General features: G+C 45.2%; 6 protein-coding genes, 2 long non-coding RNA genes and 1 pseudogene across 21 annotated transcripts; 4 read left to right on the forward strand and 5 right to left on the reverse strand.

Annotated features, from left to right (window-relative positions):
• The first annotated feature begins 8,692 nt into the window (after positions 1-8,692).
• Positions 8,693-10,954, forward strand: LOC120699539 (aspartyl protease family protein At5g10770-like). Its single transcript, XM_039983542.1, has 3 exons — positions 8,693-9,154; positions 9,247-9,530; positions 9,632-10,954. Exons 1-3 carry the CDS (start codon positions 8,923-8,925, stop codon positions 10,688-10,690), a joined length of 1,575 nt encoding a protein of 524 aa, XP_039839476.1. The 5' UTR covers positions 8,693-8,922; the 3' UTR covers positions 10,691-10,954.
• A 1,726-nt stretch (positions 10,955-12,680) lies between these two features.
• On the reverse strand, positions 12,681-13,949 carry LOC120699541. Of its 2 annotated transcripts, XR_005685483.1 has the most exons (4): positions 13,867-13,949; positions 13,636-13,792; positions 13,126-13,551; positions 12,681-12,993 (listed from the first exon to the last, which is right to left on the reverse strand). It is a non-coding gene; the product is annotated as an uncharacterized LOC120699541 (long non-coding RNA). The 2 variants fall into 2 exon arrangements; XR_005685482.1 differs by having other exon boundaries at positions 13,126-13,792.
• A 5-nt stretch (positions 13,950-13,954) lies between these two features.
• LOC120699540 lies at positions 13,955-16,994 on the reverse strand. Its single transcript, XM_039983543.1, has 6 exons — positions 16,532-16,994; positions 16,345-16,400; positions 14,788-16,256; positions 14,594-14,689; positions 14,411-14,512; positions 13,955-14,286 (listed from the first exon to the last, which is right to left on the reverse strand). Exons 2-3 carry the CDS (start codon positions 16,371-16,373, stop codon positions 14,921-14,923), a joined length of 1,365 nt encoding a protein of 454 aa, XP_039839477.1. The 5' UTR covers positions 16,374-16,400; positions 16,532-16,994; the 3' UTR covers positions 13,955-14,286; positions 14,411-14,512; positions 14,594-14,689; positions 14,788-14,920.
• A 46,067-nt stretch (positions 16,995-63,061) lies between these two features.
• On the forward strand, positions 63,062-64,972 carry LOC120699543 (aspartyl protease family protein At5g10770-like). Its single transcript, XM_039983544.1, has 3 exons — positions 63,062-63,312; positions 63,478-63,755; positions 63,834-64,972. Exons 1-3 carry the CDS (start codon positions 63,144-63,146, stop codon positions 64,890-64,892), a joined length of 1,506 nt encoding a protein of 501 aa, XP_039839478.1. The 5' UTR covers positions 63,062-63,143; the 3' UTR covers positions 64,893-64,972.
• Positions 64,973-65,271: 299 nt separating this feature from the next.
• LOC120701025 (histone H1-like) lies at positions 65,272-66,957 on the reverse strand. The gene is made up of 3 exons (XM_039985198.1): positions 66,799-66,957; positions 66,347-66,571; positions 65,272-65,283 (listed from the first exon to the last, which is right to left on the reverse strand). The coding sequence occupies exons 1-3, from the start codon at positions 66,955-66,957 to the stop codon at positions 65,272-65,274; spliced, it is 396 nt and encodes a 131-aa protein (XP_039841132.1).
• A 25,034-nt stretch (positions 66,958-91,991) lies between these two features.
• LOC120699546 lies at positions 91,992-97,421 on the forward strand. 9 transcript variants are annotated; one of them, XR_005685488.1, is made up of 5 exons: positions 91,992-93,311; positions 93,478-93,590; positions 93,904-94,038; positions 94,308-94,415; positions 95,328-95,942. It is a non-coding gene; the product is annotated as an uncharacterized LOC120699546 (long non-coding RNA). The 9 variants fall into 9 exon arrangements; XR_005685487.1 differs by lacking the exon at positions 95,328-95,942 and adding an exon at positions 94,557-94,759; XR_005685489.1 differs by lacking the exon at positions 95,328-95,942 and adding an exon at positions 94,589-94,759.
• A 3,235-nt stretch (positions 97,422-100,656) lies between these two features.
• On the forward strand, positions 100,657-110,950 carry LOC120699544 (vacuolar protein sorting-associated protein 26A-like). Of its 2 annotated transcripts, none has more exons than XM_039983546.1 (11): positions 100,657-100,882; positions 101,633-101,707; positions 101,812-101,886; positions 101,968-102,040; positions 102,622-102,666; positions 103,681-103,792; positions 104,670-104,736; positions 104,998-105,042; positions 109,352-109,407; positions 109,498-109,673; positions 110,361-110,950. In XM_039983546.1, exons 1-11 carry the CDS (start codon positions 100,880-100,882, stop codon positions 110,546-110,548), a joined length of 915 nt encoding a protein of 304 aa, XP_039839480.1. In that variant the 5' UTR covers positions 100,657-100,879; the 3' UTR covers positions 110,549-110,950. The 2 variants fall into 2 exon arrangements, with proteins under 2 accessions (XP_039839480.1, XP_039839479.1); XM_039983545.1 differs by lacking the exon at positions 100,657-100,882 and adding an exon at positions 101,429-101,473.
• A 56-nt stretch (positions 110,951-111,006) lies between these two features.
• LOC120699545 lies at positions 111,007-113,814 on the reverse strand. 4 transcript variants are annotated; one of them, XM_039983547.1, is made up of 3 exons: positions 113,347-113,803; positions 113,149-113,219; positions 111,007-111,575 (listed from the first exon to the last, which is right to left on the reverse strand). In XM_039983547.1, the coding sequence occupies exons 1-3, from the start codon at positions 113,687-113,689 to the stop codon at positions 111,264-111,266; spliced, it is 726 nt and encodes a 241-aa protein (XP_039839481.1). In that variant the 5' UTR covers positions 113,690-113,803; the 3' UTR covers positions 111,007-111,263. The 4 variants fall into 4 exon arrangements, with proteins under 4 accessions (XP_039839481.1, XP_039839483.1, XP_039839484.1 ...); XM_039983549.1 differs by having other exon boundaries at positions 113,149-113,216; positions 113,347-113,799; XM_039983550.1 differs by lacking the exon at positions 111,007-111,575 and adding an exon at positions 112,559-112,950 and having other exon boundaries at positions 113,147-113,219; positions 113,347-113,814.
• Positions 113,815-115,678: 1,864 nt separating this feature from the next.
• On the reverse strand, positions 115,679-120,132 carry LOC120699548 (annotated as a pseudogene).
• Positions 120,133-134,642: the final 14,510 nt, after the last annotated feature.

Here is a 134,642-nt window from a genome sequence, read left to right on the forward strand (position 1 = left end):
AACCGTTTACGCTCTCTAGCTTCTTCCTTAAGCAACTTTTTCTGATTGTCGAGAGCGGCGTATAACTCCCTAACCTCAGTATCAAGCAGGTCGATAGTGGAGTTTACCTCTGAATCACTCTCGGATCCAGTAGAAGAGTCGTCGTGCGTCTGTGTAGCATGTCCACCTGGAGACGCACGAGCACCATTGGCCTCACCCGCCATGGTGCAGAAACTCTTGCGCCGACCGGCCGCCAAGGAAAGGCTGATGAAGCCGGTGGCTTCCTTGTCCCGCTTCTTCTTCTTTTTGTCATCGTCGTTGGAGGTCGGTGAAAAAGAGCGGTCGGTGTCGGAGCTCTTGTCAAGGTCGCTGAGCTGCGCCAAGAAAGCCTTCTCCCGCTTCTTGGCCTTGTACTGGAAGCGCTTCTTGAGCGACTCCTTGTCGAAGCGCCCTCCCTTGTCCCGGTCACGACTGTGGTGCTTGTGGCTCCGACGCTTCTTGTTGGAGCCTCCCTCGTCGCGGTCGCGGTGGCGGTAGTAGTCGAAGTTGTTGTTCTGGGCACCGCCGGACTTCTTTGGGCAGTCGGCGATGAAGTGGTTCGGATCGCCGCAGTGGTAGCACCCGGGGTTCTTCCGCTTCTGCTGGTTGTGGTAGATACGCTGGAACTTGCTGATGAGGAGACACAAGTAGTCATCACCCAGCGTCTCCAACTACTCATCTGTAACAGAAGGAAGAGAGGCAAGAGAAAAACCAAGAGCAGAGTTAGCGTTAGAGCTCGATCCACCAGGGCCAGTCACAAGAGCGATGCTCTTGGAAGGAGGGTCACCATTGAGCTTGGTTCGTGTCTGGTTATCCACCTCAGTGGGCTTGAGCTTCCTGAATAGCTCATTCACGGTCAGAGTCTCATAGCCTGCAGACTCGGTGATCGTGTTCACCTTGAGATCCCACACAGAGCGGTCAAGTGCGTAGAGCAACATGAGAGCCTTCTCATGCTCTGTGTAGTCAAGGGCATCAGCAGATCTGTTAGCACTGACTTTGTTCACAATCGATTGAAACCGATTGAACATGTCGCCAATGCTCTCACCCGGCCCCTGTGTGAAGTTCTCATATTTATGCCGGTGAGTCTCGAAAAGTCTAGACTTGACCTGAGGTGTGCCCTCGTGGTAGTTCTCAAGTCACGTCCAAACCTTGTGGGCTTCCTGAAAACCCTGGACGCGTGAGAACTCCGCATGAGAAATGCCAGCGAACAAGGCATTGATAGCCTTGGCGTTAGCCTCGTGCTTGGTCACTTGAAGAGGAGTGACACAAATGGCAAGCACCTCGTAAGCCTGGTTCTTGGTTATATCCCAAACCTCGGCTCCCATGCTTTGCAAGAAGGCTCGCATGCGAACCTTCCAATAAGCATAGTCCTCGCCGGAAACACGGCGATCTTCCCAAGACTTGTCATGGTCGCCAAGTGGTTTTCGAACCGGTTAGGGTAAAGAAAACTTTAACCAAGCTCTGATACCAATTGAGGGACCAAAAAGGCGACCAGAGGGGGGGTGAATGGGAGCCAATTAAAAATTATCGCAATTGAAAGTACGGCTTAAGATCCAAAGTATGCACCCAACCCTAGAGTTCTAGGTTAAGTGTGGAGTAGCTATGGAGGAGCTACACCAACACAAGACAGCCATAAGAACAAGCAAGAACAAACGCGGAAGCAAACACGAAGAACGGCGCAAGAGACAGCACGATTTATGAAAACCGGTTAAACCGACGTGCGAAGAAAGTCTTCACCGGTTCAACTGATGTCACAGAGCCAGCAGCAGATAAGAAGCACTCACCGGTTAAACCGACACTACGGTTTAAACAGCGTCGGTTCAACCGGCGATAGTACACCGGATGATCGGACAAAATCAATCTCAAGCGTCGGTGCAGTTGTCCAGAGAGGCAACAAAACGAACTGCACTGAGCACCGGTTAAACCGATGTCAAGGAAAATCTATACGCCGGTTGAACGGGTAAAACAGCAAATCTAGTGGTAACACCAGTTGATCCGATGCACGTAGAGATTAATGCACCGGTGCAACCAAACGAAAACCCCAAAAACCCTAACTCATGAGTAACCTACTCACCGGTTGATCCAATGATATCGAACTCGAACGTCGGTTTAACCGGTGATAGGGGAAAACTCTGCCCGAGCCCAGAACAACTTTTTCAGCACCGACCCTTGGAAAGTTTGATGATTGAAGGATCAAATCAAGTCCAAAGGGGCTCAAATTTTGGGGAGATGAAGATGATGACTTCAAGAACACATCCCCAAAAAATTTCAACGAAGGTCCTCACGGATTAAGAGGAATCGAAGGAAATCGGAGCAAGAGCGGAGTTTTCTCTAGAACTCAAGAATGTTGATTCGAAAGAGTTCGTGAATCCTCAGTGTTTTGTACTAAGTAAAAGAGCGTGGATTCACACAAAGAACTAAGAGAACCATTACAAATTCGAGCACCATGGACACACAACCGGAAATCAAAAATCCATCACAAGGAAGGTGCGAGACATACCGAATTGAATAAAATCGAAAGCCCCGAGGGCACAAGGATGGAAGGGCCTCCTTTCCCCGATCAATTCACATACAAAGTCTCAAGAATCCATGGCTAAAATCCTACCCTAGAGAAGAGAGGGAGGAAGAACAGAGAGGGAGAAAGAGAGCGACGGGAGAGATAGGCGCCTGGGAGAGAGGCGGCTCTAGTCTGGGCGCCAGGTGAAGGGAGAGGGTGAGAGGGTATTTGTGGTGCCCACGCAGAGGTCTAAAATACCCTTAGACTTAAACTAGAGACTAAAACGCACATAGAGGCTAAACCGAAAATATCTACATGATCTCATCCGACGACCGAGGTTCTTTCTTCGAATCGAAGTCTTCTCCGCGGTGCCGCCGTGTGGACGAAGATCCGATCTGCGGTTTTGGAGGGTCCGCGAAACCCGGGTAGGTGGCCGGTTTTGAGAAAACCGTCAAAACTCCACGCGCGGGAAGATTCCCGCCTCCACGCCGTAGCCTTGGACGCCGTTCCCGCCTCGGCCTTCTGACGGCCCTAGACGCCGCCCGACGCCCGTCACCTCCTCGCCCGCAGCGAGGCCATAGACGCCGTCGATGACCGTTCCTCCGCCAGTCCCGAGACCGACGCCCGTGCCTCCACGACTTGGCGTCTTCAACCGCCGTCCGCCAGCTTTGTTTTGTGGCGCAAACCAAGAAACCCGCCATCCGTCGGCGCTTGTGCCCTTGATCCAGGAGTGGACGCCACAGCTGCTGCCCGGCCCGAGCTCCGGTCCCGGCTGCCCTTCTCCGCCGTCCACCGCACGGTCCATCAGCCACAGCACCTCCACGGCAGCTCTCCGTCGACACTCGATGCCCGTGTACCTGCAACCAAAGACCAAGCACACGATCACACCGCACGGTTGACAATTCACTCATCACCACCAGGAGAAAGTACTCAACATTCCTCATTGTGTCATCGGCATGTACATCCATCAAATTGGCCATTATTGAAATCCCCACAGCAACATCTTTTTAATTAATACTGGACAAAAATATCACATCTTCACGTCAGACCATCCAACCATATATTCTCTAATATACGCAATCGCTCCTCGCTTGTAGTATTCCGATCCATGGCGTTAAACTTTTGTCCACCTCAAAATTAACCCTTGCTTCACTATTTGTTCTCTGACACTATTTTCCTGCGGTGTCAACAAATCTATTTCCCTTGACTTGACTTATGAAAGTTCATGATGAAGCATTGTAATAATGAATTGTGATGCTGTATGCACCGATCCAAGGATGAAAAAGCCGGAACTCATTTTCCATTAGTGAAAAATGAAATCGGGATTAGTGTACATGCCGCGCGTCTTCAGTGGCAGGCTTGGATTGGTTCGCTTTTATTTCTTTTTATATAATATATGGTGGGCGTGGTACCTGGTACCTGGTGACTTTTAAGGTTTCCATCGAAGCGAAAGTGAAAAGATCAAAAGAACGCCTGAAGGTATGCAACCTAAAGTTTTCGATCTGATGATGCCTCCACTGCAATGATGGATCATAAATGCAAAAAAGGAAAAAGAAGCTTCATTTCTTTAATTTTGCAAGCTGTATAGCAGTATAGGAGAAGTCGAACCGGTGATAGGAGCCTACTAGGAGGTTTCAATAATCTCGATTCCAAAGCCGGTACACAGCCAGTTCGCATTGGAACCAGTTCAACGAGAGGCATTGTTCTGCAGTAGTGAAGTTTGGAGCCTTGTTACACTGGTTGGCAGCACCTACGAGTACTATTTTTTAATTAATTATTGCTATCCGTTTATCTATCTAATATATAAAAATTAAAATATCAATTTTGGAAGGTACGGGTATTTTAGTAATCTGAATAGATTGAAAAATAAATTAATATGATTGGTACCTCCACCTGTTTGGGTACTGGTCACTACTACAGAATAGACATTTTGTCCCGGTTTCCCAACCGGGACCGCCAAGGCGGGACAAAAGGGGTGACTCTTTCGTCCCGGGTCAGGCAACCGGGATAAATGAGGACCTTTAGTTTTTTTTTCTTTTTCATTTCAATTGTACTTTGGTATTGGAATTTTAGTGGAGTACGAACTCTACCAATATATATATATATATTAGTGGAGTTCATATATATATTTACATACACATACATAGATATGCACAAATACATACATATATACTTAATTACATATAAAATACAACATATATATTTAATTACATACAAAGTGCACCAAAAGTTTTACTTAATATTATCATAGTTACTCTTATTATCTATGTTTGACGCTCCATCATAGTAGAATTCTCGTGCCGGGTGGAGGACCTCATGAGCAATAAATCCGCACATGGCTTCTTGAATCGCCAAAATACTTTACTCACTGAGCTGTAGAAAAGTGAGAATATTAATTACAATAATTTACAAAACGAGTTGCAACTTTGATAAAGTTTTTTGCTTACTTCCTGCTGCCATGCGGTATACATCTTTTGAGCGCCTATTAGGCCATGGACATTCTCTAGAATATAGTATGCACATAAATTAGTTTTCTACGCCTGCCTCCGACACTTTAAGAGAAATAAATGAAGTCATTAGCTATCCATGTATTCATATACAAAAATAAATGGAACATGCAAATAAAGCAGAATCCCATCCGTAGCGGAAAGTCTTTCTTCCATTTTAGTTGGGCACTGAAATTGCCACTATGCTTTCGAATGAATTTCTTCCAAACCCTGAACACGAACCAAAATGAATAAATATAGTTGTCGTTGATTTCAAATTAATGGTGATTGAGGTGGTATGACAAGAATTAATTACTTGTTCAACATGTCAATCATGTCTTTTTATTGGTTTGGATCTCTCCGCAATGAGTCCATAACAATCGCTAAGCTCTTGTCAGGAAATATGACAACTAGTATTCAGTGATCTCTGCAAGATTTCTTGTAGGGTTAATAAAATTCAGTTATATAGAACTAAAAGAGTTATATGGCAGAAAAGACTCACGCAAAGTTGTACAAAAATAGTATGTAAGCCTTGTAGTGCTGAACGCTTTAAGTACTTGTATATGTTTTTGAATGTATCAGCAGGATTGCTCTTGAGATTCTTGCAATTCACGACCGATGGGTCGATGAAGCCGATGTGGTAATACCCTTTTTTCCTTCAAGTTTGAATCTCCATTTTACAAGATACAAAATGAAGTAAGGAATCAATAGGTTGGGAAGCTGTAATAATATTCCTTAGTTATATATGGTAATGAACAAGATTTAAAGAACACACTTATAGAAGCCACAAACTGATGATAGAGATGTCGAGGGAGTCTGATGGTATAGTTGGTACACTTCTTCCCAATCAATCCATATGATGGCCTCTCCACGAAGGAAATCCTCATCTGTAATCTTTGCGACCTGCATGAAGTTCAGATCTGCCATTGCCTTCATGTATAAGTCATGTAGCCTTCGCATTTGCGTTGGAAGCATAGGCACGATCTCTGGGGGGACAAGGCTGGTGCCCTCCTTATATGGCCACCGAACCACTGGAGCTATCGAATAATCCATTGTCTGTGGATCTTGATTTGTTGACCCTGTTATCTGATCTGTAATGAGTTTTGATGATTGCAAGAATGCCAGAAAGCCTTGTTGTTCATGATTTAGCACAACTAGCGGCTCTATTAACTGTTTCTTTTGGGCCCCGAGCTGTGGAACATCGAACGATGACGACCCTGATTTCCTCTTCTGGTATGATTTCGTAATCGAGCGATCGTAGTCCGAAAGCGGTTTGTCAATGAACTTCTTCTAATTCACTTCGCATATTCCAATAAAAATTTTCAATTTTGAGGGGTCCACTGGTTTATCCTGCTTCTCTGGCTCCTTCTTTTTGAAGTGTGCCTTAACGTCGGCCTCCATGGACTCTCTACATTCTTCAGAGGTGCAATCCCAAGGTAACTTAGGAGCCTCCTTGATTTTTTTTCTCCTTCGGCTTCCGCTGCTTCTGTTGACACTCCTTAAATGTAGCTTGCGAGCTCGATGCCTGTTTTTGCTTCTTTGGCGGAGGCGAAAGAGGTGAACCAGGAGACGGCGGTGAAGCGGGAGTTGACGGCTGTCCAGGAGATAATGGTGCAGGAGAGTGCTCTGGTGTAGCTTGCGGAGACGGTGGACTCATGCTGGGTGCCCTTTGAGGAGATGCCGCCCTTGACGCCGGCTCAGTAGACTTGATGATGATGTAGCGTTTGTCCCGGAGGGTGTAGCCATGAATTGCTTCGGCTAGTGTCGTCTCCCTATCACCTCCAGGAATATCGAGCTCGAGGGTCTTCCAATCATTGGACACCTGCTCGACGCCAACCTTAGCATATCCAGCCGGAATCTCCTGCCCATGGTACACGTTGCCTGGGAGCATTGGCATAGCGGTACCATACGCAACTGTGAACGTTAAGTTCTTGTAGGCCGTTTGAAGCTCGTAGGGTGTCCGCTGGGTGATCTCATCCACTGCATACTGCTGCTGGGTTGTCGTTTCAATTGCGGGAACTACTGTATTGGCAGAGTGGTCCGTGGACGCGCAACTGCTTTTCCGATGTGATAGATCCGTGTCGACATTGGGCTCTGGAGCCGCCGCTTGTGGTTGTTGCTGCTGGCTCATTGCTATGGCCACTTGGCATTTGACCTCATCGGCCATTCTTGCATCGTGTGAGAGGAGCTGTTTCTCTAGCCTTCGCAGGTGCTCTCGCTCCTCGTTCTTCCTTCTTTGGCGACTTCTATACGATTCGATATAATCTCTGAAACCAAACTTCCACGAAACCACTCCTTTGCCCCTTGTGCATTTGAACTTTGCCCCTTGTGCATTTGAACTTGCAATACTGGACAAAAATACCACATCTTCTTCACGTCAGACCATCCAACATGACGCAATTGAACTTGCAATCCGACTATATATTCTCTAATATGCGCAATCACTCCTCTTTCGTAATATATCCCGATCCATGGTGTTAAACTTTTGTCCACCCCAAAATTAACCATTGATTCACTACTTGTTTTGTGATGCTATATTCTCCGGTGTCAACAAATCTAACATCGGATCATCCGATGGATCGGATTCAAAATATCTGGGCCTTGACTTGACTTTCAGAAGTTCATGATGAAACATTGTAATAATAATGAAAGTTTCCATCGAATGAAAGTGAAAGTTGAAAACGTCTTCAGTGGCAGGTTTGGATTGGTTAGCTTTTCTTTTCATATATGCATGGTGGGCGTGGTAGAGTACCTGGTACCTGGTGACTTTTAAGGTTTCCATCGAAGCCAAAGTTAAAAGAACGCCACAGAAAAAATATAGTAACCGCGCAGATGGGTCCGCGGCCGCCACGCAGCGTCGTCCGTGAGGTTCCTACCGGCTATTGAGGTTCGGGGGTATACTTAAGGGCTATGTCAAGGGGACGTCTCTCCTCTTGATCGAGTTCTTTAAAAGAACGCTCAAGGTATGCAACCTATAGCAGTATTCTGATGCCTCCACTGCGATGCAATGATGGATCATAATTGCAAAAAAGGAAAAAAGAAGCTTCTCCATTGCTTTTGCAAGCTGTATAGCAGTATAGAAGAAGTCGAACCAGTGATAGGAGAGCCTAGGAGGTTTCAATAATCTCGATTGCAAAGCCGGTACTCAGCCAGTTTGCATTGGTACCGGTTGAACAAGAGGCATTGTTCTGCACTAGTGAAGTTTGGAGCCTTGAGTAGTTACGCTGGTTGGCAGCACCTTCCGGTACTATTTTTTTTCTTGATTATAGCTATCTGTTGATCTAATATAAAAATTAAAAGAATTAATGTTGGAAGCTAAGGTAAGAGTATTTTTGTAATCTGAACAGATTAAAAGAAGTTAATTAATATCGGTACCGGCTCCACATATTTCGGTACTGGTCCCGCATATTTGGTACCATTTTCTAGGTACATCTTATATATCTCTCTCAACTACTATTAATTAATCTTATAAAACCGCGATGAACTATCATTATTATTTATTCCAATCATATGAAGAATCAATAACATACTCTTTCCTTTCAGTCAAAATTTTCCACCAAGGGTCACGCCCGAATTTCATTACTTCAAGAAGCAACGAAATTACAAAACGGTTCAGCATCCTTATTCCATCTCCTGCGTGCTCGTATATAGGTTTCAGCATCTAATTCATTGCGTGCAGATCGATCAAATAATCAGCTTCTCGCCGCGGCATATGGTTCGCATCATCTCATCAAGAGCACGTAAACAAACCTGAAAAAAAAAGAGAGCACGTAAACAAACTCGAGAAAGCAAAAGTTCCTGCGCCAGGTGTAGGTAGTTGGTCTTGTCCAACAATCAATGGAGTGAGCTGAGAGCCTGCTGCATGCTCTCGGGTCGCGACGATCGCCTATAAATGTGCGGCTTGGCAGCGTCACCAATGCAATGCAAGCATTGGTCGACCCACTGTTATTTGGGGAAGCAGCAGGCAGGCCAGGTCGATCAGCGATGATGGCTCCACCAGCGGTCTGGCAGCTTCTTCTTCCTCTCGGCCTCCTGTGCCTCTGTAGCTCCGCCGCCTCTCTCTCCGGTGGAGCCACGGCGGAGGGCGCACCCGACTACGTCGTCGTGGCCACGAGCTGGCTCAAGACGAAGCCGGTGTGCCAAGGGCTCAGGGGTATGTATGTGATTTGTCATGTGTCTGTCCACACGTGCAAACTATTTTGTTTGTTATAATCCATCCACTGATGCACGTGCTGCTTGCTGCAGTGGATGCGCCGGCGAACCTTACCGCCAGCAGCTGGGTGCCGCTGAGCCACTCCTATGGCCCGTGCTCGGCGGCGGCGGCGGGAAGTTGGTCGACGCCGGCGCCGGCCGACGTGCTGCTGCAGGACCAGCGCCGCGCGGGCTACATCCAGAGGAAGCTCGCCGGCAGCACCCCCCAGGACGACAACGGCAGCGACCTGCCGGAGTCGGACTGCAAGAGCGGCCAGTCGGAGCACGCTCCCACCATTCAACCCAACGTTGGCCAAGACAGTAGCCCCACGTCAGAGGCAAGCTAGAACACATACATGCATTTATATTTATATATATATATATATATATATATATATATATATATATATATTGTTTGATGATGATGCAATGCAACTAGGGCTCGGAGGCGGTGTCCGTCATCGAACCGACGGCGGGCGGTGGCGGCGGCGGCGGCGGGCAGCGGGTGCCGGGCGTGAAGCAGACGATGGTGCTGGACACGGCGAGCGACGTGGCGTGGGTGCAGTGCGCCCCCTGCCCCATGCCGCAGTGCCACCCTCAGACGGACACCATCTACGACCCCTCGCAGTCGTCGACGTACGCGCCCTTCGCCTGCGGCTCCCCCGTCTGCCGGCAGCTCGGCCCCTACGGCAACGGCTGCGCCGCCGGGTCCCGGCAGTGCCAGTACCGCGTCCTGTACCCCGACGGGCGCTCCACCATGGGCACCTACATCTCCGACGTGCTCCGCCTCAACCCCACCTCCGTCATCGGCGGGTTCCAGTTCGGGTGCAGCCACGCCGTGCAGGGCCACTTCCCCAACGACACCGCCGGGATCATGGCGCTCGGCCGCGGCGCGCAGTCGCTGGCGTCGCAGACCCGGCTCACCTACGGCGGCGTCTTCTCCTACTGCCTCCCGCGGACGGCGAGCTACAGCGGCTTCTTCGTCCTCGGCGTGCCCAGGGTCGCTGCCACCCGGTACGCCCTCACGCCCATGTTCGCCGTCCCGCAGGCGCCGATGCTCTACCTCGTCCGCCTCCGGGCCATCGTCGTCGCCGGCCAGGCCCTCGCCGTGCCGCCGGCGGTGTTCGCGCCGGGCTCCGTCGTCGACTCGCGCTCGGTGATCACGCGCCTCCCGCCGACGGCGTACGCCGCGCTGCGCGCCGCCTTCCGGGCCAGGATGGGGATGTACCGGGCGGCGCCGCCCAAGCAGCAGCTCGACACCTGCTACGACCTCAGCGGGGTGCGCCGCGTCACGCTGCCCACCATCACGCTGGTGTTCGACCACAGCGCCGCCGTGGAGCTCGACCCGTCGGGGATCCTCTACAACGACTGCCTCGCCTTCGCCCCCGGCACCGACGACCGGGCGTGGGGGGTCATCGGCAACGTCCAGCTGCAGACCTACGAGGTGCTCTACAATGTCGCCGGCGGCGCCATGGGCTTCCGCCGTGCCGCCTGCTGATCAAACCTACCGTCACAAATAAATATATATACACACTACCAACTGTAGTATATATATATTTACCTACCGTCATTTTGGGCCATTGTATATGGTGGTCGCGTTAGAATAAGCCGAGTTAACTCGTGCACATGTATTTGCGTGGTCTATCTTAAGCTTCTTGTAGGTGTGAAATGAAGCTTAAGAACTATTTTCTGGGCAAGTCTGTCCAAAAAGGAAATACATATATATATTTTTGACAAATAAAGTACATTTTTGTTGTGGTCTCATGTATTTTTATTTTTTGAACGAACGAGCACGGACTGTGCCCCTTTCTGTTAATAAAGAAGAGTTGGAGCCACGGAAGGCTAAACATGGGCGAGGTCTAAAAAACTGTACTGTTTTTCTAGCACGCCACTAGACTCCGATGAGATCCGCCCGGAGTCGGGGCTCCCTCAATTCACCTAGCTCGTGCCTCCTCCTTGACTTTGCTAAGCACCAGTGTTGGCGAGGCCTCTTGTCGGTTAGAGGTCCTTGTGTTCCTTTCTTTCCGGATTTCCGAGTTAACCATCAGGAGGAGTGATTTAATGTCCTTAGATGGCATGCTATAAAGCCACCACTCTTTCACCGAGTGGTCTACGAATTGCTGCAGGTGGTGCGGGCTGACACTTGGGCGTTATGTAATATCCCAATCCACTTATTGTCAGCCAATGCGTCCCGTAGCTTTCTATTCTTCCTTTTGGACATGGAGTAAATATCTGGCCCAATGTCCTTTTGGGCGTTGGCCTGCCGTCCAAGCCGAGTGCCAGAAGTAAATTTTTTCGGCCATCACCAATGTGATTTTGACATAAGTTAACAATGTAAGCAACCTCTATTATAACTTATATCTTTTGAGTTGTCTCGCTCGTGGTAGCTTTATAATCTTTTAGTTTGTGCACCAAGAAAGAAATAGGGACAATTGTGTTCTTGCCCCAACTTTGAACTGCAATTGTGATTTTACCCTCGCTTTTTCTCTGTTTGTAATTTTGCCCCTACTTTTTCAATATGAATGTCTCCTTACCTCTACTCTGTGAACAACAGGTAACGGTGTCAAATGGTCTTGCAAAAGACAAGTTTGCCCTTACAAATATGCCCCTACTTTATAAGAATTTTGTGTTTTTACCCCTGTTTAACATGAATATGTGCATAGCTAGATGATTTTTTTTATCCCTCTAATGTGAATATGTGCATAGGTAGATGATTTTTTAATGTGATGAGTCGTTTAATAACTTTATTAGTCGCTTATATTCTAGTCGTTTCACTTGTAATTATACCCACATTTCTTTTTTTTATTTGGCGAAACACATTTTTTCTTGACTTGCGTTAGTATCTCAATTACCATGAGGGATCGTGCCGCTTGATCTCAACGAGGCTGCGCGCTGTGTGGCCGTCATGGTCGTGGACGCAGGGGTCGATCCAGCGGTCGTTGAGCAGCAGCAGCGCCGACTGGACGCTGCTCATCTTGGTGGCGAGGTGGAGAGGCGTGTCGCCGTCGTTGTTGTCACGATTGAGCATCTCCGCGGGGCGTACACGCGGAGCAGGCACCTGAGCCGTTCGTCTTGCCGTCGTCATTCCAGGGTGTCGCCCGCGCTCGCCGCGCCCCACGCGCCTGCCCCGCCAGCGAGACCTACCGCGTGTGAAGTCCGCACCTGCCCCGCCGCGGACCCATGCCACTACAACATGATTGAAGATACAAGGCATTTCCTTCAAAAGTGGCAAAAATGCCTTCACAGACTATTTAAAGCATTTCTGAAAATGCTGCTGAAAACACAGACGTAAAAGGTCTTTGATGGCATTTTTCAGAACGCCTTTAAAAATCAATGATAAAGGCATTTTCAGAATGCCTAAACTACGTTCAGAGGCATTCTGCAAGATGCCTTTGAAACTTCTTAGGGCATTTTTCAGAACGCCCTCAAATGCTGATGGAGGCATTTCTATAAATACCTTCAAAATAAAATCACCAAATTAAAGATGACCCAAATCAAGCAATTGTATTTGAAAGTGAACCAACAGGATCAGGAATTGTCTGTTATTTTCAATCACTTAACATTTCATATGTTCCTGGTTTTCTATCCATATCTGTAACTAAACACAATCAATGAAGCTAGAAAAATGAATAAATATCCATCTCCAAATATTGTTCCTTATATCCTGACTCCTGAATGAGTGAAATTGCTTGCTCACTTGATTACACAAAAAAAATTCAAATCAAGCTGTACATCAAACTTTAACTCTGTACTCAATGGATGTTCCTTGCCTTCCTGTCATCCTCACTTCATTCATGCTTCCTGCTTGGAACAAGATATTTGGATGAGTAACATAATGGACAAATACACCATGTTTTTGGAGTACTAAACAACAGGAGTAATTTGCATCAATGATTATAACAGAAGACCAACTAAAGAGAGTGAGAAACTTACTTTTAAATGTACTAACATCAAGATCTTGCTTTTTCTTTAGACACCTTCCTTGCTAGCTTGTTTTCAGACATGGTTTGTGAAGCGCCCTGACCATTGTTAAACTTGGAAGCCTCAGATTTTGATGTTGACCTTTTTTTGCTGTACAGCCCCACTTAAGCGCACAGAACATACATTTTTCTTTGGCCATGCTATACAACGGGCAGTTGCATTTTCCAGGTTTTGTATCTTCCCATGTGCACGAGGCAATATGGTTGTTTGGTTAAAAACAACATTGACAAGGACCTCAACACAATCTGCCGATGGATAACCATCACTTGCATTAGCTTTGCTATCAGTTTTCTGAACGGTCCCCAATGCCACCATCCTTTTACTATTTGGTGACTCCAAACCAACCTCCATGCCACACTTTATATCTTTCACCTCATCCTACAAAGAAATCGGGCTCCTAAGTCTTTCATCTATCTGCTATTAGTTTAGTAAAAATTAATCTGCAAAAAAAGTATAACTCACTCATCTTATTGAGTGGTGTCTTAAATATTCTTGGTTTCTTTACTTTCTCTAGAAGGCTTTGTTGAGTTGGTTTGTCCTTTCCTTTTTGATGGTGAGTACGCTGTGGTATCTTGCTCTTTGTTTTTCCCAGACATGGTAACACAGTATTCCTTGTTTCCTAAGAGCATAAAAGAAAAGTGATTAGCAATTGTGACTAATTAGTAAATAGACTCAAATAGAATCATGGTTTACCTCAAGTTGTATTTCATGTTTCTTTTTTGGATGTGAAACTGAATCTGCTTGGTTATCACCATTCATAGATTGCAAATGATTTGGATATACTAGATTAACTATTGGACTACTTTCAATAGAAGGGCACCTTTCTGGAGCTGAAACTTCACTTTTCAGTTCATCATATTGTTGTTGCAACTTAGCTTGGTTTGACATTAGCATCTGTACCGCACTCCAAAGTTTTTTGTTTTCTTCTCTCACTTCCTGCATCTCAACTAAAGCTTCAAATATGCGTCCAGAGGTCGCACCACCTGCTAACAGCCCAAGACCACACCTTCTTCCACTCCTCTCCTTTGGGAACAATGTCGAGAAAAAATCATTATCATGGGTTTCCACAGCAATCAGAGAAGGATCCTCATCAAATCTTCTTCTAATTTCATCCTAAAAAATTATAATGGAACAAATTTATCAATCTTTGTGCATTGCTAAGCAAATACAAAGCAGCTTGAGCATGACAGAACCAATGCAATGTACACAAACCAACAAGTGAAAGAAAATGACATACAATTTTGTCACTGCTGTAATCATCAATTGGCTTTCCATCTTTTCTGGTATGTGTTGCAACATAGAGCTCAGCACGCCCAATTTGTCTACCTTCCTTCAGCTCCTGTAAGGGTATTCAGTGGTAAGTGGAAACACACTTGGCAACATAGTAGATGGAAAGAACGACAATGCTGTCAGGAAATACCAGTTGATCTAAAACAACCGCATTACTTCTTGATCCAGTGGTGTGTCTTGAATTGAGCTGTAGTGCCCTAGTAGCTTTATTCTTCTCAGATTTAAGCTGAGAACATGAAGTTGAGACAAAATGAGAATAGCAAGAAATAATTGGTAGATCAAACAAGTAGTAATCAGTTCTAGAAATAATTAACAAAGTATCACCTGTCCCTCATCTGATTTCCAGTGATTCACCAACCACACCCATTGGGGTGCTGGAATCCTTTTGGCACAACCATTACTGATATTTTGCCTCCTGGATAAATTAGGATTGAAGTACTTTCTCTTCAAAACAACCTTAAAGTCTTTCCTTGCTTGCAGACTTCAAAACCCAAGGTTTGTAAGACTCATCAATCTCAAAAAAATCCCTACACGCAGTCATATTTCCAGTCAATATTAACTCAAGGTTTGTCCATAGTAGTGCAGCACGTAAGCAGAACTTCTTAGAAGAAGAAACATCATAGGTCATCACGCCATCATTCCATAACTCAAGAAGGTCATCTATAGTTAACTGCATATAGACATCTATGTCCTTTCCTGGTCCCTTTTTACCCGGGATAAAAACAGAGAGAATAAAATTTGATTGCTTCATGCAGACCCAAGGAGGAACATTGTATGGAATCAAAATGATAGGCCATATGCTATAAGACACATTCATGTTCCCAAAAGGGTTGAAACCATCTGTTGCCAAACCAAGCCTCACATTGCGAACCTCTGAACTAAACTCTAAGTGCGTAGCATCAAAATTCTTCCACACCGAAGAATCTGCTGGATGCTGTAGCAAGCCATCTTTTGTGCGGCCTTCGCTATGCCACCTCATGTCACATGCTGTCTTCGAAGACATGAACAATCTTTGGAGCCTCTTCTTCAACGGAAAATGGTGAACAGCCTTTGCAGGTACTCTATGGACACGTCTTCCATCGACTCCACCTTTCACACTCTTCCACCTGCTTGATTTACACACTGGACAGAACTTGGCATTGGCATATTCTTTCCTGAACAATATGCAGTCATTAATGCAAGCATCAATGCACTTATAACCAATTCCAATAGCCTTCACGAATTTTTTGGCCTCATGGAAATTCTTTGGCAACAACTCACCCTCTGGAAGTGCCTCCTTAATTAAAGATAGAAGGTCATCAAAGCATCCATTACTGATCCCCCATAGATTCTTCAGGTGCAGGAGCCTGACAAGAAATTGCAGCTTCGAGAATCTCTTGCAGCATGGATACAATTGTTGACTCCCATCACTGACTAACTTGTAGTATGCTTCTGCATCAACATCTAGTTCATCCTCACATTCCTCATCTACCCCTAAAGCACCAGCATCATACATGCCAAACCCCTCCATTAGCATCTGGTCCATCACATCACCCTCAGCATGCCCTTCTTCAGATTGTGAGCTCGAGGAAACATTTGGCACAGATGACCACGTGCCTTCTCCATGAAGAATCCATGATGTATATCCATCCATGAAACCCACAGATATTAAATGATCTCGAATATCTCTCGCCTCTAACCAGTAATTATTTCCGCAAATCCCGCAGGGACAAAGTATCTTATTCTGTTGCGCTAATGTGGAAAGAGCAAGTTCTATAAAGTTCCGAAGGCCTTCATCATACTCTACTGACCACCTAAGATGCAACAATAAAAAAATCAGCTAACTACAGAACCAACCGTACTCCACTAATTCGAAACAGGAAGCACTATCTAACTAGTTACCTAGGTGCTTTCATCCAACTCTTGTCCATGATGGCTGCAACGATGTGTAGGTCTCACTATAGCAATTAATTTAACACAACAGATTCAGAAGGATCAAGTTCAGTACAACAAATTTGGCTTAAATTTAGAATCAAGGGATCATCTCAACTGAGGATTCACAGCGTACAAAGTGGCCATGAAAATTTACCTCGAGGGGATGTAGGGGCTTAGCGAGGAGCGATTGAGGGGGCCTCGGCGATGGAATCAGCGCTCAGTCGGCAGCAGAGAATGGGCCTGGTGGGGGAGCGCTTGTGGATCTCGGCACCGACGGCGTAGAAGCTTGATGATGTAGCGTAGGGCCTCGGCGACCAAGGCGAAATCAATGATTCTGAGGTGGCCGGCGGCAGAGCTCCTAATGGCGGGGGCAAGGGTTGCCTCGGCTGGGCTCGGAGAGGTGCTCGCGGGAGGAATAGACGAGCGGCGGTCGGAGTTGGTCGGACGGGGCAGCGATCTGCTCTGCTCCTGCTCAGATCGACCCGAGGTAGAGGAGGAAGATATGCGCCGGCAGCGATCGACAGCGAAGGTGCGGTGGTGGGGTGCAGGAGGAGCTCCGCGTCGGCGAGCTCGCAAGCCCTTGCGGCGCTCAGGCCAACATGGTGTTTCCGTATCTGAATTGGAGGATAAGGCAACGTGGTGGGGGGTCTGTAGACATCATGTAAATGGTAGGGTCTTTTATGCATATATGACAAGGATACGAAGGCATTTTTGAAAAAAATGCCTCTATTCTTAGCAGGCATTTTGTAAAACGCCCCAAGTAGTGTATATATTTAGGCGTATTTCAATTTTGCCTCCAAATGCAATGTTTTTAGTGATATTTTCAGAGAAATGCCTTTATGCAATAAGTAACTAAGACATTTTAAGAAAATGCCTTCAAATCACGGTTGTGTACTAGTGTGCTCTACGCCCCCGCCGCCCGCGCGTAGCTGGCACGTGCAGGCCGCGCCTGCCCCGCCACGGCCGCTGCCTCGACGGCCGGCACGCACCCCCGCCGCTCGCTGCCGAGCGGGAATCGCCGCTCGCTCGCTGGGCTAGGGAGAGCAGGGGCTCAGGAACCACGCAAGGCGAGGGATTGAAAGGATAAGGGGCACTTTGGTATTTTCACCATATTCCCTATAGCTTTCTCTTTTGTTAAATTTTATTCTATATTCTTGCAACAACCGAGTCAGCAATAGGGGTAAACAGAAACTTTATAGTAACAAAGTAAGGGTAAAATCACAATCCGAGCAAAAATAAGGGTAAAATCACAATTGAGACCCCTTTTAGTTCCCAAAAAAATTTCTACATTACAAGTCATATCGAATCTTTATACACATGCATGGAGCATTAAATGTAATTAAAAAAACTAATTACATAGTCTAACTGATTAGCATGAGACGAATCTTTTAAGCTTAGTTAGTCTATAATTAGATATTAATTACCAAATAACAACGAAAGTGCTACAATGTCAAAACTCAAATATTTTCGCGAACTAAACGGGGCCTGAATATCAAAGTAAGGGTAAGAACGCAATAACCCAAAGAAATATTATTAATCGCATGACAATAAATTAAAAGTAGTACATTTGATAGGATATTTCCTTATTAAATTCACAAGGTCTATGAAAGCTTCACAATCAATAACCAAAGATTATTGAACCACTCTTTCCCAGTCAGTGCGAGAGCTGCTTTATCTTTGGCTCCATGCATGACCCAAGGAATTATACGATCTGAACGTACCAAATCTACAAAAAAATGATGAAGAATTGTTAATTGTATTTAAAAGTGCAACTTAATATAACACACCACCTATATATGAAGTCTTCTCGTGCACAGCGTGGTAAGGAATTAATCATTGGGCTGGGGAACAAGCAAGTCAGAATAAATAATGAACTAGCTAGTGCATGTGTGTGTGTGTGTGTGTGTAGGTATATGCATGTGTGTGTTTTGTTGGGCCACATCCTATGGATCCTAGCCTGTCATGCAATGCAAGTCCATGCTCCCATCGTGGCAGCAGGCCCATGCATCAACTCCTACTAACAGAGTCCAAGGAATTGAATTAGCTAGGGTCGACACATATAACAGCTTCGCGTGCAGGTAAGTGAACATCAACAAGTGTCCATGATAGATGGAGCCGGCGGAGAACTACGCGGACGGGGGGACGTCTAGCCGCGCGCCGCCCGGCCACGGCGGCGATGGCCATTGGATCGAGGTGGCGTTCTTGCGGCCGGATGCTGGTCCTTCCGGATCGGAGACCGGAGCTACCACGTCCGCCGCCGTCTGTACTTGCTGCTTGTTTCCTAAGTTGTCCTTGCTTTCATGTTATAGTAAAGCACTAAGGAACACAATACAATGTAACCTTATTAGCACCAAACTAATGAAAATTAATAAAACATCAATATATGTTCATATAGAACTGTACATAAAATTTATGTCCAGGATGAACTAAAAAGGAAGTATTTAGTTTTGTTTAGAAACATGTAATGGTGGTTCTGGAATGGTGCTACAACTGATCTATAAGTGGTTGTGGCTAGAGGAATAACAAAATGAATTTGACTAAGCATCGTAATTTAGTCCTTGATTAATATGTTTAGTAATGGGCTGAATGAATTCACTTTAATTAACACACATTTTTTGAAAAGCTTTGATATATATTATTAGTAGAGATTGTTTGCTTACTGTCCTGTTTGTTTGAAATTCTGTGCACTTTAGAATATTGACTTTTTGAGATGTCCAAAAATCAAATAGCGCCTAAAAGTCAGAAGGTGAAAAGCACAGCAGAAGGAGCCCATATACTTTTTCAGTATTAATTCGGGTTAACATCTTTGTTACAAGTGCGCATGGCGCATCAATCTAGCTACTTAGCACCACTTTCATTCCATATATTGAACACCACAAAACATGCTGAAGCGATTTTCAGAGTGCACACGCCTCTCAAAATATGTTACCTGTTAATCCCGACGTCTTTTGGAATCATGTTTCGTGAGTCCACTCTTGCGCATTAGTGATGCTTACTAAACGGTGCAGCAATGCTGGTGGGCCGCCTCATATTACATTTTCTCATCAAAAGCTTTAATTTGGTATAATATTAGCAGAGATTGCATTGTTTACTTACTGTCCTCCTGTTTGTTTGGAATTTTGGGCACTTCTAAACTATTGATTTTTGGTATGTCCAAAAATCAAATGCCTCGCTCCAAAAGTCAAAAGTAGTACTCTAGAAGGTGAAAAGCACAGCAGAAGGAGCCCATACTTTTCCACAATCTTTCACTTCGAGTTAACATCTTTAGTCACAAAGCATCACTTAACACCAATTTGCATACACATTGAACGTCACAAAACATGAAGCAATTTTCATAGTGTGACTCTCAAAACATGTTAACTGTTAATCCCGACGATGTCCTGTCCTCACACATTCCATCCCGCAGGAAAAATAATTGTAGTGATGCTCAGCTTACTAAACAGTGAGGCAATTATGCTGGTGGGCCTTATTCTACATTATTCTATACCAACATTAGTAATGAAATAAAGGAAAAGGACGATAAGGGCGAATAAATACGAAAGACTCAGACGATGCACACTACTGCCCCTGCAGCTTTGGTTGCCCGGACCTTACTTGTCTATATATAGCAGGCTCACAAGCTTTATTTAAAGAAGTGACGTACGACAGAACTGATAGTGACGAAGAATACAATCGACACAAACCAGCTAAGATGATGCTATATAGAAGCATCTTCTTTTTAAAAGAAAAGATTCAAGAAACCGGTCCCCCCCCCCCCCAACAAATTCATTATCTTGAAAAGAAAAGGTCCGTAATTAAGAGGCCGGCCACTTGTCTGCATACCGGCCGCACATTGGAGTGAGCCATGCAAGGAATCAGTCATGCGATCGACAGGATGAATCACATCTGATAATGGGGTCCGGCTGCCTTCCTTCATGTAGAACGTGCGTGCAACCACAGATTAGGATAGGATTCAATTCGAACCGTGCTAGAGGCTAAGCCTTTTTTAGATTAAGGAAAATAAGGCCTCGACACATCACAAACGATGGTCCACAGTCAATCATCAATCACGACCTTTATCTCATCTTCTACAGTAGAAAAATATCTTGACTTGTCGAAGAACTGGCCGGCGGCGATAGTGCTCTGTATGCGTCTCGCTTCGAAAATAGATAAAAATAAAGGGGTCGCAGACCCACTAAAAAGTAATTAAAGGATAACGGATCCCGCCTTTGTTGATTCTACTGATTCCGCCAATCACAGTTCAAAGCAAAGGCTGAAAGGAAGTAGTCCTGTACTGCCGGGCCTATTTTTTGTTGGACAAGGAACAAGGCAACTTTATTTGCTTTATATGTGCATTTTATGTGAACCACGTTATGGTTAATTTATATGAAGCTCCGATCACGCAATGAATTAGATACTCATGAAATAAAAGCTACCACACTACTAGAAAACAAATTCTCGGTGAAATAAGCCTTTTATTTTAAGCAGCGGACATTTTATTAAACAGTGTTCATGCACTATGGAAGAAAATCTCGCTAGAAATGGAGCCATATCTACAAGTGATTCTCTTAAGTTCTTAACGAACAGCCGCTTGGAATGGAGTCCCAGTCGACTCCCTGCTCTCCAGTATGATTAGCTTAGACCATAACAAAGCTCTCGATGAAGAAATAGACGTGATTGACTTAGTCGATCACGCTCATATATCTAATTAAGAGCCATATAGGCCTAAGGGGCAGGTGGGCCCGCAATAATTACAATTTATATAGCCCAACCTGTCAACCAGAGGAGCCTCGGGCCCACTGGGGCCTAGACATTGGCTAGCCGACCACCATGGTCAGCCGAACATGGGCTGGCCCCAATGCGGGCCATCCTCGGTACACGGCCTCTATGACCAATGCCAAGCCCAGATCAATCAGGCACGACGGTGTTCGCGAGGAGAAAAGGAGAGTTCTCGTGCTTCTCTTCCAGAAAACCTAAACCTTCTCCTTCTCCACCTTGTTTCCATCTACTCCAACACCTCCACCAATTCCAGCAAACATCCCATAGACCACCTGCCATGGCCGGCAAGGAGATAGTTCCATTTGTCGACTCGAAATCCGGCCGAAAGGAGCACCTTAGCCCAATGGAACAATACTTCGCCGAAGCCCTACAAGAAGAGGTCTACTCCGTGACCGCGACCTCACCGGCGACACCCCGGAGCACCCCAAGGAGGGAACCGAGGGGCGCCAGGGGACGGTCGACCGACCGTGGTGGTCGGCCGATGCTACCACGCGCCCGCTCGGCCCCCGGTTCCTCCGGATGTTCCCCTTCGCCTAGTGAAGTGCCTCTCAGGGAGGGTCCGCGTCGCAAGCCACGCAACAGGCCATCAAAGAAGAAGTTGGAGGTCTTCGCTGTCAAGCTATTCCAAGACGAAAATGTACCCGGGCCGAGATTGAAACCCGGTGAAGAATATGTGCATTCTTGAGTGACCAAGGAGGGTCGTGTAATCAGCCACGATTACCAACGCAACAAGATATCTCCAGATGAGCCACCACTCCAACCACGTCTCACGATCTTTGGAGTTCGGCCACCAGCCAAGGCAGAAGATCATCAAGGTAAATCCGAGATGGGCAAGCTTTCCCTTGCACTCAGAGGAGCCCACATGGCCAACACAAGGTTGGACATGTCACAACAGAAACTGAGGTCAGAGATTAAAGATATGCAAGAAGACATCGACCTCTATCTGAAGTACCTTGATGACAAGATGGACCGCCTAGTGGGTGCACTAGGAATCATAGGTTTTGAGTAGGGGCCCTAGACAGGGGGTCCCTCGTTATCATTAGTTTAGTTTGGGTGCTAGTTTAGGTTAATTCGTTTAGGCTTAGTTCGGTTTAGTTCGCGCCCCAGGTTTAGTTGGTTTGTTTCAAATAAGAACTTTTGGCTCCCCAGTGTTAATGCCGGTAGAGCCCCCTTATCTTTTATGTTTTTGTTTTGTCTATGATCGATGAGCAGGTTGAAAACAAGTGTGGGGGGAGATCCCGTGACGTCGCGCATACATGCTACTATCATCCTCATACGTCACGCACACCTCTCACTCCGACTCCTAAGTTTGCACTAACTCACTTATTATTTCCTCCCTATAGCGTTTCTAAACATGAGCATAATCTCTTGAATATCTAAAATTGTTTAAAATATGCTAAAAGAAGTTCCTGATGAACGCTTGCATAAATGTTGTTCCTTGCTGCGCTTGAGTTTGTGAACCAAATCTTCTAGGAACACATGATGTTTAAATGTTGACTAACGTGATATGTTTTGGCCCTAAGTTGTTTATCCTTACGTGTTGACAAGTTTGGGGAATTTATTTATAAAAATAAGAAAATTAAGTTCATGGTCTTTTCCTCTGTGTACCTTCCCATACCAAAGCCATATGATACTTTCCACTCGAAAAATCATTTGCATATGTCTCTTGACTAAGTGTTGAGCTCGATCAAATTTTGTGACCCATCATGGTTATACTTTATTTGCGTTCTCGATTAAGGATTGTGTGCATAGATGAAAATAAAAGCTCCATAAGTATTGGCTGACACTCGTATTGAGAGAGAGAGAGAGAGGAAAAGAAGGCATGCCCAAGAAACATGACCCAAAAAGTGAGTGAGAGAAAGAGAAAGAGAGAGAGAAAAGATGGTATGCCAAAGAAGCATGACCCAATAAATAAAGTCAGTCATGAAAGGAGTTTGTAATTATCTATGCACTAATCTGATCAGATCGTAAATATAAATATTATATCTATGGATCCAATCTTTAATCTTGCAACAGATTTGAGTCAAGCAAATGCCTATCAAAACTCACAAATGCCAGCCATATTAGTAGGACACAGTAAAGGTAAGCCCTGGTGAGAAGATACACATGAGTGACAATGAGAGACCTAAGAAGAAGAGCAAGAGTCCATGATAGATGGAGCCGGCGGCGATGGCCAGTGGATCGATCGAGGTGGCATTCTTGCGGCCGGATGTTGGTCCTGCTTGAGGCCGCCGGAGCTGAGCTAGCACGTCCGCCGCCGTCTGTACTTGCTGCTTTGTTTCCTAATATAAGTTGTCCTTGCTTTCATGCTGTAGTAAAGCACTACGAAACATACAATGTAACCTTAATAGCACCAAACAAATGAAAATTAATCAAATAGACAATATATGTTCATATAGAACTGTACATAAAAATTACTTCCTCTGTTCCTTTTGCCCGTCACTTTTCTGTTCTAATCAGTGACGATGTACAAGTGACGGGCACGATGCCCGTCACCATAGGGAGATGACATCCGTCACTATAGACCTTTTCTTACATAGTGAGTTGTAGTGATGCTTAGCTTACTAAACAGTGCGGCAATTATGCCGGTGGGCCTTATTCTACAGTATTCTACACCAACATTAATTAGCAATGAAATAAAGGAAAAGGACGATAAGGCGAATGAATACGAAAGACTGAGACTGCAGCTTTGGTTGCACGGACCTTTGGTTGCAGGCTCAACGTACGACAGAACTGATAGTGACGACGAATACAATCGACACAACCAGCTAAGATGATACTATATAGAAGAAGCGTCTTCCTTTTAACAGAAAAGATTGAAGAAACCGGATTCTTTCCCCCCATTTCATTATCTTGAAAAGAAAAGGTCCTTAAGATGCCGGCCACCTGTCTGTATACCGGCCGCACATTGGAGTTAGCCATGCAAGCAATCAGTCATGCGATCGGCCGGGCTTCCTTCCTGTAGAACGTGCGTGCAACCACAGACTAGGATAGGATTCAATTCGAACCGTGCTAGAGGCTAATAAGTCTTTTTTTAGATTAATGAAAATGCACATCACAAACGATGGTCCACAGCCAATCATCAATCACACCTTGATCGAAGTAGAAAAATATCTTGACTTGACGAACTGGCCGGCGGCGATACTGCTCTGTATGGGTCTCGCTTCGAAATTAGATAAAAGTAAATTAAAGGGGTCGCAGACTGACTAAAAAGTAATTAAAGGATAGCGGATTCTGCATTTGTTGATTCTACCTATTCTGCCAGTCACAGTTCAAAGCAAAGGCTAAAAGGACGTAGTCCTGTACTGTCGGGCCTATTTTTTGTTGGACAAGGAACAAGGCAACTTTATTTGCTTTATATGTGCATTTTATGTGAACCATGTTGTGGTTAATTTATATGAAGCTCCGATCACGCAACAAATTAGATACTCTTATGAAATCAAAGCTACCACTACTAGAAAACAAATTCTCCAGGAAATAAGCCTTTTATTTTAAGAGGCGGACATTTTATTAAACAGTGTTCATGCACTATGGAAGAAAACCTCGCTAGAAATGTAGACATATCTACAAGTGATTCTCTTAAGTTCTTAACAAACAGCCGCTCGGAATGGAGTCCCCGTCGACTCATCGAATACCAATTTTATCTTTTTTTCATTCAAGATTGATTTTAATATTGATTTTGTAAGTTTGTTCGTAGAGTTTAAACTTATTTCTACTTATTGCATTTGAACAACATGTGTTGTAAAATATAATCTTTAAATTGCAAACAAACATAAATGCAAGTACATTCATGCATTTCAATACCAAATGCAAATTTGGAAGGAAAATTTCAAATACTTGTATACGTACTTTACTTGGTCGCTTTATAGTTATAAAATTAGTAATACCCACAATTTTCTCAAAAACTTTTGAAATATGATTGGGGACCAAAATATTTATAATACCCCCCAAAATGTATCATATGCGTCTATAAAATTGAGTTGACTACAGTTTAAGCAGTCCATAGTTTGAAATTTGAAGTTCGGTATATGACTATATGTACATTATTGTTATCATGCTTCTGATTTGAAAATTAAATTTATCTTTGTGTATGGATGGGTCTATTTGGTATGTACAAGATGTGATAGCCTTGGTTCACCGTATACGTAGAAATAGGATTTCTACGAGCGAATCTTAATAACCACAAGCACAAATAGTATTTTTTCTACTGGAGGTTTTTAAGGGAACTCCTTATAAATCACTTTTACTCTTGGTACTTTATTTGCTAGCAAAGTCAACAATTTCCAATCCAATTACAACTAGCAGTTGGCGATTCACCTAAACATTGCTAAAAAACAATTTGTAGGAACGCCCCTTTTTTTGCAGCGGCGGCTCAAAAGGGAACCAGCTCCTACAAAAGCGGTGAGGTTACCTGCCCCTTTTGTAGGAGCGGGTTATCTTTTGAGCCGTCCATGAAAAAACTGGAAGTTTGTACAAATTCTTTTTTAGTAGTGTGAGCTAAAGTCGCGCCAATTTTCTAGTATAATAACTAGTATCCAAATTCAATGTAAAAAAGAAAAATGTATATTTTACTCCCCTCACCAATCCACTTCATATATCCGCTTAACCCCCTAAACAACCAAGCCTTGAGAAAACAAACAGACCGACAATCCGCCGCTACAGAGTCAGCTTTGCTCGAGTGAAACGCATCATAGAACCAATGTGGGATGCTTCTTGTGCTGAATTATTAGCGATATATATATGTTCTCAGTAGTGAAGCAGCATGATCAAGCCGAGAATAGACTTGATCAGTTCGCCAAAAGTGAGTGTGGACGGAGTCAGTGGAAACAATGCTACCTGCAGGTCTGCAAAAATCTGATTCTTCCTTCCTTGCACCACAATGATCGATGAATCTCGAAAGAGATCGATTGAAGAACTTTTCATTGCTTTGTTGCAATAATCACAGCTAGCGCTGTAGAGGAAAGCTGGTGGCTGTGCCGGCCACTGTGCCCTCATCAGTCGTCGTCACTTTTTTTAATCTCATGATCTCATTAATTAGCATCTAATTATTTTCGTCAAGATTAATCTGCTCCGTTCCTAGCTCAGCGTGGTTCACATGATCTGCGTAAGATACATAATAAAGCAGAGTGGCTGTGTGCCGGTATGTTTCTTGTCCACCAACAACAAATTGTTTTTGTAAGGTGAGGACATGCACTTGCTTTCCCGTCGAGCAATAATGATTAGAGGAATCACAGCTGGTGATCGATAAACAATGCTACCAAGGTCGAATCAGCAGTCTTTTGTTTGTTCACGGTGTACATACATCAGGATGCACGGTTTAGTCGGTCTGCAACCCCATTTTGTGTTGATTTTAATTTTACAGCCAGATATATATATATATATATATATATATATATATATATATGTGTGTGTGTGTGTGTGTGTGTGTGCAAATTATATATACAGAGTATTTAAAGTTTGTTTTAAGAAATTAGTACACCTGTATATATATCCTCAAAGGGGGAGGGAGATAATACATTTGGATGCTTAAAACCTCTCGGCTCCAACAAAAAATTGTGTAAAGAAAAAAAAACTACGACATGCATGCCTACCTAGATGTGCTAGGTCTGACAGTTTTGTAACTTATACCTGGACCTATCAAGCTAATTAACCTAGTAGCTACTCCTGGAAAGTAAGCACACAAGCAGGATGCAAGAATTTAAGTGGGCAAGTTCAAATGTGTATCAGCACATTGATTTTATCCCATGGTACTGTTGTCCACAAAGGTAACCCTAACCCCTAGTCCATGTTGCAATACTGCAAAGGTTCCAAGTTCCTAACCACACTAAGTTATAAGGTAGGAGCATGCCTTACTTGATCCTCCCTAGCTAGGCAGCAATACCTAGCCATCATATGCTCCAGCCCGTGGCCTATTCTGTTACTAATACTTGCTAATTTCCCTTGATTTACTTGAGCACTTTGATGGATTTGCAATCTTTATGTGTCGAGCCTTACTCGATATGGGATCTAATCTAGCTATTCCGATGACCAATTGCAAGTGATCGAGGTTGTATTTACAGCCTCGATCCACCATTCAAATTGGACAGTCATTTATCTAATGATCAAAAGCTTTCTATGCACAGTAGACTGTTGTGTCATCGGCATGTACATCCATCAAATTGGCCATTATTGAAATCCCCACAGCAACATCTTTTTAATTAATACTGGACAAAAATATCACATCTTCACGTCAGACCATCCAACCATATATTCTCTAATATACGCAATCGCTCCTCGCTTGTAGTATTCCGATCCATGGCGTTAAACTTTTGTCCACCTCAAAATTAACCATTGCTTCACTATTTGTTCTCTGACACTATTTTCCTGCGGTGTCAACAAATCTATTTCCCTTGACTTGACTTATGAAAGTTCATGATGAAGCATTGTAATATTGAATTGTGATGCTGTATGCACCGATCCAAGGATGAAAAAGCCGGAACTCATTTTCCATTAGTGAAAAATGAAATCGGGATTAGTGTACATGCCGCGCGTCTTCAGTGGCAGGCTTGGATTGGTTCGCTTTTATTTCTTTTGATATAATATATGGTGGGCGTGGTACCTGGTACCTGGTGACTTTTAAGGTTTCCATCGAAGCGAAAGTGAAAAGATCAAAAGAACGCCTGAAGGTATGCAACCTAAAGTTTTCGATCTGATGATGCCTCCACTGCAATGATGGATCATAAATGCAAAAAAGGAAAAAGAAGCTTCATTGCTTTAATTTTGCAAGCTGTATAGCAGTATAGGAGAAGTCGAACCGGTGATAGGAGCCTACTAGGAGGTTTCAATAATCTCGATTCCAAAGCCGGTACACAGCCAGTTCGCATTGGAACCAGTTCAACGAGAGGCATTGTTCTGCAGTAGTGAAGTTTGGAGCCTTGTTACACTGGTTGGCGGCACCTCCGAGTACTATTTTTTAATTAATTATTGCTATCCGTTTATCTATCTAATATATAAAAATTAAAATATCAATTTTGGAAGGTACGGGTATTTTAGTAATCTGAATAGATTGAAAAATAAATTAATATGATCGGTACCTCCACCTGTTTTTGGTACTGATCACTACTACAGAATAGACATTTTTGTCTCGGTTTCCCAACCGGGACCGCCAATGCGGGACAAAAGGGGTGACTCTTTCGTCCCGGGTCAGGCAACCGGGATAAATGAGGACCTTTGTTTTTTTCTTTTGTTTTATTTCTTTTCCATTTCAATTATACTTTAGTATTGGAATTTTAGTGGAGTACGAACTCTACTAATATATATATATATATATTAGTCTTTAATATTTATCATATATATAGGAATTCACATATACATATGTGAATTCCTATATATATGATAAATATTAAGGATTAATATTACATAAATAAATATCCTATATATATGTTAGTGGAGTTCATATATATATTTACATACACATACATAGATATGAACAAATACATACATATATACTTAATTACATATAAAGTGCAACATATATACTTAATTACATATAAAGTGCAACATATATATTTAATTACATACAAAGTGCACCAAAAGTTTTACTTAATATTATCATAGTTACTCCTATTATCTATGTTTGACGCTCCATCATAGTAGAATTCTCCTGCCGGGTGGAGGACCTCGTGAACAATAAATCCGCACATGGCTTCTTGAATCGCCAAAATCCTTTCCTCATGTATGAGTGTCTCTCGCATTGCACTGAGCTGTAGAAAAGTGAGAATATTAATTACAATAATTTACAAAACGAGTTGCAATTTTGATAAAGTTTTTTGCTTACTTCCTGCTGCCATGCGGTATACATCTTTTGAGCACCTATTAGGCCATGGACATTCTCTAGAATATAGTATGCGCATAAATTAGTTTCCTGCGCCTGCCTCCGACACTTTAAGAGAAATAAATGAAGTCATTAGCTATCCATGTATTCATATACAAAAATAAATGCAACATGCAAATAAAGAAGAATCCCATTCATACCGGAAAGTCTTTCTTCCATTTTAGTTCGGCGCTGAAATTGCCACTATGCTTTCGAATGAATTTCTTCCAAACCCTGAACACGAACCAAAATGAATAAATATAGTTGTCGTTGATTTCAAAGTAATGGTGATTGAGGTGGTATGACAAGAATTAATTACTTGTTCAACATGTCAGTCATGTCTTTGTATTGGTTTGGATCTCTCCGCAATGAGCCCATAACAACCGCTAAGCTCTTGTCAGGAAATATGACAACTAGTATCCAGTGATCTCTGCAAGAGTTCTTGTAGGGTTAATAAAATTTAGTTATATAGAACTAAAAGAGTTATATGGCAGAAAAGACTCACGCAAAGTTGTACAAAAATAGTATGTAAGCCTTGTAGTGCTAAACGCTTAAGTACTTGTATACGTTTTTGAATTTATCTGCAGGATTGCTCTTGAGATTCTTGCAATTCATGACCGATGGGTCGATGAAGCCGATGTGGTAATACCCTTTTTTCATGCAAATTTGAATCTCCATTCTACATGATACAAAATGAAGTAAGGAATCAATAGGTTGGGAACCTGTAATAATATTCCTTAGTTATATATGGTAATGAATAAGATTTAAAGTACACACTTATAGAAGCCACAAACTGATGATAGAGATGTCGAGGGAGTCCTGATGGTATAGTTGGTACACTTCTTCCCAATCAATCCATATGATGGCCTCTCCACGAAGGAAATCCTCATCTGTAATCTTTGCGACCTGCATGAAGTTCAGATCTGCCATTGCCTTCATGTATAAGTCATGTAGCCTTCGCATTTGCGTTGGAAGCACAGGCACGATCTCTGGGGGGACAAGGCTGGTGCCCTCCTTATATGGCCACCGACCACTGGAGCTATCGGATAATCCGTTGTCTGTGGATCTTGATTTGTTGACCCTGTTATCTGATCTATAGTGAGTTTTGATGATTGCAAGAAAGCCAGAAAGCCTTGTTGTTCATGATTTAGCACAACTAGCGGCTCTATTGACTGTTTCTTTTGGGCCCCGAGCTGTGGAACATCGGACGATGACGACCCTGATTTCCTCTTCTGGTATGATTTCGTAATCGAGCGATCGTAGTCCGAAAGCGGTTTGTCAATGAACTTCTTATTCGCTTCGCACATTCCAATAAAAAATTTCAATTTTGAGGGGTCCACTGGTTTATCCTGCTTCTCTGGCTCCTTCTTTTTGAAGTGTGCCTTAACGTCGGCCTCCATGGACTCTCTACATTCTTCAGAGGTGCGATCCCAAGGTAACTTAGGAGCCTCCTTGATTTTTTTTCTCCTTCGGCTTCTGCTGCTTCTGTTGACACTCCTTAAACATAGCTTGAGAGCTCGACGCCTATTTTTGCTTCTTTGGTGGCGGCGAAAGAGGTGAACCAGGAGACGGCGGTGAAGTGGGAGTCGATGGCTGCCCAAGAGATAATGGTGCAGGAGAGTGCTCTGGTGTAGCTTGCGGAGACGGTGGACTCGTGCTGGGTACCCTTTGAGGAGATGCCGCCCTTGACGCCGGCTCAGTAGACTTGATGATGATGTAGCGCTTGTCCCTGAGGGTGTAGCCATGAATTGCCTCGGCTAGTGTCGTCTCCCTATCACCTCCAGGAATATCGAGCTCGAGCGTCTTCCAATCATTGGACACCTACTCGATGCCAACCTTAGCGTATCCAGCTGGAATCTCCTGCCCGTGGTACACGTCGCCTGGGATCGTTGGCATAGCAGTACCATATGCAACCGTGAACGTTAAGTTCTTGTAGGCAGTTTGAAGCTCATAGGGTATCCACTGGGTGATCTCATCCACTGCATACCGCAACTGCTTTTCTGATGCGATAGATCCGTGTCGACAATGGGCTCTGGAGCCGCCGCTTGTGGTTGTTGCTGCTGGCTCATTGCTATGGACACTTGGCATTTGACTTCATCGGCCATTCTTGCGTCATGTGAGAGGAGCTGTTTCTCTAGCCTTCGCAGGTGCTCTCGCTCCTCGTTCTTCCTTCTTTGGCAACTTCTATACGATTCGATATAATCTCTGAAACCAAACTTCCACGGAACCACTCCTTTGCCCCTTGTGCGCCCTTGATGTTCTGGATTCTGAAGGGCGTAAGTCAGCTCATCCTTTTCTCTATCGGGTTGGAATGTTCCTTGGGCAACTGCTTGTATGGCCTCCCGTAGTCTCTCATCCGCTTGACGAATTTTTGGGCCATAGATGCACTCCCTAGTCTCTGGGTCCAATCTTCCACCATGAGCATAGTACCAGTACCTTGAACGTTCAGGCTAGTTGATGGTCGCAAGTGTGATACCTTGTCAATCAAATCCTGCTCTATCTTCTCCCATTTTCCTTTTGCGAGCTTGTAGCCACCTTGCCCTAGAGTGTGATGATACACTTTCTTCGAGGTATTTTTCTTGGCCTTTTCCACCATGTGAATCCCAAGCTCCGAAGACTTGTATGCCACAAAGGCATCCCAGTGGTCCTTCTGCTTTGCAAGATCTCCAGTAAACTCTAGCGTTTTCCCTTTCTTGATATAGTTCTTCGTCAAATTCTTCTTAAATGTCTGCAACTGCTCGGCCATCTTGCTTAGGGTCCAGCGCTTACCTGATTCTTCTGATTCAGCTAGAGCTGTGAAGTTCTTCTTAAGCTCATTCCAAAGCCATTCCTTTTCTCTTTCAGGTATTGCATCCCTTTGCTCACTTGGATTGTTAGCTTTCCATAACCTAAAGCTGATCGAGATGTGGTCCCTTACAAGACATCCGCATTGTATGACATATTTCTTCACGGCTGCTTCAGGAGCGATCGGTTCGCCATCTGGCGCCACTTCTGTTATAATGTATCGGCCTTCCAATTTCTTGGTCGGACGTTCTTTTCGGCTGTTGTGATGATTCAGAGGGCTGAAAAAAACATATACATATATATAGTCATGGTCATTACTTATTGTCAATGTGATTTAAAACATAAGGATGGTTATGTTTTGATATATACATTAGCTTCTTGGTGATCACCATCATCATCTCCTGATTCCTCTATTCCTTCACTGGACATATTGAGGTACATGTCGGTATTGCAGGCATCACCGGCTTCTTCGACATTAGCAGCCGCGCCGCTACCGGATGCAATCATATCCATTAGGAATTGTTCATCATCCATTGCATCGCGTCGCGGGTCCATATTAACTAACTATTCAATACAAATATTTCTAGTCATTGACGTCACTATATATGTGATTTCATAGAAACTCCTAATAAACATGCATATAACTAAAAATACAAATTTATACGCTTTTTACAAGTAGTCCATGAAGTCACTATACAATTTTTTACGCTTTTTACAAGTCCATGAAGTCACTATACAATTTTCAATGATTTTTACAAATTCCTGAAGTCACTATACAATTACCTACGATTTTTACAACAATTTCACTGTACAAAAGTCACAATGGCTATTTAAATTATATTTTAAATACATCTATGTAATTACATCCTCAAAGTACATATACACTAAATTCCAAATTTAAATACATCAATATGAATTCTAAAATTAAATTTATAGAACCCCTAAACATATAAAACTAAATAAATTAGAACCCCTATAAACATATAAATGCATATCACTAATTAAATAAACTAAATTTGAACCTCAATTCGAACATAAATTTGAAGTTAAATTTAAACTTTAATTCACTAAACTAATTGCAATCACAAAAAAAGGTTTCACTAAACTAATTACAATCATAAAAAAGGAAAAACCCTAAGTGTTGGCGGGGGCAAGAATCCACTGGCAGCGATGGGTCGACGGCGGGCGGCGGCGCTCGGGGAGGCGCATGCCTGGCAGGGCCATCGCCAGCGGATGAGGGCACGCTGGAGGGGCGAGTCGGTGGCGTGGAGGCACGGCGGCCTTCGGGCAGCTGGGCCGGGGACTCGACGCAGGGGGCGCACGGGGGGTGGAGCTGAGGCCAGCGGTGGAGGCGCCGGTGCCCGAGGAGAAGGGCCGACAACGGCGTGGGTCGGGGATGGTGCAGAAACGGTGGAGAGAACTGACGGCAGCGGCGTGGGTCGGGGATGGTGCGGCTACAGTGGCCTGGCGGTTGGAACTTGCCGCGCGATGCCAAGGGAGGAGGAGGAGGGCGCGCTGAGGCCGGCGCCGGGACGAAGAGGCACGTGGGTCTCCGCGTGGAGGCAGTGCACCGAGAGGGAGGACGAGGATGACGCGGCGGCGGCGGACGGAGCTGAGATCAAGAAACGGCTAAGTGTGGAGAGGGGAGAAGGGTCACCGCAATATATAGGTGGTGGGTCTTTAGTCCCGGTTCCAACCACCACCCGGGACTAAAGGGTCTTTGGTCCTGGATGATGGCTGGAACCAGGACCAAAGCCCCTCCCCCTTTTGTCCTAGGTGGCGCCATGACTCGGGACTAAAGACCTTTTGGTCCCGGGTGGTGGCTGGAACCGGGACCAAAGGCCTGTTTTGGCAGGCCACGGTGAAAATACGCCTGCGGCCCGCTTTTAGTCCCGGGTGAATCTACCACCCGGGACAAATGAGGCCCGTGTTTTATTCTAGCGCCAAAACTTTGGGCTATCAGTTTTTTTGTTTGTTTTATATTTGTCTTTTAAAAATAGGCTATCAGCTTTTAATTGCATAGAAAAATTATCAAATAAAGTTTCTGGATTTATTTAGGTTCGATATGTCCAGCAAAAATAATTCATTTTTATTTAAGTGATTGGATCCATGATTTATATGACTTGGTACATATTATAATTTTTATTTTGGCCATGAAAATATGTACTAGATAAAAGAAATGTTTGAAACTATTGGTTTTTGAGAAAAAAAATGAGTTTTCTCAACACATTAATGTTTTATAAGTGAGTTTCACGTATAACTTAGCCATTTCATGTTATTAGTCAATGTGTTTGTTTTGTGAGTGAGTGTGTGAGTGTGAATGTGTTAGTGAGAGTGTGTAGTTATATGTTTGATGAAATAAATATAAATAAATAAGTACTAACCCTACAAATACATATTCCGTTTATATTTGATGTGATGCAATATAATAAATGTAAATAAATATTACATAATCATTCTAATATAATACATCAAGGATCAGCGGCTACTGGTACAGTAACAGATTTTCTCTTCACATAAGTGCCTTGATTATGATCACAGCGCAAGTATGGAGCATCCTCATTGGCTAGCAGGATGCTTGGATCAGCATTGACTGCGAAAGGTGGAATGTCAACAAAGTTATTATAATCCTCTGACAAGTTTGTCTTGTCCTCAACTCCAACGATGTTTCTTTTCCCTGAAAGGACTATGTATCTCTTTGGCTTATCTGTTTGCTTGTTTATCCCCTTCTTTGTCCTGCTGGACATGTCCTTAACATAGAAAACCTGAGCAACATCCTGGATGGCTCGTCTTGGTACCCAAGATTGTTGAGATCAACAATTGTCATCCCGAACTGATCTTTTGTTACTCCAGTGAGCTTCACCCACTGGCACTGAAACAGAGGCATCTTGAAATTGGGTCTGTAATCCAGTTCTCATATCTCTTCAACGTAACTGTAAAATATTTCCTTTTTTCCATTGCTGTCTGTGGCAACCATACGGACACCGCTGTTTTGATTGGTGCTCTTTTTATCTTGGGTTGTCGTGTAAAATGTGTTCCCATTTATCTCATACCCTTGGTACGTTGAGATATTCTAAGATGGTACCCTAGACAACAAGAACAATTGATCACCTCTATCCATGTTATGCATTAGATGCTTCCGCAACCAGCCGCCAAAAGTGTCCATGTATTGACGTGTAATCCAGGCCTCAGACTTTTCTAGGAATTCGGAGGTTAGAATCTTCTTATGTTCCTCGATATACGGATCCACCAAGGACGATTGTTGAAGAACTGCGTAATGCGCTTTTTTGAATGAGTCATCATCTGTGCAGACATGAGATTTCTTTCCTATTGTGCCATTTCCATTTAGTCTCACCTCATACCGTGATTCAGGGACCCCAGTCGGTTTAAGGTCATCAATAAAGTAACCACAAATGTCAATAACCTCATCTATTCCATCCGCACTGGCGATGCTTCCTTCTGGACGAGCACGGTTCCGAACACATTTCTTTAGTACCCCCATGAACCTCTCGAAGGGGAACATGTTGTATAGAAATACAGGTCCAAGGATATCAATCTCTTTCACAAGGTGCACTAGAAGATGTGTCATAATGTTGAAGAATGATGGTAAAAATATCAACTCAAATCCAACAAGACATTTTACCACATCATTCTGCAGCTTTATCAGATTGACCGGGTCAATTACCTTTTGAGAAATTGTGTTGAGGAAGGCAAATAGCTTCATGATGGTTAATCACACGTTCTTAGGCAGAATCCCCCACAGCACAATGGGAAGAAGTTTAGTCATAAGCACGTGGCAGTCATGAGACTTTAGGTTTGTCAATTTCTTCTCTTGCAAATTTAGAATTCCTTTTATATTGAACGAGTATCCAGATGGGACCTTGATACAGCTCAAGCATTCAAACATGCTTTCCTTCTCTTCTTTGCTAAGAGTATAGCTGGCGGGACTTAAATAGTGTCGTCCGTTGTCTTGCTTTTCTAGATGTAGGGCATCTCTTTCTTCCATTCTTTGCAATTCCTGACGTGCTTCTAGTGTATCTTTAGTCTTTCTGTACACCCCCAAGAATCCTATCAGGTTCACGCAAAGATTCTTTGTGAGGTGCATCACGTCAATTGCATGGCGAACATCTAAGACTTTCCAATATGGTAGCTCCCAAAAAATATACTTCTTCTTCCACATGGGCGTCGATCCATTTTCGCTCGGAACAGGTTTGCTATCTGGTCCCTTTCCAAATACTACTTCTAGATCTTTGACCATTTCAAAGATGTCGTTGCCACTACGGTGCATCGGTTTTGTTCGGTGGTCTGCATAACCTTTGAAATGCTTGCCTTTTCTTCGTATAGGATGTCTGACGGGAAGAAACTGACGATGACCCATGTATACACACTTTTTGCAGTGAGTCAACCATATACTATCGGTATCCTCTAAACAGTGTATGCAGGCTCTATATCCCTTGTTCGATTGTCCTGACATGTTACTAAGAGCAGGCCAATTATTGATGGTTACGAACAACAATGCTCGTAGGTTGAAGTCCTCTTATTTGTATTCATCCCACATCCGTACACCATATTCACGCCATAGCAATAAGAGTTCTTCGACCAATGCTCTTAAGTACACATCGATGTCATTTTCGAGCTGCTTTGGGCCTGGGATAAGTACCAGCATCATGATGAATTTCCGCTTCATGCATAGCCATGGTGGAAGATTGTATATGCATAGAGTCACAGGCCCAAATATTGCATAGAGTCACAGGCCCAAATATTGTGCCCACTGCTCATCTCACCGAAAGGATTCATGCCATCCGTACTCAAACCGAACCTTATGTTTCTCGCATCCAAGTCAAAGTCTGTGTAGGTTCTATCTATTTTTCTCCACTGTGTGCCCATTCGCTGGGTGTCTCAACATTGAGTCTTGCTTGTGTTACTCTTTGTGCCATCACATCAACTTAGTATTCTTTTTATGTCTAAACAGAAGCTTCAAACATGGTATTATAGGCGAGTACCACATGACCTTGGCAGGAACTCTCTTCCTGGGACGCTCCCCCTCGACGTCTCCAGGATCATCTTTTCGGATCTTATAACGCAATGCACTGCATATGGGGCAAGCATCCAAATTCTCGTAGTCACCTCGGTAGAGGATGCAGTCATTGGGACATGCATATATCTTTTGCACCTCAAGTCCTAGAGCGCAAACAAGTTTTTTCGCTTCGTATGTTGTGCTAGGCAATTCGTTGTCCTTAGGAAGCATTTTTTTCAAAAGTTTTAGTAATTCACCAAATCTCTTGTCTGATACACCATGTGTTGCCTTCCATTGCAGCAACTCCAACGTTGTGCCTAAATCCATCTTCGCAGCCTGGGTACAACAACTTGCGATGGTCCTCTAACGTCTATTGGAACTTCATCCTCTCCCTTTCACTATCACAATCTTCCCGCGCATTGCGCAATGCCTCCCCAAGATCGTCGGTGGGCTCATTTTCTGCAGCATCTATTTCAAGCTCTTCCATGGTAGTATCATCGTCAAAGGCACCGAGTCCAGCATGGATAGGAAAATTGTCGTCATAATCTACTTCTTCATTGTCTTCCATCATAACTCCCTTTTCTCCATGTTTGGTCCAATAGAAGTATTTGGGCATGAAACCATGAGCGAAAATGTGACTTTGAGGGTTCTCCTAGAGGAGTAGTCTTTATTATTCTGGCATTGTATGCACGGGCAGCACATGAAACCATTCTGCTGGTTTGCCTCGGCCACATCCAAAAAATAGTACAAGCCATCAATGAACTCCTGGGTATGTCGGTCAGCTTTGTACAACCATTGCCAGTCCATCTGCATTGTTTGAATAATATGAAAAATTGAAAGGTTCCAATATCCAATCATACAAGTTGAATAATACATACTTCATACACCCAGATTAATTAAAAGGTCTATATAATCCATTACACAACATGATAATTTAAATGGTTCAATTTGAAATAGCAAAAAAGATACATGCATGCTTATACAAATTACTCACAAGACATATTGACCAAGGCCTTATGAACCGTCTCGCGAAGTCTCCACATGTTACAGTCAAATTCTGCTAGCCCCGACGCTTCACGCCTTGCATTATATCGAGCAATCAACTCGCGATCGTCATCCGTAGCATGCAGTTCGACATTAAATTCACGCTAAAATTTGCGATTTGCTTTTTCAAGTTCAAAGCATTGAAATGCTCTCTTAATCCAACGACGAATACGACCGCTGAGAAGTCCAACACGCTCCTCAGGTCAGAACTCAAGAGAATGTCCAGTGCTCTCCAGATGATTGTGTACCGACGCCTGAGCGGACGCACGATGCTCCTATGCAGTAACATGTGGCAAACTCATACTCGCTACACTTATCTTTTACAAGAAAAAAATAAAAACATAAAAAATACAACTAATTATTCATAATACAAGAAAAAATGAATAAAATCTTAAATACTCACATTGTAATATATACATACTCACATTGTAATATATACATACATACATACTCACATTGTAATATATACATAGGTACTCACATTGTAATATATACTCTCATTCTAAACAAAAATCTAGTATTTGTAATATCAACTCTATATAAGAAAATCACACATCAACTCTCTATACTCATCTAGATGAACTAAAACAAGTAAATCATATCTATATATGCACAGCTAAAAGTACCACATTTGAGTTCAAATGGGATAAAAATCAAGAAAACTTTCCCAATCTAAAAACCTCTCATTTCTCTATTTCTAAAACCATAAAATGAGCTACACAAGAAATGAATGATGAGAGGAACAAGCTCCTAACCTTTACAGCTGTTGAATGGATAGGGAATCAAAGAGTCTTCACAAATCATGGAGAAAATGGGAAAGAACTCCCCCATTGAGCCGAATGGATCGGGCAAGGAGAGGAAGAAGGGGGATAAAATGTTGGGGCTGTTTTGTCCCAGTTGGAGCCACCAACTGGGACCAAAGGTTCGTTATTTGTCCAGGTTGGTGGCTCCAACCAGGACCAATGATCCGAGGGTCCTTTGATCCCGGTTAGAGCCACCAACCGGGACCAAAGGTTCGTTGTTTTGTCTCGGTTGGTGGCTCCAACCGGGACCAAAGGCCCCTCGGACCATTGGTCCCGGTTGGAGCCACCAACCTGGACAAATAACGAACCTTTGGTCCCAGTTGGTGGCTCCAACTGGGACAAAAGGCCCCTGTGCCCCCACGCTGCCTGGCTAGCCTTTGGACCCGGGACTAAAGCACTCTTTGGTCCCGGGCCCAAAGGCAGCCGAGACTAATGGCCTGAACCAAAGGCCTGTTCTGTAGTAGTGGCACTGCCAGAAAAACTGGCATTTGTACCGGGCGGGAACCCCCTGTTAGTACCGGTTTTCCACCCGGTACTGCCCCATCGGTACTAAACGCGCCTACGTTTAGTACCTGTCGGGCTGACCGGTACTAAAAGCGTAGTTTAGTACCGGTTGGTAATACCAACCGGTGGGTAATACCAATCGGTACTAAACTTCCTGCCACCTTCCAACTCCTGGCACGGCAGGTTAGTACCGGTTGGTTTTCTTTGGTTTTTACAACCGGTACTAAGTGTTTTTTGGTTTGTTTTCTTTTAATTATGTTTCTCCTCTTTTCATTTTAGTTTTAGTTAATTAGCATTCGTATTTTGTAGCCATTTGCGTATTTGTATTGGTATCTAGCATTCATATATATTTGTTCGCGCACAAAGCAAAAGCAATTATATATACATATTATATTAATATACACTTGTTTAATTACAAGTACTTATAATAGTAGTGCAATTTGGAGTACAAAAATATTTACAAGTATCCATGATCATTAGTTTTTTCCGACAAGTATCCAAAAAGGAGAATAATACTAGTCGTCGTCGTCGTCGCCCCCGCGGTTGTTTCTATCAAGTTGACCCACGCTTATCCTTTGATCCGAATAAAATTCTCCTTTTCAATTTATGACCTCATCTAGCAGGAATCCATAGAGTGATTCTTGAATTGCCCTGATTCTTTCCGGTTCGATGAGGTCCTCCTTCATACACAAAATCTGTCAAGTGCAAACACCAAAATTTTCTATTAGTACCTGCATGGAATTAAATGCAAGAAATTGTTATATATTAATGTAACACGTATATCGAATTGTTGTTGTGTCATCCTCTTGGTGGAGGAGCAAAAACACTGTATGTGCTCACATACATAGTAACCACATAGGTTGGTTCCTTGCTTCTGTCTCAAACACTATATATAGATGTGGGTTATGAAATATTCATGATGTTTAATGAAATCACAGTAGATGTGCGATATGTATCTGTACCGGAAAGTCAGTTTTGATATAAAGATCAGAAGGCGATGACGCGACTCCTATGTGATTACGGATAAACCGAGCCCATGCGCTTTGAAGGATGTCTATGAGAGATTGATACTTTTCTTTTGGTTTCCGCAAGGAGTCGAAGACCACAACTCGGGACCGATCGATCTCGATAGAGAGCAAGATCCAGTGAAAGCTATTGAAATTGAAGTGATGAAAAGAAGTTAAAGGACTCACTTAAATTTGTACGATAAATTGAAGTGACATAAAAAGTTAAAGGACTCACTCGAAGTTGTACGGCAATATAATGAATGTGCAAGCGTGCTGCCTATCCATGGCCGTTATTCTTGGTGCGATTTGGCCATTTGCGTACCAACTCTTCTTTTACGAAATGTGGATCAATGAAGCCGATGTTGTAGATCCCCTTTTTTCGGCATTCTTGCACCATCATCCTACACGATTAGAAAAACGAGAACCGGATGAGAAACCACAAACTTAGTATAGCTAGGGAGTATAGAAATGAGAGAGGAAACACTTACATGCAGAATGCACTAAGGAGGGACTTGTCTAGAGCATCTTGATGGTATAGATCCCATAGACTTACAAGCTCAATCCATACATCGTCCATCCCCCGATGGAAATGGCTATCTTTAATGCGAGCAGCGAACATAATATTTCTCTCTGAAGAATATTAAATGTACCAGTTATGCAACTCACGCATTCTCGTTTGTAGGCTGTCAATGAACCCTGGCCACATAAGAGGTTGTCCCAGTACAAATGGTTTTCTGCCTGCTCCTTCGTGAACTAGGAGTTTTTCTTTCCCTTGCAGCTGAGCTTTTTAGAGCCCGGTTTCAGCCACAAACTCTGCTAGTGCTTCATCCTCTTTTGAAAGGACCTTGAGATCGGGTACCGGGTTGCTCACCGAGCTGGGGGACTTGGTTGTACTTCCGATTACTCTTCTTCTCCCATGATTTTGTAATCGAGCGGTCGTAGTCCGACATCATTTCTTTCTGCTTTGGTTGGCACATCATGGATAGATAGAATTTCTTCCCCGCTGGATCCACTGGTTCCTTTGGCGGAGGCTTCTTTGGCTTCAACTGCTCGCGCACGTCTTTTTGCACATAGGCTGTCAATTCCTCATCAGTCATTTCTTAACCTGACTTCTCTGGCGGGGGCTTCTCTTTCTTCTTGCGTTGTTGGGTCTTCTTCAGCCTTGGAGGTGGCGGTGGCGGTGGCGGGACCCAAGCAAATTGCTTCTTCTTTGCGGGGGGCGGAGGTGGAGGAGGTGGCGGAGCCGTACTAACACTGGGGTCCCGGGAAGCGGCCGGTGATGGCGATGCACTAACGCTGGGGTCCCGGGCAGTGGCCGGTGACGGGTGTTCCACACTGGGGTCCAGGGCAGCGGCCGGTGAAGGTGGTTCCACGCTGGGGTACCTTTGAGCGGCTGGTGACCTCGAAGATGGGCTAGGATCCCTTTCTGCGAACTCTATGGTTCTTTGGGCAATTCTTATGTACTGTTTTTTCCAACAGATCCAAGTGTGGAGGGCCTGTTCTAGTTCCTCTTCTCTATCGCCTATAAGGACCTCGAGGTCGAGGTCTTCCCATCCTTTCTCGACACGGTCAACCATGACTCTAGCATATCCTTCTGGAATCGTCATGCCATGGATTGTCCCACCTTGAACAGGAACCTCAGCAATCCCGTGAGCGAATACTTTCAGTTTTTTCCTTACCTGATATAGAAGCATACAGGGGGTCCTCACGGCGATGTTGTCCACGGGGTAATGTTCCACAACCATTTCCTCTCGATCTGCGGCTGGGTGTTCTGTTGAAGCGATGCTGCTACGACATTGCGAGCCGACGGGGCTAGTCTCCAACTGAGCCATTGATCTGGCTTCTGGTTGTTGCTGCTGGCTAGCTGCAAGTGCACCTTCAATCGAAGCAACCCGTTCTTCTAGGGCACGCATCTTCTCTGCTTCTTCAGCCTTTCTTCTCTGTCGGCTTCGATACGTCTCTATGTCGGCACTGAAGCCATGCTTCCATGGAACTACGTCCATGCCTCGCACACATCCTGTGTGTTTCGGTGTGCCAAGAGCGTACGTCAGCTCATCTTTCTCTCTGTCCGACTTGAAGCTGCCTTCGAACACGGCCTTTAGTGCCACAACGAGCCTGTAGGCCGCTTCCCTTATGGAATCACTAGAGACGAACGACCTATCTTCCATATTCAATGTGCCACCATGATCATAGAAGTAATGTTTTGCTCGTAACGGCCAGTTGAAAGTCGCCGGTACGATTCCTCTGGCAACAAGATCATCTTCCATCTTCTGCCATTTCGGAATCGCCGACGCATATCTTCCTTGCCCAAAATGATGGAAGTGCTTCTTTTTGCTCGCACTCTCTTTGGCTTGGGCTGTCTTCTTCTCGCTATCCTTGGACGACTTGTACTGCATGAATGCCTCCCAATAAGGATGTTGATTCTTGAAGTCTTTCTCGAAGTCCGGCGTGAGTCCCTTTTTTACATAATCTTTGTTCAAATTTTTCTTGAACGTCTGAAAAGCAATAACCATCTTCTTCATGACCCAATCCTTAAACAGTTGTTCTTTGTCCTCCAGAGAGCTGAAGTGTCGTTTCACATCTGCCCATAATATTTCTTTCTCGGTCTCGGGGATGATGTCAGCATCAATATCTGTGGCTTTACTTTTCTTCCATAGCTTGAAGCTAATGGGAATGTGGTCCCTGACATAACATCCACATTGATTCACCACTATCGTCTTCAAACCCTTCGGAGACTTTGGTTCACCGTCAGGATGCAGTGAAGTGATAATAGTGTGCCCCTCCATAATTTTCTTCGACTCTCATTTCCGTTTTGGTTTCCTAGTCGATCCGGATGCCTAGAAAAATATGTATTTAGTGCGCATTGTACTTACATACAGAATTAATGTGTATGTTTATATATATAAGCAATAATTGTATATACCTCGGCGCTAACATCTTGTAAAGTTTCTTCTTCTGGCTGATTATCATCTCCATCGCCAGTATCATTCAGGTATTGGCTGACATCGTACTCGGCGGCATCCTCTTCGTAAGGCTCTTGGTGGTGCGTGCCCATACCAATTATGTCCTCAAGAAAGGCATCGTCTTCATCACGACGAAAGGATTCCATTTCGTTGCCTATGTGAATCAACGTATGTTTCATATGGAATTTTATACAAATTAACAATGTATAAAAAAATTACAAGTTCCATCGATGAAGCTGTAGAACACATACATGGAGACAATCTAAAATTTACATCATATTTGAAACATTTTCGTTATTTTTCTTAAATTTTCTACAATACCAATGCAAAAAGTCAACACATATAAAACAACTCGTACAGCAACTGTTAAGAATTCAAAGACATGAAGTTTACAATTTTCATGGAAACAATCGATAATCTAATTCGCACAATGTGTCCTCCAATTGTATAAAATTTTCCATGGAACCTTTTACAATTTGATAACCAATTTCTAAGATTTTCTACTATTTTTCTACTATTTTCACCAATTTCTAAGATTTTCTACTATTTTCTTCTAATCTCACCTGTTTATAGTATAGCAAACTTAAAATTTTCACCAATTTATAGAATTTTCTAAGATTTTCTACTATTTTCTACTATTTTGTACAGAATTAACAAAATTTCTAACAATACCATTTTCGGAAATTTTTCTACCATTTATAGAATTACTAAAGGTTTCTAAGTTTTTCTAACATTTTCGTCAAATTTTCTAACAAAACCAATTTTTCTACCATTAATAGAATTACTAAAGGTTTCTAAGATTTTCTACCGTTTTTCTAAGTTTTTATACTATTTTTCTAAGTTTTTCTATAATTTTATACAAATACCTAAAAATGGAAAAAAAGGTGATGTCAACACCCGGGTGTGCTGACATCACCTGAGGCCAGGGCTTATGGCCGGCGACGTCCTCGGTGTGGCAGCGGCCGGCGGCGCGGATCGAGGTGGAGGCGGATGAGGAGGGCACGGCGGCCGAGCGGTGGCGCAGATGTCAAGGTGGAGGTGCGCGTGAAGGAGGAGGGCAGGCCGGCCGGGGACGAGGACGCCTAGGCAGGCGCGCGCGAGCCTGGCGGGGAGCGGCGGCAGATCTGGGGCGCCGAGGCGCACCTGCACGGGAGGAGGAGGGCGGCGCCGAGGAGGACTGGGTGCGGGCGTCGGGAGGCCGGGGGGTGGCGGCGCCGGCGGGGAGGAGCCGCACGCAAGGGCCAGCGCGCGGGGAGGAATGCGCGCGGCGCGGGGGAGGAGCTAGCGGTGTCCTCCACGGAGGAGGACCCACGGCGCCGTGGAGGAGCGGCATGGAGATGGAGCGACGTCGACAGCACGGAGGAGGAGCGGTGGCGCAGCGGGACGACGACGACGAGAATAAAGAACTGGAGATCGAAATCCAAGTGTTGGAATATATATAGGTTTGCCAGTTTAGTACCGGTCAATGGAATGGCCCGGTACTAAAGAGGCCCATCTGGCGGGAAATTTTCATTGTGGCCCTTTAGTACCGGGCGTTGGCACGGCCCGATACTAAAGAGCCACAAATGTTTTCTTTAGAAGTTGTTTTAACTGTTGTTTATGTGTAATAAATTAATTAAAAATAGGAACATATGTCGTTTTAACCGTGCAAAATTATATTTTTGTAGTTTATATCACTACGTTAATTTAAATATAAGTTTATGTACTTAATTCATCATATTGAGTCCAAAATTTGTTTTATTAGGGTTCCAAAATCTTAATAAGTATTAGTCTTTGCACTAAATTCAAAATATTGACACTAAATTTTAAATTTCAATTCGTTTACATATGTTTATGTGCAATCAATTCAATAAAAGGCAAGAAAATAGATAAATTTACTATTTGAGCACTTAATTTATCATATTGAGTTCAAAATTTCTACTATTAGTGTGTCAAATGTGTTTTTGTGTGTAAAGTATTATACAAATGCATAAAATTGCAAAACAAAAAATGCTATTGTAACTATTAAAAATTAATAGTTTTATACTTTACATCACAACATCAAATCGATTGTAGGTTAACGCGCTGAACTCGTCATATTGAGTTCAAAATAAGTTTCAAATATATTACATCAGTCACTTGATCACATAAACATCAAAGTACAACATAATAATTACACATCATTGTTTAATGGAACATTGATAACCTTTCTTTTTACGAATGTCCCTTGATCGTGATCACAGCGTAAGTAAGCAGCGTCCTCTTTGGATAACAGGATGCTGGGGTCAACATCGACCGAGAATAGAGAACGGTCATCAAACTGATCAAAGTCTTCTGACTTGTCCGAAATGTCTTCAACTCCAATGATTTTTCTTCTTCCTGGAAGAACTATGTGGCATTTTGGCTCGTCATCGGACTTCCCTTGATTTTTTTAGGTTTGCTTACCATGTTCTTCACATAGAACACCTGCATCACATCCTTGGTGAGGACGAATGGTTCGTCTTTATATCCAATCTTTTTGAAGTCCACCATTGTTATCCCATACCGGTCTGTCGTTACGCCGCCACCTGCTCGGTTCACCCATTGGCACCTAGGGATGGATCTAAACATCCAAATTCTTAGAACAAATTTGATATTTTAAAATAGATATGCTTAAAATTTTATGCTAATCTTTTTTTTTATATTATCAAGCATATTATTACACATAAGAATAAAATTTTGTATAAATTTTTTTATGTATTATTTGCTCCCTACAATTAAAAAGGTGAAAAAAGATTCGTATCCGTATCCGATCCGTATTCGAATTTTTATATCTATTATTTGAGAATATATATGATAAATTTGAGGTTTAGTTTTTATGAATCTTTACAAGATCAATGTTAAATACAAGGCTATGAATTTACATAGTAAATTCTATATCTTATTTGTCCATAATCGAAGAAAAATGACCAAAAATCTGAGATTCGAATAGACATCCGAATCTCTCCTTATTGGCACCGAAACAAAGGAATCTTCAAAGGACCATAGTCTAGCTCCCATATTTCCTCTATGACACCAAAGTAGCTATCCTTATTCCCATCATGACCTATTGCATCAATACGCACACCATTATTTTGGTTCGTGCTCTTTTTATCTTGGGCTGTTGTGTAAAATGTATATCCATCGATCTCGTACCCTTGGTATTGGATGATTGTGGCCAATGGTCCCCTAGCAAGCCATTGCAGTTGTATATCAATCGTGCTGTCACCCATGAGTTTCCTTCTCAGCCAAACCGCAAAGCTATCTATGCGATGACGTGTAATCCAGGCCTCAGACTTCCCTATATTTTCAGACCGGACAATATTCATGTGCTCATCCATATATGGGGCCAAGAGGGATGAATTATGTAGAACAGTGAAATTTGCTTTGCAGATTTCACTTTCAGGGATGTGCATATTATATTTTTTACCTAGTGTGCCCTTTCCTTTCAGCCGCCCATCATAACGTGACATGGGGACCCCAATCGGACTATGATTGTCAATGAAATCAACACAAAACTCAATGACTTCCTCTGTTTCGTAGCCCTTGGCGATACATCCTTCTGGGCGAGAATGATTCCGAACGTACTTCTTTAGGACTGCCATGTATCTCTCGAAAGGGAACATATTGTGTAGGAATACAGGGCCTAAAATATTTATCTCTTTCACAATATGAACCAGGAGATGGGTCATAATATTAAAGAACGAAGGTGGAAAGACCATCTCAAAACTGACAAGACATTAGACTGCGTCATTCTGTAGCCTTGTGAGCTTATTTGGATCGATTACCTTCTGTGAAATTTCAATAAGGAAGGCACATAGCTTCATGACTGCTAATCTTACATTCTCTGGTAGAATGCCCCTCAGGGCGACTGGAAGCAATTGGGTCATCAGTACGTGGCAATCATGAGACTTTAAGTTTGTGAACTTTTTCTCTTTCATATTAATTCTTCCTTGCATATTCGAGGAGTAACCGGACGGTAACTTCAAATTGTTCAATCAATCAAACATGCTTTCCTTCTCTTTGCTAAGAGTGTAGCTAGCAGGACGCAAGTAGTGCTGTCCATTTTCTCTCTTCTCAGGACATAGGTCTTCTCGTTGCTTTGTTTCTTTCAAATCACATCTTGCTTCTAGTGTATATTTTATCTGCCCATACGTATTGAGGAATCCTATCAGATTCACGCAAAGATTCTTCGTCAAATGCATCACATCGATCACGTTGCGGACCTCCAAGACTTCCCAATATGGGAGCTCCCATAGTATGGACTTCTTCTTTGTAACACCCGGTTTATAAAAGGACATAAACCGAGCAATCATATACGTGCCAGGATCAAGTCACACGTATATACAACAGAATGAACAGTATATCATAGCACATATCATGAATAAGATATAATAAATCGAAATACGAATGTTATTTATTACATTAATGACAAAATGTCTGATACAGCGGAAGCGAAGTACAAATACGATAAAAGCTCTCCGAAGCTGAGCAGGGCGCCACAGGGACGTCGACTGGGAGACGAACACCTAGAAGTCCTCGTAGTCCTGGTAGCGCTGGACGAACTCCCTCGTGTCGGCAGGAACTGAGCAGCAGTAGCGTAGCCAAGAGGAAAAAGTAGAGAAGAGGCAAGGGTGAGTACACAACTTGTACTCAACAAATATAACACAAACTATGAGGCTCTAAGGTTGGCTGACTCAACTGCATTAGCTTTTAAGTGTTGGCAAAGTTTTATTAAAACTATTTACTATGAGTTGATGAATTACCATTAACCCAGTTACATAGTAATTAATCAAGATTAAACATGTTACTACTGAGAACCAAACCGAAACCAAGCCACCAAGGTCACCCCGAGAGGCACCTCCCTCGTCGGAAGGAGACAACCCCACTAATCAAAAGGAGGATCTGGGCCGCTCATAACCGTGAGCACGGCTAGTATACCAGTTTTACACTCTGCAGAGGTTGCACATCTTTACCCACAAGTCGTGAGCTACGCTAGAGGTTCATCACACTTCCTTAGGTGAGATGACTAGCGACTCACTACGAGGCCGTTACAAAGAATCTCGTTGGTAAGGCGTAACCGCGAGAGTTAGGTCAGCGACGATGGGGCCCACCTCACTGGGGTACAAGCACAGGAGCGCAATCCAAGCACAGACCAGCCGGAGGAGCAGGGACCATTGAAGCTTACTACTCTTGCCCCGCAGGTAAGTTACTCCAAACCAAAAAGACCTAATTAATAAGCCAAGTCTATCCCATTCTAGCCTTGTGGTAGCGCTGTTGTCCCAGGTTGTCGCTCTATGAACCGGTCCTTATGGAGAGTGGCCAACCAAGCACTAAGCACCGTGCTGGCCCCCTAAACCATGTTTCTACAAAAACCATATTTTAATGAGACGTGAGCCACTCAAGCCACACAGAGTGCCACTCTCAGAATTAAATTCAAGTAAACCATTAATCAATTTAATTAAAAAGGACCCGAGTGTGTTATAGCGCGGCACCTAGCACAACTCACCAAAATGCAACCCAAAGGTACATATAAAGGATATAAAGTGGCTAGGAATGTCCTTATAGGCATACAGTATTAAAAATGCAGTATGAAAATGTATTTAAAAGTGATGGGTTGTTCATGTTATACTTGCCTTCCTCGTACTGCTCTGGCTGCTGCTCAAACTGCTCGGAAGACAGCTGCTCCTGGTACTGGTACTGGGGCTCCTCAGATGGATCAACGTCTACTCACGAACACATGGCCAAAACAATGCACAAAGTAAGCATACAAGCAAACACTAACAAAAACTAAGAAACAGTACATCAATACATAAAAACAGCGCACTAAACTACTCTAATACTGTTCTACGCGTTACAACGATCGCGTGGACATAAAGAACGCTAAAAACGGAGCTAAAACGCATAATCTAGGCCAAAAACAAGTTCTAGGGGCTCATTTGTAATAAAAACAGGGTTCCAGGGACTTTTCTGCAAAAACCGAGGGCTAAAACGTAAATAAACTAAAGCTTTAGGGTCTAACTTGCAAAAACAGCAGCAAAGGACGGCGGGTTCTATTTTCAGAAAGGCCAGGGGGCTAAGTGTTAAAAACTGGACCCTAACGTAATTACTTTTACCCTGGCTAGGATGGCGGGTTGAATTCAAAGTAATGGAGGGGCTCTTATGCAAAACATACCGGCCGAACCGGTATCCACACACGTGGGCCGCTGGATCTGGATCTAACGGTTTAGATCTAAGGTCCTCGGGATCTAATCGTGGCCATTCATCCGAGATTGGGCGGCTGGGGGGTTTGGGCGCGCGGGGCGGCGGCGCAAACCGCCGGAGCAGAGCTCCGCGGCGGCGAGCTCGCCGGAGCTGGCCATTCGGCCGCTACAGGGGCTCGTTTGGGTCGAGGTTTGGTGCAAAAGGACGAGCTCGGCATAGGTAGTCCACTGGGGTACCTAGGGAGGCGGTTCGGGGCTGGAAAGGGGGTCGTCGCCGGTGCAGGGCAGCTCGGACGGCGCATCTCGCCGGCGTGTGCTGTGCGGACCTCGGAAGCGGGCTAAGGGCCAAAACAACTAGCGCAAAAGAACGGGTGGGTGGTTGTGAGGCTCACCGAGGGCCTGTGGTGGCCGGAGCTGCTGCGCAGGGCGGCCGACGTCGAGGACCTGCGGCGGAGGTGGGGCGGAGCTCGCGGCGCGGTTGACGCAGGGCGTTTCCGGGTGCTGGATCGGCCGGAGGGGTCCGTGCGGGTCCTGCAAAGGTGTTCCAGGGGCCAATTAAGTCCGGTAGTCACCGGAGGTGGCGAATTGAGACGGAGCAGGGGCTCACCGGCGTGGAGGTCGCGGCGGCGCTCCGCTCCGAGCAGAGGCAAGGCGGCGGCTAGGGTTGTGCGGCGCGTTGGTGGGTGGAGGGAGCAGGGGTCTCGGTGGGTTTAAAGGGGGCGCCCGTCGTGATCCCGGCGGGGATTGCGGCCGGAGATCTCGGCCGCGCCCGCGGTTCTGTTGCTCCGCGGAGGGGGAGAGCTGCCATGCGGGCCCGGGCGGTCAGGCGGTGCGGGTGCGAGGGACTGGCTTGCGGGCCCGGCTGGCAGGCGGACGGGGCGGCCGAGCTGGGCTCGAGCGCGGGGCGAGAAGCGCTGGCGCGAGCGTGGGCCGCGCGTGAGTGAGCGGAGTGGGCCGGGCTGAGGGAGAAGGAGTGGGCTGCCTGCAGGGAAGGGAGAGAGGGGTGCGGGTTGGGCTGCGAAGAGGGTTTGGGCCGGGTTTTGGATTCACTGATCCAAACCTCTTTCCTTTTCTAATTCTATTTCCTATCACTTTTCTGTTTCTAAATCAAATAAAGTTTGAATTCAAACCACACTCAAATAATTAAAACTATGCACCAGCATGAATGCAACAACAAAATTTTTAAACTTAGTCAAATTTTAGTTACTTATAGAACAAAAATTAGATTAAATGCAAGTCTAACACAATAAACCTTAGAAAATTAAATAAAGCCATTTAAATTTATTGATAAATGCTGAAATTTAAATTAGGGTGTTACAGACCCTACCCCCTTAAAGAAATCTCGTCCCTGAGATTTAGCTGGGCTGGCTAGCAAAGAGATCTGGATATGTCTTCTTCAACTCATCTTCTCGCTCCCATATAGCCTCAGCTTCACTGTGATGACTCCACTGAACTCTGCACATCCGGATGCGCTTGTTCCGAGTAACCCTCTCCGATGTCTCCAAAATCTTCACCGGATGCTCAGTATAAGTCAGATCTTCCTGGACATCTACTCCATCCAGTGGTGCCTGCTCCTCGGGTACTCGCAAACACCTCTTCAGCTGAGATATATGGAAGACATCATGAACTCCTGAGAGGCTGAGAGGTAACTCCAGGCGATAAGCAACTTCGCCTTTCCGCTCTAGCACCTTGAATGGCCCCACATACCGAGGTGCTAACTTCCCCTTGACATTAAATCTGCGGATTCCTCTCATCGGAGACACCTTCAGATACACATAATCACCGACACTGAAGGTCAGATCTCTCCGTTTGCCATCAGCATAGCTCTTCTGTCTGCTCTGTGCAATTCTCAGATTTTCTCGCACAGCCTGAACCATCTGTTCTGCATCATCTATGATCTCAGGGCCAAAGAGCTGCTTCTCACCAATCTGATCCCAATAGTGAGGAGTCCTGCACTTTCTGCCATATAATGCCTCAAAGGGAGACTTCTTCAGACTGGCCTGATAGCTGTTGTTATATGAGAACTCAGCATATGACAGGCACTTATCCCAACTAGTACCATACTGAATAGCACAAGCTCTCAGCATATCCTCCAACACTTGGTTGGTCCTCTCTGTCTGCCCATCTGTCTGAGGGTGATAAGCCGTACTGAAACGCAGCTTCGTATCTAATGAGTCATGGAGCTACTCCCAGAACCGAGAAGTGAACTGAGACCCTCTGTCAGATATGATCTTCTTGGGCACACCATGTAAGCAGACAATCCGAGAGATGTATAACTCTGCAAGTCTAGCACCGGAGTAAGTAGTGTTCACCGGAATGAAGTGAGCAACCTTCGTCAATCGATCCACAACTACCCATATAGAGTTGTACCCTTTCTGAGTAAGAGGCAGTCCAACAATGAAGTCCATAGTGATTTCCTCCCATTTCCACTCTGGAATCTTCAAAGGCTGTAACAGACCTGCTGGCCTCTGATGCTCGGCCTTGACACGCTGACAGGTGTCACAAATAGCCACGTACTCTGCCACTGAACGCTTCATCCCATACCACCAGAAACGTTCCTTCAGATCATAATACATCTTCGTGCTGCCCGGATGAATAGAGTAAGCTGTATCATGGGCCTCACTCAGAATCAATTTCCGGAGATCCTTCACATCTGGCACACATATCCGGTTCTTGTACCACAAGGTACCCTGATCATCCTCTCTAAAATGTGGGGCCTTGCCCTCCTTGAGCAACTCACGGATCTCCTGCAGCTTCTTATCATCTTTCTGATGCTGCCTGATCTCTGCCTCTAAAGTCGGTACTGCCTCAAACGCTGCGCTGGAAGTATGATGCAAGAAGCCCAGACTCAACTGCTCGAACTCCTCGCATAACTCTGGAGGCATCTGGTAAGCCACGGCCATGTTGACATAACTTCTTCTGCTCAGAGCATCTGCTACAACATTGGCCTTGCCCGGATGATAGTGAATCTCCAGGTCATAGTCCTTGACCAACTCTAACCATCTCCTCTGCCGCATGTTCAGCTCATTCTGCGTGAAAATGTACTTGAGGCTCTTGTGATCAGTGTAGATATCACACCGCTGCCCATACAAGTAATGCCTCCAAATCTTCAGAGCATGCACAACTGCGGCTAACTCAAGATCATGAGTAGGATAATTCAGCTCATGCCGACGTAACTGCCGTGAGGCATAAGCAATCACTCTGCCCTCCTGCATCAGAACACACCCAAGACCATCCTTCGAAGCATCACAATATACCGTGAACCTCTTCGTCTGGTCTGGCAGAGTCAGGACCGGCGCCGTAGTCAACCTCTTCTTCAGCTCATCAAAGGCCCTCTGACGCTCATCAGTCCACACAAAAGCCACATTTTTCTCCAGCAAAGAAGTCAAAGGCTTCGCGATCTTGGAGAAATTCTCAATGAACCTCCGATAATATCCAGCTAAGCCCAAGAAAGACCTGACTTCCTTTACTGTCTGCGGTGTCTCCCAGTCGAGCACATCCTTCACCTTGCTCGGATCAACAGCAATGCCTCCCTGAGAGATAACATGACCGAGGAATGGAACCTCGTCAATCCAGAACTCGCACTTGCTGAACTTGGCATACAACTGATGCTCCCTCAATCTCTGCAACACGAGCCTCAGATGCTCTTCATGCTCTTCCTCTGTCTTGGAGAAGATCAGAATATCATCAATAAAGATCACCACGAAAACATCCAGATAATCCATGAAAACCATGTTCATCAGATGCATGAAGAAAGCCGGGCATTAGTCAAGCCGAAGGACATGACCGTATACTCATATAGCCCGTACTTGCAGGTGAATGCCGTCTTCGGAATATCCCCAGGATGGATCCTCAGCTGAAAATAACCCGAACGAAGATCAATCTTTGAGAATATACGAGCACCTCGAAGCAAATCAAAGAGATCCTCAATACGGGGCAGCGGATGCTTGTTCTTGATAGTGACTGCATTCAGCTCCCTATAATCAACACACATTCTCTTCGAGCCATCATTCTTATCTACCAGCAATAATGGAAAAGCCCAAGGAGAGAAGCTGCGACGGATATAGCCCTTGGCTAGCAACTCATCAATAGTCTTCTTAACTTCTTCATGCTCTATAAGTGCCATACGGTAGGGCCGCTTTGCAATAGGAGCTGTGCCAGGCAAGAGATCAATACAAAACTCAATGGCGCGTTCAGGCGGCATACCTGGCAAATCATCCGGAAAGACATCCGGGAATTCAGACACCACGCGAATACCGTCCGTGGGTCTAGCCTCCATCTGATGAAGAAATCCAGAAGGCTCTACTGCATTGATAACAACCTCTTGGCCACTGGAAGCTGATAGCAAGACTGTCCTCTGAGCACAATCTATCCGAACTCCCCACTTGGCCAGAGTCTCCATTCCCAGAATGACATCAATGCCCTTGGTGTCTAGCACCATCAGATCAGTACAGAACTCTACTCCCCTCAACGAAACACTGACTCTCGGGCAGTAAGTGTGAGACCTCAATTGTCCTCCCGGTGAAGATACTAACAGGCACCTCTTTAATGTGCTAGTATGAATACCATGATGCTCGACAAAAGACTGAGTAATGAAGGAATGCGTAGCACCAGTATCGAAAAGCACTGTAGCTGGATATGAATTAACCATGAACGTACCAATAACCACGTTGGGAGCCTCGGCCGCTGACTCGGCCGTCACGTGGTTCACTCTGCCCTGAAGTGGCGCCCTGGGCTGAGCTAGGCGCCCCTGCTGTCCCGCCTGCGCCTTCCGGGGGCAAGCGTTGGCGTAGTGCCCCGGCTGGCCGCAGTGAAAGCAGGTGCGAGGAGGTCCCTGAGCATGCTGTCCGGTAGGAGCTGCCGGACGTGGAGCCTGCGGTGCCGGTGGAGCTGGTAGTGCACGAGCCGGAGGTGCCGGTAACCTCGGGCCCTGACCTGCCTGCTACTGTCGAGGCGGGTACTGCTGCGGTGGCCTCTGCTGGTACTGCTGAGGAGGCCGGTACTGAGGCTGGTACTGCTGGGGCTGCTGGAGTCGAGGGCGAGTGTTGCTGCCGGAAGCAACGGGGATAATCTTCCTCTTCTTGTCCTCCATCTCCAGGTGCTTGCGCTCAGTGTTGAGCGCGCTGTCAACCAGATGGTTGAAGTCGTCGAAGCGGAGGTTGAGCAGCGCATACTGGAGGTGGTCCTCAAGACCCTCCATGAAGTGCTCCTGCTTCTTGCGGTCATCCGCAACATCGGCAGGGGCGTAGCGAGCCAGCTGAAGAAAGCGATCACGATACTCCGTGACCGACATAGTCCCCTGAATTCACAAAGACAGATAGATATCGGAAGATTAACTCAAGATTCATAAGGATAGAACAAGGGAGCATTAGCTCAAAAGAAAATGCTAAATGATTATACTTAAGATTACCTGCTTCAGTGCAAGGAACTCCTTCTGTTTCATCTTCATAACGCCCGCGGGGACGTTGCGGCTGCGGAAACGCTCCCTGAACTGGAGCCAAGTGAGAGCCTCGCGGTCGTGAACTGGGTGGGACTCCCACCAGTCCAAAGCTGCCCCTCGCAGCTGTACTGCTACGTACAGAACTCTATCCCGATCATCGCACTGGGCGATGTCCAGCTGACGCTCCACTGCACAGAGCCAGTCGTCAGCCTGAAGAGGGTCGGACGTGTGAGAAAACGTCGGCGGGTGACCCCTCAGGAACTCAGCACGCCTGTCGCGAGGCTGCGGCGGTGGAGGAGGTGGAGGCTGAGTGTGAGCCTGCTGAAGAGCCTGAACGGTGTTGTTCAGGGTGGCCATCATCTGCATCTGGAGCTGGAAGTACTGCTCCGGAGTCAAAGGCGGCGGCATCGGGATCCCGGTCCCCTGGGTATTCTGACCCTGGTTGTTCTGCCCCTGCTGGTCAGAACCACGCCTGGTGTTCACCATCTGATTTTGGACAAAAGATTTCACGAGTAAGGATATTGCAGGAATAAATTCAGATGGATATGATAACTCTTTGCGGAAAAAGACTCAGACATGATAAAGTAGACAGGATAGAGTGGACTGTTTTACCCCCAACGATCTAACTCATTTTATTAATTAGTTAACTTTAACATCTGAGTGATTTTCTTTAAACAAATTTAAACTACTAAGCTATGCAATCATTCAAAAATCCAAATCAAACATGTAGCATAATAACAAACAGACAATTTCCACAACCTAGCCGAGTTTAGCAAAAAGACTCGACTAACACGACGCGTCGCAGAGCGTGCTATCGTATTATTATAAAAGGGTCACCTAGCTAACTCATGGTGGTCAGATGACTGATTCAGACCAAATCTACGAAAACTATTCTTCAGAGAGAGAAATCAAGGCAAGAAGGGTAAAAGTCAAAGAAGTCAAGGGGTATAATAGTAAAATAGTTTCAGCAGGCAAGGATTGGTGAGAAGAAGTCCTAAAACACGACCAGTTCTATCTAGGCTTCGTCCTACAGTCGATACGGCTCTGATACCACTCTGTAACACCCGGTTTATAAAAGGACATAAACCGAGCAATCATATACGTGCCAGGATCAAGTCACACGTATATACAACAGAATGAACAGTATATCATAGCACATATCACGAATAAGATATAATAAATCGAAATACGAATGTTATTTATTACATTAATGACAAAATGTCTGATACAGCGGAAGCGAAGTACAAATACGATAAAAGCTCTCCGAAGCTGAGCAGGGCGCCACAGGGATGTCGACTAGGAGACGAACACCTAGAAGTCCTCGTAGTCCTGGTAGCGCTGGACGAACTCCCTCGTGTCGGCAGGAACTGAGCAGCAGTAGCATAGCCAAGAGGAAAAAGTAGAGAAGAGGCAAGGGTGAGTACACAACTTGTACTCAACAAATATAACACAAACTATGAGGCTCTAAGGTTGGCTGACTCAACTGCATTAGCTTTTAAGTGTTGGCAAAGTTTTATTAAAACTATTTACTATGAGTTGATGAATTACCATTAACCCAGTTACATAGTAATTAATCAAGATTAAACATGTTACTACTGAGAACCAAACCGAAACCAAGCCACCAAGGTCACCCCGAGAGGCACCTCCCTCGTCGGAAGGAGACAACCCCACTAATCAAAAGGAGGATCTGGGCCGCTCATAACCGTGAGCACGGCTAGTATACCAGTTTTACACTCTGCAGAGGTTGCACATCTTTACCCACAAGTCGTGAGCTACGCTAGAGGTTCATCACACTTCCTTAGGTGAGATGACTAGCGACTCACTACGAGGCCGTTACAAAGAATCTCGTTGGTAAGGCGTAACCGCGAGAGTTAGGTCAGCGACGATGGGGCCCACCTCACGGGGGTACAAGCACAGGAGCGCAATCCAAGCACAGACCAGCCGGAGGAGCAGGGACCATTGAAGCTTACTACTCTTGCCCCGCAGGTAAGTTACTCCAAACCAAAAAGACCTAATTAATAAGCCAAGTCTATCCCATTCTAGCCTTGTGGTAGCGCTGTTGTCCCAGGTTGTCGCTCTATGAACCGGTCCTTATGGAGAGTGGCCAACCAAGCACTAAGCACCGTGCTGGCCCCCTAAACCATGTTTCTACAAAAACCATATTTTAATGAGACGTGAGCCACTCAAGCCACACAGAGTGCCACTCTCAGAATTAAATTCAAGTAAACCATTAATCAATTTAATTAAAAAGGACCCGAGTGTGTTATAGCGCGGCACCTAGCACAACTAACCAAAATGCAACCCAAAGGTACATATAAAGGATATAAAGTGGCTAGGAATGTCCTTATAGGCATACAGTATTAAAAATGCAGTATGAAAATGTATTTAAAAGTGATGGGTTGTTCATGTTATACTTGCCTTCCTCGTACTGCTCTGGCTGCTGCTCAAACTGCTCGGAAGACGGCTGCTCCTGGTACTGGTACTGGGGCTCCTCAGATGGATCAACGTCTACTCACGAACACATGGCCAAAACAATGCACAAAGTAAGCATACAAGCAAACACTAACAAAAACTAAGAAACAGTACATCAATACATAAAAACAGCGCACTAAACTACTCTAATATTGTTCTACGCGTTACAACGATCGCGTGGACATAAAGAACGCTAAAAACGGAGCTAAAACGCATAATCTAGGCCAAAAACAAGTTCTAGGGGCTCATTTGTAATAAAAACAGGGTTCCAGGGACTTTTCTGCAAAAACCGAGGGCTAAAACGTAAATAAACTAAAGCTTTAGGGTCTAACTTGCAAAAACAGCAGCAAAGGACGGCGGGTTCTATTTTCAGAAAGGCCAGGGGGCTAAGTGTTAAAAACTGGACCCTAACGTAATTACTTTTACCCTGGCTAGGATGGCGGGTTGAATTCAAAGTAATGGAGGGGCTCTTATGCAAAACATACCGGCCGAACCGGTATCCACGCACGTGGGCCGCTGGATCTGGATCTAACGGTTTAGATCTAAGGTCCTCGGGATCTAATCGTGGCCCTTCATCCGAGATCGGGCGGCTGGGGGGTTTGGGCGCGCGGGGCGGCGGCGCAAACCGCCGGAGCAGAGCTCCGCGGCGGCGAGCTCGCCGGAGCTGGCCGTTCGGCCGCTACAGGGGCTCGTTTGGGTCGAGGTTTGGTGCAAAAGGACGAGCTCGGCATAGGTAGTCCACTGGGGTACCTAGGGAGGCGGTTCGGGGCTGGAAAGGGGGTCGTCGCCGGTGCAGGGCGGCTCGGACGGCGCATCTCGCCGGCGTGCGCTGTGCGGACCTCGGAAGCGGGCTAAGGGCCAAAACAACTAGCGCAAAAGAACGGGTGGGTGGTTGTGAGGCTCACCGAGGGCCTGTGGTGGCCGTTGCTGCTGCGCAGGGCGGCCAACGTCGAGGACCTGCGGCGGAGGTGGGGCGGAGCTCGCGGCGCGGTTGACGCAGGGCGTTTCCGGGTGCTGGATCGGCCGAAGGGGTCCGTGCGGGTCCTGCAAAGGTGTTCCAGGGGCCAATTAAGTCCGGTAGTCACCGGAGGTGGCGAATTGAGACGGAGCAGGGGCTCACCGGCGTGGAGGTCGCGGCGGCGCTCCGCTCCGAGCAGAGGCAAGGAGGCGGCTAGGGTTGTGCGGCGCGTTGGTGGGTGGAGGGAGCAGGGGTCTCGGTGGGTTTAAAGGGGGCACCCGTCGTGATCCCGGCGGGGATTGCGGCCGGAGATCTCGGCCGCGCCCGCGGTTCTGTTGCTCCGTGGAGGGGAACAGCTGCCATGCGGGCCCGGGCGGTTAGGCGGTGCGGGTGCGAGGGACTGGCTTGCGGGCCCGGCTGGCAGGCGGACGGGGCGGCCGAGCTGGGCTCGAGCGCGGGGCGAGAAGCGCTGGCGCGAGCGTGGGCCGCGCGTGAGTGAGCGGAGTGGGCCGGGCTGAGGGAGAAGGAGTGGGCTGCCTGCAGGGAAGGGAGAGAGGGGTGCGGGTTGGGCTGCGAAGAGGGTTTGGGCCGGGTTTTGGGTTCACTGATCCAAACCTCTTTCCTTTTCTAATTCTATTTCCTATCACTTTTCTATTTCTAAATCAAATAAAGTTTGAATTCAAACACAAATTTGAATTCAAACCACACTCAAATAATTAAAACTATGCACCAGCATGAATGCAACAACAAAATTTTTAAACTTAGTCAAATTTTAGTTACTTATAGAACAAAAATTAGATTAAATGCAAGTCTAACACAATAAACCTTAGAAAATTAAATAAAGCCATTTAAATTTATTGATAAATGCTGAAATTTAAATTAGGGTGTTACATTCTTCCACATTGGGGCATGACCGTTTTCATCATTCCGAACTTGTTAGCTTCCACGGCCCTTTCCAAACATGACATGGACATCCTTCACCATCGAGAAAACATGCTTTCCATTTCGGAACGTAGGCTTAGCGCGAGTTTCTGGTTCCCTTTGAAATGTTTTCCTTTTCTTCTCAAGGGTTGGTTGAGGGGAAGGAATTGACGATGACCCATGTACACGACCTTCCTACAATTTTTTAGATACAAGCTGACGGTTTTTTCTAGACAACGAGTGTATGCCTGGTAACCCTTATTCGACTGTCCGGATAGATTACTAAGTGCAGGCCAATCGTTGATGGTAATGAAAAGCAATGCTCGCAGATCAAAATTCTCCTGTTTGTACTCATCCCAAACACGTACACCTTCCTCCTTCCACAGCAGCAAAAGTTCATCAACCAACAGTCTTAGGTACACGTCAATATCATTGCCAAGTTGTTTTGGGCCTTGGATAAGCACCGGCATCATCATCAACTTCCGCTTCATGCATAGCCAAGAAGGAAAGTTGAACATACAGAGGGTCACAGGCCATGTACTGTGACTGCTGTCCCACTCGCCGAATGGATTCATTCCATCTATACTTAAACCGAACCTTATGTTCCTTGAGTCGTTATCAAAATCTGGGAATTCTCTATCCACGTTTCTCCATAGGGACCCATCCGCAGGGTGTCTCAGCATCTGATCTTGCTTGCGCTCTTCTTTGTGCCACCGCATCAATTTAGCATTGGATTTGTTTCTGAAAAAGAGCTTCAAACGTGGTATTACTGGAAAACATCACCTTAGCGGGAACTTTTTTCTTAATGGGCTCCCCGTCGATCCCACTAGGATCATTTTGCCTGATCTTGTACCATTTTGCATCACAGATAGGACAAGCATCCAGTTTCTCATATTCTTCGCCTCGATAGAGAATACAATCGTTAGGACCAGCGTGAATTTTCTGTACCTCCAATCCAAGAGGGCAAACAATATTTTTTGCTTCGTATGTTGTAGAGGGCATATCGTTCCCCTCTGGAAGCATGTTCTTTACAATACCTAGTAGCTCCTCAAATCCCTTATCACTAACACCATTGGCAGCCTTCCATTGCAGCATTTCTAGTGTGGTACCCAACTTTTTAAGCCCCTGCTTGCAATTTGGGTATAATAATTTTTTGTGATCCTCCAACATAATCTCAAACTTCTTTGACTCCTTCAAAGTTTCACTGTCTCTCTGTCCATCGACTAAAACCTGACCAAGTTCATCAGGTGGTTGATCTTCTGCAAAATTTGCTTCAGTCTCGTCCATTGGTTCATCTTCAAAGGCACCTGCTTCATATAAGTGAGCTCAGTCTGCAATGTTGTTGTCATCATCATCTTCTTCACCTTCTTGCATCAGAACTCCAGGTTCACCGTGCTTGATCCAAAGCGTATAGTTATCCATGAAACCCTTTTAATAAATGTGGGCATGTAGTGTGTGCCTGTTAGAGTATTCCTTCTTATTTTGGCAAGTGTGGCATGGACAACACATGAAACCTTTTGATGACTTGTGGGCCTCCGCCGCATCAAGAAAAGACTTTAGACTATTAATCCACGTCATGGTGCACCTGTCGCCGTACATCCATTGTCGGTCCATCGTTCTACAATAAATTGGCAAATTTCACACTATAAAATTTACATAATTAAGCATTCATAATGTTGCAAAGGCATTTCTGCGAATTAAACATTCAAATGTAAAAGGTCCATACATCCATTACATAACATGCTTAAAGTACACAACATAATAAATTAGAAGGTCCAAAATAAAATATAGATTAAACTAAATGCCGGCTACCTAATACAAACTACTCATCATGAGATCTTTTGACCAATGCCTCGTGAACTGCCTCGCGAAGTCTTGACACAGAACGGTCATATTCCGCCAGCCCCGACGCTTCACGTCTTGCATTATATCTAGCCATCAACTCACGATTATCATTAGTATCATACAACTCGATGTTAAATTCACGATGAAATTTACGGCTTTCTTTGCCAAGGGAGAATATATGAAATGCTTTCTTAATCAAACGAAGAATACGACCGCTAACAAGACCAACACGCTCTGCAGGGTGGAACTCAAGCAAATGACGGGTGCGCTCCAATTGATTGCGTACCGCCACCCGAGCCGCAGCTCGACGCTCAAAGGCATCATGTTGCAAAGGCATTTCTAAAAAGTAAATATTAATTACATCCCATTATGTCTCGTCATGAAGTAAATACTAATTACAAATAAATGTAAAAACCATGAATAAATTACTCAAATACAACTAAATCATCACTAATTTGTATCTAAATTACTAACATCTCAACAAAAAAAATCAAACAATTAGTTGCCTCAGATATGTTGCCTTCCATTTGACCTTGAGCTTGTAGTATAAGGAGCATCGCAGGTACTAAACAAAAATGGGTTCACGAATGGCAAGAAACCATGGGACACGCCCAGCCCAACCATCAAATCATCACAACCGAGATTTGCTTGGGCATGGACGTGTCCCATGGTTTCATGACAACCATGAGAAGCATATCTAAATGACACAAACAATACACTCCTAGTACCACATAGCTCAAGATCATCATATAATATTATCACAGGCATTGATATCATCTCCAAAATAATCGACGTAAAAGTCTCATTAAGAAGTAAACATTAATTACTAATGTCAGTTGAAGCACTAAACAAAATTAATTAAACAATAAAACTAATGCCATAAAACTAATGGGGAAGCACCTACTCATCATTAGAGTGTCAAAATAATCTAACTAAAAGCATAAAAACTACCAAACTAATAATCATGCCACTTGAAATTAATTGAAAAAAATCACTATAAATTATCCACATTCAACCTAGCCAATAGACCTTCTCCAAATTCAAGTAATAGGTTCTATACATCTCAAATCCATGAATAAATCAAAGAAATCATGCTCATTCTCACTACTTTTAAAAATCACAAATTTCTCTAACTATGGAGCATGAAACAAATAATGAAGACCGTCAAACAAGAGAGGATGAAATTGCAAACCTTTGGTGTGCTTGGATGAGTAAAGTCCCCACAAAACTTGAGAAAATGGGGCACACCTCCTCTCTAACACGCCATGGGAAGAAAGCCCGAGCTCGGTCAAATGGTTGGCTCGGGCTCGAGGAGGAAGAAGGCAAGCTGATTTATAATGGACACGTTAGTACCGGCTGGTGGCTCCAGCCGGCACTAGAAGTCACTATTTAGTACCGGCTGAAGCCACCAGCCGGTGCTAAATGTGCTCGGCTCCATTTAGTACCGGCTGATAGCTCCAGCCGGTACTAAGTGGTCACCTAGCCGTTGCGCTCGGCTGTCGTGGCGCACTTTAGTGCCGGCTGGTGGATTCAGCCGGTACTAAAAGGTTCCAAGGGTTGCTGTAGCTTTGGCCCGATATTAAATATGCACGTTTGTACCGGACCAAAGTGCGCCCGGTACTAACTGCCGCGGTGTGGGTCCCACATATTTGGCACCATTTTCTAGCTACGCCTTATATATGTCTCAATTACTATTAATCTTATCTCGCGAAAAACTGTTATTATTTATTCGATTAGAATCATAGTAAGATTTCTCGCTCGTGAAGTTTCAAGCGGTTGCTCGTATTTACATAGATTGATTTATTCGAAGAATCAACTACACACTATTTACTATCGTATGTGCGTGGTCAAAATGCAACATCCTTATTTCCTCACCACTTATATATGCTCGTAGGTTTCAGCATCTAGTTCATTGCGTGCGGATGAATAATGAGCTTCTCTGGCCGCGGCGTATGGTTCGCATGATATCGAGAGCACGTAAACAAACTCGATAAAGCAAAAGTTCCCGCGCCAGCTGTAGTAGGTACCCGTCTTCTCCAACAATCAATGGATCGGAGTGAGCTGAGCCCGGCTGCTCGGGTCGATCGATCGCTTATATATATGTGCAGCAGCTTGGCAGCGTCACCAGTGCAAGCATCCAGCACTCTCCACTGTTTGGGGAAGCAGCAGCAGAGGGCAGGTCGATCGATCAGCTAGCAATGATGGCTCGACCAGCGGTCTGGTTTCTTCTCCTTCCTCTCGGCCTCTTATGCCTGTGTCTGTGTAGCTCCGCCGCCTCTCTCAACGGCGGCGCCACGGCGGCGGACGACTACGTCGTCGTGGCCACGAGCTCGCTCAAGCCGAAGCCGGTGTGCCAAGGCCTCAGGGGTATGTCGTCGTATGTGATTGTGACATGTGTGTCCACATGTGCAAATTATTTTGTTTGTTACTCTATATATATATATATATATATATATATATATATATATATATATATATATATATATATATATATATATATATATATATATAATCGTGCTTGCGTTGCTGCAGTGGATGCGCCGGGGAACCTTACCGGCAGCGGCTGGGTGCCGCTGAGCCACTCCTACGGCCCGTGCTCGGCGGCGGGAAGCTGGCGGTCGCCGGTGGCGGACGACGTGCTGCTTCAGGACCAGCGCCGCGCGGGCTACATCCAGAGGAAGCTCGCCGGCAGCACCCCGCAGGACGACAACGGCAGCGACCTGCCGGAGTCGGACTGCAAGAGCGGCCAGTCGGAGCACGCTCCCACCATTCAACCCAACGTTGGCCAAGACAGTAGCCCCACGTCAGAGGCAAGCTAGAACACATACATGCATTTATATATATATTATATATATATACACTGTTTGATGATGATGCAATGCAACTAGGGCTCGGAGGCGGTGTCCGTCATCGAACCGACGGCGGGCGGTGGCGGCGGCGGCGGCGGGCAGCGAGTGCCGGGCGTGAAGCAGACGATGGTGCTGGACACGGCGAGCGACGTGGCGTGGGTGCAGTGCGCCCCCTGCCCCATGCCGCAGTGCCACCCTCAGACGGACACCATCTACGACCCCTCGCAGTCGTCGACGTACGCGCCCTTCGCCTGCGGCTCCCCCGTCTGCCGGCAGCTCGGCCCCTACGGCAACGGCTGCGCCGCCGGGTCCCGGCAGTGCCAGTACCGCGTCCTGTACCCCGACGGGCGCTCCACCATGGGCACCTACATCTCCGACGTGCTCCGCCTCAACCCCACCTCCGTCATCGGCGGGTTCCAGTTCGGGTGCAGCCACGCCGTGCAGGGCCACTTCCCCAACGACACCGCCGGGATCATGGCGCTCGGCCGCGGCGCGCAGTCGCTGGCGTCGCAGACCCGGCTCACCTACGGCGGCGTCTTCTCCTACTGCCTCCCGCGGACGGCGAGCTACAGCGGCTTCTTCGTCCTCGGCGTGCCCAGGGTCGCTGCCACCCGGTACGCCCACACGCCCATGTTCGCCGTCCCGCAGGCGCCGATGCTCTACCTCGTCCGCCTCCGGGCCATCGTCGTCGCCGGCCAGGCCCTCGCCGTGCCGCCGGCGGTGTTCGCGCCGGGCTCCGTCGTCGACACGCGCTCGGTGATCACGCGCCTCCCGCCCACGGCGTACGCCGCGCTGCGCGCCGCCTTCCGGGCCAGGATGGGGATGTACCGGGCGGCGCCGCCCAAGCAGCAGCTCGACACCTGCTACGACCTCACCGGGGTGCGCCGCGTCGCGCTGCCCACCATCACGCTGGTGTTCGACCACGGCGCCGCCGTCGAGCTCGATCCGTCGGGGATCCTCTACAACGACTGCCTCGCCTTCGCCCCCGGCACCGACGACCGGGCCTGGGGGGTCATCGGCAACGTCCAGCTGCAGACGTACGAGGTGCTCTACAATGTCGCCGGCGGCGCCATGGGCTTCCGCCGTGCCGCCTGCTGATCGGTGACGAGTGGGCACCAATTCACCATTCACGGATCTGCAGGCTGCAGCCTGCTACCTACCACAAGCGCCTCACAACAAACCTATATATATATATATATATATATATATATATATATATATATATATATATATATATATATATATATATATATATATATATATATATAATATACCGTCATTTTGGGCCACTGTATAGTGGTCGCGTTTGAATAAGCCGAGTTAACTCGTCCACATGTATTTGCGTGGTCTATCTTAAGCTTCTTATATATACGTGTGAAAAGAAGCTTAATGAAGAACTATTTTCTGGCCAAGTCGGTCCAAAAAGGAAATACATAAATATATATTTTGACAAAGTACATTTGTGCTACGGTCTGTCTCATGTGTAGATCTGTAATTTTGACACAAGTTTAACGATGTAATAAACAACCTCTATTATAACTTATCTTTCAAGTTGTCTCGCTTTATAATCTTTTCTTAGTTTGTGCACGGGGACAGAAATATTGTTGTTAATCCCAAGACAATAAATTAAAACTCGTACATTTGATAGGATATTTCCTTATCAAATTCACAAGGTCTATGAAAGCTCCATAACCACTAACCAAAGATTGAACCAAACTCAAGTCAAAAGACTCGCGTGCTATGTAAAAACATCCTACTTTATACAGTATATATATTTCCCTATCACCAATTTTCAACGTTGTACTAAATCTTTAACATCTACTCCCTCCGTTCCAAAATATAGATCATTTTGACTTTTCTAGATTCATATATTTTGCTATGTACCTAGACATATATAATATTTAGATGCATAGCAAATATTATGAATCTAAAAAAACCAAAACGACCTACATTTTGGAACGAAGGGAGTAATAATTCTTTCACGCACACATAACCCCACCAGAGGACATTATCCCAAACTTCCGGTCTAACTCTCCCTTTCATATACAGTACATATGTGACCCTTTAGAGATGCTCACATGGGCCCTCTCGACTCTCGTTGCTATCACTACTAGAAAATAAGCCTTCAGAACCAGTTGAAGAGGTGCTTAGGCACCGGTTTTATAACCGGTACCCCCAAACCGAGACCATTGGCCTCGGTCTAGGACACCGGGTTTTTCACCCAGTGCCTTAGGCATTCATTGGTACCGGTTGGAAAGACCAACCGGTACCAATGAGTTCATGGCATTCCTAGCATCATTTCTTGTTTCTCTCGCATCCTTCACTAGTAGTATCTTTCAAAGAATCGTTCACAAGATATTAAATCGATCGATACAAAATACTCCAATCAACCACATGCTCCAAAGAATCGTTCACAAGATATTAAATCGATCGACAAAATACTCATAGATTCCACAAATCATCCAAAGAATTGTTTACAAGATAGATCCACCATACAATCCCACATGCATATCTATTTCTGAAAAATAAGGAAAAAGGAGAAAAAAACCCACTGTAAGCTCCCGTCCGGCGGCGGCCAGCTTGAACGAGTTCTTCACACGGGTCAGCTTCCCCGCGGCCGCGAGCTTCTTGAGCTGCCCGGCCAGCAGCTTGCGGAAGTTGGGCAGCAGCTTCGCGCCGTGCTTCTCCTCCACGTACTTGCGCGAGCTGCTGGCCAACGCGCTGCGCGTGCTTTGCCTCGAGCCACGTGTGCTCCCGCTCGCTCGGCTGTCTCTTCCCTACGCAAGAACCGAAGGAAGAAAAGGGGAAAACGAGAGGATCCACAAAACTTCAAATCCAAATTACTTCCTCAAATCACAACAATTTGAAATGAAACTCGAGCTACAAAAGCGTAACCTTAAGGATTAACAGATCCAAAAAAAAAGTTTGCCAAAAGATTGAGTATAGCTCGTGAATAAAAAATCACATAAAAAAAAGAAATCGAATCCAGGAGACGCTTGGTCACCTCGGCATACGGCGGGTGGGCGAGCGGCTTCCTCGCCGTGGCGGGCTTCTTCTCCTTCTTCTCCTTGGGCGCCTTCTTGGCCTTGGCGGGCTTGGCCTCCGCCTCCTCGGCGGCGGCTGGGACCTCGGTCGCGGTAGCGGCAGCCTCCTCAGCCAACATCACTCCTCAAATCCTCTCTCCTGAACTACGCCCCTTCCTCAGCTGCGTCCAGCTGCCCACGGCGGCGTGCTCCAGAGACAAGAGAAGAGAGATGAGAGGTAGAGAAATGAGAGGGTAAGAGAGATGAGAGAGAGGAGCCGGTGGTAGCGGACTTAAAATATCTGAGGGAGAGGCCGGCGATCTTTGGTACCGGTGCTTGTTTCAACTGGTGCTGATTCTTACGTTTTGGTACCGGGTGCTTGTTTCAACCGGTACTAAAACATCCTCCCTTCATTGGTCCCGGGCTATGGCAATAACTGGTGTTGATTCTTAGCCATTGGCACTGGGTTGTTCTGTAACCCGGTACCAAATGTTCACGCCAGCCACCTCGAGCCATTGGTCCAAGCTAAAAGTACCAGCTGCCATTTCAACCGGTACTGATGCGAACATCAGTACCGGTTGAAATGACAGCGGGTACTTTTAGCTTGGACCGAAGGACTGTTTTCTAGTAGTGTATGTGACCCGATGATGTTTCGGGTTTTTTTTGGAAAAAGTTAATTTTACTCCCACAAATTCATTTTATTCGCTCATAATATGGTCCAAATTTCTATTTTTTATTTCTCTTTGTACAAGTGGAAATTTAACTTCCAATTTTGCAGTATGACTTATTATAATATGATTCTCTATGCAAGAAAAACACATTATGAATTTTTCATGATTACTTTTCATGCAGGATTTGAATATCTATATTATCAATTTCATATTAAATCTTCCTAATCTATGAAACACTGCTAGAGGAAATCTTATCATTGCTGGTCACAAAACGTCTCAGTGCCGGTCCCTGTGGCCGGCACTAACATGGCACACGTTAATGCTGGCTCCTCTGACCGGCACTAATGTCACTGCTAGAAAATCTCTCATTAGTACCGGTTGGGAACCCCCGGTTTGTACCGGTTTCCCGACAGGTACCACTCCTCCAGTACTAAGTGCACGCGCACTTAGTACTGGTCAGCTGGCCCGGTACTAAACTGCTGGCCACGCCAGCAGCTAGGCCGAGCAGTTTAGTACCGGTTGGTAATACCAACTGGTACTAAATGATTTTTTTTCTTTTTGATGCTTTATATTTGTTCTCTTTTCCTTTCAATTTCAATTAATTAGTATTAGTAGTCGTACTCGCAGCGGTTTGTGTATTCGTACTCGTACTCGTATCTAGAATTCGTATTTGTATATGGAGCAAAGCAAATAAAAAATTATATACATACATGGATAAAAGAAATGTTATAAATTATATACATACATGGATAAAAGACAATAATATTTACAAGTATGAATTCTCATAAGTTTTTTCCGACAAATTCTTCAATAATTCTAATCATCTGCATCGTCATCGGCACCGGCATCCTTCTTGCGGTGTTTGTTGAGTTTATCAGCTCGAGCCACACTTATCCTTAGATCGGAATGAAATTCACCTTTTGGATTTATCACCTCATCCAACAGGAATCCACAGAGTGCTTCTTGAATTGCCCTGATTCTTTCCGGTTCGATGAGGTTTTCTTTCGGTCTCCAAATCTGTCAACAACAAATAAACACCAATAGTTTAATTTAGTACCTGCATGGAATTAGATACAAGAAATTGTTACTAATGTTATACATACTTCGAAGTTTTCTTGTGTCACCCTCTTGTTATCTCTGCAAAAAAAAGTGCATGTGCTCACATACGTAGTATTCGCAGAGGTTGGTTCCTTGTTTCTGTCTCAAACACTATATACATATATACATATATACATGTTATGAAATATTCATTCTGTTTGAATAAATGAAAGTAGATGTGCGATATTCGTATCGGCTTGTTATAGTTGAATTCAAGCTCAGTCGGTGTTGACGCGACTCCTAATTTTGTTTTGAGGAACCGAGACCATGCCCTTTGCATGATGTCTACGAGATTTTGATATAATTCTGGTGGCTTATTCAAGGAGTACCACACAGTAACTCGGGACCGATCGATTTCGATCACAAGTAGGATCCAGTGAAAACTGTTGATACATACATATGGATACAAGAAATGTTAGATATATACACTTATTGGCTAGTTGAAGTGACTCAAAAAGTGAAAGGACTCACTTGAAGTTGTACGGCTACAGAATGAATGTGCGATCGTGCTGCCCTTCCAAGGACATGACTAAATTATTCTCGGTCCGATTAGGATATTGGTGTACACACTCCTCATGTATAATATTCGGATCTATGAAGCCAACGTTGTAAATCCCGCTCTTCCGGCATTCTTGCATTTTCATCCCGCACGATTACAAATAAAAGGAGGGAATGACAGAAAACATTTACATAGACCATACACTGACGAGAGACTTGTCTAGGGCGTCTTGATGGAATAGAAACCAAAAATGGTCAAAATCAATCCAAATGTCATCCATTCCCCGATAGAAATGGGTATGTTTAATTTGAGCAGCTAGCATTATATACCCCTCTGCACATGCTTTCAAGTACCACTGATGTAACTCACACATTCTTGTTGGTAGGGTGTCAATCAACTCTGGCCACATCAGAGGTTCCCCCAGTACAAATGGCTTTCTTCCTGCCCTTTGGTGAACCAGGATTTTTTCCTGACCTAGGAGCTGAGCTTTTGTGAGGTTTGTTTCCTTGACAAACTCAGCAGTAGCTTCATCCTCTTTTGAAAGCACTACTAGAGGGGGTACGCTTTGTTTGGGTTGTTCACCGAGCTGGGGGACTTGGTTGTACCTCCGATTACTCTTCTTCTCCCATGATTTTGTAATCGAGCGGTCGTAGTCCGACATCAGTGGAGGCTTTGGTTGGCACATCATGGATAGATAGAATTTCTTTGCTGCCGGATCCACTGGTTCCTTTGGCGGAGGCTTCTTTGGCTTCAACTGCTTGCGCACGTCTTCTTGCACCCAAGTATCCAATTCCTCTGGAGTCATTTCGTAACCTGACTTCTCTGGCGTGGGCTTCTCTTTCTTCTTTCGTTCTTGGGTCTTCTTATATCTTAGAGGTGGCGGTGGCGGCACCCAAGCAGATTTCTTCTTCTTTGCGGGGCGAGGAGATGGCGGAGGCGGACTAACACTAGGCTCCCCGGAAGCGGCCGGTGACGCGATGGACTAATGCTGGGGTCCTGGGCTGCGGGCGGTGACGGTGGATCCACACTGGGCCTCGGAGACCCTTGAGCAGCTGGCGGTGACCTCGGAGACGGGCTAGGATCCCTTCCTGCAATTTTTATGTACTGTTTTTTCTAACAGATCCAAGTGTGGAGGGCCTGTCCTAGTTCCTCTTCTCCATCGCCTCTAGGGATCTCGAGGTCGAGGTCTTCCCATCCTTTCTCGACACGGTCAACCATGACTCTAGCATATCCTTCTAGAATCGTCATGCCATGGATTGTCCCTCCTTGAACAGGGACTTCAGCAACCCCGTGAGCGACTACTTTCAGTTTTTTCCTTAGCAGAAATAGAAGCTCACAGGGGGTCCTCACGGCGATGTCATCCACGGGGTAATGTTCCGCAACAGTTTCCTCTCGATCTGTGGCTGGGTGTTCCGTTGAAGCAACGCTGCTACGACGCTGCGAGCCGACGGGGCTAGTCTCCAGTTGAGCCGTTGATCTAGCTTCTGGTGGCTGCTGTTGGCTAGCTGTAAGTGCACCTTCGATCGAAGAAACCCGTTCTTCTAGGGCACGCACCTTCTCTGCTACTTCAGCCTTTCTTCTCTGTCGGCTTCGATACGTCTCTATGTCGACACTGAAGCCATGCTTCCATGGAACTACGCCCATGCCTCGCACACGTCCTATGTGTTCCGGTGTGCCAAGAGCATACGTCAGCTTGTCTTTCTCTCTGTCTGACTTGAAGCTGCCTTCGGACACGGCCTTTAGTGTCACATCAAGCCTGTCGGCCGCTTCCCTTATGGCATCGCTAGTGACGAACGACCCATCTTCCATATTCAATGAGCCTCCATGAGCGTAGAAGTAATGTTTTGCTCGCAATGGCCAGTTGAAAGTCGCCGGTACAATTCCTCTAGCAATGAGATCATCTTCCATCTTCTGCCATTTCGGAATCGCCGATGCATATCCTCCTTGCCCAAGATGATGGAAGTGCTTCTTTTTGCTCGCATTCTCCTTGGCTTGGGCTGTTTGACATCTGCCCATAACATTTCTTTCTCGGTCTCGGGAACGACGTTAGCATCGATATCTGTGGCTTTACTTTTCTTCCAAAGCTTGAAGCTAATGGGAATGTGGTCCCTAACATAACATCCACATTGATTCACCACCGTCGTCTGCACACCCTTCGGAGACTTTGGTTCACCGTCAGGATGCAATGAAGTGATAATAGTGTGCCCCTCCATGATTTTCTTCGACCCTCGTTTCTGTTTTGGTTTCCTAGTCGATCCGAATGCCTAAAAAAATGTGTATTTAGTATGCATTATAATTACATACAGAATTAATGCGTATGTTTATATATATAAGCACGAATTGTATATACCTCAGCGCTATCATCTTGCACAGTCGTTTGTTCTGTCTGGTTATCATCGCCATCGCCAGTATCATTAAGGTATTGGCTGCCATCGTTCTCGGCACATCCTCTTCGTTGTGGTGCGTGCCCGTACCAATTATGTCCGCAAGAAAGGCCTCGTCATCATCACGGTGAAAGGGTTCCATTTCGTTTCCTATGTGAATCAACATATGTTTGATATGCAATTTTGTACTAATTGATAATGTATAACAAATTTACAAGTGCACCTTCAATAAAGCCGTACAACGTATACAAGATCAAAATTTCTAAAATTTACATCATATACATCTTATATAAAATGTGCCCTGGAATTTTATAAAATGTGCCTTGAATTCAACCTAAGCAATATAACTTCAATAAAGTTGTAAAGACATGAAGATTTTTGTACAATATACCTAACCAATAATTTTTCATAGATTTTCCATAATTTCTCTACATTTTCCATACATTTTTCATAATTTTCCATACATTTTCCAAAATTTTCCATAATTTCTCCACATTTTCCATAATTTTCCATAATTCCTCTACATTTTCTATAATTTTCCATACATTTTTTACAAATTTCAACAAATTTAGTACAATTTGCACAAATATCTATAATTTTCTACGAATTTTCTAAAATTTCTACAATTTTCACTATTGCGTATCAATTCCTAACATTTTCCGACTATTTTTATTATTTGTACGTATATATCTACCAAATTTTTACAAATATCTACAAATTTTCTAAAAAATTTACTATAATTTGAAAAAATATCTATAATTTCCACTATTTACTTCATTTGTATAAATATCTACAAATGTTCGACAAATTTACTATAATTTTTTACATGAAAAATATTGTAACCGTTCGTACTATTTTCTATAAATTTTTACTAATGTTCACAAATTTTCACAAATGTTCGATGCAATTCATCATTTTCTATAAATGTTCACAAATTTGTACAAAAGTTCACAAATTTCGTCGATTTTAACAAATGTTCACAAAGTTCATAAATATCTATAGACATTCCATCGATTTGAACAAATTTCATCAATTTTCTACAAATTTCTAACAATTAAATAGCTTTGCTGACGTCAGCACGTACTCGTGCTGACGTCAGCCCCAGTTCTCACAATGCCGACGGCGGCAGTAGCGGCGGCGGCGTTCGAGGCGGCGGTGCTGGAGGCGGCGGCGCGGAGGTGGTGCTGCGGACGGCCCGGGGCAGTGCAGGAGCCGGAGGCGGAGAGGGTCGGGAGCCGCGTGGCGGCGAACGGCGGCGTGCGCGCGCAAGAAGGCGCCGGCGGCCGGCGTGGAGATCGGGGGCGCCCGCTTCCGAGGAGGAGAGGGCCCGGCGTCGCGGTGGAGGAGGTAGATGTGCGACGGGGCGTCGACGCGGAGACGGAGGTGCGGCGCGGCGGCGGGGCGGAGGCGGAGTGGCGACCGGCGGCAGCAGCGGCGGCGAAATCGATCTGGGCGGAGGCGAGAGTTGAAGGTGAGGGGGAACGGCCGGGGCTATGTTATATATATAGGGGTGCCACTTTAGTACCGGGCCGCGGCTACGCCCGGTACTAAACTGGCGCCAGCGCAGATTAGTACCGGGCGTAGCCACGGCCCGGAACTAAATGGCCACATTTAGTACCGGTCAAGGGCATCGACCGGTACTAACCTGCCCCATCTGGCGGGAAAATTTTCACGTAGCTCTTTAGTATCGGGCATAGCCACGGCCCGGTACTAAACAGCTAATTAGATAGCTCTTATGTTTTCTTTTTGAGTGTTTTACATGTTGTTTATTCATAATAAATTAATTATAAATACAAATATATGTTGTTTTCACCATGCAAAATTATATTTCTGTATTATAGGTCACTATGTTGGATATATTTAATGTGTATGCACTTAATTTATCATATTGAGTCCAAATTTTTTTATATCTATTTCAATTGTGTTTTCTGTGCAAACTATTATATAAATGCATAAAAAATTTAAATCTCAGTTATTTCATACATGTTAATTAAATAGATTTTCTGTTTTTTGGGGTATTTTATCATATATGTGCATGCACTTAATTAAATAGATTTTCTGTTTTAATTATGTTTATCACATTGAGTATGCACTTAATTAATTTATCATATTGAGTCTAAATTTTTTTATATCTGTTTCAATTGTGTTTTCTGTGCAAACTATTATATAAATGCATAAAAATTAAAATATAAGTTATTTCATACACCATATATTACATCAATCACTTGGTTACATGAACATGAAAGTATAACATAATGATTACACATCATTGTTTAATGGAATGTTGACAATCTTTCTTTTTACGAATGTCCCTTGATCATGATCGAGGCGTAAGTAAGGAGCGTCCTCTTTGGACAACAGGATGCTAGGGTCAACATCGACAGAGAATGGAGGACGGTCGTAAAACTGATCAAAGTCTTCTGACTTGTCCGAAATGTCTTCAACTCCAACGATTTTTCTTTTTCCTGGAAGAACTATGTGGCGTTTTGGCTCGTTGTCGGACTTGCCTTGATTTTTCTTAGGTTTGCTTGCCATGTCCTTCACATAGAAAACCTGCGTCACATCCTTGGCGAGGACGAATGGTTCGTCTTTATATCCAATCTTTTTGAAGTCCACTATTGTCATTCCATACCGGTCTATCGTTACACCGCCACCTGCTCGGTTCACCCATTGGCATTGAAACAAAGGAATCTTCAAGGGGCCATAGTCAAGCTCCCATATTTCCTCTATGACACCAAAGTAGCTGTCCTTATTTCCATCATGGCCTATTGCATCAATACGCACACCACTATTTTGGTTCGTGCTCTTTTCATCTTGGGCTCTTGTGTAAAACGTATATCCATTGATCTCGTATCCTTGGTACTTCCTCTATGACATCAAAACGTCATCACACCACAAAGCTATCTATGTGATGACATGTAATCCATGCATCAGACTTCCCTATGTTTTCATATCGGACAATATTGATGTGGTCATCCATATATGGGGCCACGAGGGATGAATTCTGTAGAATGGTGAAATTTGCTTTGCGGATTTCACTTTAAGGGATGTGCATATTAGATTTCTTACCTAGCGTGCCCTTTCCTTCCAATCGCCCATCATAGCGTGACATGGGGACCCCAATCAGACTAAGTTCATCAATGAAATCAACACAAAACTCAATGACCTCCTCTGTTCCATAGCCCTTGGCGATACATCCTTCTGGCCGAGAACGATTCCGAACGTACTTCTTTAAGACTACCATGTATCTCTCGAAAGGGAACATATTATGTAGGAATACAGGGCCTAAAATGTTTATCTCTTTCACAATATGAACCAGGAGGTGGGTCATAATATTAAAGAACGATGGTGGAAAGACCATCTCAAAACTGACAAGATATTGGACCACATCATTATGTAGCCTTGTGAGCTTATTTGGATCGATTGCCTTCTGTGAAATTTCATTAAGAAAGGCACATAGCTTCACCACTGCTAATCTTACATTTTCTGGTAGAATACCCCTCAATGCGACTTGAAGCAATTGGGTCATCAAAACGTGGCAATCATGAGGCTTTAGGTTTGTGAACTTTTTCTCTTTCATATTAATTCTTCCCTGCATATTTGAGGAGTAACCGGACGGTACCTTCATACTGTTCAAGCAATCAAACATGCTTTCCTTCTCCTCTTTGCTAAGAGTGTAGCTAGCAGGACGTAAGTAGTGCTGTCCATTTTCTCTCTTCTCGGGACGTAGGTCTTCTCGTTGTTTTGTTTCTTTCAAATCACGTCTTGCTTCTAGTGTATCTTTTGACTGCCCATACGTACCAAGGAATCCTAGCAGGTTCACGCAAAGTTTCTTTGTCAAGTTCATCACATCGATTGCGTTGCGGACCTCCTGGAAATCCCAATATGGGAGCTCCCATAGTATGGACTTCTTCTTCCACATTGGGGCATGTCCGTTTTCATCATTCGGAACTTGTTTGCTTCCACGGCCCTTTACAAACACGACATGGACATCCTTCGCCATCAAGAAAACACGCTTCCCGTTTCGGAATATAGGCTTAGCATGAGTTTCTGGTTCCCCTTTGAAATGTTTTCCTTTTCTTCTTAAGGGGTGATTGAGGGGAAGGAATCGACGATGACCCATGTACACGACCTTCCTACAATTTTTTAAATACAAGCTATCGGTTTCTTCTAGACAAAGAGTGCATGCCTGGTATTCCTTATTCGACTGTCCGGACAGATTGCTAAGTGCAGGCCAATCATTGATGGTAACAAAAAGCAATGCTCGCAGGTCAAAATTATCCAGTTTGTACTCGTCCCAAACACGTACACCTTCCTCCTTCCACAGTAGCAAAAGTTCATCAACCAACGGTCTTAGGTACATGTCAATATCATTGCCCGGTTGTTTTGGGCCTTGGATAAGCACCGGCATCATCATGTACTTCCACTTCATGCATAGCCAAGAAGGAAGATTGAACATACAGAGGGTCACAGGCCATGTACTGTGACTGCTGCCCCACTCGCCGAATGGATTCATTCCGTCCGTACTTAAACCGAACCTTATGTTCCTTGGGTCGTTATCAAAATCTGGGAAATCTCTATCCACGTTTCTCCACTGGGACCCATCCGCAGGGTGTCTCAGCATCTGATCCTGCTTACGCTCTTCTTTGTGCCACCGCATCAATTTAGCATTGGATTTATTTCTGAAAAAGTGCTTCAAACGTGGTATTACTGGGAAATACCACATCACCTTTGCGGGAACTTTTTTCTTGACAGGCTCCCCGTCGACCTCACCAGGATCATTTTGCCTGACCTTGTACCGTTTTGCATCACAGACAGGACAAGCATCCAGTTTCTCATATTCTTCGCCTCGATAGAGAATACAATCGTTAGGACATGCGTGAATTTTTTGTACCTCCAATCCAAGAGGGTAAACAACCTTCTTTGCTTCGTATGTTGTAGAGGGCAGTTCATTTCCCTCTGGAAGCATGTTCTTTACGATTCCAAGTAGCTCCTCAAATCCCTTATCGGTGACATCATTAGCTGCCTTCCACTGTAGCATTTCAAGTGTGGTACCCAACTTTTTAAGCCCCTGCTTGCAATTTGGATACAATAATTTTTTGTGATCCTCCAACATATTCTCAAACTTCTTTGACTTCTTTAAAGTTTCACAGTCTCTTTGTGAATCCACTAGAATCTGACCTAATTCATCAGGTGGTTGGTCTTCTGCTGCATTTTCTCCAGCCTCGTCCATTTCTTCAGCATCGTCCATGGGTTCATCTTCAAAGGCTCCTGCTTTATATAGATGAGCCCAGTCTGCAATATTATGATCATTATCTTCTTCACCATCTAGCATCACAACTCCCGGTTCACCGTGCTTGGTACAAAGAGTATAGTTATCCATGAAACCCTTTTCATAAATGTGGGCGTGTGTAACACCCTAATTTAAATTCCAGCATTTATTAATAAATTTAATTGACTGTATTTATTTTTCTAAGGTTTATTGTGTTAGACTTGCATTTAATCTGAAATTTTGTTCCTTAAGTAATTAAAATTTATCATAGGTTTAAATTTTTGTGTTGCATTCATGCTGGTGCATAGTTTTAATTGTTTGAGTGTGGTTTGAATTCAAATTTTTATTTGAATCCAAACTTTGTTTGAAATAGAAATAGGAAATAGAGTTAGAATTAGAAAAGGAAAACCAGCCCAAAAACCCAGAAAACAGCCCGGCCCGTCCAACCTCCTCCTCCAACCCAAACGGCCCAGCCCAACTCGGCCCGGCTCCACCCGCCTCCCCGCGCTCGGCCCATGCGCGCTCTCGGCCACTTCCACCGCGCCTCGGCCCACAACCCCACTCGCCCCACGCTCGAGCCCAGCTCGCCCGCCCCGTCTGCCTGCCACCGGGGCCCGCGCGTCAGCCGCGTTTTCCGTCACCGCTGAGTTTGACCGAGCGGCCCCACACGTCAGCGGCTCCCCTTCCCTTTCCTTTCTCCCTGCAGCGCAACGCCGCGGCCGAGATCACCGGCGAGTTCTCCGGGATCCTTATCCCGCTGCGCCCCGCCGAGATCCCCGGACCCCTCCTATATTTGGCCCTTGCGACCCTCTTTTCCCCATCCCCACATCACAGCGCCGCCCCGCTAACTCTAGCACGCCACTCCGCCACGCCATCACCGCAGAGCCCTTGCGCCGCCGCAGACCGGCCATGCCACCACCTCCCCGGTCTCGCAAACCACCGCAACCACCCCGCCTCGACGTCCAAAAGCTCGCCGAGCCACCTGATCGAAGAATCGACCCGAGCTTCCTCGGAATCGCGCCCAAGCCCCAATTCCGGTAATCTCTGGATTCACCGGAATTACTCGCCCCGGTGACCATTGGCCCGCCCTGACCCACCTTCCAACCTCGCAGGCACACCCCGCATCGAGCCGCGCCGCCCAGACGTCCAGAGGCCCCTTTGCTTCGACCCGTCTCCGACCCCGTCTGAGCGCCGCCGCCCGGGCCTCGTCGCCGGTCCCCTCTGCGTCGTGTCTCCGCCCGTTTCCAAGCTCGGTGAGCTCCCCTAGTCCCCGCCGTTCTCTTACTCTAAGTTGTAGTAGCCGTGGCACCCTCTAGGCCCCAGCGAGCCGCGCGCCGGCGGGCTCTGTCGCGCCGAGCCGCCCCCACCGCCGCGCGCCCCTCACCGTACCCCGCAGCGCCCCGCCGAGTGCCCCAGTGGCTTACTCATGCCACGGGCATGCTCCCGGGCTAAACCGCATGCCAAACCGAGCCCTGGAGCGCCAGATGGGCGAACTCCGGCGAGCTTCCGCGCTGCGCCGCCGCGGGGGAAGAACTCCGGTCACCCGCGCCGCCCATATCACGCTCAAACAGATCCTAGCCACCCGATCCGAAACAAGCGTCCCTGATTAGATCGAGTCTCCCTCAGATCTGAGCCACTAGATCTAGATCCAACGGCCCTAATCCGTGCATACCGGTTCGGCCTGGAAGTTTTGTTAAAGAGCCCCTGCCCTTTCCCTGATTCAACCCGCGCTCCTGGCTAGTTCAAAACTATTTCCAGTTTAGTCCTGTTTTATTCACGTAGGCCCCTGCACTTTCCGGTATTAGTACCCGCCATCCAGAGCTATTAGTTTTGCACTTTAGCCCTTAGATTTAATGGTTATTTACGTTTTAGTCCTCGGTTTTTGCAGAAAACCCCCTGGAACTTAGTTTTTCTCGCAGATAAGCCCCTGAACCTTGTTTTTAGCCTAGATTATGCATTTTAGCTCCGTTTTAAGCGTTCTTTATATCCACGCGATCGTTGTAACGCGTAGAATAGTTTTAGCTTAGTTTTTCTTGCTGTTTTTATGTATTGATGTACTGTTTCTTAGTTTTATTAGTGTTTGCTTGTATGCTTATTATTGTGCTTTATTTTGGCCATGTGTTCGTGAGTAGACGTTGATCCATCTGAGGAGCCCCAGTACCAGTACCCGGAGCAGCCGTCTTCCGAGCACTTTGAGCAGCAGCAGGAGCAGTACGAGGAAGGCAAGTATAACATGAACAACCTATCACTTTTAAATACAATTTCATACTGCATTTTAATACTGTATGCCTATAAGGACTTTCCTAGACACTTTATATCCTTTATATATACCTTTGGGTTGCATTTTGGGTAGTTGTGCTAGGTTGCTGCGCTATAACACACTCTGGCCTTTTTAATTAATTTGATTAATGGTTTACTTGAACTTAAATCTGAGAGTGGCCCTCTGTGTGGCTTGAGTGGCTCACGTCTCGTTAAAATTGGTTTTTGTTAGAAACATGGTTTAGGGGGCCAGCACGGTGCTTACTGCTGGGTTGGCCACTCTCCATAAGGACCGGTTCATAGAGCGACAACCTGGGACAACAGCGCTACCACAAGACTGGAATGGGACGGTCTTGGCTTACTAATTAGGCCATTTTGGTTCGGGAGTAACTTACCTGCGGGGCAAGAGGGGAGTCGAGCTTCAATGGTCCCTACGCTACGAGGCTGGTCTGTGTTGTCTTGTACCCCCTCGAGGTGGGCCCCATCGTTGCATTGACTGAATCCTTAGCGGTTACACCTTACCAACGTGTCCTTTGTAACGGCCTCGTAGTGAGTTTGCTAGTCATCTCACCTAAGGAAGTGTGATGAGCAACTGGCGTAGCTCACGACTTGTGGGTAAAGATGTGCAACCTCTGCAGAGTGTAAAACTGGTATACTAGCCGTGCTCACGGTCATGAGCGGCCCAGATCCTCCTTTTGATTAGTGGGGTTGTCTCCTTCCGACGAGGGAGGTGCCTCTTGGGGTTACCTTGGTGGTTTGGTTTTGGTTTGGTTCTCAGTAGTTTCATAATTAATCTTGATTAATTACTATGTAACTGGGTTAATGGTAATTCATCAACTCGTAGTAAATAGCTTTAATAAAATTTTGCCAACACTTAAAAGCTAATGCAGTTGAGTCAGCCAACCTTAGAGCCTCATAGTTTGTGTTATATGTTGAGTACAGGATGTGTACTCACTCTTGCCTCCTCTCTACTTTTTTTTCCTCTTGGCTACGCTACTGCTGCTCAGTTCCTGCCGACACGAGGGAGTTCGTCCAGCGCTACCAGGACTACGAGGACTTCTAGGTGTTCGTCTCCCAGTCGACGTCCCTGTGGCGCCTTGCTTCAGTTTTCGGAGAGTCTTTCATCGTATTTGTACTTCGCTTCCGCTATATCAGACATTTTGTCATTAATGTAATAAATAACATTCGTATTTCGATTTATTATATCTTTTTACGTGATATGTGCTATGATATACTGTTTATTCTGTTGTATATACGTGTGACTCGATCCTGGCACGTATATGATTGCTCGGTTTATGTACTTTTATAAACCGGGTGTTACAGCGTGTAGAGTGCTCCTCTTAGAGTATTCCTTTTTATTTTGGCAAACGCGGCACGGACAACACATAAAACCTTTCGATGACTTGTGGGCCTCCGCCGCATTGAGAAAAGACTTTAGACCATTAATCCACGCCATGGTGCACCGGTCGCCGTACATCCATTGTCGGTCCATCTATCTACAATTTTGAATTAAGTAACAACATTATTTTACTTGTATTCATATCATTTAAATTGGCACATAACATAATGAAATACAAAAGCCATTTTGGCGAATTTAACATTGAAATACAAAATTAATAGAAGTCTAAATAAATAAATACATGTTGCAAAGGCTTTGTTTCAGGGTCACTTCCTCTAAAACCATCAAGAATTTCATTATTGGGACCAAGACCGTACTCCTTCATCGCGTCCTCATATATACCGCACCGCATCGTGGATATCGATTCTAGCCCCAAATATCATAGTTTTCACCGAAGGATCAAGGTTAACGACATATTTATGATCCGAAACATACATTTTTCAAACTTCTCGATGGTTTCCATATGAGCCCCAATAAATATATCATTAGAGTGCTAAAATAATGCAACTAAATATATAACAAATACCAAACGATGCATTCCACAACACATATTAGATTCCACAACACATACACATTTTATTCCACGACACATACATTCCACAACGATCACCCCCACCGGTGACACTCCCTCCAGCTGCTGAAGCCATATTTTACTGGAAAACACTATTATTTTTTACAACATTATAAATTCTTACAACTACAATAAAATCTGAATAAATTAATTAAAATAAATCACATTAATTTGCAAATTGATTGAAAAAACTCTTACAATTACAATGTAAATATGTACATCATTATATCCTCATATTCGAATTGCACAGGCACTTACAATGAAGTCTGAAATGTAATGAAATTAGAGTTGCTATTGAGGTATTAATCATCATTGTGTGATGTGCTATGTCACAGCTCTCTGTAAGCCCTTATTCTTCGTCGGTCTTGACCTCACCCTATCTACATAATGAAGGGTCTAGAAAGAACTGTGACAGAGCAGGCACAATGTGACTAATGCCCCAATAGCAACACTACTTCGTTTACATTTCACACTTGCTAGTAAGTGTCTTTGAATTACAATGCAAAATCACATTAATTCTCAATCAAAAAAACTTGAAAAAATTAATTGAGAGAAATCTCTAATTAATTGAAATAAATCTCTATAACTCCTAATTATTTTGACACCATTCAGTTCCAGGAGAACACTCTTTTCAATATCCAGAAACCATCTAGAAGAAAAAAAAACTTTATTTCAGAAAATGTATATGTCGGTAACCTCGACCCTGCGGTGATGACAATGCTTTTCGGGGGGGCATAGTGCGGTACAAGGATGTCACCAATCGGCCAGTCGTAGCACCAACATTTTCGGTTAATAGGAACACAGCACTAGGCACATGCAGCGTGCTCGTTAATATGCTCTCAGTGCAACAACAGCCACGCTGACTGCGTCAAATGCTGTCTTCGTATCAATCGGAAGTGCTGGTGATGCGACCAGCCGATTCGCGACGTCCATATATTGCATAGTGTTTCCCTGAAAGGTAGTGTCCTCACTATTGGATGGAGATTAACGACGTATACTTGTTTCGAAATAAAGATTTTTTTAGCTTATAGATAGTTTCAATGTGAGCCTGAATAAATACATCACTAGAGTGTCAAAATAATCAATTCATAATAAAAAAATCTATTATAATTCTTTCATTAGTTCATTATAAAAAATTAACTATCCACATTATGGTTATATCTACTACAATCACATGTTTTGTCTACACTCATTCTAAAAATTTCTACTATCCACATGCTCATCTGAATCTAAAAATAAAAAATGTGCTAGGTCATTTGTAATATATAGAAAATGATTGAAAAATATGTCTATAAATTTTTCATATTCAACCTAGCCAATAAACCTACTCCCACATTCAAGTCATCGGTTCTATATATATCTCAAATCATTGCATAAATCAAAGAAATCATACTCATCCTCACTATTTCTAAAAGTCACACATTTCTCTAACTATGGAGCATAAAATGAAGAATAAAGACTATCAATGAAGAGAGGATGAAGTTGCAAACCTTTGGCGTACTTGGATAACTAGAACACTCACTAAAACTAGAACAAATGGCGGCAACTCTCTAAGGGAAGAACAACCCCGAGCTCGAGCTTCTCTGGTGAAATGGTACTGGCTCGGGCTCGGGGAGGAAGAAGGGTGCCAATTTATAGTGGGCGCATTAGTACCGGCTGGTGGCTCCAGCCGGTACTAACGCGCCACATTTTGTACCTGCTGGAGCCACCAGCCGGTACTAAATTTCCTCGCGGCAGTTTAGTACCAGCTGGTGGTTCCAGCCGGTACTAAACTGTCACTAGCTGTCGGTGGCGGATGTCAGAGCCTGTTGGTGGCGGACTTTAGTACCGGCTGGAGCCACCAGCCGGTACTAATAGGCTCCCAGGGCCACTGTTCCTTTGGCCCGGTACTAAATTTGCACGTTAGTACCGGGCAAAGCCGTGACCGGTACTAACGGTCACGGACGAATATGCGTTTTTCCAGTAGTGTGTGCACAGGTTAGTCCGGGCCGAAACACTAACCGGCACCAACGTGCGCGACCCCGCCCGGTCCCAAGCAGCAAGTTTAGTGCCGGCCCGTATTACTGGCCGGCACTAAATATTTTTTTTATTTTTCTTTTCTTTTTGTTTTTATACATATTGCTATGCATATTTATTTATACCATATTAGGACCATATTGCACACTAATATTAGGACCGTATTAGTACCGTATTGCACACTAATATTAGGACCGCATATCACACTAATAATATTATATATATATATAATATGTTCATACATATAGAGTTCATATATGGAACAATTAGGAGTTCAAAAGTACTTGAGATATTACAAATTATTAAGCATCAACTATAATAACATATCAGCTTCCTCGTCTTTGGATCTTCTTTGGCAACGCTTGTACGGAGATTGCCATGAAATTCGCCCTTAGGATTTATGACTTCATTGAGCAGAAATCCGCACATAGCTTCTTGAATCGCCCTAACCCGAGCCATTTCAATGAGTTCTTCTTTCATCCTCCAATGCTGTGACATTTTCAGATAAAAACATGAGAATAAAAAATAATAAATTAAAATAATGAGCAGATATGATTGTGCTCACATACATTGAATGCCTCCTGTGTCATTTGCCCTTTTTCACTTGCATAGTTGTTGATCCACTCGCATATGTAGTATCCAGATAAGTTATTTCCTTGCTTATGTCTCCAACACTATGGGCAAATGTGGATTACGATATAGAATTTTCCATATGTTTATTACGAATGAGAATTACTGAATGTCAACATGTTTATTGATTATTGGTCCATTTGTTGTACTATCCAATAATTGTCAAGAAAAACTCAGCAGTCAGCATGCGGTTGCAATGTAGTAGCTAGCCGAGATGCAAGAAGGGGAGAAAAAACTTTACCCGGTCAATTAGAGGATACTTGCTCTTCACCTCTAGTTGCAGATTTGCATGTTCCTTGTCCGGTATAATATGATCCCACAACGAAATCTGCCAAACAGAATAATTTGCACATAAGCATGGAACCAATACAGCTCCTGAAGACGAATCAGCGGGCTTCATCATATAATCAATCAAATAGCTTCAGAATGCCCTAAAAAAACTAAATAGCTTCAGGAATCACTTGTTCAATTCAATAGAGAAATTAATGTTTAGCAAAGGGAATGGCAACAAACTTATAAATACATGTGCCAGAAGCCAGATTATCACTAGAGGGTAGCCATATGCTATTTGTAATGTGCCTGCTGTCAACACATTATAAAAAGTATGATAATTTTCCACAGTAAACATTAGTAATTGAAATGAACCAATTCTCCTAATACCAAAGATACTATTTATGTCCAGACAAGCAATAACTTGAATTTCCTGTGAGGGACCAAGCATGTAGACACGAGTGGTAGTTGTCATTCATGACAGGGAGGTTTGTCAAAGAACTTTATCCAACTTGGATATCAAAAGACATATATCTGATGAAAATGACACTAGCATCTAAGAAAGACCAATGCATTACTTAATTTCAGTTCACATTACAACAATGGACCAATAATCAATAAACATGTTGACATTCAGTAGTGAATCTGTAATAGAACTGAAAAGGTTTAATGAAATGTTCAAACTGCATATAACTGAAAAGGTTTAATCAGTGAGTTGAACATCAAAATCAAATACCTAGAAAAAAAAGCTGCAGGGCGCGGCCGGGACATCAACGGGGACGAGGAGGGGCGGCAACGCGGACCGGGCGAGGACGACGAGGCACGGCGGCGCGGACTGGATGAGGTCGACGACGAGGCGTGCGGCAGGGCCTGGACGACGACGAGGTGCACGGCGGCGCAGGCAAGGTCGGCGAGGTCATGGTGGCATGGGGGCAGCTGGCCGGGGACGGCGGGGGATGACCTCGAGGGGACGGCGGGGGAGGACCTCAAGGGCCGGGGACGGCCGATGGCGACGAGGTCGGGGCGGCGGGGGCAGGGCGTCGGGGCGGCCGCCGGGGACGAGGCATGCGGCAGCGCGGGCTAGGATGACGACGCGACGCGCGGCGGAGCTCGCGGGGCGAGGGCCGGCCGGGGACCCTCGCGCGGCCGGGGATGGCGGTGCACGCGGGCGAGCGCGGGAGCAGGGGCGACGTCGATCTGAAATTGGTGAAGTGTGGGAGAGAAGGAACGGAATTTGTTGGGGCAGTGGCTAGGTTAGTGCGGCCTTATCAACCGGCACTATCGTGCCCCCCGTGACGTCAGCGGAACAAGTTAGTGCCGGCTGGTAAAACTAGCCGGCACTAATGCACGTTAGTGCTGGCTAGTTTTACCAGCCGACACTAACTTGTTTCATCCGTCGGGAAACAAAAATTGGCCTTGCCAATTCCTTTTTATAATAAATTTTTAATATTGATTAATTTATTCATAATAGGCTTAATAATTAGAATAGTATAGCAAAAAATTATATCTTAATTTTTTTAGCATATTGTTAATTATATCAACACAATAATAATAGTAATTGAAATAAATTAACGAATTATATCATCAGGACATGGCAGTCATGGGACTTCAAGTTTTGGATTTTCTTCTCTTTCACGTTTATTTTGCCCTGTATATTTGAGGAGTACCCAGACGGGACCTTGATACTGTTGGCTACCGGGACCCTTTCTAAATACTACCTTCACATCCTTGATCATCGAGAACACGCTTTCCATTACGAAACAGAGGCTTAGGACGAGTTTCGGGCTCTCCTTTGAAATGCTTCCCTTCGGTTCTTAGGGGGTGATCGGTAGGAAGGAATCGGCGATGGCCCATTTATACGCACTTCTAGAACTTTAATGCCTCCTTCACAGTCTCACTGTCTTTCTTTGCATCAAGCAACGCCTGTCCTAGCTCGTCAGGTGTGTAACACCCCTGTGTTAATCGTCTCGCTAATCATGAGTTAACTCGCTAAGTGTGGACTCAAATTCGTCGTTAACGCTAATCGTGTTTGCATAGTAAACATCTACTTAGCTATGTTCGATCTCGTTTTTGTCCTTGATCGGAGCTTCGAATCAACTTTCGCCCAAAACAAAAGTTGTAGATCTTCTTTTTCTCTACAACTTTTGTATTGGCCAAATTTCATGTTCCCATATGAAATTTGGAGTTTCAACTGTTCAAATTCGAGCTAAAATCATTCAAACGAGTAAACAGTGCTTCTCCTGCTCGTCACTGTGAACCCGACGCCCATACCGCCGCTGTGGTCGCCGGCGAGCGCGTCCACGCGTCGGCAATCGCGCCCGGCGCCGCTCTTCTCCTCTCACGGACGCCTCGAAGCTTCCCGGGCCGTCCTAATCCTCCTTCCTCCTTCCTCTGAGCTAGGTCGAGCTCGAGCGAGCAGAACCGAGCGAAATCGTCGTCGCTCGTCGCTCCGGCCAACCCTCGCCGCCCCACCTCAATCCGTCGCACTCCGAGCTGCGCGACCTCACCCCGAAGCTCCTCCATCCCTCCACGAGCACGGCTGTGCCCTACCCCGGCCGAAGTCAAGCCCAGACGTCGTCCGCCATTGCTGCCCTCATCAAGCTCCGCCCCGAGCTTCGCCCCTCACGTCGAGCTACCTCTTCCGGCCATCCTCCACCTCAAATCGAACCCTGGTGAGCTCAATCGCGGCATCCTCCAACTCTCCGACGCTTTCCCCACCCGAATACACTCTGCGCCGCCGCCGTTTGGCCGCCGCGCCGCCGCGAACGCGCTGGGCGCCGTTCGTGCGCACCGCCGGGGCTCCTTGCTCCCGCCCGCGGCCACCTACCATGCGCCCCTAGGCCTCTTGGCTTCCCTGAGGCTCATGCTGCCCGCTCCCGCCGCCGCCGTGCGCCGCAGTGGCCGGAACGCCGCCGCACCGCCGCTCCGAGCCGCGCACGCCGCCGCCAGTGCACGCCGCGGGGCCGCTCCTGCGCATGCCCGCCCGCGTCGCCGCGAGCCCTAGGGCCGCCTGGGGCCACTGGCCCTCACCGCACCGCCGCGCCGCCGGCCGACCCCGCCGCCGGCGGGGAGCCTCCGCGCCGCCCCGCCCCTGCCTCGGCGCCATCGCGGACTGCTGCGCGCCCGAGTCCCCTCCCTCTGCGCCTACCCGCGCGAGCCCTGCCCCACCGCCCAGCGCTGGCTGCGACCGGGCCGCGCCGCTCCGCCGGCCGGGCTCCGCCGGCGGGAGCCGGTGTCGCGCCGCCGCTGGCCCGCCTTGGCCGCGCGCCCCTCCCTGTGCGGGCGAAACAGAGGAGTGGGGGGCGGGCTGGGCCACTGGCAAGTGGGCCCGGCTGTCAGCCCCTTTCCCCCTTTTATGTTTTTTTTTAGTTATTTAGTTGTATTGGCTGAAACCTTCCAAAAAGTGTAGAAATTTGTAGAAAAATCCAAAAATTGCAAACCCAATTTTGTTAGGTTTCTAAAATCACAAGCTTCTGAGGAAAAATACTTGTGCATGTGAAATACCACTTTTGCTCTGCTGAAAAATTCAGTTTGCGTTTAAGGTAGTTTATTTTGTACCACTTTTTCTGTTGCTCTAAAAATTATGGGAAATTCGCAGTGGATTACTCATTTCATGTTTAGTCCACTGTAAAAGTTTCATGGCTTGTTGCTATGCGCTTTTGGGTAGATCTATTTGTACTTCGTTTGCTTGCTAGGGTTAGTTAATTGTTTCATGCATGCAAAGCAAATTCCTGTTAATCCATGCTAACCTAAGTCGTTTTAGTAGTTGTTTTCGAAGGAAACACTTCAGGCTAAATGTTTAAACTTTGTTTTCGCATCATAAGCTCTTATGCATTACTCTGTATCCTAACTGTTGCATGGCATATTTTATTCGTGTAGACGCCACGAACGACGCTGTCCACGAGCTAGTTGCTGAGCCGGTCCAGGAGCCACGAGCAGGAGCGCAGCAGGAGGACGCCGTTGAGCACGCCCCCGGAGACCTAGTTAACCCCGCTGACCTGCAAGGCAAGCCCCGGAGCATAACCATAATTTAAAATTATTCAATGTTTATTTAAGTATTGTGCATTTATGTTCTAGGAGTTGAATGGAACCATAGTATGCATGTTTTCCCTAGGTACCGTGGGCCTGTACTAGTATGCAGGTGTCGATAGAAATGCTTTGCTAAATAGGATTTCGGTAGAAGTCGAGTGATTGCTGTCACTCGCGAGTTTAGGATCTTGATCCCTTAGCTTTGGCTTGGAAATACGTTGTTGAGTAAAAAGAATTGGAGACCGGGCGGGAATGAGTTGGTTTATGTGAGAAAATGAACTCCCGCCTGTGTCGATTGAGGACCGTACCGTTGTTGGCCCTGATGACCGAGTTTGAACAGTACTAACCACATACCGGAAGTAGGAGGTAGTCGAAACCGGTAAGCTGTGTACCACATTACAGCGGTGATTTGAATTCCGCCATGCTACGCTGGGCGTGGGAGTTGGCGGGTGTTGGATAGGATGCCGCCTCCGAGTTCTCCGGGAGTTCACCGCGAGGGGCCCATCACCTGGGTTTTAGCAGGCGTAGTTCAGATGCCGTGGTAATGTGGGAACAGTTGACGCGCATGGCCCGGCGGGGCTTACATGTGTCGTGTGAGTTAGGTCCACCTTGCAAGATTAAATCGGATCGATTCGCCGTCCCTCTCGGTTAAGAGAACCTTGGTCACTGCGTCACATCGTAGTAAGAAGTGGAATAAGTATTGAAAGGTAGCGATGGAATGCTTTACCTGTTGTTCTGAAGAATTAATCTAACCTACCATGTGTGCTCTAGATGATTAGGCAAACTTAGTTAATACTTGAGATACTAAACGGAGCTAAAATATTGAAAGTAAGGATTCACTTCTAGCAGCTTTTCAGCAAAAGAACTTCAGAGCCAAAAAGCTTTGCATGTCTAGGTAATGGGCTAAGTATACCCAGAGTCGGGTAAGCCTTGCTGAGTATTAGTATACTCAGGGTTGTTGTTGTAACCCTTCTGAGCAGGTTGTGTCCCTGCGGACTTCGAGGAGATCTGTGCGTCCTGGATTGGACAGCCGCTTCCTCCGGGTTGGACCGTCGAGTGGGCCCCGTCTTCCCCGTGAAGATTGGGCAGGTTAGCGTCACATCGGTGGGCAGGATGTGGAGCTCACCTTTTATCGTCGTCGTAGCTATCGTATTGTATTTCGAACTCAGTTTTAAACTTCTGCTGTGTTTTAAACTCTGTCGCTTGTTTTAAGGCTTTTATGTAAAACCAGTGTTGTAAATTAATTTGAAGATTTCTGTATGCTGGTATCACCTGTGCTCGTCTTCGTACGGGTCTAAGTGCAATTGTGATCCTGGAGTACAGTAGTTTAATCGGGATTTTACCCGACAGCCTGTCAGGTTACACCGTTTTAAGTGCACAGTAACTTGATTAAGTATTAAGATGATGGTTAGTGCATTTAAGCCGGTTTAATTTGAACGGTGCTGCTACAAGGTGGCTTCTCTTGTGCAACATTTGCTTCACCCTCATCCATTGGTTCATCTTGAAAGCCTACTTCATGAACCCATGCCCAATCTGGAAGGTTGTTATCACCATCGTCATCTTCTTTATTATTTTCCATCATAACTCCAACTTCGCGCGTGCTTGGTCCAAAGGCTATAGTTACTCATGAAACCATTCTCGGCCAGGTGATTCCATAGAGTATCTCTTTTCCGGAATTCCTTTTTATTTTCGCAAACACTGCATGGACAACACATTTAACCTTTTGGCGACCTATATGTCATTGCCGCCTTAAGAAAAGAATCTAAACCCTGAATCCACGCCGAGGTGCTCCGGATGCCGTACATCCATTGCCGGTCCATCTGTAATTAATTACTGTATAAAAAACAAAAATCAATTCTAAACTAAATAGCAAAAAAATCATGCTCATTCTCCCTAACATGTTACTATGAAGTAATTCGAAAAAAATATTGTAAATGTGTCATAGGCCACCTATCTAGTAAATCTAAACTAAATAGAAAAAAAAATTGGCATAATAACATATACACATGTCACCATGAAATCATTCGAAAAATTTACTCTAAATGTGTCATAGTCAAACTATATAGTAAATCTTCTCTAAAAAGTAAAAAAACATCAATTCTACCTTGATCAAATTAATGAACAAATTGATAAATCATGCTCATTTTCCCTCATCCTAAAAATTTGACATAATAACATATACACATGTCCCCATGAAATAATTTTAAAAAAATTATTCTAAATATGTTATAGTCAAACTATCTAGTAAACCTTCTCTAAAAAGCAACAAATCAATTCTACTTTGCTCAAATTAATGAACAAATTGAAAAATCATGATCATTTTTCCTCAATCTTAAACTCACTATTTTCTTTATCTAGAAAGCATGAAACGGAAGAATAAACCCCGTGAAAGAAGAGTGGAAGAAGTTGCTAACCTTTTGGGGCACTTGGATGGGTGAAATCCTCACAAATTTTGGGAAAAATGGGCAGCACCTCACCTCTAACACGCCATGGGAGAGAGGAGGAGCTCGGCCAAATGGATGGGTCGGGCTGGGGAAGAAGGAGTGGAGGGTATATACGGGACAAGTTAGTGCCGGCTAGTGGCTTTAGCCGGCACTAAGTGGCGACGTTTAGTGCCGGCTAGAACCCCCAGCCGGCACTAATTTGCTCGTGCCAAGTTAGTGCCGGCCAGAATCCCCAGCCGGCACTAACATGGCTTCTGACCGTTGTAGGTGGGCTGCTGACCGTTAAGGGGTGGCACGTTAATACCGACTGTGGTTTCTAGCCGGCACTAACATGCCCGCCGGGTACTGTTCAGGTACGTTAGTGCCGGCCCATAGTGGACCGGCACTAACGTGCTGGTAATGATGTGCACTTCTACAGTAATGAAAATAACTATGAAAAAATCTCATGATTTTTTTAATATAAGGTATCATGCCCTCTCATAAAATTTGAACATAAAATTTACATGCCTGAAGCCCGAACCCTAGCCGAGATGGCATACATGCTCATTATGACCACACAGTTTCTGACGAACGTCAATTGCCCAGCACATAGGGATTCTACCTCTTATAATTTTCCAAATTGCCCGATTGGACTTCAAAGTTTGCAGATCAGGAAGCCCAGCCCGGGCGATTGTTGCCCTGATTGGAGGCCTGCCTGCCTGCCTAGTGAGGCAACAATTAGGAAGTGGAAGCGCTAAAGCCCACACACCCCAAAGCCCTTAAGCTGTTGTTGTCAGTGGAAGTGGAAGAAAGAGTAGATTGACACATGAGTGTACTAGTACTGCTATATATATATATATATATATATATATATATATATATATATATATACACACTAGAAAGAGGCTAAAGGTGACGTTTTTTCGTCTACATGGTCACCCCCTCCTCTTAGTTAAGCCTTCGACGGTCCTGATTCGTCCGTTAGAATCTCCACGTGAGATCTTCGTTCGTTCATCGCCCGCCCGCCCGCCCGCGCGCAAATCACGCCGCCTACACATCGCCCGCTCGCCTCCCAATCGCCCTTCCCCTCGCGACCCCGCCGCCAGCCCTTGATGCCGCCTTCCCCTCGCGACGCGGCGTCCAGACCGGCAACGCATGGCGTGGCGTCCCGGCCGCTCGGCTTCCATACGACCAGCGGCCAGCGGCCTCTTCCTTCTCAATCCATCTCTACGGCCACAGCACAGCAGCGCACGCGCCACTCCACCCACTACGCTTCTACGCCGCCGCCGCGCCACCCCACTCCCCAAGCAACGAGCCGCTGTCCCCGTAACCAGGAATCACACGTCCGGGCCCTACGGTGCCGCCACCGGCCAGCACCGCGACGCCAGCCGCGGCACGGAGACCCTCCACCAATAGATCTAGCGGCCGGCCGCCGGAGCAACCGCCAGTGAAGGGCGCCGGCGCGGCGTGCCCCTGCCTGCATCCTTGACCCCCGTTTTGACTCCTCCATCGACCCGTCCCGAATCCTCGCTCGAATCCCGCCATTTCTCCGGCACTCCAGACCCTAGCCTTGCTAGCTGGGCAGGGCTGCCGACGTCGTTGAAGAGCCGCGTCCCCGGCACCAGGTACGTAGTGTCGTGCACCTCCTGCGCCATAGCAGGCTCCGACCCGTGTGCTCTAGAACTTTGTCGCCCTCTACAGCAGTAGCTTCGGTTTGTTTTTGAGATCTTTACCGGCCAAATTAGAGAATCACATATGAACGGAAGCTGTAGTGCTTTTGAAGACCTTTCCAACGAGTATTTAAACATAATGTTTCGTTGAATATAGCAAAAGTTCTGGCTTTCTGATATTGCTCAACTTTATTGTCAAATTCTGTCAGGCCGGGCTCAGTTTCGAATTTCAATTTTCAGTGTCCACGGTTTTAGTTCAAGATTATTACTGTTACATGGGACTTGCTTTGGTTTACATTTTGCTTATTTATTTATGTATGGTTGCCTGGTGAAATCTGCTACCTGTGACTGTGAAAATACGAGTGTAAGATTGAGTTATACTGAGCACACGGGTTGCAAGAATGCTGTAGTTATACAGATACGTACAAAAATGCTGTAGTTACATGGATTTGCAACTGCAAAATCAGTTCCTAGATCAATCTTAGAACTCAGCCTATTTTTAGTGGCATCCAAGAATATCCTTGCAAAAACTACACTTATTTTGCTTGGGTCAGGAAGATCAAAGAAATCTTGATAGATATGCTACTGTAGTTTTTTGGTTACTCACAGGGGCATCAATCTTAGTGTGGTTAGGAAGGGGACATGAACAGTTGCCAAAAATTTTAATAACCTTCATTTGTTCTGGTATGGTATTTGTTCATTATATATCTGTTGTTAGGCTTTGTAGTTGGGGAAAGACTTTAGAACTGAAGCATGTTAATATAAAAAATTATCATGTTTAATCTAGATTCACATTGGCCAGTTTTGCATCAAAAGTACTTAGCAAATCTATTAGGCAACCTTGTCATGTGTGGTAATCAGTTTAGAAAATGAATGTTTTCCCCTCCAGAGCCACCTAATAATATGATCTTTCTTTTTTGCTGTCTTCTTATGACTCAGCGAGGGACTGTACTTAGCCGTGTGTTGCTGCAGACAGCTCCTGGTGTATTCTTGTTTGATCCTGCTAGACAAGAGGGCCTGAGTGGCGACAACTCAGGCGAAGGAATTGGTCTTTGTTTGTTAGAGTTCAGCAAATTCAGTTGTAGCAAGGCATTGTGCCTTATAGAGGATGGGGCTTCAGTTGCCCAACGCCGTAAGTGTAGCCACCATTGCCCTTTTCTTTCAATTCTCAGACTAAATGCTTGTTTGTTAGAGTTCAACAAATTCAGTTGTAGCAAGGCACTGTGCCTTATGGAGAGATGGGGCTTCAGTTGTCCAACGCCCATGAACCTATTTTTGGAAGCCTAAGTATGTTCATTCCAAGGTACAATAATCGAATAAAAAAACTGATATCTCATCACTAGCTATATGTAACTGCTGCTTTGACGCTCTTACATTGAAAAGCCTCCTCTTACTCGAGTTAATGGAAGAACAGGCAAAAAAACATTTACATTCTTTAGTTTGTTCATTGCTTCTTTGTTTTTGTCCAGTTTCATCTACAGACTGGTACTCTGGTTTCGCCATTGTCTGGTTGCCCCACACATTAATCTGAGTCAAGTTCCTTCTCGAGAAGGACGCCAATGTCATCCTTGACAGCCACCTGGTGAGTCACCTCCCACACACACACCCCACCCCAGAATAAGTATATGATTCTCCAGAAGGTTGACTTCCTGAGTACTTTCTTTGAGGCTGCAACATTCATGGCCATTCTAAACTGACCGTAAACAGCTACAACATTCGTGGTCATTAAAAACTTAAATACACCGATAGTCATTAAAATTTCCATTTGTATATATTTACATTTATATAACACCTTAGCTTACTCTGAATGAAATCCACTATACCTTCATTGTGCCTCCACTACTTAGCATCAGTGTGCTCCATGTGCTGATGGGATTCTGAATGGGAATGTGCAGAATTACAGATCTTAAATACACCGATACTTGTGTTTATGACTCTAGATGAAGTGCTTGAAGCTAAGACCATTATTCAATATCGTGTGAAAGCCCATAACATCTAATATCTACTCATGGGAAGAGTTTCTGCGACTGGTAAGGTTCTCCCTTCCTAACTAAGTCACAAATCTAATAGATAAATGTTTAGCTACAAGAATACTACTAATGTGTTAAGGCGTGATTTCTGGACATAATTTATGGAGGTATACTGAAATTTGATTAAGTCTTCTTTTTACCATACCTTCTAGCAGCAATATTTTATATAATAATGTCATGGCCTTTAAATTTTAATCCGTATTCTATTTCTCCGAATCAGAATTGAAAGATAAAATTTTGATGGGATTTCTTTTGCTGTTTGTGTTCAGGTTTTTGTAAGGCAATGTTCACTGTCATCAACAAAACCTGAATTGTAGGTGGTATTGTTTCCTGTCAAGCAAGAGCACTGAATCATCATGATAATTTCAATCTGACAGGTAAAGAGGAGTGCTTGATTTTATTAGCATGTCTTTTTGTTGAATCTGAACTATACTTATACAAACAACATGCTCTCATGGCGGCAACAGCTCTATACTTAATTAAAAAGGTCGTTCTGAAAGTAATTCTGGGTTTCTTAGGAGCAAGACTAAATGTTTTTCACTGCCGTCAGAGCAAACTAACACTAAGTGATCTTTGGTCCAACACATTGATTCCATATAATTCGCATAACAATTAGTTCTGGCTCAAAGACATCATCAGAGGTATCAGGATTGAAGTTGGAGGACAACACACACAGTGAAACCAAGACACGCTCGCTCTCGCAGTGCGCCATTGCTTGCTATGTCTGTTTGCTTCTACTCTCACTGTGGTTTGCTTCTTAATCTATGCTCCAGATGCCTAGATGGCCTTGCATTTGGAGCTAAACTCCAGTCTATTATTTAGCTCATTCGTAAAGCAAACCTCCTTTCTTTCCTACATAGATAGATATCCTCGCAAAAACAAAGTTATTATCTATATAATGCATGTTGCAGTAAGAGGGTGCAGCACCTGAGGATGGGAAGAGCCATTGGGAGACATGCGCCCGCTTGATGGCCGTCACCCTAGGGTGAGCTGGCTCTCAACTGTGAGCTGCTACTGTGTGCAACAATGAGGGGAGGCAGTAGTTGTAGCACTCAGTACCCATGGGTGCTTAACACATCGTGCGACCATTGAAGCTAGAATACCCCTCAGGCGACCCGTGAAACACTTTTAAACACACTGCATTGGCCATGGATTACGAGCTTATGGTCAACCTGGAAAACTTAGACACATGAGGTTTAGTTTTCAGCTGCATTACCTAGATAAATCACCATACGTACATGGTTGTTCAGTTGCAACTACTGTGGCTCTAACATGTCATGTGGGGCCAGACCTACTCAAGGCGGCGCAGGGTTCGTGACTTGCGCAGGGCAGCAGAGGGCGCGGCTCCTTCGCGTGGAATGCACGCTGATCAGGCAGGCCAAAGTGGCTAATAGGAAAGTTATCTAATAAAGTCCTTAAGTTTAGAAGTATAGAGTCCTTAAGTTGAGGAGCAAGTTGCTCTGGTTAGTTGGCAACGGGCCTATTTATACTTGTAATCAGATTCCAAGAAGGATTAAGCAATATATTATCTTACCAAAACCTCTTCTATCTCTCCCCTACCGATCTCAAGCCGAGGCAACGCCCTCGCGCAACCACAGAACGTCGCGGGCCTGCACGTCGGGGGCTCACCGCCCTTGATAAGTTGGTATCGTGTGCACCATTAGGAAATATAAAATTGCCAAAGAAGGGAAGATAATGCAAGAAAGAGATGGATATCGCAGATTTTTTTTGTCGATATAAAATATTATCTTAGCCGCATCATGCAAAAGTCTATAAAGCAGAGTTGGTGAGTCTTTTGTCACCACGCTCTCCTTGACTATTAATTTGACAAGTTTTTTTGTATTAAATGTCACTTGCATCGGTATTTAATTGCACATTATTATTATTTTATCTTGCGATCCTTGTGTTTTCAAAAGTTTAGCTATAGCTATCCCGTAGCAACGCACGGGCACGAATCTAGCAAGTCCATATTTCAATTACAATCCATCTGCTATATACTATCTCATTAAGTTCATTAACTCCATCTTTTATTTTAGCTTTAGGGCTCCGGTACTTCATATAAAGTGGGGAGCACAACATATAAGGTGGGGAGCACAACATGGAAGGTCTCGTGCTCCGAGTCGTATACGTGGACGCCGACCGGTCCCCTCGCCACCACACCGCGACCATCGCTGTGTCCGTCACTTTGATCAATCCACGGCTCCGGCTCGCCGGCGGCAGAGAAGCACGACGAGGGGCGGCACCCCGGCAGCAGTCCGCGCGCGGCCGCCGCCAGCTCCACCGTCTTCTCAAGTGCCCACTAGCCGCGCTGGGGAGCCAGCGTGAAGACCTTGAGAACGCCGCCGGGCGCCGTGGCGAGGAGTCGCGCCCCGCCGTCCCTACCGGCGGCAACCTTCAACGCTGCTGCCCGCTCGTCCACGTCCAAGCCTTCCGTGCGCGGCAGCTCGGAGCACGAGACCTCGCCCGCGCCCCCGCCGGCGTACCATAATAGGGGCGCCCGGGTGCGGCCCATGAAGTCCCCCAGCATCATGTCCCTGCCCAAGCCGCCGCCGCCCGCGACGAGGTGAACGTGGAGCCGCGGCAGCGGCTGTGGCCGTCGTGGACCATGTACATCACCCGGAAGCTCGACAGGCTCACGCCGCCGCCGTCGAGGAGGAAGGGCTCGAAGTGGAGGTGGTAGCGGCCGGAGCGCACGATGGGAGGGATCACCCGGTGGCGCCGTGCGAGGGAGTCGCAGACGGCCATGTGCATCCGCCAGCGAGGGCAGCAGTCCTCGCGCTGCTTGACGGCCCAGAGGAGGAGCCCGCCGCGGCTGTCCCGGATCCTCCGGAACCACGGGTCCACCATGACCTCGTCGCCGTCGGGCTCAGGAGCGCGCCAGAGGAACTCGAGGGAGAAGCGGCTGCCTAAGGCGGCGGCGGCGGCGGCGAAGACCGGGCGCGCGCGCTCCGGGGAGCAGCCCAGGAAGCGACGACCGTTATGGTAGGAGCCGGCGACGAGGTGGCGTCCACCGTCACGCGAGGCGAAGCGGCGGAGGAAGTCATCGCCGACGACGCCGTGCCACCGCCGGCACGCCGCCGCGACGCGGATGAGGTGGGCCGGGAGGGCAGGAGGAAGAGGATGATCAGCTCGAGGACGGGGATGCCGTGGATGCCACCCATGGCTGTCGATCTCTGCCTTGAGGGAGTGTTATGACTTTATGAGGGAGTATATGATCGTCGGCCCGACTCGGATTCCACTATAACCGTGAACCATGAACCATGATTTGAAATCCAAAACCGGAACGGAGACAGTTGATGTCTGCTTAGAGCCAGGGTTTTTAATTCCGGTCGGACCCATCGATAAAACCGAAATATTGAGAATATCAGAATTTTTATTTTTTTATTTTCTTAAAATATTTTCTAAAATAAAGAATATCTAAAAATCAATTTGGGCTGGTAAAAAATCTTTCGAACCCACCGATAAAACCGAAATATCAAGTATTTTGAAAATTTTTGCCGAAATTGTAAACCCTGCTTGGAGAAAGACTAATAGCTACGTTGGTTGGTGGTTGCAAAAGTGGTGGACCCTATGGGTATTTAATGCATAGTAGAGATCAACCCATAGGAGCTTCGATAACACGTCTGCGCCCGCTGGAGCGAGCCGCCAGCTTCCCACCCCCTCATAATACTCCCTCTGTTTTATTCACATGTCATATATTAATTTTGTCCTAAGTGGAACTTGTCAAACTTCAACTAAACTTATAGAAAGAGATAATAACATTTACAATATCAAATTTGTTTCATTGAATCCACCATGAAGTATATGTTGATAGTGCATATATTTGATAGTATAGTAGTTATTATATTTTTGTACAAATTTGGTCAAAGTTAGTCAAATTTGATTTAGGACAAACCTAATACGACGTGTAAGTAAAATGGACGTAGTACTTGCTCTTATTGCATTGCGCAACTACTTGGGCCCATCTAAGAACCTTATCGTACTTCCTAAATTTTCTTTGACTTTCTCTGCCCTAAAATATAATTTATTTTTATTTATCTTAAGATAAAATAATTCAAATTTGACTAAATTTATGGAGAAGAGTATTAACATCAAACACATCAAATAAATAAATTAGATAAAATAAATTATAGAGAAGAATATTAAAATAACACGTCCGATCCAGTTTGTTGGTACCCTGTAGCAGGGATACTCACTCCTACTGCAGCAAGGCAGGACTCGCGTAGTCATCCGTAACTACGCCATAAGGGGCGGAGCAGCCGGGCCCCACGGGTCAGGCTCTTTCCTCACCGGGCCAGCGGCCCCGGACCCGCTCCCCGCTCTGGGACGGGTCCGATGACACCATGTGTCCCTGAGGAGGGAAAGCTCCGAGCCAACAGCCGAGGGCGCGGACCCCCATAGGGGTCCGGGACCTCCCCGCGTCCGTCCGGACCTCCCACGCGCGTAGAACATACCGCCGGGGGGGTCCCGGCGCGCCACGCGTCTCGCAGGCGCGGGCGCGGGCACGAGTCTTCCGCTGGAAGACTCGCCCACCCACCCCATTCAATGCGGGTGTTTGAGGCGTGCTCTGCCGCCACGGCACGCGGGACAGTCTTTGTCAGGCCTCGCTGTAGACCACATATTACCGAGGTACACAGTGCAGCCGCCTGCGCCGCATCTGCGCAGAGCCCGTCTATTGCATTAAATGGAAACGACAGCACGGCACTTTTCCATCATACCGCCTACGTCGCAAGCTACACGGCCCGTTCAGCTACGCTACAGGTAATGCCGCAAGCTATACCCTGGCACCGTTTCGACAAGACAGGGCATGGATATGCTGGACGGATGATTCCCGCGGACAGAGCAAGGAAATCTAGGAATGAGATCTCCGTCGCCTGCAACGCCATAATGTATGAACAGTATGTTATTTTATACTACATCGATTGGGCCCACCTGTCGGGGACCCAATGGCCATGTATGCGGCTCCCTTGAGATATAAAAGGGAGGCGCTCGCTACAGATTCTCAGACTCACGCTGGACTCAGCACTAGATCTCTCAGACTCTCTTGAGGCTAAGTAAACACAAGCAATACAACACACAGTGGACGTAGGGTATTACGCTCCGGCGGCCCAAACCACTCTAAACCTGCTGTGTTCATCGTGTTCTTCCAGCGAGATAGAACTAGTCCTAACTAACCTCCGAGTACTCACCCTCTGGGTTTAGGCGGGTGCACTACGCCACCCGGCTGTGGGTTTGCACACCATGACACAGTTTACTGGAGAATAAAAAGAATCTTACATATCTTTTCTTTTTAGCTATAAACAAACACGTTTTTAAGTTGGTCAAACTTGTCTAAAAGAATATGGAAAACTATGGCCAGTTAAGACTGCAAAGGAAACCAAACGGACCCTTAATTTGGTATGGAATATTTGTTCAATTTCCTGCCATTCTATCTCAATCCATTACAATCAACATCAAAATCAATATACAAAATAGCGGACTATGTAACTTAGCGGAGATCCTTCGAAAACGCTATGGCTGCTGTAGCATCCGCTATAGCAGCACTATCCCATTTAGCAGAATGCAAAAAAAGAAGAAGGAGAATATAGTCCATATTATGTGTATTTGGAGTTTTGGACTATTTTCACAACAACACTTGTTCAGCACTTCAACCAAATGCGGGTGCAGGTTTACAAGACCACGATAGTTGACAGTTTTAAAACTGTTTTTGGCCCGGTATTAGGCTGAAGATGGGCTGAAAAGTGATTTGGCTTCGTATTTTGGTCTGCAGCAGCTCATCCGGCCATAGCGGTGCTAAAAGCTACAGACTGCTATGCCATTTAGCGGCGCTAAATCCCGCTATACTGATCTGAGCTACAATATCGATGTTATCTGTTGTATCGTAGCGTCACCTCCTCTCAAACGCGGCGCTATAGCCCGCTATTTTAATCTATATTTAAAATCGAAGGTGTAACAGTATTCAAACTCGAGGTAACACCTCTCCGCATGCATTTCGAAATACTAATAATGTATGGAGAACTTGTTCAGTTTGGGTGGGGATAAAAGATGATTGGAGTGGATTGGATGAATAATATTAGATTTTAGTCCTCCTCTTCTTTTCCGGGGGTTATCAAATAACGCATGAACGAACGCAATGAAGGCCGTGTTTGGTTAAATGTCTAATCAAGTTTACACAAAAAGACGAACGTCCGCATGGAGTACTAAATGAAGTTTATTTGCAAAACCTTTTTAGGGATGGGTGTAACTTTTCGAGAGGAATCTAGTGGCGGTAATTAATTGATGATTTGCTATAGTGATGCTACAGTAACCATCATCTAATCGCGCGGTCAAAGGGCTCATTAGATTCGTCTCGTGATTTACACGGGGGGTTGTGGAGGTGGTTTTGTAATTATACTTCATTTGATACTCTAAATTAGCGGTCAAAGTGTGCTACAGTATTTCCAGAAAAAAACCAAACACGGCCGAAACAGGAAAAGAGACGCGAATTTTTTAATTGCACAAGCCGATCAATTCAGCAGGAGTGCAGGACCGTGCGAGGTCCACGTCAGCAACAGCAGCCCTGCTGGGTGCGGGCCCTTCCCGTCCAGCTCAGGCAGCGGAGTAGAAAGCCGGGCCGGGCCCATCAGTCAGCCGCTCATGCATACCGAGAGCGAGGAACCAGAGAGAGGAGGGCCCACCTTCCCCACTGAGCCTGCGCGCGATTTCTTTCTCCGCCGCCGCATCCGATCTCGATCCCCCGACGCGGCGAGTCCTCCGGTCAGCGCCGCCGCCTCCTCCCCTCTCCGGCCGCCGCCGCCGCCGCCGCCGCCGCCGCCGCCCCTCTCCGGCCGCCGTCGCCGCCATGGTAGCTATAATCCCACCCTCTCCCCTCCTCCTCCCCATATGGCCAACCACCTCCGCCCCCTCGGAGCGGCGGCGACCTGCGGAGCCGACCGAATCTGGCTCCCGGGCCGGCGCGGCCTGGCCGCGGTTTGGCGTGGCGATCGGAGCCGCACACGCCCCTCCTCGGATGGGTACGGGCCCTGGGGGTTTAGTTACCGGGCCCCAAACCTTTCTAGCTGGTTGTTGGCGCGGCCGCCGCGCGAGATTGCGGGCGGTTCTCGCGGCGCAGGCTGCTGGAATAGGGTGCTTGGTGATCCGATTTCAGCCGCCTCCGCCGGCTTAGATGAATCCGGCCGAAGAGCAAGGGAGGTCGCCTGTGCTCGGCAGCAGGCTGAACCTCCTTTTTGTTTGCTAAATTTAATCATAGTTGAAATTGGGTGCTATGTGTGATCCTGGTTTTGCATGGGCGCAAGGGGTCCTGGTCTATTTTCGTCCGAGCTGACTCTGTAGTAGCGGATTGTTGTTAGTCTGTTTGTTTTCTCAGGTTGGGCTGTTTAGGCCTGGTGTCTGAATTGCAGCTGAAATGAACTCTGTTCCAACTTGGAAAAGCTTGGTTCGCATTCACATGCCTGATACTTGTTTGTTTTCTGATGAACAACGCCCTGCATGTAGAGATTTTAGCTTTTAAGGTTCTTCTGATGTGGAAGTATTGCATATATTTTTTCGTGCTCTACCATAATGATAATGTAATTCTATGGGTATGTGAATTCAGAACTATATCATTGGAGCATTCAAGCCACCATGTGACATCTCGATTACATTCTCTGATGCGAGGACCAGGAAGCAGGTACAGTGCTTATATCCTCATGCTGCTACCAGTTGGGTTTCACACTTGAGTTCTGCTTATAGCTTACATGTACACTGTTGGTTTCTGCTGTTCTCATTTCACAGGTTTCAGTTAAGAAGGACAATGGGAAGACAACAATGGTCCCTGTTTTCCAGAGCCTGGAAACAATATCTGGAGAAGTATGATTTCCTTGTTTCCTTGTTCTTACCTACCTTGCTTGGGTCATGCCTATTATTAAGATCAGGTGAAATGGTTTTCAGGTATCGATAGCACCAGTCCCAGGTAAAAGGATTGAACACATGGGTGTTAAGATCGAGTTGCTGGGCCAAATAGGTATGCTATCTTACCCTCAGCTGTTTCTTGCTCTGTCAGTAGCATGTTCATTATGAGGCAACAGTTTTGCTTCTAGAGATGCCATAGTCACTGTTATTCAATTCCACACGTGTTTCTTAGGTTATGTGACTTCACAGGCTAGTTATCTTTGTTTAATGTCTTCATGAACAACCAGTTTCTTGTTATGGATTCATTCCATTTTGTTATGCTGTTAAGATGTTTGATTGTTCGTTCTGATGATTCTTGACACAAATTTCATATCCATGTTACTATGTTGCTCTAAGATGGCTGTTGTTTCTTATTATTTCTTTTTTTTCTGCATCTACTGGTTGCTGTTATATTTATTTTTGCTGAAAATGCTGCTGAAGACATCCATTACAGTCTTCAATTTTGCTGGACATATTTCACATTACATGCCAACTTCATGCTCTGCATGAATATGGCTTCTGACGTGGATAAAAGTACTGACTGTTTTTGCATTTGTGGAGTAATTTTCTACTGTCAAATTACGGTGTCTACTGTTTATACTTTTGGTCCTCCAAGATCCTGGTGTTTACAATGGGGGTCCATTTCTTTTACAGAGCTGTATTTTGACCGAGGGAACTTCTATGACTTCACTTCCTTAGGTGAGTTTCTGGTGCATGATATGCCAGTACGTATTATAGTGTATTTGTGCAATGTCTGAACTTGTGATCTTTGTTTTTTCTTCCATGTTAGAAATCTGAAAACATAGGGTAGTTAGTTATTATTACTATAATGATATGCATCCCTCCTGTCTGTTTGAGAAAGAAAAAGTTCACAGTTATTATCCCTGCTAAATCCTCTTGCTGTCATCCTTAGTTTCTCAGCATGATAGTATTCAAGTTTCACTATACTATTATCCTGGTACATTACTCAAAAGGTTAAACCTGTGATTTGTTAACAAAAGGAATAAAGGAAAGTAAAGCTTTATAGATCAAGGTTTACGAACATGACATGAAAACCGAATGAAAACCACTGAGTCTGGCATTAACATTTACCAGGCCTCGCAATAACATCATGGAGTAGGTCTCAGTCAGTACTCAGTAAACAGACCAAGCAAGACAATAAGACATGCTCACCAGAAATGCACGATAAATACAAGCTTTGAAACTAAAACAAAAATACACAACTGTTCTAATTGCTATGCTTTTAAATACACTGAGATGTGTTACTATATTTGGCTATTGTTATACTCATCAACTCAGATTTCAGTTCCCCTTACTGTTTGTATTATCTCTTCCTTTAGCTGGACTGTTGATGTAAAAAACTAAATCACCTGGCTAGACTAGAATCCTGGGCTAGTAACTAAGATGTACCAAAAGGGTCTCCTGAACTTGTTGTTCCGCTAGTAGTGAGTTGGTCAAGTTATTAACTTGTGCTTTCTCTGCACTGCCATATTATTATTTATTATTATTACTACCAGGGTTTTTAAGGCGTCGCCTAGGCGACAAGGCGGTTCCCCATCGCCTTGCTTAAGGCTCGCCTTAGCCCGCCTAGGCGTCGCCTAGGCGACTGAGCGGCTCCCCATCGCCTCGCCTTGCCTCACCTTACTGCTTTAAAAACCTTGATTACTACATGAGAAGCTATTATGACTTGAAATGCACTGTTTACCTGTGCAGTGCGTGAGTTGGATGTTCCTGGTGAAATCTATGAAAGAAAAACATACCCATTTGAGTTTTCGACTGTTGAAATGCCATATGAGTCTTACAATGGGACAAATGTCAGACTGAGGTAAGCAAATGCTATGATTAAGATCAGCACTCTTATTGAGTTTTGTTTGATTTATTAGATCAGCACTCTTATTGAGTTTTGTTTTTCATATTTAAATCTTTTACCACCATTACCAAATTTTGGTTTTGCAAAAACTTGTGGGAAATGGTTGGTATTGGTTCATCTTTGCGCACAACTTGAAATGCTGAATTTAATTGTACTTTCGAATTGTCTCCAGTTAAATACTGTTGATCACTTGAGTTCAGTTTTTAAATTTAGATTTGAATATTTCAATGCCAAGATTTATTTTCCCAGTACCCACTGGAAGTCCAGTTACTAGCAGGATTGCGTCTGCAACCTTCTGTGTCACAATGTCTGATATATGCTTTTTACTAACTTATGAATTGGAATACTTGGATGCTTCATATAAAATTTGATGTTCAAGACATCTTTAACTGCCTTTACAGGCTTGGCATAGGATATCATTTCTGTAGTTCCATTGATTTGTTTCTGCCTCTGTATGATAAGGATGCATGACCAGCTCACTGTTATATCACATATATCTTCCTGTGAAAGATTTTAGGCTATTAGCAAAGTACAAGTATAATCCCTCATTATTCGGCTTCTAAGTTTGAGAGTAAACTATCATATTTCCTAAACTCATGCATTTCCATTTTGGCTCAAGTAAAATCAATGGTTAATCAAGTGTTAACCAAAACATGTACAATTGAGCGCCTCTTACATAATTTCACTTGTTTGAATGTCCTGAAAGTTTTCCTTCAAAAAAAAATGTCCTGAAAGTTTATGATAAATTGATAACAGTAAAATATTCATATGCTGGAGAAAATTGTATAGTGAAGCGCCTCTAAAGAACAATGTACCCTTGATGCCCTTTCAGGTACATTTTGAAGGTGACTATTGGCAGAAACTATGTTGGGAATATTGTGGAATACCGGGATTTCTGTGTAAGTTGATAACCACCATTATATTTATACTGCCTACATAAAAGCTTTAGAACCATAGACTTTATTTATAGTACTTTGGAACAATTTGACTAGATTTTTTATATGTTTATCACCGTGCAATATATTTGTTCCATTCAATTTTGCCATCATTGACAGTAACTAACACTTTCAAGACAATAAATTTATTAATTTTCATGTGTTCTAGCAGATTGCATAGTTTTTTTTCCAGAGTAATAATTCGTTTTCCTACTCTTCTGCCAGGTAAGAAACTACTCTCCTGTCCCTACAATCAATAATAGTATTAAGGTGAGTTCTTAACTTCTTACTAATGGAAGCTTAGTTTTTTAAAATTTGATGCTTGTAAAGATACTTTAGTAACTCAGGATATAACTTTACTGTGTTATATTATACTTGTGCAGTCTCTCTGTTGGTGTATGTGTGAGTGGCCCATATGGCCTAGTGTTACGGCCCATCTAGAGGCCCATGTATAGGTACTATATATCCCACCCTTCTAGGGTTTGGAGAAATACAACATTCTATTCTCTCCTACATGGTATCATTAGCCTATGTTTCTCCTCTCCCCACCTCCCTGCCTCCCCTGCCGCCGCCGCCGCCGCTGGCCCCATGGCCGGCCGGCCGCCGGCCCCTCCTCTCTCCTCTTTCCCTCCTCTACCTTCCTATGCCGGTGCTGCTGCCGCCATAGGGGGCGGGTGCCACGGGCGCCGCCGCCGCGGCCCACCTCGCGGCCGCCAGGCCCCCCTCCTCCCCTGGCCACCGGGCCCCCTCCTCCCCTGGCGCCGGCCGCTGCTCTGCTCCCCGCCTTGGCGCCGCCCGCCCCTCCTCTGGCGCCGACCGTTGGCTCTGGTCAGGGCGCGGGCGCCACCCCTGCCGCCGCCGGCCTGCCTCCTGCAGGCGTGTAGGTCCCTGGCGCTCCCCTGGGCGCGGGCGCCGCCCCTGCTGCCGCCGGCCTACCTCCTGCAGGCGTGCAGGTCCCTGGCGCGGGTGCCAGTGCCACTGGCGCCGCCGTCCAGGCCGCCGCCACCGCCCACCGCGCCAACTCCGGCTCCCGCTCCTGCCCCTGCCCCTGGAGGTACGCCCTGGCCATCCTTCAGCAACCCATGGTCAGAGTGCATCTAGATGTGGCCGTTCCAGGGTCGGGGGGGGGGGGGGGCTCGTCCTCAGCTCCAGCCGGCGGCCATGTTCACCGGTGTTGCCCCCCTGTTCCCGCCGTCCTGGACCCCGCCCACTCAGCCCAGCTAGCAGCCGACCTGGCCTGGGGGGTGGGACCAGGCAGCACTGGCGCAGTCCTTCAGCACCATGGGGCTGACGCCGCCGGTCAGCACCGAGTGGATCGCCGGTTCGGGTGTCTCCTTCCACACCACCCCAGATGCTGGTATCCTCTCTTCTGTCCGACCCCCACACACCTCTTGCCCTTCTTCCATCATGGTTGGTGATGGGTCTTGCCTTTCTGTCACTGCCGTGGGTTCTGCTCCTGGTTCTTTTCGTCTTCCCAATGTCCTTGTTGCTCCTCAAATAGTTCACAACTTTCTTTCCATTCGCCAGTTTACTGCTGATAATTCTTGTTCCATCAAATTTGACTCTTCTAGTTTTACTGTGAAGGATTCGGCTTTCCGGCGTCCGCTCCTCCGATGTAACAACTCGGGGCTCCTTTACACTCTTCGTCTTCCTGCTTTCGTTGCTCTGCCTTCGACTTCTTCTTCGTCTACTGCCTTTGCCGCGACGCCGTCTTCCACCACTTGGCACCGCCGGCTTGGTCACCCGGCCGCGACGTTTTGGCTCAGCTCAGTCGTAGTACTAATGTTCCATGTATTAGGGCTCCTGCTGAGCACCTCTGTTATGCGTGCCAGTTAGGTCGTCATGTTAGACTTCATTTTTCTTCTTCGCATGCTGCGCATGCCTTTCATCTTGTTCACTGTGACCAGTGGACATCTCCTGTACTCAGCATTTCTGGCTATAAATATTATCTGGTGGTGGCTGATTTTTCTCATTACTCTTGGACTTTTCCTTTGCGCGCTAAGTCTGAGACCTTCCCCACCCTCCTCCACTTCTTTGCCTGGGTGTCCACTCAGTTCGGCCTCACCATTAAGGCCGTCCAGTGTGACAACGGGCGTGAGTTCAATAACTCCACCTCCCGTTCCTTCTTACTCGCTCGGGGTGTTCAGCTGCGTATGTCTTGTCCTTATACATCTCCCCAGAACGGCAAGGCTAAGCGGATGATTCGCACGACGAACGACGTCATGCGCACCCTTCTGATCCAGGCCTCTCTGTCTCCCCGCTTCTGGGCTGAGAGCCTCCGCACTGCCACCTACTTGCTTAACCGTCTTTCGTCCACTGCTTCTCCTGCTCCCACTCCACACCACGCTCTTTTCGGTACCCCTCCTCGCTACGACCACCTTCGGGTCTTCGGGTGTGCATGTTACCCAAACATCTCCGCGACTGCTTCTCACAAGCTGGCGCCTCGCTCGACTTGTTGTGTGTTTCTTGGTTACTCCCCTGACCACAAGGGGTACCGATACTTTGACCTCACCTCTCGCCGCGCCCTGATCTCCCGACACGTCGTGTTTGACGAGTCGGATTTCCCCTACTCCACCTCCTCCACACCTTCTCCTGACCCCGAGTTGGAGTCCTGGTTTTCGACTGACTCGGTGGTTCATCCACCTTTACCTGTCTGTCCTTTTCCTGCAGGTTTTTTCGGTACACCGGCACCACTTCCGGTGATCCCTGCTGCGCCAAGCGCGGCCCCGGTGCCCGCTGTTGCACCACACGCGGCCCCAGGACCTCTTGTCGTGCCACACACGGCCCCGGTGTCTCCTTCTGCGCCACGCGCGGCCCCGGTGCCTCCTTCTGCGCCATGCGCGGCCCCGGTGCCTCCCCTGCACCTGCGAGGTATGCTCAGCCGGACCTCACCTACGCTGTTCAGCAGGTCTGTCTTCATATGCATAATCTCCGGGAGTCACACCTTGCTGCGCTGAAGCGTCTCCTCTGCTACGTCCGTGGCACTGTTGACTTCGGCCTTGTGCTTCACTGCTCGCCCTCTGCTGAGCTGGTTGTCTACACCGACGCTGACTGGGCTGGCTGTCCGGACACTCGCCGCTCCACTTTCGGCTATGCCGTCTTCCTGGGCGGCAACCTGGTCTCCTGGTCGTCCAAGCGGCAGCCGGTTGTCTCCCGCTCCAGTGCCGAGGCAGAGTACCGTGCTGTCGCTAACGGCGTGACGGAGGCATCCTGGCTACGACAGCTCTTGGCGGAGCTCCATACCCCGCTCGCCAAGAGCACGCTCGTCTACTGCGACAACGTCAGTGCCGTGTATCTCTCCACCAACCCCGTTCAGCATCAGCGGACGAAGCATGTGGAGATCGACTTACACTCCGTGCGCCACAGGGTCGCCATCGGCGATGTTCGGGTACTCCATGTCCCGACCACCTCCCAGTTTGCTGACATCTTCACCAAGGGTCTCCCCTCCTCGACCTTCTCGGAGTTTCACTCCAGCCTCAACGTAGCAGGTGGCTAGTTGTGGCTGCGGGAGGGGGGGTGTTTGCCCTGTGTGTGCTTTCTTGTTGTCCAGTTTTGAACTCTGCTGCGCCGGTAGTTCAGACTGCCGGGGGGGTGTGTTGGTGTATGTGTGAGTGGCCCATATGGCCCAGTGTTACGGCCCATCTAGAGGCCCATATATAGGTACTATATATCACACCCTTCTAGGGTTTGGAGGAATACAACACTCTATTCTCTCCTACACTCTCAAATTGACATTTTTGCTGTCTTTGTCCTAGCAATGTTGACCAAATATCTCTTCAGAGTTCATGTTAGCTTGCTTTGTTAATAGGAGGTTCTATAAATTTCTGAAGCCTCTTTTTTTGCCAGAAAACTGAAAAATCTGGTCAGTTTGATTTTCATAAAATGGAATAGGTCATGGTTTAATGGACACGTTTATCCCGATCTCTTAAGAATGGATACTTTTCTTTTACTTCGACATGATCCAGATATTGAATTTTGACATATCAGTTTTGATAGTTTGGAATCAAGGGAAGAGATAAATTAGCTAGTTCTCACTAGCCACTCCAGGTCCTTTCTTTTTTGCGGAATAAACAGTTCCTGCATTCTAAGTACTGATCTGATATAACTACCACCGGTCTGACATAATTCAAGTTTAGATAGGAGGGTGAAGAGAAAAGGTTCGGATGTGCAAACAAAAGCCCTGGAGTGTCCTGACTCCTGATCCCTACCATTCTTTGATAGTAATATTCCAAATGAGCCTGTCCATTCCAAGGGTTGTATCATAGTTATGAGCAATAATATTCTTGCAGAAAGGATGCTTGTTGTTTTGATGGTTTTCATTTAATAAGCTGACTCCACCCAAAATATATATAATAAACAGTCCCAATATGATTTGAGTTTATTAGAGTTACTTCACACTTTTTTAAGACATGTCCTGAAGAGCAAGTTAATAATTTATTTCCCTATCATTCTATTCAGCTTATACTTAATTGCATGCCTTTTTCTGTTTAATGTGGTCAAACTAAGAATGATCTTTCTAAAAATATAGATTGTTATACATTTCATTATGAAATTCATGTTACTGAATTTTCCTTTACAGATGGAAGTTGGAATTGAGGATTGCTTACATATTGAGTTTGAGTACAGCAAAAGCAAGTAAGATCACAGGCATATGCCTAACTATTTCTCTGTTCCTATAAGCTTCTCACTATGGAAGGGTATTCACATTTTGCATTTTTTTTGGAGGTACCATCTCAATGATGTGATTATTGGGAAGATATACTTCCTTCTTGTTAGAATAAAGATAAAAAATATGGAGCTGGAGATTCGGCGTAGGGAGTCAACAGGGTCGGGCTCTAACACATATGTTGAAACTGAGACTCTTGCTAAGTTTGAGCTGATGGATGGTGCTCCTGTCAGAGGTATGATTTGTTACTTTACAGTGTAGTGAGTGCTTGCTTCGTTGTTGTAGAGCAAAGCATTCATGTCCATTCATTGATCTCATGGCTGCACTCTTATCACCTGTAGCTTCAACACCTCAAAAGTTTAAAGCAATAATGTGCCTAAAAATTAAGGAATTAATTTGTTAGCAATTTCAAACCTATATGAAACACTGACAGAACCCAGTTCATTTGAGTTAATTGCTTGTACTCATGTAAATTGCCGTGGCCACTGATAGAGGGAGAGGGAGAGGGAGAAAACCAGCATTCCCTTGTATGGCTTTTGCCTTTTTGCTGTGAATCATAGAAGTTGGTCCAGTCTACATTTGAACTAGGATCAGCTGGAAGGGATGCTCATCATGGCAAAAGGGCCATGATGCATAAAGTAACGACCTTTTCTTCAGATGTTTACCATCATGATCTGTCATTGGCCAATGCCGCCTATGGATCGAAGCCTGAATCTGACCAGATGCCGTTGCAGTATACCTGCTTTGCCCATGTAGGAAAACCATTGGGTGAGCCAGTGGGATGAATCATGGTCCATCCTTGAATTACACATGGATGGAACCAGGATCGAGCCAAATCCCATCCTCTCGAAGCTAGGCCATATCATTTTTCAAGGATGTTGATGTTGTTTTCCAGCATAGCTAATCAAAATTGTGTTTGCAGGTGAGTCTATTCCAGTGAGGCTGTTCCTGACGCCTTATGAGCTGACCCCAACTTACCGCAACATAAACAATAAATTCAGCGTCAAATACTACCTGAATCTGGTCCTTGTGGATGAGGAAGATAGGAGGTACTTCAAGCAGCAAGAGATCACAATGTACCGTCTCCTAGAATCTGCCCCGGCTTCCTAGACCCTGGCCTGGAGCAGCATGATGTTCACCTCAGGTTTTGTATAATTGAGCGCTGAGGTTAGAGCGATGTTGTGTTTACCTGTATATAACTCCAGAAGAGCGCCGCAGTTTGACTGCTGCTGTGGCCATGCATGCTGTCTTGTTGATTGTGTCCTTTTTTTTTCCACTCCTTACCTTGCTTATGGTCTATGGCACAAGCACTGTTAACTGGGATTGCTAGTGAATCACCTGCCTCTATTTATTTACCATTCTCGTGAGGCTTCTACAAGAACCATGTTTGATCTGTGGATATTTTGCTGCGGGATGTTAGTTTAGGTTGACAGTAATGTAATATGTTTACGCGAGTTGAACAATGTAGATTTTACTTGGAGTGCCCGATGGCAAACTGTGTTTCATCCATCATGTATCATGTGTCCTCTATATATTCGTTGGTGCTGAGCTTGTAATCTGCTTCATTCCACAAACTTTTGATCTTTTGTCGCGAATTCCATACCATCAATAATTCAACCCAATGCCCCCTTCCACAGTTCCATGTAAGATCCAGGATCATCAGTCCAGCAACAAGCAAAACCAAGCCATCAAGCCAAACGGCATGACCAATTTGTTGCATTATTTATTCCCCTACTATCTATAGAAGCTCCAGCACCTTCCCCTTGTCTATACTACTTGTCTGTCACACCTGAAAGCAACTCCTGAATAGGCTCTCCAGAGCACCTCACGCCAGGAGCCAGAAATCCCTCTGCCGCCTGGTGGTGATGAGGTAGCCGCCGCCTCGCCGGCTCTTCCGCCGGACGGTGAGCGCCATGCACGCCGCGTGCTGCACGCAGTAGTCGGCGGCGCTTGCACTGCTGCCGCCGCCGCCCCCGGCCGCGCCCTTGACGCCGGCCATCCACATTGACAGCAGCCGCCACGTGACGGACCGCTTCTTCTGGCCGACGACGAGCAGCGACACGCCCTGCTTCCTCGCTGCCTCCACGATCGCCGGGCCCCGGTCCTTCCCTTCGGCCAGGGAAAGCTCCACGCGCACCTGGTACAAGAACCAACAACAAAAAATAGCAAATTGAAACATGACGAATTTTCTCACAATGTATCAACAGAACTGAATCTTTTTATATTTTTTGGCAAATTGTTTTCTTCTCTCTCTTGCAGCAAGCTCTAACGACATAGGCGAGGCTTGTCGACAGTGACTTGGGGGGAGCTTGATCTTGAAACTTTGCACAGGCATGTGCACAAACAGCACGAGGCAATCAGATCAAAGCTGGGAATGGAGGGCCGGCCATGATGATCCTGTCTGCCGGGGACATGCTTGCTTGTACCCTCTGATGATGCTCAACCACATGCTCCCAGCTCCCCACCCTGCTGTCAGTTGCCATCTTTGCTTGCAATCGCAGCTCGCTCTTGTGCTGCCTGGCATCTTTTCTTTTCCCTTTGATCTGACAGCAGTAAACGGGGGACCCGGCCCTTTGCAATTGGCCACTGTTTTCATATAGAATGCGTTGTTTCAGGGACATGCCGTCCTGCAAGATTTAACTAGCCAGGGAACTACTGTTCTTGTCTGATTGTCTACTAGTTCTATGTCACGAGAGGTGTCGGCAGAGAGTTTTTCGCAGTTTGTTTGTTGATCGCTGATCAGAGGTCCTTGGTGTCACTTCGTGTTATTGTTCCAGCAACGGAGAGGGAAATCTTGTGACATTTTCATGAAATGTGCACTAACCATTGAGCATTGAAGCCTTGCTTCGAACAACGAATTCTACGGTAACTTGTTTGGAGACAAGTTGGATTGATTGGCTCTGTCTATGAAATTCTTGAGTTGCAAACAGGCTCAACAGTGTTAAGACTATGCTACTGATGATTAGGTTATACAATCTCAGTTAAGACACTTATTGTAGAATAGGTATGCACAATGGAATTTTCTTTCCTTTGAAATGATGAACACTAATTGAATCCTTCTATTGTACATTCATTGATTCTGTTGCTTGCACCAAAGAGCACACAGCAGGAGACGGTGTGTTCAGCAGATACTTGCTGTACCGGCCCAAAGGAAGTCAATTATTTAGGAGGACCAGGTACAGTAAAGAGCTATGCATGGATGGCATCAGATCAAGGACTCTCTTTTTATCGACCATCACGTACTATGGTATTAAATGCATAGCAGTTCTGGCTTGACAACATCACCAAAGCCAGCCTTAATCTTGACGTTGCAATTAGTTAGTAGTTGTGGGAGGAAATTGATGTTGCAATTAGTGTTGCTCCTCCCTCCCTTACATCGTACTAGCTTGTTCATAGATTGTGCCCAAGTTTTTTTCTCAATGATGTACACCATACTAGATACAAAGTTTACTTCAATTATGCCAAGAAGACTGACCGAGCTGAGATAAAATTGACCCAAAAAGAAAAATATTTAGTAAACAAAATTAGCCAGAACAAGCACTAGAAAGTCACCACCAACTTCACCTTTGTGTTTATATGTGATCTTACTTGCTAAGTGCTATTTGGACCTACAACCAGTTTATCATCAACAAAAGAGAAACAGTAATAAAACGATATAAAGACTGCAAAGATGCTGGATGCTTCGTATGTGATTGCAGTTAGTTAGTTACCTCTGGTCTCTTGGCCTGGCAGATGCTCCTCATCGCCTCCAGGTGCTGACACCCTCTTGGATCGCGTCCTACTTTGAGATGATCCACCAAACAATAAAAAAGAAATCATCTTATTTAGTTGGCAACAACGACAAGCACGTCATTCAAGTTCGTGATCGCAGGGAGCAGCTCGCTCGTCAATTCTGCAGGCTTACGCACGGTTCTTGCCGCCTCCCCTGACGACGTCGAGCAGGACGAGCGTGTCGCAGGGCCGGACAGCGTGCGAGAGCGCCCAATGCAGCGCCGTCCGGGCCTCCTCGCTGCCGCCGTCCGCCGCCACCATCACCTTCCTCCCCACGACGACGGCGACGGCCTCGGTGCCGCCCTTCTTCATCGCCTCCTCGTCCTCCTCCGCGCCCTTCAACGACGACTTGCCCTCGCCGTCGCTGGAGCCGGCCTCCTTGGCGCCGCATATCGACGGAGGCGCGGCGGTCGGCGCGGCGGCGCCGCCGCCGCCGGACCTGATCCGGTGGAGGCAGAAGGAACGTAGCGGCCTGGCCATGGCGGATGTGGAAAGCAGAGCGGGGGCCTGTTTCTTGGAGGCGGTTCAGCTTGAGATCGAGCGAGCTTGGAGTGGAGTGGAGTGAAGTGACGAGCGAGAGCGAGGGGCAGAGTTGTATGCTCAAGTAGTCAAGTCATGCCATGATGCATTGCAGCCAGAGCAATTAGCACTGGCTGGCATGTGGGTCCCACCGGAGGGGGGTTAAGGGGCAAAACCGTCTAAACGCAAAAACGAGGTGTTGGGTTTGTGCAGTTGTGCTTTGTCCCATGCACACTGGGGTGGTTTGGTAGGTCGGCAAGCCGGCGGCCACCTACACAGCTACATTGGCGCCTTTTCTCTTCTTCTGTGGATTTTTACCTTTCTGGTTAACTCCTAATAACTTTTAGATTAGACAGCTGGGTTTAGGATGGAACTAACACAGGACAACTATAAGGAGGCAACTAGTAGGTCCAAGGATGAGTGGTTGCTTCTGCTGAATGCATGCAGTTTTGGATCCTTCAGTCCATCAAAGTTGATCTACTGGTCTCTATTTTCATTGCATAACAGAGTTACCATGCATCAGAAAAAAATATTTAGCTTCGAAGTTGCAAACATCTGTCTCCTGACTGTGATGAGCTAGTTCTTTTGTGATCCCTAGATCAACCATATCATTGCACTTGGTTGACAGTAGTGTGATCCAAGAAAGAGGAAAAACAAGAAGGGGCGTAATTTAGGGCATTCTGCCAATCAATCATCATGGCCCATGGATCTAAGCAAGAAATCCTTATCTTATCCTATAGCCTTCTGTTTACCCACAAAGCCTGACATTGTAGCATGATTTGGTTGACGAAAATGCAGGCATGTTTTGACAAATGTCTGCCCTTACCAGTTACCAGACTCATGACCATCTCTGCATATTAGCCAGCAATGTGTGTGTCTATATATTCCATTTGTTTGTGTTCAGTCACCGACAAGTCCAGCAAGGATCTGAAGTTCATGGTATGTGCATTCATGATAGCACCATGTGTGAGGTGAGCTGGTGATTCTTGTGATAGAGACCTTAGTGTTGTTTTCTTTTATTTTTGTGTGTGCAAGACGGGAACAGATTACTACTATTTCAACAAAAGTTTTCTTGAGGTAGCTGCATCATGATGGCACTTTTCATATATAATACTCAGATGTGCCGCTAGAAGCTGCTGGTATTTGAATTCCAACATTATGGCAGCTTTAGCGTGAAATAGGGAGGCAAAAGGTCATCATATATATAGCCCCAAGGTTCCATTCGCATGGTTATGATGTGGTGGAAGTCTTTCTAAAAGCTTATTCATGAATGCGTGTTTTCCTTGGGATTTGTTTTCTTTTTTTTACAAAATATCCAAGAGAATCCTTTTTTATAAAGTCCTTTTTTCTATTCATGGAATTGAATTTGTAAAAGGATGGATGAGGACTGTTGCAGCAATTTTTTTAGGGAAAGGACTATTGTAGCATTATTTTTCCTAATATATTAGCTAACATTTAATTTGGTAGCATTTGCTACCATGCCAAATGTCAGCATCAGCCTATCAATTTTGGTCAAGATCTGGCAAATGATTTCATTGACTAGAGTACCCACAAGCCGAAGGCAGCAGCAATAATATAGCTCACCACATGTTATAATTACAATACATTATTGTGAGTGCAAATAACATTGTATTAAAGATCTAGCTATATAATTGTGTCCTATAATTGTTCCTTTTCTGTAGGAAGGGCAGCATCTTTTTTTATTTTTTTAGTAAAGTGATGGGCACCAGCATGGATAAGAGGATGAAAATAGAGCTCCCTGGCCCAGCTAGCCCAGCACGAATTCATCCTCCAATGTTGGTCCATACGCCCCCAAATTTCAGCCCATATACCAAAGGCATCCTGGACCCTCTCAGGCCTGGTTGTTAATTAGTAGGAGATGATGTTGTCAGGCTGGGCCAGAAGCAGACAGACAGAGCTCGCGAAAACAACAGCCCAAATGACATGAAGGACATCAAGCAGCACAGTAGTATGTGTATGTTACAAACAGACAGAAACTACAAACAAACTAGAGAGCAGAATGCAGATTGATGTTATGTTACAGACAGACAGACAGACAGACAGAAACTACAACAAACTAGAGAGCAGAATGCAGATTGATGTTCTGAAGCAAGCTCATCACGAACCAAGAAAGTGAGAGACTAGAGCAACGCATCATCTGATGATGAGCACCTGCATGCAGTTCAGTACGCGCTCCTAGGCCTCTAGCATCCACCACGGCAAACCGGCCTCTGCTCCATATGGCGCCGCCGGCGGTGCTGGCTCGTCGTCAGAGCCACCGCCGGCACTGAGGTTTACCGGGCCAGTTTTCAGATTTCCTTTTTTTTCTCTTTTTCCAGATGAAAGAAGTGAAGGAAGAACATGCTCACCAGATGTTCAGGTTGGGAACGGGGCGTTGTGCTGATGTAGAGGAAGCTCTGCTGTTGTTGGCGTGCAGGGATGGATCATCCAATGCAGCCTTCTCCTTCTCATGTAAACACAGAAGCACACCAGGTCAGAATTCAGATCGGTTGCCATAGAGCTAGGGGTGGTAATGGGTCATAACCCTAGTGGACTCTTCACAGCCCAACAAAGTCCTTAAATTTTTTAGCTTAAAATTGTATAAGATTAGAGTCCAGCTATTTTAGGGCACGGCTCTTAGATTTTCTAATTCAAAATTTTGGGCCCTTTACCACCCCTACATAGAGCTCAAACTCCATCAACAATGCCGCCCTGTGAAGTAATAACTGAGGAATCATCTATATATATGGAAAGCTTCAGAGAAAACTTCCATTTTTCTGAAAACGCGACAGAGATTAGAACGCATCACTTATTTCAGAACTACATATGAGAGTTTCAATTTCGTAGGCAAGGAAGCGCTTATTGTTTCATAGGAGTAATAAGAAGATTTTACCTTCTCAAGAAGAGTATTTTGTTCCATCAGGAACCTTTCCTGCAAGAAGGGAATTTTGATTATTCTCACATCTCACCCAAAAAAAGAAAACTAACACAAACATTCAAGAATTTGAAGAATCAAAATCGATTAGCATTCCATTAAAAAAAACTTTAAAAAACGTTTTTTCTCCAATGATGAAAATGGTGATTGCTTTATTTGTCATTTGCCTTCTTTCGGAGCTCCTCGATCGAGTTGAGCAGGACGTGGTCCTGAAAGTTGGTGTCAAAATTAAAAGTCACTGCGAGCACTGACGTGTGAGTAATAGACATGTACATTCAGTGCATGTGACCTGTACCTTCCTGGATCTGATGTTCCTCAGAGCGCTGTCTATCTGTTGCTCGAGCTGATGTACCTCTCTGAATGTCAGGGACTCAAGTTGCTCCCCCATGAGATTCCTGAGCCATTGAATAGCATATGACAAGTGTAAGAAGATAAGGGCCCTATGTTTCTTGTATCAGGGCCAGCTAAATATGCATGGCACATGCCAGGTGAACAGGAGTTTCTCTGGCAAATGCACATGTATTTTTTAGAGGCTGTCTGGTCAATTTGATGCAACCAAATCAAGCTTGTATTTAATAGTCATTTTGGTCATTATTTATTTGCAGCTTGCATTGTTAGTTTGTTACCTTCGGCTCTTCTGTAGAGCCTCAATTTTGGACCTCAACTTGATGTGGTCATAGCTCATGTTGCCCTGCAAATTATAAGTGTGCGTGGTTAATTAGTAAGAACAAGGGCACAACTCACAAATCTGAACCCAGATTCCAGCTTAAATTACTACCTGCATTTCCTCAGGGTGGTCTTCCACCACATCCCCACCTTCACATTGTAAATACCTCTCATATCGGTCAAGGATTCGCTCCATGCTATTGAAAGAAGAAATTGAGTTTAGCATAAAAACTATTGCCATCTGCATGCAAAGAAGACACTGTCCCAAAAAACATAGACAAAATAATACATGGATGAGGAACAGAGAGGGAGTAGTACATGCATGTAAGAGTACAAGCCAATTACATCCAACAACTGGGTCAATCAAGGGTTGAGTGAAGTGATCCACATATATAGGCAATACGTTTATTGCAAATTGGAATTTTTTTTTGTTTGAGCTACGTAGAAATATTGATTTTGTCAGTTCCAGTAGCAGGTACAATAAGGCAGAGAGCACAACAAGATGCGGCTGTCCTTGCAGCTCAGTGGCGTCCAGCTCTCAATAATTTCAGGTAGCGCGGGGGGGGGGGGGGGGGGGGGGGGGGGGAGGGGGGAGGCACTATTCTGCTGGACTCCAGAAACAGACACACAGGTCAGTGTTGTCAGTTGCCACAGCTCATTCATATATATGCAATGAAAACAAAGCCATTAGCATAATTTTTGTTGCTATTGGTTAAAGCCTATAATTAGGGGCATGTAAAACGTGACGTACATAATCGAATAGTACATATATAAGGCATACAAGATGCCTTGGTATAAATGCTTAAATGAGATTTTTTTTAGACAAAGGATTACAAATTCGGCCTCTGCATTCGTGTACGTACACAGCCACTTGTTACAGAGTTTATAAAGGAAAAAGAGCACAACCAATCTCTAAAACAGACGAAGAACTACAACAAACGATAATTATGCTTCCACCCTCCCTTGACTAGCTCCATAGCAATGATCTCTATGTTTGTAACCACATGTACAGAAAAATAAGTCTCTTCAATAGTGTAAAGTGGTGTTTGAATAGGATGAACCACCTTCCCAGCATGAGCAAACTTAAACATCCTATCCACCTTATAAGTCTTATATAGGCATCATGTCCAAGCTAGCTAGCACCACCTCCATAGTAAGGTCTATATATGCAAAATGCATACTGTGCATTTATTATGAGCTTCCTGTAGCATTATTCTAAACTCTAATTAGTTGTTAACCTATTGTTTAGCTATTTATAAATGCAGGTTAACCTACCATGCATCGAACAGGATAGATGGCAGGTTAAACGGACATGGCTAGACAGAATACATCATTAATTTATGCAGCTTTAATTTAAACAGCTAAACGGCCGTATTATTGTTTATACGTATCAAGATCTATTTAAATTCGGCTCAATCTTTTCTAAAAAAAATTGAGCCGAAAATAAAATCTGCAAGAATGCTGCTGCACTCGTTTTACTTTGCAAAACACACAGCAGCATCAAGTACATTTATTTAGAAGCATGCAGCAAGTCTTGGACTCTGGACTAGAGATCAACCAACCGTACTCCCTCCATATTGTAAAGGAAGTCGTTTTGAGTTTGTTTTATGTCAAATGTTTTAAACTTTGAATGTAAATAAATTTTTTTAGGTTGAGTTTGAAAATATAAAGTCAATAGATATAAGTAGATTCATCTTGAAATGTAGTTTCATAAAAATATGTGTTAACTATATTTTATAGTAAAAAGTTAGTGGTCAAAATTTTTTTTTGAAGACCGTGTCAATATTCGAAACAACTTCCTTTAAAACACGGATGGAGTACGTAATATATTGGCACTAATAAGTTCCGAACAAGGACACATGTTTTTCCGCCTCCGTGCATGGAATCTCGTCTCGGTGTCACATACTACTATGCAGCAACGTAGACCTTTCCCCATCCGAACAGGAGCTAGCTTTTTTGCAATGCTTTTTTCTTTTTTGCCCCTAATGGTGATGCGTGTGACAGTGACTGGTGTGTAGAGCGAGTACACCCGGCCAGTGCCAGCACAGTGCCGTACAAGGTTGTACTAGACTTCCAAAAATAGTGCGTACCAGGTGCCTCCAAATTAGTTGAGATTCGTGCTAAGTGTAGTAGTAGTATACAAGAAGAAAAAAAAAAAGGCAATGATCGATCGATGGCGGCGGCGGCCATGGCCATGGCCATGATGAATGCATGCAGATTATTAGTAAGTTAGTTAGTTAATAATAATACGCGTACCTGCCGTGGTGTGGTGGCGCGGCGAGGTCGTGGAGCCTGCCCTTGTCGGAGAAGACGAGCAGCGCGACGTCGGCGTCGCAGAGCACGGCGAGCTCGCGCGCCTTCTAAGCCCGCGCCGCCGCTTCGAGAAGGTCACCTGCCGGCTCACGCTGTTCTCGATCCTGTCACGGCGCACGGGCGACTGGCCCGCCGGGTTACTGTAGCGCGAGGTAGCGCGGGGCTCGGCTCCCTACTCCCAAACTGAAAATAGAGAGGGAGTCGAACCAGCTTAAATAGCCGGTCCTTGGGAAGCTAGTAACTCCGGTTCGAATATTTTGCGTGAAGCGAGGACGAAAGCGCAAGAGAGGGAGCTGAACCAACTTAAATAGCTGGTCCCTGGGAAGCTAGTAACTCCGGTTCGAACCTTTTGCGTGAAGCGAGGACGAAAGCGCAAAAGAGTTAGCGCAAGAGAGTTATTTAGCAGGTGTAATTTACTCAACGTATAGAGTAAATCTTAACCGTTATCCCGAGTCGGGTCGTTACACGCCTCCACCTTCCCGCGCCCCATCGCCGGGCGATCGATCGATCGAGCTCCGATCCGGCCGCTCTGCTCCACCGCTCAGCCGCCGATCGGTCGTCGAATGGGAGGTCGTCGGAGCTGGCCTTTGCCTTGCTGCTATATATTCATCTTATAGCGGGAGGCCGCTGCATGCGCGCAGGCGGCGCTGTCTACCGGCGGTTGGCCGCGGCGCCTGCGCCCCCGCGTACGGCGCGGCGCAAGTGGCCGGCGGCCGCCCCCGCCGGAGGAACAGCCAGATTCCCCGTCCTCCTGCCTGCCGCCGGCACCAATGTGAGCGTCTCATCTGGCTCTCCGCCCATGATAGGAGGGATCCTCTGTTCTTGTCTGCCCCCAAAAAATGGCCAAATGCAATGTGCGTAGTACGTCGTGGGATTCTCATCCCTTTTCAGTTTGCTCACAATCATATCAAATCGTGCGGATTAATTATTTGTGTGGATGAAATTTGTTCAGAATAACTAAATACATGCACATATACATAACTAAATACATATACATGTATATAATCAATCAAAATCAAAATGCCGGAAATGTAATCTTGGGCAGGCCATTGCGGTGTTGCTACATCTGTATCTGCAACTGCTGCTGTTGTATCATGCATGGCGTATCCAGCAGAGCCAGCAGCCTTTCTCTGTCTCCGAAATATTCCGCATACACGTGAGTGAGTGAGTGGCCTTTGGCCTTATTTGGATACTGTCCTTCTTCTAAGATTTTCTTGTATATATGGAGTATTGAAAGAAGTCTGTTTGTAAAAATTTTCATGAATGAGTGTAATTTTTTGCGACGAATCTAGTGACAGTAATTGATCGATGATTGGCTATATATATATATATATATATATATATATATATATATATATATGATCAGCGGCGGATCCAGCAGGGGGGCTAGGGGGGCTCCAGCCCCCCTAAGCTCCCCTAATTACACGTAAAATATTGTAGCAAAAGCATCAAATCACTATTAAATTTTTACACAAATCAACATCTCTATTGTTTCAGCCCCCTTGCCTCTCATCCTGCATCCGCCACTGTATATGATCGCGAGAAACATTGGTCCACAAACACGTGAGCCGCCTGCTACTTGTGAACGCGCAGGCACATCGAAGCGAAGCCCTCGTTGGTAGCCGTTTGGAGGGACGGCGGTAGCAGTTTGGAGGAGGTGATAATAACTGGCCTGTTGGGCTAAAAGGTGTTTGGTGGTAGTTTGGCCCATCCGTATTAATTGGAAATATTATGAATACGGATATATCTTGGATGAAAAATGGAATCCCGTAAATACAGAGGGATACCTTCACCTACTTTCCATTCCGCTCCAGGTTATCATCCTTATCCCATTTCCCGTCCCGTTTTTGCACGTTCCCCTTGTTAACACTCAAAATTGGCATGATCTAAAACAAACAGAATAAAGACCAAACTAACCAATTTAATATTAACTTCTATTATTTTACAAGTTTGGCATGTATAACTATTGTGCAGGACATGAGGATCGTTTTGAGATATTTTGGACATGATTTCACCAATGAGATAAAGATTGACTCAAAACAGCATTAAGATGAGGTCAAATCATGAGTTTGAGTGCACCAAGATGATGCCCTTGTCGAGACGATCGAAACGGATATATGAATCGCCTAATTTGGAGTCCAGATGTAGGAGATATGGCACTTGAAAGTTTACCCGTCTAGGACCGGATTTAGTCACCGGTCTGATCGGTTTTTGCTGCTATACGCCGTAGTAAATCCGGTCTGACCGGATTCGGTGACCGGTCTGACCGGTTTTTAGCAGTTTAGTCCGAATTAGAGTTGTAAGTTAATTATAAGTTGGTTTTTAATGTATTTTCGACTTTCCACGGGTACAGACCTCTCCACCCTATAAATATAAAGGGTCACAGCCGATTGAGGGATCCAACCCAATCGAACCTATCAAATACATCTATTTTTTATTGTATTTACCTTTTTTTCTTTACCCTAACTTTTCCAATCTCAATATGTTGTTCTTCCTTCGTCTCCGTGGCGTTTGAAGACGCCCTAGCTAGCCTGCCGAGCCTAGGGCAACCCTACGCGCGCTTGCCCCGACAGGGTCCCTCCCAGGTGAGCATTCGTCGGATCGTCGCCGTTGAAAGGCCCTTGTTTGGTTTTGGTAATTGAGTGACAACTTAGGTGGACTAATTAGTGTTTATGTTGAGATACACAGGAAATTAGTCCACACAAAGACACTAGTATGAGCAACATGTGCCATGGTGGAGAAATGGCTAAGGGATTGATGCTATGCTCATATAGTGTGATCGAGGAGCTCATTGCATATGAGACATGACATGGAGTCATGTGACCAAAGTGGAGAAGATCAAGACAATGCTTGGCTTGATGGACCGGTTGCAATGGAGAAGGGCAAGTCAAGGCTTTGAAGCGATGGACCGCGAGGTGGTGAAGCTTGGGCAAGATTTGGCGCCAATGGACCGAGGCAACGGTGAAGAGCGAGCAAGGTCAAGATCGATGGACCAAAGAGGTCATGTGATGATATGGAGTGGATCATATCATTCAAGGAAGATCAAGCCAAGTGTTGACTCATGAAGATGATCAAAAGGCTTGATGGAGTTTGGTGCTTGTGTGGCATCAATATTTGGAAAGATGAAATGGAATGCGCAAGGCAAAGGTATGACTTGTAGGGCATTTCATTTCACCGGTCAAAGGTTGTGTAGAGAAGTGCATGACCGGATTTAGGATAGATGGCCGTTCTATCAAGAGGGGCAAACTTGTTTGCATATCGGTCATCTAGTGCCACTTGAGCGATCTAACATTGCAATGTAGCTAGGATCGAGTGGCGTGGTGAGATCAAGTGAAAATCCTTTGAAAATGATTGTGAAATGCTAACACACATGCACATGGTGTTGTTCACGTGGTTGTGTTGGCACATTTGCAAAGGAGAAAGAGTTGGAGTTGTTGTTCATCAACATTAGGAAGTAAGAAAGGTTTTTCGGTGTTCTTCGGAAATTAGGTGGCTCTTGGAGTGGAATACTGCTTTGATCCATTGTGTTTTGGATCAAGTATTCAGTTGGGTTGTGTAGCCCTCTGAATTAGCTTTCCATAGAGTCCAAGATCACCTAATTTGGACATCGGAGCTAAGAGTTATGGTCGTTTTACCGAGGTACATTTCTGCTGGAAATAGACCTGCGGACGGTCCGCCCTAGACCTGCGGACGGTCCGCCCTTGAGGGGCGGACGGTCCGCCGTTATCTCGGTTGAGCTCAAACAGAACCATTTTTGGCTCTGTGGGTGGTCCAAAAAGACCTGCGGACCGTCCGGTCCATGGGGGCGGACGGTCCGCCTTTAAAAGCTGAAACGGGCGCAGAAACTTGGTTGTTCTGTCTTGGGTGCCCAAAATGACCTGCGGACCGTCCGGTCCTTGGGGGCGGACGGTCCGCCTCCTACTGAAATTTCTGGGGCAGAAACACTGCGGTTTCTGTGTGTGCTCATGTTTTGAACTGCGGACAGTCCGCCCCTGGGGAGCGGACAGTCCGCCGGTAACTTCCAGATTTAGTCAGAGACGTTTGCAAATCGGTTGGTTCGAAGTTTTGAACCGCGGACAGTCCGCCCCAGGGGCACGGACAGTCCGCCCGGGGCTCTAACGGTCGACTCTGACACATAATCATTGCAGTTCTAGCCGTTGGTTTTAAATGGCGGACGGTCCGGTTTTTGTGAGGCGGACAGTCCGCGAAAACTCAGTTTTCACGGGATTTGAGTGTAACGGCTAGTTTGGGGCCTCCCTCTATAAATAGAGGGTGTGGCCGGCCATTTGTGAGTGCTGAGCACCTTGGGGACTTAGTGTCCATATGTGAGAGTGCTTGAGAGCCCTCTACTCACTCTAACTTAATAGTGATCATCCGATTGAGTGAGAGAGCGATTCTAGTGCGTTTGCGTTGAGAAATTGCATCGAGTGGCACTAGGTGATTGTGTTGCAAGCCGGTGCGCTTGTTACTCTTGGAGGTTGCCACCTCCTAGACGGCTTGGTGGCAAGAGGCTCCGTTGAAGCCCGCAAGAAGTTTGTGCGGTGCTCCGGAGAAGAGTTTGTGAGGGGTTTAGTGCTCACCCCGCGGGAGCCGCGAAGAGTAACTCTAGTTGAGTGAGACGTGAAGAGCAACAAGTGGTCCGGCCGGATCATGTGCTAGAGCTCGGTGTGAGCACTCCACGTGGGAGAGTGTGACTTGAGAGTCACCGCTAGCAAAAGGATCGGCGGCAACCTTGGAGCTTGTCTCAACGGGGATTAGCTTGGTGGCAACCAAGTGAACCTCGGGATAAAAATCACCGTGTCAACTTTGTCTACTCTTCTCGGTGGTTTGCATTCTCCAAATAACAAGCATTGTATTTACATTCTTCTATATCTTGTGCTTGTGTAGTTGCTCTCCTAGTGTATCTAGTTAGCTTGTGTAGCTTTATTAGTTGCTCTTGCTTAGATTGGGTAACTAAGCAAGTTGAGCTCTTGGATTTGGATTGTGTATCCTTGTCCTTGAGCATCTAGTGAGCTTAGGTTGGCTTTATGCTTTTGCTCATTAGATTTGTGTAGGAGCTCCCCCGGTTTGTGTAGTACTAGTGCTTAGGCTTGTGTGACTTGGCTTTAGAATTTTTAAGAGAGCTCTTACTAGCTTGGCACTCCATTTGCTTTGTGTAGGATCTTTTTGGAGGTGCCTTAAAGTTATAGTTAGAGGGGTGTAGTCTTGGCTAAGCGAATAGTTTCAATTCCGCATAAGTTTCGGTTAGCCGACGCAATAAGTTTTAGAAAGGACTATTCACCCCCCTCTAGTCCGCCATCTCGACCCTACAAGTGGTATCAGAGCCGAGGTCTCTCATTTGTGGTCCTTACCGACCCGAGAGGATGGCGACTTATGGGCTAGATGTTGAGTGTCCACATATTTTTGATGGCACACACTTTGCACGATGGAAAAATTGGATGATATGCAATTTTAAATTTATTTGCCCTCAAATATGGTGGATGGTGGATGTAGGTTTTTCTCATGTGTTAGATGAAGGAAATCTAACTCCAACACAAGAGAAATGCCTAGATCTAGACATCCAAGCTACTAACATCTTGTTTAGATCTTTGCATAATTGCATTCTTGGTGAGATCATGGACAAGGAAACCGCCCATGAGATTTGGAGTTATCTAAATGAGAAATATGGGGCGGCCTCCGATGATCATGATGATTATAAGACCAAGGAGGAAGTGCATGAGGATGATGAGCACATCCATGACATGGTGGTTGTGGAAGATTGCTCCACCTCATGGTCAAGTGATGACGATGATAATCAATCTACAACAAGTTCACTTGACATGATTGATGATGATTCAAGTGTTGCAAATTATGATTCTACTCCAAGCATACTTGATGATCAAGTTGGCTCATGTATGGATGATATTGCTATGTCAAGCTCATCTCCATCTCCACATTGCTTCATGTCACAAGGTGACACAAAGGTATCAAATTGCAATGTAATTGATCTTAATTCATATGATGAGCTCTTGAGTAGATATGCTAGCTTGACCAAATTATTTGAGGAAGTGTTAGCCAAAACAATCAAATTTGAAAAAGAAAACTCTTTTCTCAAAGACACATGTGAACAACAAAAGCATCTACTTTATGTCATGAGTTGTTCATATGATGAGCTAAAATTGACTCATAAGGAGCTTAGTATTGCTCATGAGAATTTGGTACTAGACCTTGCTTTACTCACTAACAAATTTTCTAGTAAATGAATTAAAACTAGTGAGAGCTCATCACATGGGTTAAAAGATCAATTGCAAAATGTTGCTAACCCTTGTGATGTAGGAAAGAAACATGTATCCACCTCATGTGATGATTTATTGTCTATGCCATGTACTTCACATATAGATGCTTGTTCTTCTTCTACTATGCAATATGAGACTAACCTTGTAGAAGAAAACAAAGAGCTCCAAAGTCAAGTGAAGTATTTGAGCAACAAGATAGAGAGATGGACAAAATCAAAAGTCACCCTTGAAAGCATAATCAAAAATCAAAGAAGCTTCGGTGACTTGAGTGGCATTGGTTCCATCGAGAGCAAAGCCAAAGGCAAGAAATGGGGCAAAAATAAATATAATAGAAAGATGAAGAAGCAAGAAGAAATGAAGCTATCTCATTTCATGTGCTTTCAATGCCATGAGATGGGACATCTTGCAAATGGTTGCCCCAACAAAGAAAAGCTAAAGTTGAAAAAGGAAGAAGAGAAGCTTAAACATATCAAATGCTTCAAGTGCCGCACTTGGGGTCACCTCACCTCAATGTGCCCAACCAAGCAATTGGTGAAGCAACAAGAACCTCAACCAAAGCCACAAGTTGAGCAAGAGAAGGCACCCCAACCTCAAGTCAAGATCAACCATGATGATCAAGTTGATGACTTGAAGATGATGAAAAAGAGAACAAGAAGGGGTGGCAAGGCAAGAGCAAGGCATCCAACTCATATTCAAGATGCCAAGATGTTAAGCAAGAACATGATTCAAGATAAGAATCCACATGCTCACATCAAGTGCTATAGTTGTGCAAAATTGGGTCACCAAGCTTCGGGTTACCCAAACAAGCTTGAGAAGAAGGCTCAAGCAAACTATGAGAAGCAAGGCAATGAGAAGCATCAAATGAGTAAGAAAGAAAAGGCTCAACAAAAGAGAAGATGCTACTTATGCCGGGAAAGGGGACACAAGGCTTATTCATGTCCCTTAGGTAACAATTCTAAGCTTATTTCAATTGATGCAAATATTATGCTTAGAAAGGATGGTAATGGTACCTCATTTGTTACTATTGCAAAACATCCCGCTATTCATACTAAGGCTTTGCCAAATTATGTTGCTCCTAACTTGAGAGGACCCAACCTAGTTTGGGTACCATCAAAACGTGGATAAATGTGTGTAGGTACCAATGACATTGGAGGCTTGACTCAATTGGTTTTATCTTGTTCATCATGTGATTGAGTCAAGTAATCGAAGCCTAGTGCTATTCTCATCCCAATGTCAAGTCAAAACAATGAAGTCCAAGTTCTACATCATATAAGTATCTTTTTCTAGTTGTGAAGATTTATTGGAAATATTTGATGGCTTGCAAATTTATTTGAGTTGAATCTCGTTTTTGGATGAAAATTATTTTGCAAGTTGAGAAATGAGCTACTTGTCATTTGACTTCTCAAATATGACTTGAAAACTAATACTTATGGCATTTGGTTCATATATGCACTTCTTGTTTCATTTTTCTGAATTTTTTAAGCCATTTATGAGTTTTCATGATTCTACTCGATTTATTTTTAAATTCTTGTTGAAACTTGCTCATATGAGTCTTTTGAAGGTTTTCATGCAATATTTGAGATTTTTGGATTTTTATATGAGCAATGATCCCAAATTGAGGTTGAATTGAGGAAGTTTGGAACAAATTCTGGACAGTCTGAAATTTGGTACTGCGGACAGTCCGCGGGTAAGGGGCGGACAGTCCGCCGTTCATGGGACTTGCTCACCAGAGGCTCTGCAGAGAAATTCTCAACCGCAAAAATACACTGCGGACAGTCCGCCAAAGGACCGCGGACGGTCCGCCTGTGTTGGGAAGTATTTGCCAGAGACAGTTTCAGTCAAGCGGCAGTGTGAAAATTCAAAGGCGGACGGTCCGCTAGGATATCGCGGACAGTCCGCGAATGGACAAAAAGAAGGATCCTGACAGCTGAACTTATCATGAACTAAAAAGGTATATCCCTAGTTGATCACATTCATTTGGGTGCATATGAGATGTTTGAATTGGATATATATGCTCGTGTTGCTTGCTATAAGATGTTTGAATGGATTAATTGCTTAGTATTCAAAATTGAGTTAATTTGAATGGATATGATCATGAGATGACATTTAGTATGTGATATAATTGAATATATTTCTTGTGAGAGTATTCAAACAAGTTGACATCAAGTTTGATTCAATTTGATGAAGTATAGCTCAATTGCTCAAAATCTATCCTTTATTGAAAATCTGAGTAAGCTGAGAAGATAGCCATAGTTGGATGATCAAACCTATTTGGATTGGCTTGAAATTTGGTATGCATGCCCTACACTTAGGGTACTAGTTGCTGTACAAATTTCATGAGAATATGATGAGAAATACTTTAGTTTTGGAGTGGATCTTGTCAATGCATGTGCAGCAGTTTTCAGCATGCACCCATGAGTGAAGATGTGAAATCTGGTAGCAATCTAGAAAAGCATTGAAGCTCAATTTTTTATGGCTACTAGATGACTTAGTGCCACACATCTCCACAAATTTTTGTGGCAATTCAACATGTACTTTGAGAGATTTGATGTATTCTTTGAGAAGCACAAAATCTGCCAGAAAAGTGACAAATGTTGGATTGATCTTGAGTCACTTAAATTGAAAGGTCCTCAAGTTGGAATCATCATTACAAGTGGTTGAGGAACTTAGGTTTGGTTTTGAGAAGAGCTAGAAGCATGACAAGAAGCATGACAAGTATTAGGTACAAGGCCATTTGATTGTAGAGTGTGCTTATCACATTTTTGGTACTAAAATTGGAAGATCAAGAAAAGCAAGCAATACCCAATATAGAGAGATTCATGATAATTCAAGTATAGTCAAATGGTATTCTCTCATGCAAGCAAGGATCAAAGAGATGAAGCAAGCCAACCACAACAAGATAATGCATTTGATGATAAGTGATTTTCATTTCATATGGGTGAAGGATGGTATTCATTGTCTTCACCAAGCTATTATAATTGGACTTCATGATGCTAGTTGGAGAACTAAATCGGAATCTAATGACTATCCTCTACTCCAACATAGCAAGGTGAAATTGGTTGACATATGCATTCATTATATGCTAAGGACATGATTAGTGCATATAGTCATATATAGTGATCATTCATGAAAAATAAAATATTTTTAAATGTTTTATGATGCCACTATTGCTTCTATGGTTGATATGATCTAGTGGTAACATATGACATGTTCATGAGCTAGTAAACCCAAGTAGTTGATCTAGAAAATGAGTTTTCAAGTGTTTAACTCAACATTGTCAAGATAACCCTTTGAATGAGGAGTGAAGAAGCTTGTCATTGGTTCAAACAGAGTTGAATTATTTTGGCAAGTAGTCTAGATCAAGTCAAAGAGAAAGAAGCTCATGGAAACAATCTAGTTCAAGAATTGGTTATCAATGTCAAATTCAATAAAGTGGTCCATCATGATTTTACAAGTGATACTAGATTCAACAAAAGGTATATCATTGTATCTCTACAAGTGATATACATGGTCATACAAGTAGTATTCATTCAAGTAGATCTAGTGCAATAATGTTGGTTCCACAAGTGATCCTCAACTTTAAGTGATCAATTCAAATCAAGAAAGCTATCCTCATCAAGAAGAGCTCAAGATTCAAGTAGATTGACAAAACACTTTAACATAGGGGGAGGAGCCCCACTACAAAGTATCAAGGTCAAGGATCCTACTAGTATCCTACATGTGGCATTTCAAGGTGATCTTCATGCTTCCACATGTTGTTGTTACAAGTGGTGTCAATTCCAATCAAATTGAAAGTGTCCATCAAAAATGAAGATTCAAGACTCAACCATCTACCCAAGTCCAACTCTTTGTATCAAACCACAAATGCTTCATATGATTGCCTATAAGGGGTGTTCAAGTGGTAACCCTATAAGTACAAGAGGTACAACCTCAAGTGGTAGCCATTGATCTTCACATGGCCAATTTCATGTGGTTTCGGCCTTTTTATGGTCATTGATGACAAAGGGGGAGAGAAATGAACAAAGATATGAATTATCCTTGGATGACAAAGGGGGAGATGAGATGAGAGTGCAATCATGGACATGGATCAAGAGGAGCAATATTGAGGAGGATCAATATTCTTGGACAAGAGGAGCACATAAGTAGGGGGAGCAAGCTCATGAACTTGGTTGTTTGCATTTGATATGTGCATATTCATGCGCTTGCTTGCATTTTTTAAAATTTATATATGCATTGCTTGTGTGTGATGTATGCTAGTCATAGAACTTGATTGATGATTTGACAACTAGCATGCATAGATTGTAGCTAGACATTTTTTTTACAAGTGAATCAAGAGCTTTGCTAATATTGTTGATCTCATGAGGTATCTTGAGTTTTTTGATGAATGTCTAGTTACTCATTGATGCTAAGGAATGAACTCCAAGGATGCAACTCAAATTGGTATCACGCTTCAAAGGTTTATCCTATATACCTTAGCATCACTTAGTAGTGATAACAATCCCACAAATTTCATATTTATGCATGTGTGTGAGTTTAAAACCAAATCTCTTGAGCACACATGTAGGGGGAGTTATCACTACCAAGTCGGATTTTTATGGTGCTTATCCAATCTTTACAAGTGGTCTTAATGGTGGATAAGAAACATAAAATCCAAACCAAGTTAGCTATTTACACATGTGTGAAGTGCTAGCTTGGAATATGCTTAATTTCCATATCTTTGTAGAGTTGTCATCAATTACCAAAAAGGGGGAGATTGAAAGGCCCTTGTTTGGTTTTGGTAATTGAGTGACAACTTAGGTGGACTAATAAGTGTTTATGTTGAGATACACAGGAAATTAGTCCACACAAAGACACTAGTATGAGCAACATGTGCCATGGTGGAGAAATGGCTAAGGGATTGATGCTATGCTCATATAGTGTGATCGAGGAACTCATTGCATATGAGACATGACATGGAGTCATGTGACCAAAGTGGAGAAGATCAAGACAATGCTTGGCTTGATGGACCGGTTGCAATGGAGAAGGGCAAGTCAAGGCTTTGAAGAGATGGACCGCGAGGCGGTGAAGCTTGGGCAAGATTTGGCGCCAATGGACCGAGGCAATGGTGAAGAGCGAGCAAGGTCAAGATCGATGGACCAAAGAGGTCATGTGATGATATGGAGTGGATCATATCATTCAAGGAAGATCAAGCCAAGTGTTGACTCATGAAGATGATCAAAAGGCTTGATGGAGTTTGGTGCTTGTGTGGCATCAATATTTGGAAAGATGAAATGGAATGCGCAAGGCAAAGGTATGACTTGTAGGGCATTTCATTTCACCGGTCAAAGGTTGTGTAGAGAAGTGCATGACCGGATTTAGGATAGATGGCCGTTCTATCAAGAGGGGCAAACTTGTTTGCATATCGGTCATCTAGTGCCACTTGAGCGATCTAACATTGCAATGTAGCTAGGATCGAGTGGCGTGGTGAGATCAAGTGAAAATCCTTTGAAAATGATTGTGAAATGCTAACACACATGCACATGGTGTTGTTCACGTGGTTGTGTTGGCACATTTGCAAAGGAGAAAGAGTTGGAGTTGTTGTTGATCAACATTGGGAAGTAAGAAAGGTTTTTCGGTGTTCTTCGGAAATTAGGTGGCTCTTGGAGTGGAATACTGCTTTGATCCATTGTGTTTTGGATCAAGTATTCAGTTGGGTTGTGTAGCCCTCTGAATTAGCTTTCCATAGAGTCCAAGATCACCTAATTTGGACATCGGAGCTAAGAGTTATGGTCGTTTTACCGAGGTACATTTCTGCTGGAAATAGACCTGCGGACGGTCCGCCCTAGACCTGCGGACGGTCCGCCCTTGAGGGGCGGACGGTCCGCCGTTATCTCGGTTGAGCTCAAACAGAACCGTTTTTGGCTCTGTGGGTGGTCCAAAAAGACCTGCGGACCGTCCGGTCCATGGGGGCGGACGGTCCGCCTTTAAAAGCTGAAACGGGCGCAGAAACTTGGTTGTTCTGTCTTGGGTGCCCAAAATGACCTGCGGACCGTCCGGTCCTTGGGGGCGGACGGTCCGCCTCCTACTGAAATTTCTGGGACAGAAACACTGCGGTTTCTGTGTGTGCTCATGTTTTGAACTGCGGACAGTCCGCCCCTGGGGAGCGGACAGTCCGCCGGTAACTTCCAGATTTAGTCAGAGACGTTTGCAAATCGGTTGGTTCGAAGTTTTGAACCGCGGACAGTCCGCCCCAGGGGCGCGGACAGTCCGCCCGGGGCTCTAACGGTCGACTCTGACACATAATCATTGCAGTTCTAGCCGTTGGTTTTAAATGGCGGACGGTCCGGTTTTTGTGAGGCGGACAGTCCGCGAAAACTCAGTTTTCACGGGATTTGAGTGTAACGGCTAGTTTGGGGCCTCCCTCTATAAATAGAGGGTGTGGCCGGCCATTTGTGAGTGCTGAGCACCTTGGGGACTTAGTGTCCATATGTGAGAGTGCTTGAGAGCCCTCTACTCACTCTAACTTAATAGTGATCATCCGATTGAGTGAGAGAGCGATTCTAGTGCGTTTGCGTTGAGAGATTGCATCGAGTGGCACTAGGTAATTGTGTTGCAAGCCGGTGCGCTTGTTACTCTTGGAGGTTGCCACCTCCTAGACGGCTTGGTGGCAAGAGGCTCCGTTGAAGCCCGCAAGAAGTTTGTGCGGTGCTCCGGAGAAGAGTTTGTGAGGGGTTTAGTGCTCACCCCGCGGGAGCCGCGAAGAGTAACTCTAGTTGAGTGAGACGTGAAGAGCAACAAGTGGTCCGGCCGGATCATGTGCTAGAGCTCGGTGTGAGCACTCCACGTGGGAGAGTGTGACTTGAGAGTCACCGCTAGCAAAAGGATCGGCGGCAACCTTGAAGCTTGTCTCAACGGGGATTAGCTTGGTGGCAACCAAGTGAACCTCGGGATAAAAATCACCGTGTCAACTTTGTCTACTCTTCTCGATGGTTTGCATTCTCCAAATCACAAGCATTGTATTTACATTCTTCTATATCTTGTGCTTGTGTAGTTGCTCTCCTAGTGTATCTAGTTAGCATGTGTAGCTTTATTAGTTGCTCTTGCTTAGATTGGGTAACTAAGCAAGTTGAGCTCTTGGATTTGGATTGTGTATCCTTGTCCTTGAGCATCTAGTGAGCTTAGGTTGGCTTTGTGCTTTTGCTCATTAGATTTGTGTAGGAGCTCTCCCGGTTTGTGTAGTACTAGTGCTTAGGCTTGTGTGACTTGGCTTTAGAATTTTTAAGAGAGCTCTTACTAGCTTGGCACTCCATTTGCTTTGTGTAGGATTTTTTGGAGGTGCCTTAAAGTTATAGTTAGAGGGGTGTAGTCTTGGCTAAGCGAATAGTTTCAATTCCGCATAAGTTTCGGTTAGCCGACGCAATTAGTTTTAGAAAGGACTATTCACCCCCCTCTAGTCCGCCATCTCGACCCTACAGCCGTTCCGTACGGCGACCGGTCTGATCGGTTCCTCTGACCGGTCTGACCACTCCATGTAGCAGGCGCTGCAAGGAGCCTCTCCTCGCGTCGCGCGATCTAGCGTTCGTGTGTTGACCAGAAAAGACGTCAACACCCCCATTTCCATATAGGTGATAATACATGATAAATATAGAAAAATGGATGGATGAAAACAAGATTTTTTTTCATTCCGTTTTCCTTGCAAACCCACTCAACAGCCAGACACTAACAAACCACCTCTGCAGGCCCTCTATTTTAGAAGAGGTCTTCAAATTTCCTCCTCCACCCTTAATTTCTAGAGGATCTCTAGAGAACTATCTTTTATAAGTTAGAATTGATATCTATTGTAAGTTAGAATTGAAAATTATTGTTAGAGTTGGAGTAAATTTGGAGGCCTCTAAAAATAGTGGCAACCTCTACTCAGCATTTGGAGAGTCTGGTTTAGAAGATGCTGTACATAGCGGCACATAAGTTCACGACCAAACTTGTTAGGCTCTAAACAAAACCAATGTTAGGCAATTTCGAACACATTTTAATTCCAAAATTAAATAAATGAATGAGCAATATTTCCGTGAGTGAGACATAGCACGTGGATGTGTTCAAGATTAACACAAATTTAAATAGCAACATAACAAAACTATAGAGTTTTGTACCTCAAGACGGGACTAGTGTAGGAGGCACGGGTACGTCGTTACCAGCTGGAATAGTCATATTATTCGACTGGCCTTGTTTGATGTAGCCGTACGATGTCAATGCAGGAAGAGGTTCACAGTGCAGTCCCACAAACGGACACTAGGAAGTAAACAAAGTATCTTTCACGAGAAGTTGATCGGGCCACCAAGAAGTAGACGACATAGTCGTTTAGGGAACAAGCGAGCAGTCGCATTAAGACGCCCCTAAAAAATCTGATTGCCCGCTATCTCGAGCAGGATCTTTAGCGTGTCGATGTTCCGGAGGTCTGTCGCCAGGACTGTGCACGCAGTGCTAGCGATGGGAATGCAGAAAGCGGCTGAGAGAGAAGGGAGAGGTCTCCTAGCAGGAGTATCTGGGAGAATGCTTTAGTTGTGTGAGAATGAAAGGAGGCTAGTCTCTTTATATAGTTGATCCTAGAGAAAGGGGATGAACCTGAACACCTCTAGGTACAACAATAATCATCAATTTGCATTATTAACTAGTTATCAATTCTCTATTTTAATCACCAATTACAACCCAACCATTACTCTTCTCAATTACCAATATTTACCCCCATGAC

This window comes from Panicum virgatum, chromosome 3K (genome assembly GCF_016808335.1).
Source record: "Panicum virgatum strain AP13 chromosome 3K, P.virgatum_v5, whole genome shotgun sequence".
Taxonomy (NCBI): domain Eukaryota; kingdom Viridiplantae; phylum Streptophyta; class Magnoliopsida; order Poales; family Poaceae; genus Panicum; species Panicum virgatum.

Excerpts from the sequence above, each read along its gene's own strand:
- LOC120699545 (XM_039983547.1), bottom strand. The coding sequence starts at position 113,689 with ATGGCCAGGCCGCTACGTTCCTTCTGCCTCCACCGGATCAGGTCCGGC. Across the intron at positions 113,220-113,346 it reads CAGGGGAGGCGGCAAGAACC|TAGGACGCGATCCAAGAGGG; the intron begins GTGCGTAAGCCT and ends ATCATCTCAAAG. Across the intron at positions 111,576-113,148 it reads GCCAGGCCAAGAGACCAGAG|GTGCGCGTGGAGCTTTCCCT; the intron begins GTAACTAACTAA and ends TTCTTGTACCAG.
- LOC120701025 (XM_039985198.1), bottom strand. The coding sequence starts at position 66,957 with ATGTTGGCTGAGGAGGCTGCCGCTACCGCGACCGAGGTCCCAGCCGCC. Across the intron at positions 66,572-66,798 it reads CCCACCCGCCGTATGCCGAG|GGAAGAGACAGCCGAGCGAG; the intron begins GTGACCAAGCGT and ends GTTCTTGCGTAG.
- LOC120699543 (XM_039983544.1), top strand. The coding sequence starts at position 63,144 with ATGATGGCTCGACCAGCGGTCTGGTTTCTTCTCCTTCCTCTCGGCCTC. Across the intron at positions 63,313-63,477 it reads GGTGTGCCAAGGCCTCAGGG|TGGATGCGCCGGGGAACCTT; the intron begins GTATGTCGTCGT and ends GCGTTGCTGCAG. Across the intron at positions 63,756-63,833 it reads ACAGTAGCCCCACGTCAGAG|GGCTCGGAGGCGGTGTCCGT; the intron begins GCAAGCTAGAAC and ends CAATGCAACTAG.
- LOC120699544 (XM_039983545.1), top strand. The coding sequence starts at position 101,444 with ATGAACTCTGTTCCAACTTGGAAAAGCTTG. Across the intron at positions 101,887-101,967 it reads TGGAAACAATATCTGGAGAA|GTATCGATAGCACCAGTCCC; the intron begins GTATGATTTCCT and ends AATGGTTTTCAG. Across the intron at positions 103,793-104,669 it reads GGGACAAATGTCAGACTGAG|GTACATTTTGAAGGTGACTA; the intron begins GTAAGCAAATGC and ends ATGCCCTTTCAG.
- LOC120699539 (XM_039983542.1), top strand. The coding sequence starts at position 8,923 with ATGCAAGCATTGGTCGACCCACTGTTATTTGGGGAAGCAGCAGGCAGG. Across the intron at positions 9,155-9,246 it reads GGTGTGCCAAGGGCTCAGGG|TGGATGCGCCGGCGAACCTT; the intron begins GTATGTATGTGA and ends TGCTTGCTGCAG. Across the intron at positions 9,531-9,631 it reads ACAGTAGCCCCACGTCAGAG|GGCTCGGAGGCGGTGTCCGT; the intron begins GCAAGCTAGAAC and ends CAATGCAACTAG.
- LOC120699540 (XM_039983543.1), bottom strand. The coding sequence starts at position 16,373 with ATGGACAAGAGTTGGATGAAAGCACCTAG. Across the intron at positions 16,257-16,344 it reads AGTTGGATGAAAGCACCTAG|GTGGTCAGTAGAGTATGATG; the intron begins GTAACTAGTTAG and ends GTTGCATCTTAG.